Raw genomic sequence first — 143,222 nt, forward strand, 5'->3', positions numbered from 1 at the left:
ATCGCCCCTCTCCCCAGGGTGCATTGCTGGCCACCCTGGCAAGGGCAGCTGCCCTTGCCTCATCCGCGTGCCTGGTACCCGCTGAATTCTGAGCTGGCCTCCAGCAGGAAAGGGCCCTGGGGGCTGGGCATAGGTCAGGGTGTCCCAGGAGCCTGGACTCGACCCCCTGCCCCCAACACCCTCACTCCCAGCCAGGGCCCGTGTGCCATTGCTCCAGCCCAGCCCCAGCGCAGGGGGACAGGCGCAGGGGGTCACCCTGATGAAAGAGGGATCTACCCCCCCAACGGAGGCCCCTTTCCCTGCACACCTCCAACCCACCGCCTGCTGCCCCCTCCCAGTTGTACATGCACCCAGGCAGCTGGGCCCCGGCACTGGCCAACAGAGCCTACTGCATGGCCACAGCACCTGGGGCTGGGAGGTCCTGGGCGCTGCTGGGATCCAACACCCTCTTTGGGATTTCAGGGCCTGCCCTTAGCTCCCAGGTGTTCAGCTCCTCACTTTCCTAACCCCTGCTGGACAGTTGGAGAGAGACTCTGGGTGGCACCGCAGTGCCAGGGGCACCAGGGCCTGGGCTCCGTCTGGCACCATGGCACTGGGGGCCCAGGGCTCCATCTGGTGCTAGGGCTGCAGGGACCTGGGGCGTCATCTGGCACCGTGGCACGAGGGACATGGGGGCTCTGTCCAGTACTGCGGCGCTAGGGGCTGCGGGGAGCCGGGGCTCTGTCCGGCACTAGGGGGCATGGGACCGTCTGGCAGCACAGCATGGGGCTCCATCCGGCACCATGCTGCTTGTGTCCGGCCGCAAAAGGGGAAGCAGCGAGCTGGTGCGGGGCTGGATTTAACATCAACACTGACTGCTAGGCCTGCACTCAGTAGTTATTGACATTTCACCTTTCCATGGGGAGCCGCAGCTTGAGCTGGGCTGGGGCCTCGCTGAGTAAGTTCAGGGTCCCTCGACCTGTGGCCATGGAGCTGGGGAATTGGCTCCTAGCACAGCACCCCAGGGGCAGCCCTTGGGCCTCTTCCCGTAGCCAGCCCGAGCCCAGGCAGTGTCCACCTGCACCGCACAGCCTCGGGGGGTCTCAGCTTCCCGGGCACTCACACGGCCCAAGGAACGCCGAGCCTGGGAGTTGAGGCTTGCCAGTCCCAAGCCAAGGGCCTTGTCACGCCAGCGGCAGGGCTGTGACTGAGGGGCCAATGCAACAGGAAAGCTGGGGCGGGCAGGGGGTGTGTGCGCAAGTTATTAGGCTACTGCCGCATCAGCATCCTGAGGGGTCTCATGGTACCAGCCTAAAGGTGTGGGGAACCCCCCAACCGCCTTCCCATCAACCACGAAACCTGGCTTCACTCCAACAGGAGCCGGACATTTCTCTGAACAAGAGTACCCAGAGTGACCCCAATTAACCATGACTAGGCTTTGCCAAATTCATGGTCCACTCTGGTCAAGTTCAGCCATCTGATTTTAAAAGGTCAATTTCATGTTTTCAGATGTGTTGGTGTAACCGTGGGGGTCCCGACCCAAACCGGGGGTCTGTGGGATTGCCACGCTCACTTCTGTGCTCTGCCGGCCGGGGAGCTGCCTTTGCAGCTGGGTGGCCAGAGAGCAGCGGCTGCTGCCCGGGCACCCAGCTCCGAAGGCAGCAGCCTGGCCCGCAGAGCACAGAAGGGAGGATCACAGGGTATGGGGAGTCATCACTTTTCCGGGGGCAGGGCCGGCCTTAGAGGAGGGCGACTGTGATCATGACACCATGGTCCCCCACAGCCTGCTCAAGGCCCCTTTAACCTGAGTGCTGGGCCCAAAGCCAGAGAAGGACAAGGCTGAGGGCGCCCCAGCCAGGGGCTCCTACCATGAACCAGGCTCCAGCTGCTAGTCCCGGCCGGGCTGGGGAGAGATGGGACTTCCTCTTCCCCGGCACAGACAGCATCAGACCCACCTCTGGGAACCTCCCCCGGCTGCAGGAAGCTCCACGGCTGCTCTGACTCCCACAGCCCACCCTCATGTCTGTGCTGCCCTCAGAGCTGGGCTCCCAGCCAGCCAGGTCCCGGCCCTGGGAGTGGCCTCTGCAGGGGAAGAGGAAATCCTTCCCCAGCCCAGCCCAGGCACTGGAGTCTGGCACAGGACAGAAGCCCCCCTCCCCTAAAACAGCAAGATTTCACAGTCCCTGATGTGTTTTTCATGGCCGTGAACTTGGTAGGGCCCCAGTGATGACATTCTGGAAGGGACAGTAAATCTCATGTCTCAGGGTGTCAGCCAGACTCGAACAGAAACCAGAATGAGACCAAACGTGGATACTGCACAAGACGAACCTCAGATCTGCTCCATGCAGGTGTTCCTCTGACCTTCCACTTGGAGGAAGCCAGAGTCCAGCTGCCTGCATTTCTTAAGGGCTAGCAACCATGCATTCACACCCTCTTCGCAGCCAAGTGACTGGGAGTACAAGAGGAGACGTTCCTTTATTCAGTGCCTTTAGAAAAGGTTTAAAGAACACAACTGACAAAAAAAAACAAAAATCCACAGGCTTTAAATTGCATTAATTACACAAATACAGTAGACAAGAAGAAATGGGAATTGTGTGACTTGCACAGCCTTTATGGTAATAATTTCAGTACAATAAGAAGCTAGTTAAAAATTTAGCACCTCAGATTTCCAAAACTGATTAAAAAATCCTTTAGACATTAGTGCTTCACAAGTACGGTAAATGAGGAGTATAAAAGTGTGTGGAAGGCTTCTGGCTTGGAGGTGGGACGTTCTCCTGGAGATGATGCTCAGCTGCAACATGGGACCTTAAATCCCACCCCCAGACTTGCCTGTCGCGGGCTGGGGCTCCCTCTGGCAGTCAGGGTGTATGGCAGCGAAGAAGCACCTCCACCCCGTAACGCTCATGGAGGTCACAAACCCTCCTGGCCCTGACGCTCAGTATTGCTAGAACAGGTACTTTTCGATCTGCCCTCTGGAAACTGCCAAACTTCCCCCGCCCCCAAGCAAAGGAGAGTACATCCAGTCCCCTCGTCAGCGCACGCGCCCTGACCAGAGTAAGGCACATGGTGGCCAGGGTTTGGTGTGGATCGGCTGGGCTAGCCTGTGGAGGGGACGCCCGGCTAGCCAGTGCCCTGCGATGGAGAAGGCACTGCCCAGAACAGTTGGGGTGGGGAGTTGGGCTCCATTCGACTTTCCTCTTATAACAAACCCGTTCCGTTCTTCCGAAAAGGACCCGAGTCTGCTTTCAAAGGACAGTCCGCCCCTCTGAGCGGCTCCCAAAGTACTGCCCCACTGCCAGCTTACCCATGCCATGGGGGGAACCCACTTCTCACTACCCACTGCGGGGAGCAGGGCTCTGCTGGCAGGAACCCCACTGCCAGCTCAGAGGTGCCTGTGGCTGGGGGCCTGGCCCCACTCCAGCTGCCCTGGAACAGGGGGAAGAGGGGAGGCGAAGCCAGGGGCTATCAGACCCAGCCGAGGGGGAAGCCGACCCGCAGACAGGGACACAGCTAGAGACTCGGGGCCTTTCGCCCAGCTGAGTCCCTGCAGAGTGCGTGGTCCGCGACAGACAGCAAAGCCCTGGGATGCCCTCAGACCGTGCGGCGACAGCCCACCCTGCTCCGGCTGCTCCCGAGGCCAGAGTGCTGTCCAGCGGGGGCAGTCACCCACCCCACAGCGCGAGGACCGGCCGTGCAGCCAGCTCTCCAGCTGGGCCTCCCTGTCTCCACGAAGAGCATCTTGTGCTCCAGCACCCTGCGTGGGGACCGCGGGGCCCTCCCTGTGACAACCATCCTAGCAAGGGGGCAAACGGAACCAAGGGGAGTTCACCCAAGAATACAACTAACCTGGTTAAATATGAGGGGGATTAAAAGAGAGCGCCCCGCTGCATCTGCAACGGAGATGAGGAGAGGGTCAGCACAGCCAGCCGGCTCAGCCCCTCCACATGCTGGCCGGCGCCGGGCTGGAGTTTCAAACTAGCTCAACACTCTTTGGCTTTTCATCTGCTTCTCTGGGAATGGCTGTGTGAAGGGGGAAGCGGCTGCCCCATGGGGGTTCCTCCTCTCTGTGCTCCGAGGCGCGGGCGGGGGCAGGTCACTTTTTGGAAGAGGTCATGAAGCTGTTCTCGATACACAAGACGATGAAGGCGTTCTGGCAGCTGCTCACCTTCTGCTCCAGGAGCTTGCCCGAGGCCAGCGAGGAGGCCTGGCCCGTCACCACGCTGTTGTCCGTCCTCCATGTCTCGCAGTAGCTCTCTGTGAGCCGGTGGCCCTTGGCGTCAGAGCCATGCCACACGTTCTTCTGAGGCCTGCAACACAAGACAACAGCTCACTGCCAAGCCCGTGGGCAGGAGCAACGGCTGGAGTGACACGGTTTGCTGAGAGACCCTCCCAACCAACCCTGGCCTCCCTTCCAGGAGCAGCAGGCTAGGCTGGAGCCGCCAGTGCTCCCTCCCTGCAGCTTCCCGGGTGGCAATGAAACACAAAACCCCGACTGCAGGGACGGGGGATGGGATCAAACCCACCCTGGGGAGGGAGGCTGGAAAACCGGAGTTTCCAGAGCAGCCCAGCACGGAGGCCCCCTGCTCAGCGAGTGTCACTCTGTTTGCACAAGACCCCCCACCACCACATCCAACCCCCCAGATCCCTCCATTCCCACAAACAAAGCCAAGAGAGGCCCTGAGGAATACGGCCCAGTGAGCTCCCCCAGCCTGGCGGGGGTGGGGGTTCTCCCACACAGAGGGGAGCTTGGCTGGCTGGACACAGCCGTGCTATCCAGGCAGGAAGGCCGGCCCAGAGATCACGAACACCGGCCACACGTGGCCCTGTTTGAGCCAGCACTAGCCAGAGATCTTAAAACACCCGGACCAAGGAGATCCGCTCCCTCATCCTTCCTTGCCCGTTACCGCACGCTGCTGGTTACACAAAGGTTCTGCCCCCCTGCCCAGCTTGGTGACTGTGGGCACCTCGCAGGAGTCAGCTCCCCACCACCAGCTATTACGGCTCTGCTTCCCCGCACGCAGGGCAGATCCGGGGAGCAACATGCAATCCAAGCCCGTGGGAATTAGCCTGGGGTGGGAACTCGGCCCAGAACTACCCAGCACACAGGCTAACTCCAGCCCCTAGCACTGCACTTAGCCAGGAGGCGGGCTTGTGCCCCGTGAGGAGCCCAGCACCTGCCCTGGGAGGCTCATATGCGCTGTTCCTACAGCAGACGGCTCGTTCCTGGCAGAGCCAGCAGCTTCTGCCCATGGCATTCGCTTGCCTTGCGTGATGCTGGTTGGGAATCATGAAACCCCATCCCCTTCGAAGTCAGCCCGAAAGGGGACCCCCTGTGTCGTGGGGACCCCACAGCTGCACAGCAATGGGTCGCTCCCGGCAGCGGCAGGAGGCAGCCGTTCTGGGACACCTACCACGCAGAGTCTCTCAGGACATCTCTTCCGTCGAACGAGAGGATGCGAGCGCCAGCTTGGAACTGAGCCTCCGTGCCCGAGAACAGCGCCTCCCAGTTGTTAAACAGCACTTCATCCTTCGGGGGGAAAAAACTCGTCACAGCACGTAGCATCCGGTCTGCTGGGACAGCGCTCACGACAGAACAACCGGAGTCCCTCTCCTGCACTCAGCGGTCGGCCGTCGGGAAGCGGGGCTGCCGGCCCAGTTCCGCACGAGGCTCCCATGCTTCCCGCGAGGCGCTACGCGCCCCAATCCCCATCTACCGTCGTGGGAGCGAGGGCGCTTGGTGCCGCTTGCCGGATCAGGCCCTGCCGCCCCAGGCGATGGGTGCACCTCTCCCAGCGCGAGCAGGCTAAGCCCAGGGTGAGTACGTGCCCCATGCCCCGCGCCCACCCCCCTGCGTACCCGGAGGTTGACGATGGGCACCCCGCTCCGGTCGGCCCTGCGCACGATGCTGTACAGGTCTTGCAGCCGGGAGGACAGGAAGGCTCGGAACGTGCCCGTCAGCCCGACTGCCCGGGCCTGCTGGAAGCACTGGAAGTCGGCTCCCCGGATGCCGCGCATGCCGCCGCTCAGTGGGGCGTTCAGCGCCACCAGGTGGAGCTGGAACGACAAGGCGAAGAGGACCCTAGGTGGTCAATGGCCATTGGCATCTTGCCCTCGCCCCCGGAGCCGCTGCCCCACCCGCCAGCCGTGTCCTCCCAGCGCCACGAAGAGATTGCCGCGCTTGGGAGCGGGCAGGAGTGCCCCAGAGGTCACCTCCTCCAGTGCTAACAGCAGCATCTCTGCAGGATGCTCCCCCGGACGCCGGGAATGGTCACAGGAGCTAACACTGCTATCTCTGGTGTGCCCGGCCAGGACCAGCAGCGCCCCCAGACCCAGCCCAGCGCCGCGCGTCCCTGCCCCTCCCCATGCTCTCCTGCCAGCCAAGGGATCTAGTCTGGCTGGCAGGCTCCGAGCAGCGGGGCAGGGCTGGCAGGCCGGGCACAGCGCTGGAAGAAGGGGTGCGGGTGGGGACTAGGGGCATGGCAGAGCTGAGCACGACCCTCGGCTTTAAGTGCCTACTCTCAGCATGAGTGCAGGCGACTGCATACCCCGGGGGGCCCTTTCCCTCTCACGCTTCCCAGGGACAGCCCCCGCCCCCAGTCTCGGACGGTTTGGGCCCCGCTGCCTGGGTTGGGCTGCCATAGGGTGGCTTAGGGCACTGTCCCCTCCGGCCGCGCGCACAGCTCTGCTCTCGCTCGGCGGGGGCAGCTGCCGGGGAGGGCGGCTGTGGCTGGCCAGTACTCACGGCGGGCTGGAAGTCGTGGTGCGTGTGACCAGTGGAGGGGGCGCTCTCGCCCCGGCGGCGTGGGGGGAAGCTGTCCAGCAGCTCTTGCTGGGGCCGGGCGCTGTGGGGCGAGTGGTCGGGAAGGCGGTGGTTGGCGATGCTGTCGTCCGCTCGCCAGGGCCGGGCTGTGGAGGAGGGGTTGTGCTCTCGGCGCGGGTGCAGGAAGCCGGAGGAGTCAGCGCCGCCATGAGAGTAGTGGACACTCGGCGGCTTGTCGTACACTTCGTTGTCCTGTTGGGAGACAGCGCGATGCTCACTGCCCAGCCCTGGGGCTGGCGAGCAGCCCCGGCCAGCTGGAGGAGAGATCCCGGGCTCTGCGGGGCAGAGTCGCACTCCGTGGGCCTGAGAGCACAGCCCTCGGGGGGGGAAAGAAGGGCTCACTTACCAGCCCCGGGCTGGAGAGGGAAGTGTGTTCCTCCAGCTGAAACAAAGCAAGGAGGCTCACGTTACTGGGGAGTCAGTCACCCTCTGTCCAGGCAGAGCCAGGCTCCAGGCTCCCTGGGCAGCCACACCACACCAATGAGAACAGACAGTAAAGGGAAAGATTTCGGGGGCCGTTCCAACGCAGCTGGCGGGAGGCTGTGGCCCACGGGCTGCCCAGTGACCACCCCCGCGTCAGAGGGTGCCAGGCTCTGCGGAGGAGCGAGAGGCAGCATGCTCCAGCTCCATGCAGACCACAGGCTTCACCACAGACTGGCCAGGGCCGAACCCCCCTCAAACCTGTGCCAGAAATCCCATGCCTGGGGCTACAGCTCAGCATGTGCTTACTATTTGGGGAGATTCCCAGTGCAGGGTGGGGTCCCTGAGCGGGTGGGGCATGGGAGGGGATTCCCAGTGCAGTGGGTGTCCTTGAGTGGGTGGGGTGTGTGTGGGGGGGATTCCCAGTGGGGGTCCCTGAGCACGTCGGGGGAGATTCCCAGTGCGGCAGGTGTCCCTGAGCGGGTGGGAGGCCAGTCTCCCCGAGCTGGAAGGCAGAAGAGGCTGCCAACGCTCACTTAGCAAGCAGCATCTGGGGCTGCGAGTGGCCCAGCAGTGCCAGGGGCTCCAGCAGGAGTGATCGGGAAGGGGAGCTGTGGGTGCTGGTACCCTGGGGGTCAGTGCAGTCCACACCAGGGGGACGGTGCAGAGCTTCTAAAGAGCATTCACTCCCGTCCCTGGAGAGAAGAATTCTCTGGATCTGGAGAGTACTCTGCAGCTGGAGAGTACCAGGGCCCCGCACCACCCCCGCTTCCCAGCCAAGGGAGCCACACGAGTTTGCTGAGAGGGCCTGGCGTGGGCACCCCGCCCACTAGCTGTGTATCATTAATCCCCAACGGACAGGGCTGGGGTGCCCTTCCCGCCAACGGCTCTGGCAAGCCAAGCCTGGGAGTAGCGGCGGCACTAAATCCAACCTGCCCTCCCCATCAAACTGCCCCGGCCTCACGTGCTGGGTGTGCCAGGAACAGGCTGGGCCATAGGCTGCATGGGAAACGGCCCCTGCCCCTGTGCTGTTTGCTCCCCTTGGCACACAGAACAGGCACTGCCAGGCTCGGTTTCTGGGGCTCTTCCCTGGGAGCAGCAGTCCCAAGGACCTGCTATATATCAGTCTCACACTCAGCCCTCATTCAGCCTGGCTGAGCCTGTCAGCAGAGAACGGCCGAGGCTCTTCTCAGCCCCATTCTGCCCAGTACGCAGGGTGACCCTGCATTGTTTATCCGGGAGCCAGATGGTCAGAGGTCTTCAGATTTCACCTCTGCCCATGGCTGGACTGGCAGCAGGCCCAGCTCCTGCTGCTGGAAATGCCCAGGAGGCTTCTGCAGGGCGAGGGGTCTGTGCGAGCAGAGCAGGCTCCACGGTTGGACTTGAAGGCCCCGATCCTGACAAGAGAGACATGCTCAACCATACCCACTGTGGGTCTTTCCCTGCCCTCTACAGGACTGCTCCAAGGGCATGTGCTGTGTAGGCCTGGGGCCTTTGCCTGGCAGCGCCTGGCGCACAGGTCTGGCCCTGGCTGGGCCCCGGCACACCTGCGGTGCTCTTCAGACAGCTCTGGACGCAGGTATGTGCATAGCAGCCTATCCTCCCATAACAACGTCGTTCATCAGCCCCAGGCCCTCCCTGGCCAGGCTCATAGGCACCTTCTCCTGTATGACACCCGCACAGTCACTCCCCAGTAGCCTTGCCAGGCTCGGCAGAGCCACCCCGTACTCACCCGGACTCTCCGGAAGCCGCTCCGCACCCGGACGTACAGCTCTTCTCTGTCCTGTGCGAAGACCAGCCAGCCCTCGGGCACCTCCTGGGCCGTGCTCAGCATGGACTGATACGATGGCAAGATCCGCAGCTGCTGGGACACACAAGCGTCAGCGCACAGGCAAGGGCTGGGCTCAACGGCAGGAGGAGCCTCTGCAGCCCAGCACGGAGGTACAAGGCACAGCTCCCGATGCCGGCATGGACTCGGAGGAGAGGGTGGAGAACGCCATGAAATGGGCTCAGCAGCACTGCCATGCTTAGTGCTCCGGCATCAAAGGGCTCAGAGGTCACCCCTCATGGAGGCTGTCCAGTGGATGCTGGGTTTATACCCCGTGTTCTGGAGCTGCCCTGGTGCATCAGAGCAGGGCCCTGGCCAGGACAGCGGCCAGAGGCTTTAGGGAACAGCGTGAAACTCCTCTGGACAATTCTGCCATCACCCACCCCTGGGGGAGGCTCCTTCCTAACGCCAGGGATGTAGTGGCTGCTGTATCTCTTGGCATGAGAGCTGATTCCCCTTGTACCCTTATTCTTGCCACGGTAAGCGCGCATGCTGCTATTCCTACAGCGGTCCAATCCGTTTCTGAACCCGGCGTCTCTGTCTCTATAATATCTTGTAGCCCTGAGGTCCACAGCGTAATTCTGCCTCAGGGGAATCAATTTTACTTTGTCAGTTTCAGATTAGCTGCCCCCCTATCTTATCGGATGTCTCCTTGTTTTGCTGAGGAGGGCTTCACGCCTGGCCTTCTCCATGCCACTGGGGTATATCTAGTTAGAATGACCCCTCGCCCCCATCTCCTCTCTGCACTGAACAGCCCTGTCTGTCTCTTCCCACCTATGAGTGTTCCTATGGCTTGACAGCTTCCACGGCTCTTCTCGGCCGAACGGCGGATACCTGCCCCTCACAGTGGGCAGCGTGGCCTGTTGCAGAGAAGTGGGCTCTCGCCGGGACACAGGGCCCTCCTGGCACAGAGTGGCACCGCAGAGGAACCAGTCTTGCAGCCATGCTGCAGACACACACGAAGGACCCGCTGCCTCCCTAGATAAGCTGTGCCAAGGGTTGATTCCCCTCACTGCTAAAAATCGGCCCCTCATTTCTCGCTGCAGCTCCCAGGCGGGGGGCTTCTAGACTGGAGAGCCCCCTGTGCCACAAATCTCCTGGGGGTAGGTACTTACAGTCCCCGCCCCCCTTCTCTTGGATAAAGGCAGGGGTCTGCACAGATCCCCTCACGAGCACAGTGCCGTCAGCTCCATGAGCCCTACGGCATGGGGCTTTCGGTCTCCGGTCTCTGCCAGTCCTTCCCACGTGGCTCTCCTCACAGCCCAGCTCCCGCAGCGGGTATCGCTTGCTTTGCGCTCAGTGTCCATGCCACTGGCAGCCCCCCAGCCAGCATGAAGCAGAGGTCAGTGATTTTCTGACTAGTGCCACCCCTGGCAACCCTAAGGCCTGGCCTCTCCTGCTCCTCTGGGGCCCCCATCTGGATCCCACTCTGCCCTTCACCTGGGATATTCCTCCTGAGAGCAGATTTCTGAGCTCTCCTACTAGGGCTTGTGTCTGGGTCTCCCCACTGCATTGCCCCCGCCCTCTCCCGGGCCTGCTGGGCAGCTCCGGGCACCCTGCTCACAGACAGGCCCTGGCCCAGACCGCACACGCCACCTGTCCCCTCCCCACAAGCCCTGCCTTACCCCGGAGGAGGTCAACAACCCGCTGGTCCCCGGAGGTCCCGGTGGCCCTGGCGGTCCAGGTGGGCCAGGGATGCTGACAGCTGGAAGGAAGAACAGGCTGGCACTCAGGGGGGTTTAGCACCTCGGTAACCAGGCAGGTCTCAGGCCTGGTGGGGGTGAGTGGGACGCGAGGGGCATGAACGCGTGGGGAGGCAGAGCGCGGGGAGGGGCACAGAGATGACTTCCTGGGCACATACTCACTTTGTCTGTGGGGTCCTGGAAAGGAGGGGGGCCCGGGAGGCCCAGGGGGACCAGGGGGGCCCTGCCGCCCCTCGTACCCAATGCCAGGGGGTCCCTGAGGCCCTGGGGGGCCAGGCAGGCCTCTAACGCTGTCCCCCTTGGGACCCTGGGGATGCACAAGGGAGAGTCTTCTTCAGGTTAATACACACAATCACTCAACCCACCCCTCCCAGCACCACCCAGCCCCTGCAACCCCCCTGCCCCCAAGGATGCAGAGCGCTTGCTTCCCCCTTGCCGACCCTCCCACCCCAGGATGCCAGGCGCTTGCTGGCCCCACTGGCCTCGTGAGGCCTTTCTCCCTGGGCATTGGGCAGCTGCCTGACTCTGTGGTCAGTCCCATCTATACAGTGGAGTAACATTGTATATCAAGGATGAGGTAGACTGTAAAGAAATAAGAAGCGATGGAATGGATAAGACAGAGTCCATCTGGGCAAAAATCACATTGGGGGAGAAAACTATTAGAGCCTCCCCTGGGATAGACCCCTGGGATCTAATTTGGATATGGATAGAGCCCTCTTTAATGTTTTTAATGAAGTAAATACGAATGGAAACTGCGTGATCATGGGAGACTTTAACTTCCCAGATATAGACTGGAGGACGAGTGCTAGTAATAATAATAGGGCTCAGATTTTCCTAGATGCGATAGCTGATGGATTCCTTCATCAAGTAGTTGCTGAACCAACGAGGGGATGCCATTCTAGATTTGGTTTTGGTGAGTAGTGAGGACCTCATAGAAGAAATGGTTGTCGGGGACAATCTTGGTTCAAGTGATCATGAGCGAATTCAGTTCAAACTGAACAGAAGGATAAACAAAAATAAATCTGCAATTAGGGTTTCTGATTTCAAAAGGGCTGACTTTCAAAAATTAAGGAAATTAGTTAGGGAAGTGGATTGGATTGAATAATTTATGGATCTAAAGGCAGAGGAGGCCTGGGATTACTTCAAGTCACAGCTGCAGAAGCTATCGGAAGCCTGCATCCCAAGAAAGGGGAAAAAATACATAGGTAGAAGTTGTAGACCAAACATCTCAGAGAGGTGATTAAGAAAAAGCAGAAAGCCTACAGGGAGTGGAAGATGGGAGGGATCAGCAAGGAAAGCTACCTTATTGAGGTCAGACCATGTAGGGATAAAGTGAGACAGGCTAAAAGTCAAGTAGAGTTGGACGCATCAACTAGAAGTAACGGAGGAGGAGAAGGACCTTGGAGTATTGGTTGACCACAGGATGACTATGAGCCACCAATGTGATATGGCCGTGAAGAAAGCTAATGCGGTCTTGGGATGCATCAGGCGAGGTATTTCCAGTAAAGATGAGGTATATAAGCCACTGGTGAGACCTCACCTGGAATACTGTGTGCAGTTCTGGTCTCCCATGTTTAAGAAGAATGAATTTAAACTAGAACAGCTACAGAGAAGGGCTACTAGGATGATCCGAGGAACGGAAAACCTGTCTTATGAAAGGAGACTTCAGGAGCTTGGCTTGTTTAGCCTAACCGAAAGAAGGCTGAGGGGAGATATGATTGCTCTCTATAAATATATCAGAGGGATAAATACCAGAGAGGGAGAGGAATTATTTAAGCTCAGTACTAATGCGGACACAAGAACAAATGGATATAAACTGGCCACCAGGAAGTTTAGAATTGAAATTAGATGAAGGTTTCTAACCATCAGAGGAGTGAAGTTCTGAACAGCCTTCCCAGGGAAGCAGTGGGGGCAAAAGACCTATCTGGCTTCAAGATTAAACTTGATAAGTTTATGGAGGCGAAGATATGATGGGGATAACATGATTTTGGCAATGAATTGATCTTTAACTATTCATGGTAAATAGGCCCAATGGCCTGTGATGGGATGTTAGATGGGGTGGGATCTGAGTTACAGAGTTACAGAGAATTCTTTCCTGGGTGTCTGGCTGGTGAGTCTTGCCCACATGCTCAGGGTTCAGCTAATCGCCATATTTGGGGTCGGGAAGGAATTTTCCTCCAGGGCAGATTGGAAGAGGCCCTGGGGGTTTTTCGCCTTCCTCTGCAGCATGGGGCATGCGTCACGTGCTGGAGGATTCTTTGCACCTTGCAGTCTTTAAACCATGATTTGAGGACTTCAATAGCTCAGACATAGGTGAGAGGTTTATTGCAGGAGTGGGTGAGTAAGATTCGGTGGCCTGCGTTGTGCAGGAGGTCAGACTAGACGATCATAATGGTCCCTTCTGATCTTAGTATCTATGAATCTAGCTCAGGGATCCCCCTGCCCCTCCCCAAGTCCCCTGAGACTGGTCCCATGAAGGACCCCCCCTGGGGAGGGCCACAGTGCTGGCTGCATGCTGCCTGCCCTGTCAAACTCTCCATCACTGTGCCCAGGTGTGCCCACCCTAGCCCCATCCCTTGCCAACAGGGGCACCTCACCGGAAGGCCAGGATAGCCCTGAGGACCTGGAGGTCCAGTGACGCTTGGTCCGTACAGTCCTCCCCCGCCAGACTCCCCCTTTTCTCCTTTCAGTCCAGGGTCCCCCCGGTCTCCTTTTTCACCCTGCCGAAGGGGACTGACATTAGTCTGGGCTGCCCGATGTCCCCAACCCTTCCTCCCCACCCCAACAGGGACAGGGTGCTGTGAACTCCTCCACACACCCTGCTGCCTGCACAGGCCAGGACTGGATGAGCACAGCCCCGAGGGCAGGGGTGCGGTGACACGTGCCCTGGAAGGCTGGGCAAAGGCTGCGCTGCCCGTCCCTGCAGTGCCTGGGTGGCGCATGCTCTGTGGGGACAGACAAGCAGAGCGCGCCAGCTCCAGGGAGTTACTGGGACTGCCCTCTGCAGGGCGCCCCAGGGGTGCTCAGCCTGCGGCGGTGCCCGTAACACAGGGTGCCACCTGGATATTCAGGGACACTGAGCGCGGGCATCACTTCCTGGGGTCACAGCTCTGGAGCCGGGTGCTTGAGCCACGCCAGTCTTGCCCTGAAGCCACAGCACAACGGGCTCTCTGTGTGCAGCGACAGCTGGGGACGCCCCCTGTGACTCCTGCCAAGGAGGGGCACCGGCTCCGTGCACTCCTGCTCCTAATGCCCTCAATGGCAGCAGTCCCACTGATTCCCAGGGGGCAGCCCCACATCTAGGCGAGGCACTTACCCGGAAGGTGGAACCAAATTCGTTGAGATCATAGGGGAACTGGCCTGCGAAGAGACAGGAACAGAGTCAAGAGTGGCTAGCGGGCGCTGTTAAATCCCACCGCTGAAGGTCCTGGTACATTCCCTGCCACTCTCCCCATTGCTTCGTCCCCAGACAGCTACCAATGGCTCACCACGCCGGGCTGGGGTGACTAGCGCCAACCGCAAGGGCCTTCTAACACGCTAACGGAACTTTATTAAGGTGCAAAGTCAAGCACACGGAAGTAGGAAAGGCGGGAATTAAGGCTGCCCGCAGGAACAGCACTCTGCCCCTTTGTGTGCATTGGGATATCGTCTCATGACATGATGGCATGCTGTTGTTTCCTCAGAACCAGAGCACAGGCGGGCGGTGCTCCCTGACGAGCAGCTAGTCCATATTTGATTTTCTTTTCATCGTTCAGGCCTTATTTACTGCCCCCTGTTCAAACCCTGCTCTGAATCCAAATGATTCATTTCCTCATGAGCTTTTCTATGCAGCTCAGCACTACGGTATCCGAGTGCTCTACAAACAGTACTGCATTTATCCTCTCCCACTCACCTCACATTGTGCTGTATTATTCCCATTTTACAGATGGGGGACTGCGGCACAAAGAGATTATGGTCAAAAGTATCCACTAATTTGGGGTGTCCAGTTTGAGACACCTAGGCACTGTACAGCACAGCTCCCGTTGACTTCAGCCACAACTGTGAGTGCTCAGCACTTCTGCACCTCACACCCCAGGCTCTCAAGTTGGGCACCCAGAATATTAGGAACAAACCAACCAAACTTTCATGGGTGGTCACTATTAAGTGACTTGCCCAGCATCACACAGGAACTCTGTGGCAGAGGCAGGGATAGAATCCAGTTCTCCAGGGCAGCATTCAACTGCCTTCCCCACAAGACCATCATTTCTCTGCCAGCCCCACCTCATTCCTGGCACACCTTCCAACTTCGGCAACAATCGAGGCAGGTCCTGCAGACAACACCCTCCTTCACTGCACAGCCCTGACGCTGCCTCAGAGCAGGTCCGCCCTGAACGAGGCCAGGGCCTCACCTCCAGGGAGCATGGAGTTCACAGCTCCCGGGCTCAGCCACCCGTGTCTCTTTGCAGAGACTGCCAAATGGTGCGATTTGCACTGACCTGGTCAGCACGATCTTGCACACATGTCACTGCAGAGCCATGAGGCAGGACCGAGTCCGGCGCAGCGCAGATGGAAGATCAGGGATGAGCTCACTTACCTGGGGGCCCTGGGGCACCTGTGTCGCCTCGTTCACCCTTTTGTCCTGGGACACCCTGGTAGCCTGACAAAAGAAAGCACCAGCATTGGCCGAAGACTGTTCGGGCCACGGAGGAGAGATGCAGGGAACTACTGCAGCTTTTAACTGCGCCCACCACGTGCCCAGGGCGAAGGGCGGCAGTCCTGGAGTAACTGCAGGCCAACGCTGACCTTCGAGTGGCAACCACAGGATGGTACGTGCGCTTGGGCACCGGAAGGCAGCACACACCCGCACAAACACCCTCCATCCGAGGAGCGGGGGACTGCACTGCCCCTGCCATGCGGCGGGGCACTACTGGGCCATGTGCTAAAGCAACCATGCTGCAAATTTCTACTGGCCCGCAAGAGATATGAAAACGAAACAGTCCCCTCCTGAGCGCCGGAAGAGACAGAGTGGTTCACATGTAGAGTCAACTCCCCTGGCAGCGAGAGAAACAACCGAGCAATGGAGTCAAAGAACAGGGCTCTGGTGGGGTCCAAGTGCTAACGCAGAAGAGACACGCTGGAGGGGGGCTTCCTAGCGTCTTCCCACCCTAACCAGAAGCTAACGGCAGGATCTCTCACCACACAAGAGCCATAGCCCTCCACTGGCAGCCAGCAGCAACAATCTCCGTTTGCAGCTAGAATGACGGCGGCTATCTAGGACAGCCGACACCCAGCGCTATCCCTAACAGCGACCAAGGGTGCGCGAGGCAGCTCCCCAGCCAGACCGACCACGGGTGCTTACCAAGTAATGTTAGTCAGGCCCTGCCAGGGGGTAAGATGCCATAGCCAGGGGAGAGATAGAGTCATCAGATCCGGGAAGTAGGAAGCCCTCAGGAAGTAGGGCTTGTGGAAAACTTTCCACCAAAACTGGTTTTGATGGAAACCTGGCTTTCTGAGGTCACGAACGCTTTTGCGGAAAGTGTCTGCTTGCCATGGGAAATGTTAACTTCTCATCAAAAACACCCAATGCATGAAAACCGGCACCTGAAATATTTCAACTTGGATATTTCAGTTTCCAGCCAAAACATTTCGGGTTTCATCTCCTCACTGAAAAGCTGAAATGGCGATTACCAAGAAGGATTTGTTGCTCTTTGTAGGACCAGCCCCGCTCCCTGCCCAGCCCCATCAGTGACGGTTACAGCATAGCATGGCACAAAACAGTAACAAAGGGGTCCGTTATCTCGTAGCCAGCTTAGACATCCCATAGCACCCAGCACTGTAGAATCCAGGACAAGGGTAACCAGGCATTACAAACAAGCCCCCGGTTTGTACATCTCCTGCTTGGGGCTTTCTAAAACCGCACCCTTCCTCACGGCCATGCTAAGATCTCCAAAGCCGTTCAGGGAGGCACCATTACAAAAGGTTCATGGGAAAAGCTCTGATTTCCTTCCCCCTTTGCTGCAGAAAGCCCCAGCGCTACCATCATCCTTACCAGGCAATCCTGGAGGGCCGGGAAGGCCCGACTCACTAAATGCCTGAAAAGATAGAAACAGCATCACTTTAAAACAAAGCACACTTGCCAGGCATTCTGCCACGTGCTACAGCCAAGGTCTCCCCAATGATGCTACGTTAGACCATGTGCCAAGCATGTGCACAGAACCTCCCCTCTTGCTGGGACTCTCCCTGCCAGCAAGCAGAGCTCACTGGTTCCTCTGCGTTTCCCAGGGCAGACGTGCTGCGACACAAACCATGCACCTCGTTAGTGAGCGCCATGATCGCTGGGAGTCCAAGATCCTGCCGCCTGCCCAGTCCCACATGCTGCGCGCAGACCTGGTGAAGTCACTGGGCTGTGGGGCTGCCCAATGTGCAGGGGGCAGAATCTGGGCCTAGATTTCACTCTCGGCTTTCAGAGCAGGGTTGGGTGTTTGCTTACTCTGGGTTTAGGACTGCACAGTGCCTGCGAGGCTAAACCAATGACAGGCTGCCACAAACGGCCACTGCCCAGCTGGGGAAGGCTTTGCTCGGCGCTACAGGGGATGGCAGGCTCCATGCTCCCACCACCCCGTTACTGGGCAGGCCCAGGGGGTGCTTGGCTGGTCCCGGTTTCTAGGTGGATTTACCCTGAAGTTGCTGAGAAAGGCAGAGAAATAAACAGGGGGCCCTGGGCCCCTGGAGACGCGGCTCACTGCTCTGCAGAGCTGGACACGGCACCTTCTGCACAGTGCTCTGGGAAAGAGGCTCCTCCTCTGGCTGGACGATGCCGCGAGACAAGCTAGCTATCGGGCAGGCTAGCTAACCCAGCGCGTACAGCATGCAGCACGTGCTCAGGCTGTCGTCCTTCAACAGCTCCCGAGCACACGGCCTGTTAGCCCCCCTCCTCAGTTGTGCTCATGGAATAAGTGCTCCTGGACATGGCCGCCTAGTGAAAGCACCCCTCTGTGCCCATCGGTGTGCCTGCCACCAAGCACACAGGGGGCAGTAAACAGCGGGAACACCTTTCATGGCCCTGGCCATCGTGTGACCCCGACCCCAGAGCATGGTGTGATGCTGTGCCAGGACTGTTACTCACGTTATTGTCGTAGATGGACACTACACTGCCAGGGGCACCTGGGGGCCCGGGGAGACCCGGAGGACCCTGCAGAGAGAGGAAAGAGTTCATTGGGTTCCAAGAGGCTGGACTGATGCAGTCAGCCTGAGGGTCTTACTCCTCCGCAGACTAACCAAGACCCCCACTGTGGGTCTCTGCCCAATACAGCTGGACGCAGACACCCACGTCTCCAAAAGCACCTGGACGCCTCTGCCCCTGAATGCCCAAACGGAGGCGCGGAAGGCCTGGCCAGGGCGGGTGGTGGTGGCAGCGAAAGGGGGACGAGGGTTTCAGTCAGCCATTGGCATCCATCACGGTCCCCTTCCCCCTGCCCTCTCTGCACAGGACTGGCTCCCTGCTGGCACATGCCACGCAGCACCCAGTAGCGTGTCGGCGAGGGGGGGACAGCAGCAGAGCGCCCGTGACTGATGGCTGTTTCCCTCAGGGCCCTCCGCTCCTGGAGCCCGCACAGCAGTAGCTAGGCTGGGACACGTGGGGACGGCTGCCCCTGGCCCACATGCCTGTTTCCTTTCACAAAGCAAACCAAGCTCCACGCCGACAACGTGGGCACCCCCAGCCCAGCCCTCCGGCCCTCTCCCCGGCGCCAGCTCTAAGGACGGGGCGGGTGCCCTGACCCCCGGCATCCAGGGGTCGTCACCACACCACAATCCATCACCTCCTCTCTGATTGGCTGGCTGTGGGGTTTTTGGGTGCTGTGGTGGTTGGGAGACCCTGAAAACATTTTCCACCCTGGGCTGCTCTTGCCAGCATCCCTGTCCTCCGTCCACCCCCCAGCCCAGCCCTCCCCTCTCACTCATCAAACCTGTGTGGTGCCTCTTCCCCATGCTGGGGTGGTTGCCCTCTCTGCACAGCACCAGGGCAATGCGGCAGGCCATTGCCAAAGCCAGCTGCAGCACCTCCGGCATGCCATCGTCCCCCGGGGCACTCACCTGCAAGCCGAGCCCTCCGGGGTCCCCCTTCTCGCCCTTCAGCCCGTTCATGCTGGGACGGCCCTGCAGACAAACATCGAGTCCAGGGTTCAGAATGGAGTAACTTATTGTAGACACTGCTCACTCCCACAGCTGGGCTGACTCCAGCTGAGGGTACCACACCACACACGGTGCCCGAGGAGGGCCTTCTTAGGCTGCACTCCTCTCGCTAAATCAGAAGGGAAAATGCCCCTGGGAGGGCGGGGAACATGCCCCCAACGAATCGGAGACGTTTGCGAGCCCCCAAACTCTACCAGTTCACGTACTTCTCCTGACCAGTGCTCTGACCATCCAGTCTGAGCTCCCGTACAGCACAGTCCAGAGACCTGCCCTACAGTAATTCCCAGCGCAGAGCTGGCAGAAAAACAGCCGATGTTGGTTTAAAAATGGCCTGTGCTGGAGAATCCACCGCCTTGGGAAATCGTTCCAGTGGTTAATTACTGTCACTGTTATAAACGTACACCTTATTTCCAGTCTGAATTTATCTGGCTTCAACTTCCAGCCATTGGAGCGTGTCAGAGCTTTTCTCTGCTAGACTAAAGAGCCAGTCACTAAACATTTGTTTCCCATGTAGGCACTTACAGACTGTGATCAAGTCACCCGGTCACCTTCTCTTAGGTAAGCTACATAGATTGAGCTCCACGAGTCTATCGCTATGAGGCAGGTTTTCGAATCCTTTAATCATTCTCGCGGCTCTTCTCTGAACCTCTCCAATTTATCAACATCCTTCCTGAATGGTGGGCACCAGAACCAGACACAGGATTCCAGCACTGTTCGCACCAGTGCCAAATACAGAGGCAAAATATCCTCTCTACTCCCACTCAAGAGTCCCCTGTTTATGCGTCCCAGGATAGCAATTGCTCAGCTTGCTTGTGAGCATCTGGTGAAAACACAACCACAGCAAGAGCTCTCCAAGTGAGCCAAGCTGTGCAGCATTGCCAGTATTCCTCATTAGCCTCAGCATGGGGGTATCTCCACTTCTTTCAGCCAGGGAGGCAAGGGGGGCAGTGCTGGCTAGTGAAAGGAGCACCAGACCCAGCTCACCCAGGGAACAAACCAGAGACAAGTTAAGAGAAGTTCTTACCGGTCTGCCAGGAAAGCCGATTTCCCCCTTCTGTCCAGGTTGTCCATGCCGGCCCTAAAGGGGAGAGCAGGAAAGGAACACACACTCAGACTGCACACCCATGCAGGAAAGACAGGGGCAGAAACAGGGGGATAAGAGGTGCAGCTGGCTCTGTGCTGAACTACTAGCTACGAAGGACAAAGGACACTGGAGTGGAAAAGCCTGGCCATGCTTCATTCCTTTGTCCTCAGCATGCACCTCCTGGCTCTGTGCATTCCTGAGTCCATCAGAACAGCCATACTGGGTCACACCGACGGTACATTCAGCCCAATAATCTGTCTTCCAACCATGGCCAGAGCCAGGTGCTTCTGGCAGTCGGAGGTTTAGGGATACCGAGAGTGTGGGGTCGTGTCTCTGACCATCTTAACTAATAACCATTGACAGACCCATGCTCCATGAACCGATCTAGTTCTTTTGTGAACCCAGTTATACTTTAGCCTTTACAACATCCCCTGGCAGTGAGTTCCACTGGTTGACTGTGCATTGTGTGAAGAATTACTGCCTTTTGTTTTAAACTTGCTGCCTATTAATTTCATTGGGTGACTCCTGGTTCTTGTGTTATGTGAAGGGGTAAACAGCACGTCCCTAAGCACTTTTTCTGCATCATTCATGATTTTACAGACCTCTGTCACATCCTGCTCTTTAGTCATTGTTGAACAGTCCCTGTCTTTTTAACTTCTCCTCATATGGAAGCTGTTCCATACCCTTAGTCATGTCTGTCACCTTTCTCTGAACCTCTTCTCATTTGGGTATCTTCTTTGAGATGGGGAACCAGAACTGCACACAATATTCCAGATGTGGGTGTACCATGGATTTATACAGTGGCATTAAGACATTTTCTGTTTTATTATCCATCATTTTTCTTATGGTTCCTAACATAGTTATCTTTTGTTGACTGCTGCTGCACATTGAGTGGATGTTCTCAGAGAACTACCCACAATGACTCCAAGATCTCTTTCTTGAGTGGTAGCAGCTAATTTAGACCCCATCATTTTATATGTAGAGTTGGGATTATTTTTTCCTATGTGCATTACTTTGCACTTATCAACATTGAATTTCATCTGCCATTTTGTCACCCAGTTTTGTGAGATGCCTTTGTAACTCTTTGCAGTCTGCTTTGGACTTAACTATCTTGAGTAGTTGTGTATCGTTTGCCAATTTTTCCACCTCACTGTTTACCCCTTTTTCCAGATCATTTAGGAATATGTTGAATAGGACTGGTCCCAGAACAGACCCCTGGGGGACACAGCTACTTATCTCTCTCCATTCTGAAAACTGACCATTTATTCCTACCGTTTGGTTCCTATCTTTTAACCAGTTACCAATCCATGAGAGGACCTTCCCTCTTATCCCATGACAGCTTACTTTGCTTAAGAGCTTTTGGTGAGGGACCTTGTCAACGGCTTTCTGAAAATCTAAGTACACTATATCCCCTGGATCACCCTTGTCCACATGCTTGTTGACCCCCTCAAAGAATTCTAGTAGATGGGTGAGGAATGATTTCCTTTTACAAACACCATGTTGACGCTTCCTCAACAAATTATGTTCATCCATGTGTCTGACAATCTTGTTCTCTACTATAGTTTCAACCAATTTGCCCGGTACTGAAGTCAGGCTTACCGACCTGTAATTGCTGCAATCAGCTCTGGAGCTCGTTTTAAAAATTCACATTAGCTATCCTCCAGTCATCTGGTACAGAAGCTGATTTAAATGATAGGTTACAGACTACAGGTAGTAGTCCTGCAATTTCACATTTGAGTTCCTTCAGGACTCTTGGGTGAATCCCATCTGGTCCTGGTGACTTATTACAGTTCAGTTTATCAATTTGTTCCAAAACTTCCTCTAATGACACCTCAATCTGGGACAGTTCCTCAGATGTGTCACCAAAAAGGAATGGCTCAGGTGTGGGAATCTCCCTCACATCCTGTAGGGTGAAAATGCATGCAAATAATTTATTTCGTTTCTCCAAATAGCTTTGTCTTCCTTGAGCGCTCCTTTAGTCTCTCCATCACCTAGTGGCCTCACTGCCTATCTGGCAGGCCTCCGGTTTCTGATGCACTTAAAATTTTGTTGCTGTTAGTTTTTGTGTTCTTAGCTAGTTGCTCTTCAAATTCTTTCTTGGTCTGCCATATTATCCTTTTACACCGGACGTACAGAGTTTATGCTCTTTTCTATTTTCCTCACTAGGATCTGACTTCCACATTTTAAAAGGAGGCCTTTTTGCCTCTAGCTCCCCTGTCCTTAACGGCTGGGCCTGTCCTGCAGCTCAGATAGTGCACGTGAGTTGTGGGCATTGCTCAGCACCGATTCACAGACACCCGGGGTTGGAGGCCACACGCTTGCTCCTAGCAATTTGACCCTGGCTATAGAGTCAGAAGGGCTCCAGAGCAAGCTCTGGGGTTTGCCAAACCCTTGATTCCTTTGGCCGACGGCCCCGTGTGGGGCTTGCTAATGAACACTCGCTCTGAGCACCACCCACTTGGGCTGGTGTTTCTGTCGCAGATCCAACTTCAGTACGTCTCAAACCAGTTCTGAGCAAGACAAAAGGAGGCTGCTCCCGAGTATGAAGACCATCCCCTGAACACACAATCTGTTTGCGTGACCCCCAGTTGTAGTGAGCACCTGGCACACGACGAGCGTGAAAAGCCATCCCTTACTGACAGAATGCTAGGAAGATGTAGGTGCTAACTTACCGCTGGGCCCATGGGTCCCACGAGCCCCTGCTCACCCTGTGTGCAAAGAACAGGAAAAGAATTAGCATTATGATGCACATGTGGCCACCCACAGCCTCTTCCTGGGGCTATTTCTCCATCACCCCCATGCTGATGTCACCTCCCCAACTAGGGGTGCTGCGGCCCCCCCGAGCAGTGGGAAGGAGGATGCAGCAGGCTGTGCCTCCCCTGTAGCCCCCAGCACCGCCCACCCTGAGCACAGCTGCTGAAAGTGCTCACGCACCGCCGACAGATACAGGGGCCCTGGGACATTTGGGGAATTGCGTCCGCGTTGTCGACAACACACCCGACTGCCCTGCAACCTCTCTAACCATGAGCCAGCCTCAAACTCTCCTCGCTCCTGCAGTGAGCTGACCTCCCTCGGCAGGATCGGCCCTGGCAGCTGTGGGGGGGCCAAAGGGCAGGGACGGCTCAGTGCCCTGGCTAAGCATCGGAAGGAGGTGGGGGGGGTTGAGCTGAAGGAGATGGGTGCAGGGACAGAGCAATGTAGGCCAGTGGTTGTTGGCAGTTACAGTGCAGTGAGTCATGGGCAGCTGCAGCCCCAATTCCCCAGGCTGGCATGGGGACTGGGTGTGAGTCCTCACTGCATCCCCCGGCTGCTCAGTGTAGCCACTGCCCCCCAGAGGCAGAGAAACCTTCATGTGAAACTAGCCCCTGCCCTGGGGCTGGCCACCCCTGACTTCCCAGGGCGTGGCACTCCACCCTGCCCTGGAGCGCCCAACGCTGGGGGAGCACCCAAAGCAGGCCAGGTGAGAGCCCGAGTCCGTGCGTGACCTTGTCTCCTTTCGTGCCGGCCGAGATGCCCGTCCCATCTGGGCTGATGATCGCTCCAGGCTCTCCTTTCTCACCCTTCCAGCAGGAGATAAAACAAGCAGGAGTCAGAAGAGAGACAACCCAGCCCCTGCCCAAACAACAGCTGCCTTCCCACGGCTCTCTGCGGCTGCCCAGGTGGCAAAGGAGAGCTGCTCTCAGAGTTTCTCTAACAGTTAAATACAAGCCCATGAGCATCACAGAGGGCTACGCTCCAGCGGTGAACTCACCCTGGGTGGGGCAGTGCTCTGCTGCCCGTCCCAAGAGCAGACTGTGACCTAAGAGAGGTATGGCTGACAAACGGAGGGGGACTTTTGTCCCTTTCCTTTGCTTCTCCACCATCTCTCTGGGCTCCCAGTGTGGGAGACCACAGTTTACTGTAGTAAAGTGTCATTGCTAAAAACTGGGGCTAATGAAAAATAATGGCACAAATTACTCATAGATTCTAAGGTCAGAAGAAACCACGGTCATCATCCAGTCTGAGCTCCTGCACAGCACAGGCCAGAGACCTGCGCCACAATAATCCCTAGAGCAGAGTTTATAGACAAACATCCAATCTGAATTTAAGAAGTGCCAGTGATGGAGAATCCATGACTGTTGGTAAGCTGTTCCAATGGTTCAATGTCCTAATGGTTAAAAATGTCCACCTCATTTCCCGTTTCAATTTTTCTAGCCTCAACTTCCAGCCATTGGATCCTGTTAGACCTTTCTTGGCTAGATTATTAAATATTTGTTCCCCATGTTTTGTCACCCAGGTAATCAAGTCACCCCTTAACCTTCTCTAAGTTAAAGAGGTTGAGCTCCGTGAGTCTATCACTAATCTTTTAATCATTCTCGTGGCTCTTCTCTGACCCCTCTCCAATTCATCATCATCCTTCCTGAATTGTGGGCACCAGACCTGGACACAGGATGGAAGCAGCGGTGGCAGGGGTAAATACAGGGGTAAAATAACCTCTCTCCTCCTACGCGAGATTCCCGTCTCTGCATCCCAGCACCGCACAGCTCAGTTTGCTCAGCTCCATTGTGAGCATCAGGGGACAGATGCAAGAGCTCCCTGAGCCAAGCTGGGGCTCCTCGCGGCATCATGAAAACCCCATGACTGGAGACATTCAGAACAAGACTCAACGAAAGGCAGCAGGGAGCAGTCCTGCAGCAGCAGTGGGGATGGAGGGATGGGATAAGCCAGTAGGTGATTTTACACCCGGCATTTCTGTCATTCCGCTGCGTTCACTGGGACCCTGCTGCTGGAAGGAGCACAGCTGTTCTCCTATTACTCTCCTGGGATCTGGTGACGCCTCACAGAGCGACGGCCGCCAGCATGGTAGCTCAGGCACCTGACCCAATATGAATTTCCATGCCCCAAGGAGTCCAAGGCCAGTGCTGTGACAGGATTGTGTCTGGTCCCTTCCACTATGAACTGGGAGCCGGTGAGTACCCATCGGTGGGGCTGGGAGTCAGAGAGCAGGAACTTTGTAGACACAAGGAACATCACATCGCCACAAATCAAAGTCACCCAGTGAGCACTAGGGACAGAGACAAGCAGACAGGCCAGCCTACCTTTGGTCCTGGAGTGCCTGGGAAACCTGGCTCTCCTGAGTCTCCTTTAGATCCCACTGGGCCCTGCAAACGGAAGCAGGGAGGAACAGCCATGAAGACAGTGTAGTGATGCAGGACACTCCTTTACTTCCAGTACTGTGGGCTTCCCCAGGGGGGCTGGAACAATCTGTACAGTGGGGGTGCTGAGAGCCATTGAACCAAACTGTAAACCCTGGATATGATGGAGTCCACTTCAAGCCATTACCCCTAGTTCCAGCACCTATGACTTCTTCCAAGGTGGGGCAGGCAGGGAGACGCCTTCCCAGGGGTTAGAAAGCTCAGGCCCACAGAAGATGTTTGCAGCTTGCTTCACAAGCAGCCTGGTTGCTTTGGCAGGCAGGAGTTTGCACTTAATGTATTTGGCCAAAAACACCCAAACAAACGTCTGCAATGTATTACTGCAGGCAAATGTACCGTGTGGCCCCAGCGTGTCTCGCACAGCCTGTGTAGCGAGCGCGTCTCCACAGACAACGTTACTCAGCCGTGTAAACCCTTAAAGCTCTTGAAAGTGACGGGAATCGAAATGAACCTCAGCTCTGGCCCAGTCACAAGCAGGCCTCCACAAACGCCCCGACCCACCATCTGACAGAGTCGGTGTCTCGTGGGTGCCATGTTAGGAACAGGGAAGAGGCCAGATTCCCAGCTAGTGTACGCCGGCTTTGACTCCAATGGGGCTACACGGGGGATTTACATCAGCTGGGGATCTGGCTCAGAGAGAAACTCAACATTTAGCTCCAGGTCCAGGCTGTGAACACCCCGGATTGGTGGGTGTCTGGATCTGGGGGGATGGTTCGGGCTCCCACTGGGGACATGGGTTCCTCAGCACGGGGCCCAGGTAACTTTCCCATTCTCAGGGCTCTGTCAGTAAAACCAAAAAGCTACTCACCGGGAAGCCAGCTTGGCCTTGTCTGCCCTGAGGAAAGAAACAGACACCTGTAAACTCTCTCTCCTCAGGCACTGGGAGAAGTGTAAAACCGTTGGTGCACAAAGGGGACTGCTGGGGCTGCTGGCGGGGCAAATGGCAGGGGGATGCTCAGGACTACGTACCTCAGGGCCTGGTAAACCAGCTAATGCTTTCTGAAAAGGAAAAGATACATATTAGACCACGGACCCCCGCTATCTTCCTCCTGCCTACCTCAGCGATGCCCAGAACTGACTTTCCGCCAAGGGAGGGGCTGACCCAAAGCCCCCTGGGGTCAACAGGAGACTTTGCACTAACTTCAGCCGGCTTTGGCTCAGGTCCACTGCTCTGCTTGCTAAGGGCGATGTGCCCTCTCCCAGCGTGAAATGCCCCCGCTGAACTCGGAAGGCCATGCCGATGGGTTCTATGGGTTTGGTCCTTTCCACTTAGTGCCACCTATTCCCTCTCCCACTGACATGCTTTTATCCTCTCTGCTGCATGCAGCCATTGTGTCAGGGCCTGGAGCCACAGGCCCTGTGCTGAAGATCTCACCATTTAAAACAGTTAGAGATAACCAAGCAAGCTGTCTGAGCCGTTAGGAACATAGCCTAAGACAGACCTCTGCCCATTTACTCAGTTTAGCTTCTGTTTAACCGTCCCATCAGTTTGTTCTAGCCCATGTCTTTAATCACTCATTCACACGTCCAGGGGCACACGCGCGTCCTGTCGTCGTGTTCAGGGTGCACATGGGTGGCGCTGGGCTGGGCTGGATTTCCTGCGGTGTACTTTTAGTTATAGCACTGGCCTGGTCTAGCTCCCATTTGTCTGCGTTTCAGCTCCAGCCAGCTCTGACTTCCCTTTGCCTAAACCCTCCCCTCTCTTCTTTCCTCTGCCAGCCCCTGCTGGAGCTCCCTGCCCTCCCACCTGGCCCTCTGAACAGTGCTAACGTTCACACAGCTGAGTATGCAAAATGGCAACGGCCTCCACTCGCACGGGTCTCGATCCTGCAACTGGAGGAGGACAGGCAGCAACCGGCCCCTGCCTGGAGCCCTGCCCAGGCACGAGGTGCAGCAGGGCATTGCCACTTGCAGGGCTGGCCCACACGTTGCCTCTCTGAACTCACAGGGGTATCAGCGTGTGGGAGCGCTCTCAGTTTCGGGGCTTTTACTCCGAGTTAAACAGGTGCCTCTCCCCAGGGAGCAGCTCCACAGCCCGGAGCAGTCCCGCCAACAGTGACACACCTGCTGACGTGCACTCAAACGCAGCCCGGCTCCAAGCTGCATGAGCCGTGGGATGCTGGGGCCCCAGCTGGGGGTCAGCACCAGCCCATAGTAACTCACCAGTGCCCGGCGGGCACAAGGTGCTGCTCAGCCGGGTGCTAAGCCTGAGGGAACTGGCACACAGCAGCCGGTTGTGACTGCTGCCAGAGTGTGGGCAGAGAGGGAACAGCCTGGGCAGAGGGGGCCCAGAGACAGGGGTGCAGGCCGCAGGGGAGACGCGTCCTTACCTCTTCACCCGACGCATAGATGACCTGCCCCGGGGGTCCAGGGAGCCCAGGGGGGCCTGGGGAGCCCACTCCATCTTGGCCTCGTTCACCCTGAGAAAGACAATTCAGTGCAGGCTTCCTTCCTACTGCACCCAACCTCAGCCCACACGGCCCCCTCTCGCAACTGCAGGGCCCTCCCCACAAGCCTACCCCCCCCTTACAACCGTTGGCGCAGCCCCCGAGCCCAGACTGTGCCTCCCCCACCTTTCCCCCATGGTGCTAGGCCCATAAACCCAGACGGCGCCCCCCACCTCGCCAGGCCCCCGATCCCAAACTGCACCCCTTCCAGCCCGATGAGGCTGGGTTCCCAATCCTAGCCTCCCCCCGCCGCCCTGAGCAGCTGGGGGTGGAGACAGAGCTTCGCGATCAGAGCAGCCCAGAGGCTGGTGGGCCAGAAGCTGGGCTGGGCCGGCATGGAGGGAAGGGAGCCAGCCAAGCAGGGATGAGACACTGTTCAGAATCAACAAGGGACCAAAATACGCACACAGACGCCACCCCCGAGCCAAAGCAGAGCTCAAGGGGCTGGGGGAGATCGCGCCGTGTGCTCCCCAGAGAACAGCAGCGTGCCCCAGCACCCAGCACAGTACTCACCTTAGCCCCCTGGATGCCCTTGTCACCTTTGGGTCCCTGCAACGAGAAGCGGGGGTGAGAGCTGTTCACCTCCGGGCCCAGGAGAGAGACACAACACAACACACAATCTTCACATTGCTAGGGTGGCCTCTGAATCCACACTCCAGGCATCAAGTGGCAAAGTGCCAGCCTGGCAGAAGGGGCAGGCTCTGGTACCTACGAGGGTCTAGCGCTCACTTTAGAGACAAACTAGTCCTGCCTCCGCCGTCACGGGAACAGCAGGGGAGCTGGTCCAGAGAGAGCAAAGAGACAGAACAGGCTCAAATGTCCCGGGACGTCTCCTGTGGCTACCAGGCTGTCCCCATTAGCGACCGTGCGGCAAGGGACAGCCCTGGCGGGAACGGCGCCATCACACAGGCGAGTCGCACGAATGAACCGGGAACGGAGGAGCTGAGCCTGACGAGGTAACCAAATGGGGTGAAAGAGTCCTCCTTGGGGCTAGCGGGAGTTGCAGCTCTGCTGATGAGAACGCCCATGCCTCTTGGCATGGCCCGTCCTGTCCCCAGGAGAACAGCAGATGCGCCCCAGGATCTATCTGCTAATGGAGTTTATACGCCAGTGCAGTCTCTGCACCTGGGACAGGGCAGGACACCAAAAGGAATCGGAAACCTGGCCAAACACAGAGCAGAATGGGACCCTCTGGAGTGCTGGGGGTGTGGGCAGGGACAGCGTGTGGAAGAGATGGGAACCGGGCAGGGGTGGGAAGCGATGGCCAGGGACGGGCTGTGAACAGCCCAGGCAGGTCTGCTCAGCCGACGGAGAGCGACTCAGATGCATTTCATCGGTCTGCAGCGAGGACTTCAGTGACAGGGCAAGGGACACCTGACATTTGCCGCTGGGGAGCAGAACATTGGTATGTGTCACTTGAACGGTACATGGCAGTGAGAACAATCCAGGCCCTGCATCCGCAACCAGCGCATGCTGAAATCGCCCCACTGCAAACACCTGGGCAGGGGCTCTGAGAATAACAGAGACTCCAGAGTCCACAAAGAGCAGTTAGGGTGGGTCAGGGAGCTGGAATCCCAACACTCACCTGAGGTCCTGGGAAACCTTCCAGCCCTGGGCGCCCATCCACACCTGGAGCCCCGTGATCCCCCTGGAACACACAGACAACCATAGCACATTGAGACTTTGCTTTTGGCACTGAGAGCCTTGGTCTTTGGGGGTGTGACTCGCATTCCAACAGTCCAGAGTCTGGCTGCCACAGGGCCCCACCCAGCTCTAGGCAGACCCCCTAAGCGACCACACAAGGGTTTTGGGTGGATTCTGTGTCACAAAACCACACACTTTACAAATCTGCGTGATGACACTGTTGAGCATTTTGAAATATCAACCTGTCATTCCATCTCACCACCCCGTCCACCCAGAACCAGTAAGAGTGCGTGTGATCTGCTGCATACAAAATTAAGTTCTAATCTACGAAATGCATGTATTTAACACTTGCTACAGCCATCAGTACCTATGTATTTGAATCACAGGCGTACAGGAGGAGGGGAGTCGGGGCAGCCCTTGATTTTCATTAGATATACCGACCACGCTTTTAATGTGAAAAATATTCAGCGCATTATAAATATATTCAAAAAGAAGAATATTTTGAAACAAATTCTTAACATTGGAATCATTCTAAATGATTAGTGATCTCCCTCATTCAGACCACAGCTGAGTGCCCCACGATGTCATTGCTTGTCATCTCCCAAAGCTAAAGCTGATTTTGTCAGGTCATTGCTACACACCAGACCTCCCTGCCTTGCACAGAACTTGCTCCATGGCAGTTTGGCGCGGTTGCATACGCATCTCATAGATTTACAAAGTGCATCACTCTCACAAGAGCGCTTGTTTAACTTCAAAATATCCGGAGAGCAAGCACGGCACTGTCTGCTACGGTTTTTGGAAGGAGAGACTTGTCAGGGCGGATCCATCCCTAATGGATTCCAAACACTTTTACCCACACACGCATGGAGAGGTGCTCATTTTCCATTTTCTTTACATGCTTCGGTTACTGAGGGTAAGGAGCTGAGCTCTGGTGGTACCTTTGCCAATTCTTGCTGCCCGATTTCTGCCCTGTGTCCGACGTGGTGGCACAATTTGAGTACCTGCGGCAGGCAGCCATGAATTTGGTTGCCTGTTCGATGACACCAGGCTCTGCTGCACTGATGTCACCCCGCAGAGAGAGGGAGCATCCAGCACACAGAATCTTCAACACAGTGCCTTTGCCAAGGCCATACTAGTTAGCTACTGTATCACAGCCTGAGTGCATGGGGAGCTAACAGCCCTGGTACAAGGTGAGCCTGTTCCTAATTAGCAGTAGCATGGATGTCTAGTCCAGCTCTCCCTTGGATTGAGGGGGTTCCATGCTCACTAAAGATATTGCACCCTGTTTGCAGTAACGGTGCAGGAGCGAGACAAATACGTCAGTGTCGTCTGATAACACGGATATTCCCACCAGTTCCTCTTTCGTGACCATCACCATTTGTTGTACAAGGATGCTGTCGGCCTCCTTATAAGAGATGGCCATATCTTCTCGGTTGATCACCACACCTCCCTGGTTTATTTCAATCGGGCTGCCATCTCTGCCTGTGACGATTAGCTTGTGCTTTAGTATGAGTCGTTAAACTTCTTGTCTTGAATGAGTTCTATACAAATCTTATCAATCAACTGCGTCTTATTTTCAGTAACCATCAAGACAATTTTCTGTGGAGGTGTGACAGAGTGTGCTGAAAGAAAAGGAGAACTTGTGGCACCTTAGACACTAACAAATTTATTTGAGCATAAGCCACAGGGTTCTATCACATCCGCCATAGAAAAAGAGCAGCAAAGAAGCCCTCCAAGCGGCCTAGAGAGACTGTGCAGGGAGCAGCAAATCAGAGGGTTGCAGACCCATTTAGAAGGCGCTGTAGAGTGAGAGTCAGACAGTTGCTGCCTGGAGTTGGAGGAGTGAGGACTGTGTTCCGGGCTGGCTAAAGGAGCAGCACCACAGACAGATCAGATGCTGGCAGGGACCAGGGGAGTAAGAGAGAGGTCCTCACTGGCTGCTGGGACTGAGAAAAGGACTTTGGCCCTACAGTAAGGGTGAAGCATTTGTGAAGGTGCTGGAGTGGGGGAGTGGGCCAGGGAACCTAGCAGCACAGTGATTAATTAAAGGGGTTTTGTTTTGTTGAAAGGCCACAGACTGTGTGAGAGACTTGGCTGGAGGGCTGAGTCACTGAAACCGCCTGAGAAACCAGCAACAGAGGTCACCACAGACTGAGGGAGGTGCAGATGCACACCCAGGCAGGGGGTGCTCACAAGAGGTGCGTACCACCTTGTTGCAGGAGGTAGCTGTGTGCTTATATTCAACAGATGCACTTCCGTTTGTTTCTGTAGCTCTGCTAGATCTTACGACCCTCTCTGTGCTGAATTCTTGGAACCTGCCAAAGACAAGATACACATTACCTGCCGCTAGCTTGTGCTCAAGGCGGACTTTGAAACTGGTCATAAAGTCCTTGATGATACCACCTGCTGGCCAGTGAACTATCCAAAGAACTGCGGAACAGCCAGTGACCGAGCAGGTGATTTCTTGTGAAGTATGTCTAGTTGACACCTCAGTCTGCAGCTGCTTCCTGAGGCTTGGTAGAGGAGCAACTCCTGGGATAAAATATTCTTGATGTCAACCTCTCATGAACTTGCTTGTAGGCCAATCACTTTTGAATAGATAAGGCTAGTGTCCAATACCAACCCATACATGCTTTTTTTGGTCACTGCCAGTCTCCACTACCCTTGACATTGTGCCATACAACCACCTGGGCCAGCTACGTTCAAATTCTGGCATTTGGTGAACAGCATGTGTTCACTCATTGTTTGTGGCGTCTCCTGCTGGCTGTCCTGGGAATTAGCTCCGCCAGTCTTGCGCTCTCCCTCCAGTGGTGTCTTCCCCCACCTTGTCTCACTCCGTGGCCCTGCTCACTCCAGGATCAGCAGTCTTCTCTTCGTGGCTTGGCCTCTGGCCAAGCCACTAAGGTCCTCCCCTGCCGGGGAATTCAAAGTCTTTTCAGACCCACTGTCTGGCTGGTGTCTCCCATATCCTGGCCACTCCCCAGTGACTGGTTGGGGAACCCAGGCCCACCCTCTACACTGGGTTCTAGTCCAGGAACCCTGTAACAAGCAGCCATAGTCCGGGTACAGTCCTATGCCTTGCTGCTGTTTCTCTGGGCTTCTTCCTACCTATCTGGCTTCCCCACTCTCTGGGTTTGCCAGCCTCCAACTCTCTCCCCTCAGAGAGACTGCAGCCTACCTGAGCACCAGCTCCCATCTGCAGTCAGTTACTTGGTGTTATACAGGAAGAAGAGGTGGGTGAGGCTTTTTTTAAACAACTAACACAATCAGCCAAAGCCCAAGACTTGGTGGTGATGAGGGACTTCAAGTACTTAGACATCTGTTGGGAAAATAACACAGCAGGGCCCAGATTATCCAACAAGTTCTTGGAATGTATAGGAGACTATTTTTTATTTCAGAAGGTGGAGAAAGCTACAAGGGGAGAGGCTGTTCTAGATTTGATTTTGACAAATAGGGAGGAACTGGTTGAGAATTTGAAAGTGGAAGGCAGCTTGGGTGAAATGATAGAATTCATGATTCTAAGGAATGGTAGGAAGGAGAACAGCAAAATAAAGACAGTGGATTTCAAGAAGGCAGACTTTAGCAAACTCAGGGAGCTGGTAGGTAAGATCCCATGGGAAGTCAGTCTAAGGGGAAAAACAATTGAAGACAGTTGGCAGTTTCTCAAAGAGACTTTACTAGGGAACAAGAGCAAACTAGCCCACTGCGTAGGAAAGGTAGGCTGTATGGCAAGAGACCACCCTGGCTTTACCAGGAGATCTTCAATGATCTAAAAATCAAAAAAGAATCCTACAAAAAGTGGAAATTAGGTCAAATTATAAAGGATGAATATAAACGAACAACACAAGTATGTAGGAACAAAATTAGAAAGGCCAAGGCACAAAACGAGATCAAACTAGCTAGAGACACAAAGGGTAACAAGAAAACATTCTACAAATACATTAGAAGCAAGAGGAAGACCAAGGACAGGGTAGGCCCGTTACTCAATTGCCGGGGGGGTAGGGGGGCGTGCGCAGGGGAAATAAGAACAGAAAATGTGGAAATGGCAGAGGTGCTTAATGACTTCTTTGTTTCGGTTTTCACAAGAAGGATGGTGGTGACTGGACATCTAACATAGTGAAAATGAGGTAGGCTAGAGGCTAAAATAGGAAAAGAACAAGTTAAAAATTACTTAGATAAATTAGTTGTCTTCAAGACAACAGGGCCTGATGAAATACATCCTAGAATACTCAAGGAGCTCACTGAGGAGATATCGGAGCCATTAGCGATTATCTTTGAAAAAAGTTATGGAAGATGGGAGAGATTCCAGAAGACTGGAAAAGCGCAAATCTAGTGCCCATCTATAAAAATGGAAATAAGGACAACCCAGGGAATTACAGACCGGTCAGCTTAATTTCTGTACCCAGAAAGATAATGGAACAAATAATTAATCAATCAATTTGCAAACATCTAGAAGATAATAAGGTGATAAGTAACAGTCAGCATGAATTTGTCAAGAACAAATTGTGTCAAACTAACCTGACAGCTTTCTTTGACGGGCTAACAAGCCTTGTGGATGCGGGAGGAAGCTGTAGACATGGTATATCTTGACTTTAGTAAAGCTTTTGATACTGTCTGGCATGACCTTCTCATAAACAAACTAGGGAAATGCAACCTGGATGGAGCTACTATAAGGTGGGTGCATAACTGGCTGGAAAACCGTTCCCAGAGAGTAGTTATCAGTGGGTCACAGTCATCCTGGAAGGGCATAATGAGTGGGCTCCCACATGGATCAATTTAATATCTTCATCAATGATTTAGATAATGGCATAGAGAGTACACATATAAAGTTTGCGGATGATACTAAGCTGGGAGGGGTTGCAAGTGCTTTGGAGGATAAGATTACAATTCAAAATGATCTGGACAAACTGGAGAAATGGCCTGAAGTAAATAGGATGAAATTTAGTAAGGACAAATGCAAAGTACTCCATTTAAGAAGGAACAATCAGTTGCACACATACAAAAAGGAAGGAGTACCCGCGGAAAGGGATCTGGGGGTGATAGTGGACCACAACTTAAATATGAGTTAACAGTGTAACAACTGTTGCAAAAAAAGTGAACATCATTCTAGGATGTATTAGCAGGATTGTTGTAAGCAAGACATGAGAAGTAATTCTTCGGCTCTACTCCGTGCTGATTAGGCCTCAACTGGAGTATTGGACTGGAGTGTCCAGTTCTGGGCGCCACATTTCAGGAAAGATGTGGACAAACTGGAGAAAGTCCAGAGAAGAACAACAAAAATGATTAAAGGTCTAGAAAACATGACCCATGAGGGAAGATTGAAAAAATGGGGTTTGTTTCGCCTGGAAAAAGAGAAGACTGAGTGGGGACATGATAACATTTTCAAGTACATACAAGGTTGTTACAAGGAGGAGGGAGAAGAATTGTTCTTCTTAACCTCTGAGGATAGGACAAGAAGCAATGGGCTTAAATTGCAGCAAGGGCGGTTTAGGCTGGCCAATAGGAAAACTTCCTAATTGTCATGGTGGTTAAACACCGGAATAAATTGCCTAGGGATGTTGTGGAATCTCCATCATTGGAGATTGATAAGAGCAGGTTAGACAAACACCTGTCAGGGATGGTCTAGATAACACTTAGTCCTGCCACGAGTCTAGGGGACTGGACTAGACGACCTCTCACGGGCCCTTCCAGTCCAGTGATTCTGTGTCACCATGGCTGCAGCTATACCTTGTGAAGGTGGTTTCAATGTATGTATCCTATTCCTGGAACATGGTGCAAGACATCCTCATCCTTTGTGAACCGCTCTAAGACGCTATCTGGCACGGATTCCATGGGTCGCAGGTCCTATAACCCTTTCCGTGTTAGGCCTTGCTGAAGCCCTAGGCATGGTTAACAATATGAACCAAAGAAAGTCTGGTCTAAGCAGAACAGTAACACACCAGGTATTAGCTCGCCAAGCATGCACCTTCCTGACCAGAGAGCACGGTACAAGAACATCCCGCATTCTCAAGAGATAGTCTCGGGCAGACATGTGTTAGTGTCCCTGTGACCCACTGGACAGGGCGCTAGGACCATGCTTTGCTAACAATAAACCTGGCCGAGCACCTTCGCCACCAAACTGAGCCTGTGGCCTCGAGTAACACTGAGATCTATGGATCAGCAGGCGCCAACGCGGGTGCTCCCGAACAGCAGAATCGCAGCGCTCTGCAGCACGCCCAGCTCCGGGCAGAGCGGGCACGCCCAGCTGCCAGGAAGTAAGGCAGCATCAGTGTCACCGTTTCCAGATGCAGCAGCCTGTCTCCTCTCTCTACGTTTACGTACACCATCACGTCTCAGTTCGGGGCGGGCGAGGGGGAGAGACGTACCAGCAAGGTATGCTGCTAATGCAGACATCACATATGTACCTCAGCGCTAACCCTGCTCCATAGCAAGGTATTCCTCTGAAGTTATCATTACAAATCACTGAAATCCAACAGAAGTGGTTTCATGTGTCACCTGGCTTGTCAGTCAGGAGGGGCATGCTATCAAGGGCTCACTTTTCAAAATGCCCAACAGTGACAAGGGGTCAGCAGGCACGTTCTCTGAACTCAGGGTCTTGACATTCAGAATCCACACAAAAAAACCATCCCCACCCCCACGGTCTGGACACTAAAACACGGTACTGCCCAACGCTTGCATTGGCTCCTGGTCTCCTCATGGACTGGGCGGGGCAGGAGTGGAGCCACCATCCCTCCAGCTAGAACTCATAAGACAGGGTGGAAGATTTTCTGCAGCTCTATGAAGTGATCCTACCTTTTGTCCTGGCAAGCCAGGCAGCCCAGGGCTGCCAGTGTCCCCCTGGAAGGTAAAGAACAGTCAATCAGTAAGGAGGAGGAGCTCTCCTGCATGTAACATGGGAAATGTGTGCTGGAAATGCACGTTTCAGAGGTTGCACAGACCACCCCATGGATCTGGCATGTGAGGGGGCCAAGGGGCTGACAGCCAAGCTCCCTTTATCCATGCTATGGCTCACCAACACTGTCCTTCCTTCCAAGGCAATGATTTCTCAAGGCACAAAGGGCAGTCAGATGGCTAATTTCCAATGACTCAGCAGGAGCCAGGTCCCTACCTGCCCTTTGTGCCTCTGGGAACCTCTGCCAGGCTTTCAGAGCACTTCTGGGGATGGGGTGGAGTTTGTCCCTGCACAAAAACAGCTCCTCGCTGGAAGAGGTGCCGTCTCAGCATAAACAATTCTGCTTGGAGGCAAAGGAATAACGAGCATCACGGAAAAGTCCTGGGGGGACATCCTGGCTCCAGGGAATTCAATAGCAAAACTCCCTTTGATTCAGCAGGGCCAGGATTCCTCCCCACGCGTCTCCCTTGCAGACTGGTTGTGGGGCAGCACAGCGATACCCTGTGTAATATGTACTATGAATCGGTCAGCGCTCAGAACGGACCGGACATGCGCTGGTCAGATCGACCATGCTGAAAGGCTACTGCTCAGATTTTTTGAGACAACGGCATAATATCCTAACTCCTGCTGGGCTCTCCGCTGACTTCCGCGTTCCCACGTGATCTGGTCAATGCCTATTAGAGAAGGGGGCAGGGTCGTCTGTAACACACGCCAGAGTGGAGAACGTAGGAGGGCTGGGGAAAGTTCCCCACTCTGCGCAGGAGGGGGACTCCCCCGAGAAGAGTGCTCCCCAGGGACGGGAGCTGGACCAGCCCCAGGGACTGGCCCTTCCATCAGAGGACACGTGTCACTGCACTGCTTGGCTGGGGCTGAACAGCCCAAGTCTGCTAGGACAGACGGGTACAAACAGATTCCCAATGGCTGCTGACCTTGAGTCCGGGGATTCCTGGTGGCCCCTGTATGAACAGTGAATAAATACAACACGGTATCAGGCGAATGAGCGCGTGTCCCCTCAGAAGCCCCTGAACCGCTGGGTACTTTGGTGTTTGTTAATAATTTCGCTACAGGAGGACACCAGAGGAGCCCCCAGGATCACACGCTGCCCCTGGGGGCGCTGTCGCTCACTCCCAGCCAGCACCAGCAGGAGATGGCTTTTCCCAGCATCCCCGTTCCCGCGCTCTGCAAACACCTGCCCCTGCCGGCTCAACACTCCCTGCCTCACAAACTGGCCTGCCACGGGTCCGGGCAGGCGCTGCCAGGCGAGCGGGCCTGCCAGGGGTCCGGGCAGGCGCTGCCTGGCGAGCCGGCCTGCTGGGGATCTGGGAGGGGGTTGGCAGCTACAGGCTCGAGCTGCAGACATGAAGTCCATGGACCTGGGGGGGTCATTTCCTTGCTTAGCATCCTGTGCAATGCCCGTTTCCTGGGCAGGGTGGAAGAATCCTCTGGAAGGGAGAGCCAGGGTTAACTGACAGCCAGGGGGACTTACCTGCAGCCCTTCGGGTCCGCGTTCTCCAGGAAAGGTAGAAAAGAAAGGCATCCCCGAGCCTTCCATGTCGCCCTAGGGTAACAAACACGGTGAGATGCAAACATGGCTCACTCCACCACCCAGGCTGAAGCGAGGGCAGAAGCACAGAAGCCAGGCTGTTTTGCCAGGCAGAACCACAACAAGCAAACAGCGAATGGGAGCAGTGTCAGCCGGGAGCCCAGGGCCCAGCTGTCAGCTTGGCCTTTTCTTCACATAGCGAAGCAGTGGGGGGATGTGGTACCCGGGGCACGGCACGCAGGCCTCCGCGCTCAGACAGCAGAACAGCAGCCGCCCGGGAGGCGGGAGGTGCACAGCCAGAACCCCCAGGGGCAGGCCCTTCCCCTCCCCGTATCCCGCCGGAGCAGTGGGGAGGGAAAGGCTCCTCACACACTGGGAGGGACACTGGAGTTCTGCCCCACCACACTGCTGCAGGGCCTGCCAGCTCAAAGCCACTTGGCTAGTGTGTTGCCGGTCAGAGTGAGGGGGCTGGGCACACACGTCAGCCCAGAAAGGGGGTCCTACAAGCAAGAACTGGGATCCCATTAGGGTCCCACTGGAGGATCCAATGCAGGCACCAGAATGGGCAGACAACACGTTCCCCACGGGACCCTGAGTCTGGCTCCCCAGAGCACACAGACAATGTGCCCCCTACAGGATCTGCCAAGTGGGGCCCGCACAGAGCACACGGGCAACGTGCTCCCCATGGGATGCCCCGGGTGGGGCCCCCCAGAGCACACGGGCAACGTGCCCCCAAGGGATGTCCCAGGTGGGGCCTCTGCAGAGAGCATGGGCAATGCTCTTCCCACAGAACCCCCTCAAGTGGGCCCCCCCAGGGCACATGGGTAACGTGCTCCCTGCAGGACACCTCAAGTGGGGCCCCCAGAGCACAAGGCAACGTGCTCCCCGTGCAGGATGCCCACTAACTCATGGCAGGAATGGAGTGTTAGGATTTCAATCTGCTTAGCAGCCATGGCTGGTACTTACAAATCCAACCTCGTAGCCTGGCCCAGGAGGTCCAGCAGGGCCTGGGGGACCTGGTGGTCCTCGTGGTCCCATAGGTCCAGGAAGGCCTGCCAGCCCGGTTTCTCCTGGGGCTCCCGCCAGCCCCATCTCGCCCTTACTGCCCTGCAAGTGGGAACAAAAGGAACCCTGTCACGCAGACAGGCTACGGCCTGAGCTCTGAGGCTGCAGCCAGAGCAATGGGATCTAACAGCCCAGAGCGGAGGGGAGCACTCCCTCCCCCTATGCCTCCCAGCCGAAAGCACAGCGCAAGCAAAGACTGAGCAGCAAATCAGACAAATAAAACAAGCGATCCAAGAGCCATGTCAGTTACCAGCACTTCCCAGACAGTCCCAGAACCGCCTACACTGGCAGGTTTGATGAGAGACAGGCAGGCACAGTCCGGGTGAACGCACCTTTCAGGGAGGTGAGAAACTCACCCCTGTAGTTAGTGCCAGGTACGGTGAGGGCAGGTTCTGCGTCCTCACTGCTCTGCTGGGGCACCCTTCCCCTGCCCTGCAGCACCCATTCTCCTCTCCTGAGCAGCAACGGCCGGTCCCACCCCCGTATCGCAAGACCAGTGCTCTCTGCAGCGTGGAAAACGTCCCCCAGGGTGCGTTCATGAAACTACCAACCTAATTCTTTCTTAGGAAATGCTGCTCAAAAGCCTGCCGGCTGGAAAGCCAATGAACTGAGTCAAGGTACCTCTCCACACGTACAAGGAAGCAAGGGAACGGCTAGCATCCCTCTGCAAGTTACATGTGCAGAGACCCTGCACTGTGTCTCCCAGTACAATTCTGTACGTCCTGGGAGCTCAGAGGCATGCCCCTGGCTTAGACCAGCCCTCTTCATGCTTTCCTCGTTGGTCAGACAGAGCCACTCGTTGCACTCAGAAGTTTGACTTTGCATGATATTTCCCTCTCTCTATCAGAACATTAAGGGTCATGCAGACGCTGGGCAATACAGAATGAAAATACTGTACGGAAGGAGCAATATTCAACAGAAATTGTGAACTACGTTATCCACGTTATTAACTCCTCAGACAATAATAAAGAAAAGGTCAGCATTTCAAATGCTTTCCTGCTTGCACTGAATAAATGCCTTTACAAGTACCTATAAACCATACACGAAAGAGACCTGCAATTAACCCAGACATGCAATTAACCCAGGTGATGGATGCTTCTCAGACTTGCTTTGCCTCAGTCTGTAACTACTTTGGGTTCCTACGCTGCCACCAGACTTTTAAATCCAGTAGCTCTTTATATTCAGTAACACATGACACTTCCACTGATCTCATGGAAAAAATTCCAATCAATTTTGTAGCATAAAAAGTGTAATTGGTAACATGTGATCACTCGCCCCCGGCGTAAGACAGGCAACCACACCCCACATGGCTGGGCAGAGTTTGCATGCACTGGACTCAACGTACAAACACAAGCTCAAAGAGCACAGATTTGCCATGGATAACCTGACATGCAGAACAACAGAGAGCAACTGGATTTAAGTGACTTTCCTCCATAGGATTCTCTTATTTTTGACAGCGAGAGCTCTGAGACACATGCGCCTGTCTAAGCCATGCCGTCGGCACGCGTGCACGGAGCCTTTACCTCGAACCTGGTCCCTCCCACAGGTGGGGATGTAGAGTAGTAAGAAAGCAGTTCTAGCAGGTAGGAAGGGATAGGAGGCAGGTTGCTCTGATTAGATGGGAAAAGAGTGAGTGGAGACAGAGAGAAGAGTGATAAGAGAAAAGAAATAATTTCCTATGAGCACTGGTGGAAGAGCAGATGTTACAGCCCCATGGCCTTCCAAAACAACCCTTTGCTGGGAAATGGGCTCAGGAGTTCATATTCCTATCTTCTGTTACATCAGTCCTAGATTCCACCTGGGACCTAGCAACGAGCTCAAACCCAGGAGCCAGCTCCTGCCCTGGCTGGTGTAAATCAATGGAGCTCTGTCAACTTCACATCTTGATGCCAATGTGCACCAGTTGGGCGCTGGCCCCCAGTGGCTGGCCCCACGTGCTCACGCTGGGCCCTCCCACTACCTCCCCAGAGCAGCGTCCACGTGAGTGGAGCCCAGGCCTCATACCCACCCTGTGCAGAGCGATGCATCTCACCTGCTCCGAACAGCTGGGGACGCGGCCTGGAGAACTGAAGATCTAGGCCCCGATTCTTTCTAGCACTCAGGCCCATGTTTAACGGGAAGCCTCGGTGTCTCGCTGCTGTGACTGAGTCACAACGGACACAGCGCATGCTCCAGGGCGTTGGGGAATTGCAGCCTCGGCCCAGAGCTTCCGCACCCTGGTGCTCAGCCAGAAGGGCTTGAGTGGTTTTGTGCCCACAGACCCTCAGGAAGAGCATGTGTGCTTCCAGGCACGTGCTGCCCTCACCCAGCCCAGACATGACATCAGTTATACATGTGCTCTGGAGAGCGGGACAGAGGAAAGAGGCAGGACAGAACAAAACACCAGCGGCGGGCAGAGGGGAACATGCAGGGAACGGGACCCACAGTGGGTAATCAGGAGACTGAAGGAGCCACTGAATTGGCCAAGGGTAAATGGCCTAAATGCAAAAAGAAAAGGAGGACTTGTGGCACCCTAGAGACTAACCAATTTATTTGAGCATAAGCTTTCGTGAGCTACTGCTCACTTCATCGGATGCATATTGTGGAAAGTGTAGAAGATCTTTTTATACACACAAAGCATGAAAAAATACCTCCCCCCACCCCACTCTCCTGCAGAATCTTCTACACTTTCCAAAGTATGCATCCGATGAAGTGAGCTGTAGCTCACAAAAGCTCACGCTCAAATAAATTGGTTAGTCTCTAACGTGCCACAAGTCCTCCTTTTCTTTTTGCGAATACAGACTAACACGGCTGTTACTCTGAAATCGGCCTCAATGCAGGTACTGATCCACTGTATTCATTCCCAATTCAAGTATCGCTGTGCACCGCTCGTCGATGTGGGAATGGTTGTCTCAGGAATGGCAACTGCTGTAAGCTAGTTGGCCAGCACACCTCTTCTTATGTGGATCATCCCCTGGATTTGATTCTGGATTTCTATGTCTAACGGGGCCCCCTATCTACTATTAAAACTCCACGTGCTTGAGCGCCAGGACCAGTTTTGCAGCACTGAAAATTCCCAATTTTCTAAAATTACATTGAGATCATTCTGCGTGGGACATCCATCAAAAAGTCAGCAGGAATAGCCTTTCCCAATTAGGAAAACTACACTTTGGCTTTCTTGGTGGCTCTAGGCTGTGGCAGTTCTCAGAATAAAATAAAAATCAAGAAGAAGAAGTTAGACAGAGACGTAGCAGCTTGACAGAGAAGCCATAAAGCAAATGGCTTTTGCCATATGGAATTGTGTTAAAGTTTAGATAAAGTTAAGGTCCCGTTTCAGTTTAAAGCACAGACGTCCGAAGAGTGACTGTCAGAAGGATGCCCTGCGGGTACGGGGAAGGCCTGACCGTGCGAAGCCTCAGGGCGGCATGGAATTCTGCTCATAAGAGGACAGTAAAGTTACACAAGCGAGTGTTTGCAGGATCGGGGCCTTATCCCACATCAGTGACTGCACTGAATGCGCTGAGCGTATGAGTTAAAAAGTATTTCCACGAGTCACGTTGTAAGCTCAGTCAGGATTGTGACGAGCCCTGAGCCAAACTGCAGACATACATGGGACAGTGTCCTGCACCAAGACCTCCCCCATTCTGATCCGTGGCTGGGAAAGAGCGTTGCTCTCTGACAATCTTGCTGAGATCTGAGGTATCCTTGTATCCTCCTGGCCAGCATGTAACACCTGCTGCTACGCTGGAAGCTGTGCAGCCAGCCATTGATGGGAAAGCTCTTTACTGTAAGGGGGCAGGGTCCTCACTTCACAGGTGGGAAAGGTGAAGCACAGAGTGTTTCCTGGTCAGTGTCACAAACCGATTCAGTGACAGGGCTGGCAACAAGATGGCAGAGCCCCGGCACCATGGAGGGTCAGGAGACGTGTGAGCGGCACATTGCGGGTCACGTTTCCCGTCTCTTCCTGAACTTAGCCACACGTCACAGGCCTGCCTGTGACGCCTGCCATGAGCTCTCCCTTCCACCCACCCTGGCTGGGTACAGCCTGCAATTGAACGAGAGCAGATAGATCCCCAGTGGAATCTGGGTGCTGATTTCCAAGTCACCTGCACTACAAGGGGCAGAGTAATCTCAGAGCCAGAGAACGGTTCCGGGGGAGGGGAGGTTACTGTACCTTGGGTCCAGGAGCTCCGGGGAGGCCTAGGTCACCTGGGTCCCCCTGGGAACAAGAAGGGAAGGAAGAGTGAATCGTCAGACAGTGCTGCAGGCCAGGACAGAGGGGAGAGCTGTCCGGCCCAGTGGCACACTAGGACAGCTGGGGGGACTGTGTAACCTGTTCACACACTTCTTTGGAGTCTTTTTGACACAGGGCTGGGGATACAGTATTACCTCACACGGCCTTAGCTACAAGTCTGGGTAGGCTTCCCACAGCAGAGCTGCCATAGCCCTGCACAAGATCCGATCCTGGGCACGCAGGACAGCCGCAAGAGCGACCGGAACAGCTTCCCCCACCAAGAAAGCGACCACAGGTAACGCAGGTCTGATCCCTGATTTCTGGGGGCGCTCGCTCCCCGGTGCGCAGCATGCGTGGAGCACAAAGTGCACAGACTCCAGCCAGGACAGCGAAGGTGTGGCACGCCGTGAAGGACTGCAGCAGGCTTGCACAGCAGCCTCGCACCGGCTCCGCGCCGCGGCCGCACATCCCACGCTCTGTCCACTAGGGGACGCTGGGAGCAGAGGCCCCGTCCATAGTCCCCAGTCAGCCGTGATCATGCGCTGGGGTACCCTGCTGCAGGTCTGCGCTCTGTGGGCAGGGACAAGGCAGCCTGCGGGGACCAATGTCAGCCCGAGTCAGCGGCTACTACCAGGCTGCCATCCGCAGCGGGCGTGCTGGGCAGATGCCAGCTGAAGTGGGGGCATATGAGTGGGGTGTGGGCTGCTTTACTTTCCACTCCCTGGTAGCTGCGTTTCCTGCTATGCCTCCTGTCCGGCCCCCTCCGTCCGCCAGTTACATTCGCTCAGCACACCAGGGGCACGCAAGTTCCCTCCAGCACTTTGCCACCGACCCCTGCTGCGGGCCAGGCTTGCTCCTGAGCTGGGATTTCTTATGACGCAGTATGGTGTGTACCATCGGAGCGTCTAGAAGGCCAGGCACGGCCCTGGGTCCCTGTGCGTTAGGCGCTGCACAAACGCAGAGCAAGACCACACAGCTGCGGGCGGCTCACAGACTGCATGTCCTGGCCTGCCCCCAGCCACCGTGGGGATATATCCCATACTTTTCAGTACCCAAGGCAAAGGGTGCTTGTTCTGACTCGAGGCAGGGCTTGGGGCAGGACAGAGCTACCCCAGGCTCTTGCCTGCCCCAGCCAGCGAGTTACTGCAAAGACTCTGTGGTTCCAGCCCAGGACCCATGAAGAGGGGACACGTACCCGTTCTCCTCGAAGCCCAGGCTGGCCGGCAGACCCATTTTCTCCTGGAGGACCTGCAGGACCCTGCAAAGTTAGAGAGAGGTAATCTCAGTTGGAGGAAACATTTCAGAACTGCCATTTTCATGCTGGTTTATTGCATTAACTCTTTACACGTCAGAGGAAAAGGCCCAGCTGCCCTCAGTGGTACACGGCCACCACGCTGCGCACTGACTCCCACGCCCGGGAGTTGCTTTAGCTTTCGATGAGAATCACTGCACACCGGGCTCCTCTCCAGCCACGCCTCGCGCCGGGCTCCTCTCCAGCCACGCCCCAGCCCGGGACGGGCCATCGCCCCCCGCCGGGCTCTTCTCCAGCCACGCCCCAGCCCCAGGCCGTCACCCACTCCTAGAGCTGACACGTTTCCTGGGGCGTCTCCATCCACTCTATTGCCCCGCACCCCACATCCTCTGACCACCCAAGCTAAAGGCAGCGCCTGGGCACAGCTGCTGTTCGTGTGCACCAGGTGTCCATTCACCCCGAATTCCGACGAGAAGGCGTGACCCGTGCCCCCCCATGCTCCAGCACCTCCAGCCAGAGCAAGGCCGAAAGGCCCTGGCTCTGGCCCTGCCACGGGAAATGCTGGCGCACTGCCCTTAATGCCAGCAGGCACCAGGAGCAGCCCTGGAACACATCGCCATCCCCAGCACATGCTCCCCTCCACGCTTACTGGTAGGCCTTTGGCTCCGGGGACGCCAGCTCTGCCTGGCAGGCCGGGGGGTCCTGGCAGCTCAGTGCTGTTCATCCCAAATCTTCCTGGCTCTCCTGGCAGGCCGGGCACCCCAGGAGGTCCGGGGGGCCCTGGTGGGCCTCGGGGGCCCTGAAACAAAGTAAAGGATGTTTGGCTGCACGTGGCCACGTTCTCCCGCGCCTGCGGCACCATCTCCAGACGCCGACTGGTGTCCCTTGGCACGCCACGTCTGGTGCCACTCCCCATGGCAGCCTGTAGAATACCACCCAACACCGGGGCTCAGCAAACGGAGCCTTCAAGAGGCAGCTGGAGCAGCCCCCTTCCCTGCGCTTCACCACTCACCCGGAAGCTTTCCAGATCGCCTCCAAACCCAGAGCCTTCCATGTCGATGAACGTCTGGAAGAGAAGCACACGGACACAGACGTGACTCCCATGGCACCGGGGAGCTGGCACACATTGCCAGCAGGGACTCGGCCCGCTTCTGTGGTGCTGGGGAGTGAAGGGTTCCGTGGGCTGGACCTCGGCCCCCGCTGCTGAACTAGCAGGAAGCACCTCCGGAGCGGCCGAGGGAGTCAGACTGGACGTGGGGAAGAGCAGTTTCTTATCCGCACCAGCCACAGAAAGCAGGGCAGTCTGACTACAGAGGGCAGATACGCCCCACAGGCAGACGCCCAGCACGAGGCTCAGGTGCTGCATGAACCCACTCACAGCAAGGCCTGAGCGGGGCTGAGGAGGTGCCCAGCCCTTGGGCTGGCCTCTGCGTAAGGGCCATATCCCCCATGGAAAAGGTGTTGAGCCCTGAGCCCTGCTGCCGCCTCCGTCTGCGGGGCCTGGCCTGCTTTCTCTGGCAGCGCCGAGCGCGTAGCAGAATCCAAGATTCCGATTCCAAAATTCCAGTTTTCTTTCGGTTCCAAATCCGAGTGAAGAACTGACATTGCAAAATCTCTCATGGAACACAATTCAAAAATTTCATTTAGGAAAAGCTGAAATGACATTTAATCAAAACGTTTCATTTCAACTTTATTGACTCAACTTTTCTGCTCGAGTACAGAATCATTTGTAATATATTATAAAAGTGAAACGTTTTGACTGTCATATAATGTATATGATATAATATGATGTGACAGGACAACAATAGTTAAAGCACTTTTATATAATATTATAAATGACAATATAATAGACTTTTATAAATTGGTGATTGGTTTTGGAATGGGTATTGGTAATAATTGGTTTGGTAAATGATCCTTTGTTTACTCCACTCTTATTGTAACTGGTAATTTCCTATTGCAATTAGTAAAACAAAATAGTATAAAAATAAAATTAAAAATAAAATAAATGACAGGACATATTAGACACTGACATGACAGAATAGGCAAAATGTCTCTATTATCTAAGATTGAAATAAAAGATTGTGACCTCACTGAAAGGAATAAACTCATAACTTTTCACTGAAAATTGATGAACCTGGTAAGTTCTGGTGGAAGGGCTGATTTCGTGGGATCGGCATTTCCCAACAAGGAAGCGTCACGTAGGGAGAACCGTGAGCACCCTTCACACTGCAGAGTGGAGCTGCTCCATTTTACCGCCATACTAACATCACAGCAACTGTCAGCTCTGCCAGCTGCTCAGCGCCATGGCAGGAGCCAGGATCTCTGTGCCCCTCAGCAGGAGGGTCAGAGCCAGGTCCTTGGACCCAATGCCAAAGGGCCCCCCAGGAACGTACCAGCTTGTCCTGTTTGGAAGAGAGGCCCGGTGTCCCGGGCGGCCCGGGCAGTCCAGGGGGGCCTCTTGCGCCGACTCCGGGCTCACCCTAAGCACACAGAAGAGACAACAGAACTTGTAACACACAAAACAGGGTGGTTCCAAAGAGGTCACGCCTGGAGCCAGAGAGAGCCAGTTAGACCCTCCCTTCATGCCCGTGTGCCAGGAACTCACCTTCTGCCCCTTGAGGCCAGGCTCTCCGGGAGTTCCAGGGAATCCCTGGGGCCCAACGTCACCCTGCAAAGGGAAATAAAGAGACTGATGGGGAGCTAGAGCCAAGGGCCTACTGCATCCCAGAGGGTACACTGGGGGCAGTTCTCCATCACTCGACGGACACAGAGCAATGTGGGACTGGAAGGGGCCTCGAGAGGCCATCTAGTGCAGCCAAGGAAACCCCTGAGGCCATCTCATGCAGCTGTTTGTCCAGCCTGTTCTTCAAAACCTCCGGGGATGGGGATTCCTCAGCCCCCCTTGGAAGCCTGTTCCAGAGCTTACCTACCCCAAGAGTCAGATATTAGGAAAAACTTTCTAGCTCTCTCTCCCTTGCTGCTGACAAAGCCCATTACTTCTTGTCCTGCCTTCACTGGCCGTGGCGAACCACCCTTTTTGTAACAGCCCTTAAAGTATTTGACGTCTGTTCTCAGGTCCCCCGCTCCGTCTTCTCCTCTCAAGACGGAACATGCCCAGGTCTTTAAGCTTTCCTCACAGGTCAGGGTTTCCAACCCTTTTCTCATTTTTGTTGCTGTGCTCCGGACTCTCTCCAACCTGCCCACAGCTTTCCTGAGGCGTGGCACCCAGACCTGGACCCAGGACTCCAGCTGAGGCCTTCCCAGTGCCGAGCAGACCGGGACAGTGACCCCCACGTCTTACACATGCCAGTCCTGTGAATACGCCCCGGAGCGCTGGCCCTTTGCACAGGTGCATTCTAAGCAGTGTTCCTGCAACACCCTGCTAGGCCTGTAGCGAAGCATGCGTGGAGCACTACACGGCAGGGACTCAGCCAATCCCGGGGTAAGAGAACAGGAGTACTTGTGGCCAGTCCCGTGAGTGTCTGCAGGAGGCACACGCGTACACCAGCACACTGGCAGTGCGAGGGGGAAGCAAACGGTGACACTTACAGGTTTCCCGTCTTCACCAGGATCACCCTAGAGTCAACAGAGATGGAGAGGTGTTAACGAGACAGGTAGATATTCAGCACCTGGCCACGCCCTGGGGGATGCGCTGCGCTGCCCTGCCCTGCCCCCTGGCTCCTCGGAGTACTCCCCGTTCTCTCTCACCCAGCACCCTGGGGGCTTTGGTAGGGTTTCAGCAGCACCAGCAAGGGCGTTGGCCTGCTCTGCCGGGCCTCTGTGGCTACTGCCACACTTTGCCCCAGCTCAGCAGCCCCACCCGCGCAGCCTGGTTCAGACTATGTCGAAGCCCCTCTTCTCTCCACGGCACATCTCGGAGGGAGGATGAGCACCCGAGATCACCCCCAGCTCCAAGGCCAAACAGCCAAGGGTGGCTGGGTCTGTGCTGGCCCCAGCAGCTCTGGAAGGTGGCACAACAGGAAACTGGGGTGGTGGGAAGTGCAGGCCTGGAGCAGGGAGGGAGGCAAGAAAGGGAAGCAAGGAGATAGGCAGAGGCAGGGGGCAGCTTGTGGGCACGGAGTGGTAAGGAGAAAGGGGAGCTTTCTAATCCCATTCGGGTGGGACCAGTGGAGAGGGAGAGGAGATGGGGACAGAACGAGGAACAGAGCAGGTGGAGACAGGGGGAAGGCAGGGCCCTGGGCAGCAGGGGACAGATGCAATGCAGCGGGACCCAGCCGATAGCCGGGATGCAAAGGGCCAGGCTGCACGGGGAGGGCCAGGGAGGAGAATGATGAGGCCGCACCACAGGGTCCCAATAGCACTCCGCTGGCATCTCCTGGGGCAGGAAGGCATTTGCTGGCCCCCATCCCAGAGAGCCCAGCAGCCCTCAGCCTGCTCCCCCAGCTTGGCTGGGTTGAAGGTTTACTCACGGGCTCTCCATCCTTGCCAGGGAGGCCGTCTTCCCCGGGCAGCCCTGGGGGGCCTGTTGGTCCTGGAGGCCCGGCGACCTGCTCCACCACAGAGCCGTCCAGGCGCTGCACCATAGAGCCAGGGGGCCCAGGCGGGCCAGCGGGGCCGGGAGATCCCTGGGCACCTGGCTCCCCTTTCTGCCCCTTCAAGCCGGGATACCCAAATCCTGCACTTCCCTGGGGATGAAAGGGGAAACCATGAGCCACCAGCCGCATTCCCCAGCCTGGTCCAGGCACTGCCTATGGCCGGGATCCCCAGAGTTCCCTGCTCCCTCACTCTGCACTGATGCTGTGCCCTGGAAATGACAGACTCTGGCCTTGTGGAGCTGGCTGGGCCCAGCATGGGCCCAAGGGGTGATACAAAATGCCCACCTAGTTCCCTCAGCCAGTCCCACATGGAGAAGTACGACTCACCTCTGGGATTCCCTGGCTTGGCTCCGTCTGCGCACACATGCTGACGCAGGCAGCCCCACAGCCTGGGACATGCAGCCGATCACACTGGACACCAGTGCTCCCAGCCCGCCCAGAGGCTGAACTGGCTGATTTCCCTGCCCCAGCCTCTGTTCTTGGCCTGAGGGCTCCTTGGAGCAGGACACGCCAGGAAGGGGCCTGGTACATAGCAGGCTCTGCTCCTGAGACAATGCCATCACCACCACTATGGTATCGGATACTGCCACAGGCCACGCCAAGCCAGCGATTCCAGTGCTGCAGACAGCGATCCCTGTGACCCAGTCTGCTCCTGAATGCCCAGGGAGGGTTATGAGCTGCGAGCTTGGGCAGCAGGTCTGTTGTGAGACAGCAGCATGCCAGGCACCTGCGGTGGAAAGACAGGTGCTCTGCCCAGCTCTGGCGTCACTCCCAGCTTTCCTCTCCCAGGTCCTGCTGCCCCGAGCGGCCATCAGTGTCTGCTCCCTCTCCTGCCGTGGCCCGGGCTGCCTGCCGGCCAGTCTCACAGGGACTCGCTCAACACGCACATTTGTGGGAGGCGAAGATGCGAGCCAGGACCAAGTCAGGGGAGTGAGGGATGTGTGAGAACTCAGCAAGGCCCCTGGGATTTGGTCCTGGGCGATTGCCTCCGAGGGTCCGACTCAGCAAACGAGGGCCCGTGGATTCCTGTGCGAATCTGGGCCTGGCTTCCTGGCCCACAGAGCCTGGGAAGCCAGCAGGTGCTCTGGCCTCTCAGCACCACTTGCCCCCAGGCCTTACAGGGAACATGACTTGTCCAGTCAGTCTCCGCAGCAAGGGAACAGCGTGGACAGCACAGCCCAAGGCCATGCCACGGGCCTGGGCTGACACCCAGCAAGAACGCCAGCCAGCGAGAGTATCTGCCCCTGTCGGTACAGAGCATGGGCCCCCTGCCTGTAACCCCACTTCTGTACAACACCCCGTGGTCACCGTGCTCACCTTAACGCCCAGGTCTCCTTTTTCCCCCTGCAGAATAAAAGAGTGAAGCATCATTGCACCGACAGGTGTCCTTGTTTACCCTGCACCCCCGGCAAGTCACGGCGCGCGCTCCCCTGACATCACCCTCAGCGCACACGCGGCTAGACCTGAGCCAGCTGCTTCCTGGAGCAGCACCGTACAAGGGAGTTCAGTGCAATGCAGTCCTCTGGAGCCTGGACATTACCACCCCTAGGAGAGGTAGGGATGTCAGCTTGGCCCCCATGCGCACAGCTGTTGTGAAGGAGCTCGATCCAGCCGCGGGGGTGGCGTGGGTGCTCCTGCCACCCTGCTGACATCAGTGGGTCCTGGAGGCTGTTGGCACCAGGCATGGCTGTCCCCATCGCGCTCATCTGACAATGCATGGGGACAGCCTCTGCACACACACTGCTCCCCTAAACACAGGGGATGCGTTCGCGGGAGCCGCTGGGATTTGCCCAGAGCGAGCGTTTGCAGGGCTGGGCTGCTTTGCTCGAGAAGAGAGCTTCTCTTGCCCTAGCCCTGCCAATGCTGTGGCTGCTTCCCATCAGCTGGGCGCCCTGCTATGCCTGAAGGACGTGGGGAGCTGGCCCGCAGTCAGAGCCCGGGAGCAGGGAGGGACTCGCTGCCTGCTCTGGCACAGACCAAGGCCCTGGAATGGGCAGATGGTGAGAAGCGCCTCCCAGCATCACCAGCTGCAGGAGGGGGAACTGTTCAGCTGTGCCTGACGAGCCCTGCCACGCGCCTTTGCCCTTTGTTCCAGGTCATAGCCCTGTCCTTGGCCTCTCCTTCATTGGCTCTTCCTTACTGCCTGGTTTACTGTCATCGCCCCTTCCCCTCACTGCCAGATCCTCGCCAGCAGTGCCCAGTCTGCCGGGTCTGCTGCACAGCCAGGAGCTGGACACTGTCACGACCGGCTCTCTGCTCTGTTCCCCTTATCAAAGCCAGGCTGTCCCCGCTGAGCCCCACCGCTGCACTGCACACGAGGGGTGCTCGGCGGGCCAGGGGCTCCAGGGACTCTCCCACTGAGCAGGAGGAAGGGGTGAGTGCGCTGGTGTGTCTGCAGGCGGGAGCCGTGGCGTGGGGAGGTTCGTAATGTGCTTCGGAGCCCGGGGATGAAGCTGCTAGAGAAGCACTAGGTACCACCACTGACCTTGTCACCTTTGGTGCTGCCGGCTGCTAGAACCCCGCCGGTTCCAGAGTCCCCTTTTGGGCCACGTTCACCTCTCTCTCCCGGGGCCCCCTTTTCACCTTTTGGACCAACCCTGGCTGGAGTGAAGAGCCACATACGGTTACAGGGAGGATGCAGGGTCCGGCTGGCCAGTGCTGACCGCTCTGCTCAGGCAGGGCTGGGGTGCGGGACAGTGTGTTGTGCTGAAGACACCCGGGCGTGAGGGCTGGGCAGTCTGGGGCTCTCCGACACTTCCCCACTAATGGGGCTTGCACCAGCTGCCACAGGCACTGACTTTGTCCTTTCCCAGAGGATGCTTGACCCCCACTCCACCCCTTCCCCACGCCCCGCCCTGTTCCACCCCTGCCCTCGCTCCTCTCCCTCCCAGCGCCTCCTGCATGCCCGCGGCAGGTGGGAGGCACTGATAAGGGGGCTGCTGGTGGGTACTAAGCACCCACTGTTGTTTTCCTGTGGGTGCTCCAGCCCTGGAGCACCCACGGAGACAGGGCCTATGCTAGCTGCTGCCCCCAGCTGCCTGACGGCAGAACAGCTGGGGACCCCCAGTGGGGGATCCCTTTCCCCAGGCTGTTCACCTCTCCATCTTTCTAGACAAAGGACTTAGGCCTTGCAATGCTGCATGCAGCAACAACGGAATACCCTTCCAAATCTGGGCCTAACTGATTTAGGAGCCTAGGTCCCATTTTCCAAATGGAGTTGGGCACAATCTCACTAACTGTCAATGGCTCCAATGTGTTCAAAGAGGCAGGCCGCACTGCCTCAGGAAGCGAAATGGAGCACACGCCACGCGTGACGTCACGAGCGCAGCGTTGGGGCTTCCCCACGGAGAGGGAAGCTGAGCTCCCTGCGTCAGCCCCAGCCCCACTGGTAGCAGAACAACAGACAAGGCAGGTAGGCCATGGGAGAAGTCCCTCCCAGGAGGCTCAGCCTGGCGTATCTGAGAGGTGCTGGGTAGGACACCCCCCGACCTGCTCTCGTGGCCCCCCAACCAATCAGCACGGTAACATGGAGGGAGCTCACAGCTTCAGCCAACCACTTTGCAGGGATTTAGCTACTGGCACGTTGAACACCACCCCCAAGCAGCCTGCATGAGCTGCCAGACCCCCAGAGGGCCCCTGCTTCGGGGACGCCACAGAAAACAGTGGCTCCACTTGCCTGTCTCAAGCCAGCTAATCAAGTTTGCGGCATTTCTAGTTTCTACTTGCTCCAGGTCATTTGCAGTTGTTGCCCCTGCTTAACATCTCTGCAGGATGGGTGGCAAAGGGGCAAATGCTAGTTTTACCTGCTGTAGAAACTTGCTGGGGTCCTTCCACTTGGATTTGCTTGGTTTGCAGCTGAGAGCCCACGCTCACTTTCTCCACTGTCGCCCCAGCGGTGGGGGGAGACGTGACCGGGGGAGGTTCCGGGAGCCGCGACACAGCCGGGGTCCCCTGCACAAGACCAGAGAGGGGAAGAAGCTTGAATGCCTGAGAAAAGAACTCCCTAATCAGTCAATGCGGCCCAGCCCCCCCGTGAGGCCCGTCGACTTTCCAGGCTGGACAGTGGCACAATAGGCATTTGCTTCATGGCTTACTGGAGGTGGTTACAAAGAGCAATGGGGAGTTACAGAGTCAGAGATCCCAAGATCAGAAGGGACTGTTGTGATCGTCTAGTCTGACTGCCTGTATCGCCCAGGCCATAGGACTGCTCCGAATTAACTCCTGCTTGTACTAGAGCAGGTCTTGTGGGCAAACACCCAACCCCGATTTAAACATTGCCAGGGATGGAGACTCCACAGCTCAAGTCAGTATTTGTATACGTGCTGCAAAGCAACACTGCATTGTAAAGAGGGTTTAAAAACACAGCGTTCACCACCCAGAAACAAAAACCCCACAGCAGAGCCTTCCCCCGGGCAGGGCCAGGCCAGGCTTGGAAGGAGGAGATGGCCACATTTGTCACTAAAAGGGGACCCATGAGGACACTCATTCTGGCCCCAGAAATGCATATGCACAGTGCACTAAAGACAGGAGAAAGCTCTGAGTGTCCTGGTGAGCCAACAGCCCTGGTTTTCCCCTGAACTTTGTACCAAATGCTGCTGCTGGTGGCCCCGAAGCAGCTGTCCTTATTCCAGCAAAGTGCCAACTGATCACCCTGGGAGTTTTGTCTGAGGAAGGACAGCAGGATCAGGTCGGTGTGTAAAGGGAATTCAGAACGGTGCCGTGTACCACACGGGATTGGAAGAGAGCCCAGGAGAAATACTTCTAGCCATTACCCCTGTCCAGTCACTGGATGGCGTCGGCGTTCCGTGTTCAAATGTAAGGCAACAGCACGTTTGCCGTGTCTCACGGGGAGCTTGCAGAAATGTTCCTGTTTTGTGGCTTACCCCTCAACTAAACTTCCAGTGGAGGGAAAGGATCCTGCCTTTTCTCCTGCGTTTGACTTCTCCAATGCAGACAGGACTGATTCCTGCAGGTGTTTCACAGACCCAGAGACAGCTTTCCAGCTGGCCCACTCCTAGTTCTCATCTCATACAGACCAAATTCAACACCCAAAGCATTCTGGGAGCAAACATCAGCGGCAAAGTGGGAAAACAAAGGCTGGGCTGTGGGATGTACCAGTCTTTCAACCCCAGCGGGACCCGCTCTCCGCCCCAGAGGCCATAGGCATAAGGCCACACCACCAGTTTCCCTGTCCTGTTCTTCTCCCTTCATTCCACTAAGTCATGCAAAGGGGGCAGAGTATATAGCTGGAGACCGCCCAGCACGGGGCACACCTGGCTTCTCCCTGCCCCTCTCTGCAACCCTCCGCACAGGGTGCATGTCACAGAGGCAAGGCCAGAAGAGACCACGATGGTCATCTAGTCTGACCTGCAGAGCACAGACTGGAGACTCTCACCCAGCGACTCCTACACGGTAAGTGGTGGCTAAGCTAGACCAGGGCTCTTAGAACAACATCCAGCCTTGATTTAATGAGTCCAGAGATGGAGAACCCTGGGAAAGCTTCCCAGGTGAATCTCCCTCACTTCCAAAATGGGTACCTGATTTCTGTCCAGCTTCAGCTCCCAACCACTGATCTGGTTCTCCCTGTGTCTGCTAAAGAGCCGCCTGCCATCACAGATCTCCTCCTAACGTGGGTACATACAAACCACCAGCAAGTCGCTGCTTCACTTCTCTTGGATAAACTAAACAGAAGGAGCTCTGTCAGGATCTCACCATTAGGCAGGTTTTCCAGACCTTGAATCATTCTTGTAGCTCTTCTCTGACCCCTCCCCAATGTTCAATGTCCTTTCTGAAGTGTGGAGACCGAACTGGGATTCCAGTGATGGCTTCACCAACGCAGTATGCAGAGGTAATACCAGCTCCTTACTCTGGTTTACTTGTCCAACCTCTCAGTTGGCTTACATGTACAATGGGGGAATAAACACCACCGGCTGCCTTCTAGGCAAGGCTCCATGCACAGCTGAGTGCTCAGGGCTCTCACAAACACCAGTCGAGAGAGGTCAGAGGAGAACTCAGTCTTCTGGCTCCCAGCTGAGGGCAGTCTCCCCTGGGCAGGGCGGGATCTCAGTGAGAGGGAAGTATCTCTCTCACGCCCCTCTCCTCAGAAACGTGGTACCCTCAAGAGCTTTGTCGTCAGCAGGAACTGACCTCTAGCTGCACCACGGTGTGCTGCTGTTCGGACGTACTCTCAAGGGGAGGCCAGCTGTCAGCTGGGGGTGGGGGGAGTATTTAAAACGCCAGCACTCCCACTGCTCTACAGGGAAGCAGCAATGGCCTCCTTGGAACAACGGTGTCCACGGGGGAGGTTACCGTACGCCAGCATCCAGCTAACATTCCCCAGAGTGCCATCTCCTTAGTGAGGCATGCCTGGTGCGCCAGCCAACCTCCGAGGTAGCGCAGCCAGGCACCCTGTCACAGCCTAAGGCCTCACTGCCCTCAGCAGCAAGGAGCCATGCCAATGGAATACTTCACTCATTCCAGTCATCATATCTTCACTGCCTTTAGGCAGCTCCTGCAGGAAGGACGCTTGGAAAGGGAGGTTCAGCCAAGCAAAGCCCCCTCTAAAAACGGCTTTGTGGAATTGCAAAATTACTGCCTCCTCACGATCTCCACCTCAGATGTGTTCTGCCTACATGGCCAGAGAGTGCTGTGATTTTCCTTGTGCCATCTCTGCACACCCCCTGGAGCTGGGACACATAAGCCAGGCATCACCTCCGGTAGTAAAGCAACGGCGGGCCAGGTCAGGCCCTTAGTGAAAGCCATGCAACCCAGCTGACCTCAAATCAAGCTTTCACTGACATCCGGCGCTGTGGAACAGCAGTAGTTTGGCACAGCTTTCACTGATTGGAACTTAAACAATTCTTTGGCCGCACAAGACAACACCCAATCTGCTCTGTCTCCCGCAGCTGTGCTGTCTCTGCAGGGCGACGGGAATACAAACAGCAGGGTTTGGTAGGTCGGCACAGAGCCGCTCGCGGAGAGAGTCGGCAGAGAGCTGCGGCACTGGGGCCAGAGTTACGGACGTTCTGTCGGAGAGGCTCCGCAAGCCAGGTCTGACAAACGACGAACGCGAGCGCTGCCAACACTCAACCGCAGAGCACACCACGAGCAGGAAACGTCAAGTCCTTTGCAAATCCACCCTCCTCAGCTGCTCCAAAGCGTTAGCGCACTGCATCGTCCCCCCTGCCCTCCAAACCCATCCTTCAGAACCCGGACGCGCTGTTTGGATTGAAATCTGAACTCGTGACGATAAAAAGGCAAATTTCCAGGTGCTAATGCACATCCGGAGGAAAGAGAAGGCTTAACAATTCTCTGGACTCTTGGTCTGATTTTCTGAAGGGTTTAGTGCTAATCAAAATCTGGTCTTGAGAACTGAAATTTCAAGGCATAATGGGCTTTATGGTAATTCAGGGGTGAATCATGCTGCCACGGCAGCAAGACAAGGCAATTGTACACCCTACTTTCCTGGGCAGGTCGTACAGTAACTGTACCACATATGGTACAGATGCTTTCCCATTACAACCCCGTGGATCAGGCCGATGGCTGCTAAGAGCAGGTGTGTGTTTTTGCAATCCGTACAAACTCCTAAAACAGCCTGGAGGCTCGGGGCAACCGCAGAGAACAGCAGCAGGTGTGGGCTTTCTATTGCAGCCATACAGCAGCAGGTATCACGCAGGGGAGGGATTAGACACTAGCCTGAATAGACGGCCAATTCCTAGCCCAGGGAGTTAACACTGCAAGCCTTCGGGGAGTCTGGTTCAAAGGAAAGCTCTAATTCAGTTACCAGTCTCTTCCGATTCCCAGTTGGCTTTTGTTCCAGATGCACTAGTTAAAAAGTGTGATACAACCTGACTTACAGGCACGGAACTGCTCTGTGGCTCAGTGCATCAGGGGGACGTGATCAGGACAGCTGGCACGATCCAGGGTAAAGCACCGTGCTGTTCACACCTTTCCCAATGGTTTCACTGATGGCACAAGATCGAGAGGGGGGACCAGCCACAGGATAAAGGCTGTGTCCCAGGAGCACAGCACAAGAAACATAAGTTTATGTCAACAAGGCTTTTACTTCCTGCACTCTGGGCTGGCTGGAAAGGGAGAAATCAGGACCCCAAGCCATTACTCGTCTTAACCTAGGAAGATCAACCATTCATTGGCAGAATGACTGTCAACTCCCCCCGGCTCTCTGCTGCCCACTGCAGCAGTCAGGATAACTGTGAAGGAGGCAGAGAAGGCCCCACAGAAAGAGCCCCCGTCCCTCTGCCTGCTCGTGTGGTGTTTAGCCATTTGATGGGGCCTGTACCTTGATGGGAAAAGCAAGGCCAAGCCGGAAAGGACTGCTCTTGGACCCACGGCCTCAGACTCACCCGCTCCCTTCCTGATAGGTGGGGCCTTTCTTCAACTCCACTTCCAAAATCTCCAGACGCCTACATTGTTCCAAGGGAGGGGGGAGAGAGAGAGGGAGACATGGTCAGCAGACAACGTATCCAGCATACCTGAGCATTTTGATCAGGGTACCCAACAGCGCTGGCTGCTTCGCACCCAGGCCCTGCATTCTCCTGTGGAAAGTGTGCGTCTCAAACTGCCTTTGATCACCTAGCAATGAGATCCTTCTCCTGGGTGCTGAGTATTCACATTTCTGCCTGCCCTGGGATTCACTTTGGGCCCACGCTGATTCTAACAAGGACCTATAAGCCCAAAGAGTCAGCTGGTCCCACCAGTGGCAACAGGCCGTTCGCTAACATGACTCAATAAAAAAAACAAAAGGGGAAATCCTGACTCCATAGAAGTCAATGGGAGTTTTGCAAATAAATCACTGGGGCCAGGATTTCACCCTGGTTCAGTGCACAGAGGAGGCTTTGGCTAGGAACTAAAATTCACAATGATCACTTGACACTAGTAGCTAGTTAGCCTGTTTCCTCCATCGTGGCAAGCCTCAGCGCCCAGGGGAGCAGCTGGAGAAGACACACCCCATTAGCAATGGCAGGAGGCAATACCACCACCTGGAGTCTAGTCTTCCATGAAATTCCTGGACAAACCCCCATCCATCAAGCACTGGGGCGGGGCAGATCTCCTGTGTTACCATCTGACCTGTTGAGGGACTGGGGGGACGACAAAGAGAGAAGGATGAGTGCCCATGGGAGATCCTTTCTGCACTGCACTGCCCGCTCTCCCCACCCACCTTGGGTGTTGCCATTTCACAACAGCAGTTGTGTCTGGTATGGCAGGAGCCTGGGGGGAAGAGAGATGTCACACAAAACCACACAACCAAAGACCAAAACCACACAACATAATCTATATGTTTTTAAAGCTCATGTTGGGGCCAATCTCATGATTTGTTGGGGTCAGGCTCATGCTTTTTGGACATTTCGGAAAGGTGATCCTGTGTGGTAAATTGCATATTAACTTCCAGCAAGCAATCTGCTGACAGCTGGAACCACGGTAAGTTCTACACCCCCCTGTGTAAGCAAACCACAGCTATAACACTGAGCCATGGCAGACAGCACTCACCACATCCGAATCCTCGTCCTGTTCCTCACACTGGAGATCAGCTGCTTGGCGATCACCTGTCACTTTCAGATCTGCAATCACGCCCTGTAAAACACATACCAGCAATCACCACCAGCAAACAATCATGGGTAGCTTGCGGGAGAGTGTGTTATCAGAATCCGTTGCCACTTGGCAGTGGCTATCCCCCTGTTAGCTGACTGGCTGGTGGGAAAGGTTCACAGTGTGAATTGCCGGTAAAGACAACCAAACGCAGCTCCCATTTCAATTGGGATCAAGTCCAGGGAATCGGATTGCCATTCTCCTGCACTGATGTATTCCCAGGGTAAGTGAATCAGAGCCTGTGCTTAATCACAGTGGCTTGCTAACTTCTTAAACCAGGGTCAACACAGCTACTGCACCCACTAACAACTTCTGGGTTTAATTGCGCCGTTTCTCAGGAGTTCTGTGGTGTGAATTCCAAACGCTTCTCACTAATGCTCAGTGCCAAAGCTTTGGGGGAAGGACAGAATGAGCCCACCCTCTCCAACCACTGAACAGTCACCACCTCCTCTCTGCACTGCGTGGGCCGCACCAGAACCAGCTCTTCACGTTCTCATGGGCACTGGAAGGGTCATGCTCTACGCACACAATATGCAATGAGGTGGCTGACTCTTGAATTGCATTCTCCCTAATTTAAGAAGTCAGCAAACTGCTGTGATGAAGCACAATTAGCCTGGGAATATATGAAGCCTGCTTGCACACAAATCCAATTTGCCACAAAGTCTTCTGTTATGTAACTGGCAAGCAGTTAAAGGATTTATTCACCTTGCTTGAAATAATTTTTCCTCACCGCTGTGACCCATCTCACCACAACAGATTCTGAATTTGCCAGCCCCATATTAACCTCCAAAAAAGAAACGGCCGAGTCCCGCCGATTTTCTGAAGGGTTTAGTGCTAATCAAATGCAACTTTAAGGGCTTGCCTCATATCCACAAAAACCGGATATGGGGTTCAAAAACCGTTCACGGTTTACTCAGCTTCCAGACTTTAATGATTATCCAGGGCCACGTGGTTGGTTGGGGCTCTTCCTTGGGACTCCACACACCAGGCCAGGGCCAGATTAATGGCATGGCGGAGGGGTGGCCTGGCCAACCCTGAGTGGTGCTGTGATACCATGGGCCAGGTTGCAACAACCACAGTGGGGGGACCAGGCCCAGCCCCGCGGGAAAGGATCCGCCACCACAGGGTTAATGCAGAGTGGGATCGCTCTCCAACACCCGCCTCCCCACCCTCAGGACTCCGCTCTGCACCAGGCCGGGGGAAGGGCACGTTGGCCTTGGACCGGTCATGGGTTATTCCGGACCTGCCAGGACAAACCAATGCAAACTAGAGCTGAGCTGTCTTACCCAGCCAGAGCTGGGTGTGAGCACGCAAGGGCTCTGCATCCACACATCAGCTTGCCACGGGGAGCCCTAGGACTGACTCACTTCAATTTCTTCATCCTCAGAGCTGGAAAAAGGCTCCCTCAGTCCTGTCTCTCTAAACAAACAGCTACATCCTAGTGCTTGTTTGATACTGGCCTCCATTTGTGTTTCTTAACATAACCCACACTTCCTTCCCATTTATTTAGTTTTAACAACTACTGTATACAGGCAAAGCCCAGATTTATACAACTCAGGACAACAAACTCTGCTCCAAAAAGCCACTCCTGGATGATCACCCGGCACCAGACCCCACCCGGCAGAGAGTTCAGCGATCTGTCTTCCAGCCACAAGGCTGAATTTACATCACTGCACAATAGCTCGGAACGCCTTGGTCTCTCCGCTAGGAGAAGATACTGACCGATGATCCACAAACAAGAAGTCACTGAACACCTCCTATACAGGATTTATTAGTATTTGCCAGATGATTGATCTCCATTACATATGTTCTCCTTTGTTCACTCTGGAAGTTGTCTCTCCCCACTCAGGAAAGGCCATAAGTGTCTTCAAAATGCACTGCAGAGCTGGCTGAATTAACCAACAGAGTCACCCAGCACAGTAGTGTAAAATGTTGCCAACTCATTTATTAAATGACTATCCAAAGAGCTCCAACTGCAGGGCACAACCCCAGTACAAGGTGACTATTTCTGACCCACAACTCTTCTGGATGGAAGTGCTCTGATCTGACAGATGAAGAGAATGAAAGATGCTCTGGCTTGCGGTGAAGAGCAGGTACAGAATGTCACTACATGGTGTGTAAGAGAGCTGCAAGGACAGCAGAGAGCTCTTTACACAGGCTGGTCTCATGCTCCGTGCTGTACGTGTGTGTTTAACACACACACACTTATGGAATACATGCTTCAGTAATGCCATCTGAAGTCCTGATTCTGACACACCAAAGTCACTGGGACAACTCCAGCTGACCTAGTCTGGGTGCAGGAGTGAGCCCTTCATTTGCACAAACGGGCCATTTGAAAAGAGACGACTAGAAACCACGCTGCCTGGTTGCTGCTAAGGCCCCAGCTGGGTCCTCGTTTTCCCTTGCAGGGAAGCCTTGCAGCTGTGAGATCAATGGTGCTCCCCTGCAATGCAGGGACTGAGCTGCAGGATCGGGGTAAGGAGGGGAGGGGTTTTGGGATGGGGGTCTGCCGGGGATGGCGAGGGGTGGTAAGGGCCGGAGCAGGGAGGACTAAGAGATGTATTTGGTTACATGAGCCTTCTTGCACCCGCCCGCGCTACCCCACCCCACCTGCAGTGGGGACCTGCCCTACCACCATGGCACCCCACCATGTCCCAACCACAGTGAAGCCCTGCCCTGCCTACCATGCGACCCCACCATGCCCCGCCGTGCCCGCAATGACACCCTGCCTGCCCTGACACCCCAAGAAGTCCCGCCAACCCCTGCCCTGCCGCCAGGACACCCACCATGCCCCGCCCCGCCTGCAGTGATGCCCTGCCCACCATGGCACCCCACCATGTCCGGCCTCGCCCCCATGACACCCCAACATGCCGCACCCTGCCCTGCCACCATGGCACCCCAACATGCCCCGCCCGCAGTAATGCCCCACAATGCTCCGTCATGCCTGCCGCCATCGACATCCCACTCTGGCAGACACCCCACATCCTGCACCCGCAGTGACCCCACCCCACGCCCGGACATGCAGTGACCTCGTGCCCTGACCCGCCCCCGCAGTGACACCATGCTCGCTAGCTAGCTCATGAAACTGAAGTAATTTATTTGTAAGCCTTAAAACGGGTAATTGTGAAAACAAGCAACCTCAGACCATTCTGCAGCCTCCTCCTCAGCTTGGTGCCATCTCTCCTTGGGCCAGAGTCTGCTCTTAGTGACTGGGAAAAATCCATATAAATTTCACAGGGGGAAGTGAAAGCAGGCCCCGATCCTCAACCCCTTCCCCTCCTTCTGGCAGGGTCTGACGCCAGGGATTGTGGGAGTGCGATATGCAAATGGTAAACGAAACACTAGAACAATCACACCAATACAGAAATCAGAATGAAGTCAGCCCTTCAGCAGTGTGTGTCAGAGATCTCTGCGCAGAGCTCCTCTGGTGGAAATGCCCCCTTTTTTCTCCCCTAATCCTCACTATAATGCACTCGCACGCCAGGCGCACTTGTTCCCGCTGAGGTTTGACATCCACAAAAGGCAGGCAGGAAATTGGGACCTGTGGTTCCCCGGGAGAGCTGGGGGTCCATTTCTGTGTCTTGGGCCTGAGACCACAGGTAAAAATATGGCCCCTTAGCCTGCCTGGGCAGGAAGTGAGAATCAGCTCCCAGGCCCTAGAGATAGCCTGCAGTACCAATGCAAACGGACAGCGGAAGAGATGAACGCCCATGCCCCACTGCCCTGGGCAGAGACCAACTGGTCAGAGCACTTCTAGCCTGCCCTGGTGACACACAAACCAAGCAGAGCTCAAAGGAAAATGGAAACATTTGATGCAATATTGGGGCAGATCACCATGGCCCCACTGACGACAATTTACACCAGCTGAGGATCTGCCCCATTGGGCCCAGAGCTCCTCTGTCTTGCTAGATGCTGCCCAGGGCCTTCCTTGGCTCATCTAGCCTATAGGTACACAACTGGTGGAATTCGACTTCTGGATTAACACAGCGGGCCTCCGCTCAGCTTCGCCGCTCTCCCTACAGTGCACAAATGCACATTCCGAGATTCCAAGGCCAGAAGGCGCCATTGTGATCATCTCGTCTGACCTCCTGCACAGCACAGGCCAGAGACCTGCCCCACAGTCACACAGCAGATTGTTCAGAAGAATATCCAGTCTGGATTTAGAAAGCACCACAACCCCTGGGAAGTTATTTCCATGGTGAATTACGGTCACTGTTCTACATTGATACCTTATTTCCAGTCTGAACTTGTCTGGCTTCAACTTCCAGCCATTGAATTGTGCTGTACATTTCTCTGCTAGACGGAAGAGCCAATTATCAAATATTTGTTCCCCATGCAGGTGCTTATAGACTGGAATCAAGTCACCCCCTCTTCGCTACGCTCAATAGACTGAGCTCCGCGAGTCTCACTATCAGGCCTGTTTTCAGTGCCCGCGAAGAAGGAACTCCAGCTGCAGGACGCAAACTTGAGGCCAGACTTTCGTTCATGTTCAAAGGCATTAAAATGAGCGCTGTGTCTGGCACTGAAATCCCCCAGCCCCTGGGAATGGGCTGCAACACAGTTGCTGTGGGAAGCATGATGATGCACGGCCTCCTTGTAAAACTCACAGCCAGGCTGGCATTTCCTCAGCCAGGCTGCCAATCTTTTGTTCCTGAAAGGACACACAGGAGCACAAACCCCTCCCTCACCAGCTTCCAGGCCATCTCTGAACCCACTCTGAAGCACGGGCACCTATCTAGGAGGCTCTTTCTGTGGTTGGTTTAAGAACCTCTCTCAACTGGCTCTATCCTACCTGGCTGCCTCCGGGCAAGGAAGGGGGAACTCACAACAATTCTCATACCCCTGCAGCACTCTGCTCTAGGCGTCCCTTTGCCCTGCCCCAGTCAGTCACTGAGGAGAGAATCGGAGCCCGCACAGCCGCACGCATGCAGCCCTCTGCATTAGGGACATGTGTGCCACTGAACTCCATGGTTTCAGTTCTTCAGCCCGCTCGTTACTCTTGCACAATCCTCCAACAGTCCTAGGAACTAACACTGACCCCCAACTCCCATTACTTTTACTTACTGGAGTCATTTGAATTGGGAGTGCAACATACCTTCTTTGTGTGTCTATAAAAAGCACCGTCCAAGACTAACCCTGGGATCTCCAGCCAGACAAGCAGGAGACTCTGCAGCCTGACGGCTGTAGCTGACTCAGACATGCTTTGTGGGCCAGCCGCTAGAAGGGGACACCGCGCATACCCCCACATTCTCCTCGTACTCGGGGGCTGGATTCAAATTGCTCGCTCGCGACCGCACGCTAAGAGACAATGGTGTTTCCAATTCATTCTGCTGCTTTAAGTCTCGTGAGTGGGTCAGTTTCTTGACATGGCTACGCAAACCACTGTGCCTCAAGAGAATTACTCAGAACCACAGCTCCTGGACAGGGCTCCCAGCCACAGAGAGCAAGAGGACCAAAGGTTTGCTACAAATGCATTTGGCTCAAGAGGATCCCAAACGGCTTTTGCTTGTGTGACTGCAGTTTGGTTTTCTAGCTAATGTTGGGGAAAAGCAATCTCCAGTGACCGAGGGGAGCAATCCAGAGCCTCTGTAAGGCCCCACACCAACATCTTGTGTGTGAGAGACGGGCTGTGGACTGAGCCGCACACTCCTGTGCTGGGGTGGGGGGGAGCATCTATAGGGCAGGAAACAGGGGCAGGATGATGGCAGTGGAAGTAAAATCTGTTTGGTAGGAGATCTGTGGCTGCTTGAGGAGGGTGGAAATGTAGACTCCATGAAAACCAGCCAAGCCTATTTCAATTCAACAGTGTTGGTCCAATGCGTCAGTGTGTTCTAGGACTTACATTGAGCATAGCTTTGGGGCTTTCATGGCAATTCTGAATTCAGAGAGGCCCCAGAGAGTTAAAAGATTCACTTGTCTAACTGTACTGCAAGCCTTAGCATGTCCATTAATTACACGCAGAGCAGAACCCAGGCCAGCCAATATCCAGGTGACGGAGAGAGGCGGAATTCAGTCATTTACGCTTTTGTGGAGGGATATTCCGGATGAATTCTCCTGGCACTCCACTTGTGTACACAATCCCTGAGCACGAGGCAGCACTGGCCAAGACTCTCACACAGGGAAGAGCACCTCATAAACGGATAAACGCTCCTTGACCTAGCCCAATAGCACATGATTCATCAGCAGTATCTAAACCCTAACCAAGGATCCGGCACAAGGAGACGCTGATTGAACAGTGGGAAAGGCTTTCTGCTAGCAAGCGTTAGTCTAGCTTTCATGTGCTCCCCAAGTTCTCAGTTACAGCCCTCTGCTGGCTTTTTTGTCTCCTAATTATCATCTGAAGTCACAGTCAGTAACATGAATAAAATGTGGTTTTATGTAGAAACCTTCCCCCTGCTGGAACCAAATCTCACACGCGCAGACAGCATTCCTGAAACCTCACGAAGAGCCGTGCTACAGCCTGAATGATTTGGGGTGGGACCCGTCAAACCAGCTGCCCCAACACGCACCAGTCAAACCACACCAAAGCAAACACAGCTTTGAAGACACCAATGCTGGCTGGTGTTCACAGATTCATACAATCATAGATTCCAGGGCCAGAGGGACTACTGTGATCATCTAGTCAGACCTCCTGTACAGCACAGGGCACAGAACTTCCCCAAAACAATTCCTACAGCAGATCCTTTAGAAAAACATCCAATCTTGATTTTAAAATGGTCAGTGATGGAGAATCTACCGTGACCCTTGTTAAGCTGTTCCAGTGGTTAATTACTCACACTGTTAAAAATGTACACCTTATTTCCAGTCTGAATTTAGCTAGCTTCAACTTCTAGCCATTATCTCTTACACTTTTCACTGCTAGATGGAAGAGCCCATTATGAAATATTTCTTCCCATGCAGGTACTTACAGACTGGAATCAAGTCACCTAAACTAAAGAGATTGCGCTCCATGAGCCTATCAGGCACGTTTCCTAATCCTTTAATCATCCTCTTGGCTCTTCTCTGAACCTCTCCAATTTATCAACATCTTTCTTGAACGGTGGGCACCAGCACTGGACACAGGATTCCAGCAGCAGCTGCACCAGTGCCAAATACAGAAATAAAATAAACTCTCTCCTCCTACTTGAGATTGCCCCGTTCATGCATCCACGGCTCACATCAGTTCTTTTGCCCACTCCATCCCACTGGGAACTCATATTCAGCTGATTATCCACTATAACCTCCAAACCTTTCTCAAAGTCACTGCTTCCCAGGACAGAGTCCCCCACCCAGTAAATATGGCCTATGTTCTTTGTTCCTAGATGTACACATTTACATTTAGCCAGATTAAAATGCACATTGTTTACTTGAGCCCAGTTTACCAAGCACTTCAGATTGCTCGGAACCAGGAAACGTCTGACTGGTGCAGCTCCACCAGCACCAGGACTGCAGGAGCGCTGATAAAGGTGATGCCGGTCACCTCGATTTCCAGGACGTCGACAATTCTAGTTTGCACTCGTGGGTCGTTGCATGACTCCACGCACCACTTCGGGGAGAACAACAGAGCGGTTTGTCCACTTGTCTTGATTGAGTTGCCCATTGTTTCTGGGCCTGGTGCTTCCAGCTGCTCCATGTAATTCTTCTCGAAGTCCCCACCACGCCCACTTAGGGTGCAGAACCCTGCAATGTGATCACTCGCCAGCTCCTCACAGGTTGAGTCAGAAACGTTCGCTTTGCTTGGGGGCATGATTCCCAAGTCATTTACTTGACCTAGTTTTTGCCTGAATTAAATTCATTTGAGTAAAACTATTTTCCTTTTTTTAAACTGAATTGTAATTAATGTGTTTCAGCTTCATGAATGCCCACCTAGCTGCCATACAGACAGGGACTACAAATCAACAGAACAGAAATCCGCATCCTTCCTCAGATTCACTGAGAAGCAAATCAACCTTCAACTTTCCCCCAGCTCCTCAGAAGCAATAAGCCCATTGGAGATACTATATATTCAGTGCCTAGTTCACTGGCACCAACCCCAGAGAGCCTGGCAGCCGAAGGAGGAATGTCACCCGGGTTTGATCTCAGTGGGAGGCACAAAGCATACCACAAATACAAGGGTTGCTAGACCCATAAATTAAACTGGCGTTTGGAAATTCGCTTGAAGATGAAAAGTGTTAGTTATTTCCACTTCATCTGTCACTCTGGATGAGACACCGGAATAATATTTGGATTCACTTAAACAGTCTCTGTAAAAACAAACTTCAACAGAGGCAATACTAATAAAAAGAGAAGTAATCCCCTAGTGCCCAGCCACTCTGAGAACCAGCGGGAAGGCACTGATCTAGAATGCTTTCCTCATGATGGTTTAGGTAATGATCACACTGCTTTGTGAGCTGCTTCAGGGGATGTATCTGCCTCATCCTTCCTGGTCAAAGACAGTCAGATTAATGTTCTTCACATTTTTGCACTTTTGACTCCAAATCAATCATCTATTACTAAACACCCTGCCTGAAGTTTCTGCTCAGGGTTTCTCCTCCAAACGGCTGCTCATTGGGAGCATTCTGCAAACGAAGGCAGGAGAATCGTATTCCAGGCAACATTTAAACAGAGGCTGCTTAGCCAGGGTGGTATCTTTCCCCAGTTTCACTAAATCAGAACGTCTTCCCAGATTGGAGTCCTTGCTAACACAGAGTTATGAGGGAGAAGGTATGGCCCCTTAACGTTCATAAACCATTAGAACTTACTAACAGTAAGCCCCACACTATGCTAACTCAGGAATTCATCATTAAATTTCTGGCAGTGTCCATAACAATGGGACACGTCCCTGGCTCAATTCCATATGAAAAGATAGGACATACTTACATGATGGGGGACTCTTTCAAAATCATGAGTTCCCAGGAAAAAGATTTGGGGGTCATGGTGGATAATCAGCTGAACAGGAGCTCCCAGTGTGATACTGTGGCCAAAAGAGCTAATGCAAACCTGGGATACATAAACAGGGGAATCTTGGGTAGGAGCAGAGAGGTTGTTTTACCTCAATATTTGGCACTGCTGCGACCGCTGCTGGAATCCTGTGCCCAGTTCTGCTGCCCACCATTCAAGAAGGATGTTGAAAAATTGGAGAGGGGTCAGAGAAGAGCCATAAGAATGACTGAAGGATTAGAAAACCTGCCTCATAGTGATTGTGCTCACCGAGTCTATCTATGGAGCTTAACGACGAGAAAGCTGAGGGGTGACTATAAGTATCTCCGTGGGGAACAAATGTTTAATAACTGGCTCTCCAGTCTAGCAGAGAAAGCTCTAACACAATTCAATGGCTGGGAGCTGAAGCTAGACAAATTCAAAATGGGGAAAAAAGCATAAGTTTGTAACAGTGAATAATTAGCCATTGGAACAATTTACCAAAGGGTATGCAGGATTCTCCATCACTGAACACTTTTAAGTCAACATCGGCTGCTTTTCTACCAGCTCTGCTCTAGGAATTTCTTTGGGGCAGGTCTCTGGCCTGTGCTGTACAGGAGGTCAGACTGGATGAGCACAATGGTCCCTTCCGGCCTTGGCGTCTACGAAAGGCATGCACACCAGTAGCCACACCAGGGTGTGCATCCTGCCACTGCTGTGTACAACTGCAGAGCATCCCTGCTGTAATCCATGTATGCAACAAGGCGCGTTATGTCTCCCACTGAGAAGCGCTACACAAATTCTTCCAGCTTAGGGTATGTCTACACTACAAAATTAAGTCAACTTAAGTTAAGTACCGCCACTGCAGGAATTACTGTCGTTTTTCATGTCCACACTACTCTCCTTCTCTCCGTGGTGTGTGTCCTCACCAGGAGCACTTCCACCCACTGAAGTGAGGCACTGACAGCTGGCGCCTCTACCCCACCCCCCGCCCAAGCTGTCAGCCCCATGGCGGGGGAGGGGCCACTCCAGCTCTGAACCCCACGCGGGGTTGACAGCCAACAGGTGATGTAAGTAACGCAGTGTCTACATGGACACTGCATCACCATGACTGCACCACCCGAAATGCTAGGCCGCTCGCGGAGGTGGAGTTATTAGCTCAGTGTGCTGGGCAACATACATCTGCGGGAGCAACGCTGTAGCATAGAAAGGTACAGAGTCAGGCCAAGGTAAGCTGCCTTGCGTTGACCAAACGCTGTAGTGTAGACCAGGCCTTAGCCTGGGACCTGTGTCCCAAGCAGCCTACACTATGGAAATGCTCCCCCGACTGCATGGTGAAGCCACAAAAAGAGTTAAACAGGCATTTGCCCAGTGCATCTCCCCACTCCCACTGGTGACCCAGAAGGAATTCTTTTTGCTAGTTATTGAATAATAAAATAACTAACGCCCAATTGTCCGACTGCACCATTCCCGTCTAGTGGGATTTAGCCCTGGATTGTCAGCATCCCTATGGGAGTCAGGCACCTAAGTTACACAGACTGTCAGACCAGATGAGCAGAATGGCCCTTCTGACCCTAAATCTGTGACACACACCTTCTGCTGAGGGTGCATGGAGGAGCTGGGTATACCATGAGGATTTTCCCAGGCCTCTAGGAGGCTCGTCCAGAACTCAAATCCCGGGTGGGTGTGGGGATGGGTATTAAGGTGGCTTTGAGACACCTTTGTCCGTGCTTGATCCTGGGTTGCTCCAAGGGCTGGAGAAGCCCTGGGGTGACTTAGATAGCCCTTGGGCCCTGTCTGCTTTAGGGCAGTCTCTGTGGGCTGCCTCAGGTATCCAGGCCAGGGTGCTACAGCCCACCAGAGCATGCCCCCAACACCAGAACTCAGGAGAGTGCCTGGAGGGCAGCCTTCCAGCTGCTTCTGCAGTGCTTGCATTGGGAGAATCCTCCTACAGCCAGCTACAGGGGCTTTAGGGCCCCTTGGCACCTCTCCAGCCCATACGCCTGGTGTACAGGGGCTAGAATAGGGGTGAGCATCTCACTCCCTTAGGCTTCCTTTGAAAATCCCATCCCATAGCATTCTGCAGCTGGGACAGCGCCATGAATCTGAACCGGGGCAGGTTTCCTGTGAATGGCATCCCTCGGCATCTCCCGCCAGCACTGCCAACCCTCACTGAGGCCAGTGGCTGGGAAATATCAGTCAGCAACTCCAGTGACAGTTGCTGGGGAGACGCACCATGTGTTTGTATGAACACCCCTCTGAATCCTGCACTCTCCATCAGCATAAAGCTTTCTCCCCACAGCACTGCAGGCCAGCTCAGGGGAGGGACAGTTCCTGGTCATTTAGGAGAAATTCATGAACATCCGCTTTCTCTTGCACGCTGTTTTTCCGCTCTAGAACCTTTGTTTTCCGAATTGATCATGCTTTTGCACCAAACAAGCAAACACCTGCCACCTACCAGGAATGCTGGGTTCAAGGCTCTTACTAAAATGTGAAAGATTAACTTCCCCACTCCACCAGTAACCTGAGAACAAGCAGGCTGACCAATAATTATTAACCGTTCTGGTTCCCTAGGGAACTTTTAGTGACCTCCCTCCCCCAGTTAAGTCCCTTAGGTCTGAACTGGAGCAATTATAGGCACCAATTCAAATATTTTTTAAACTTAGAAACGAGGGAACTTTGTGATTCTATGATTTGTGAGACCAGTAAATTTAAAAACAAACAATCATAGTTTTTCTTAGCATATGTTGCTCCTGTACAATTGGGTTCTGGGTGAAAGGAGTTCAGTCTAAGACAAAATTCTAACTGCAAGCACGACTGGTTGTTAGAAACAACGGGGCTCTGTTCTCATGGTAATATTCCACATAGGTTTAAAAGAGTTCCGTTTACAACATTGTATAACCCTGTTAAAATGCGATCAGTTTTAAAACCATGTCTCCACTAATCACCTGCTCTCCTTGCTTGTCTACGGAATTGCAACTATCTTGGCAAATAGTCAAATATCTGCTAACAAAGATAGACTTTGGTGCCATTAACATTTTCCAGCTAACACACAATATTTTATCAGCCAAGCCAACAGGCAGCGAAGGAGACAAGTATTTTTAGAAGAGCGCAGATTCAAACGGCTCTTCACAATTGAGCCTGCACTTATTCTGTCAGGGACTTGGAAAGGATAACAGAGCAGTGCTGGGTGCTGCGGAAAGAGTGCACCCCCGCTGCATCCCACCCTCTAGCTTACAATCCATGCCGCATGCTTTTGCTCCCATTCTTGGCAAGGATACGCAAACTTTCCCAGTGTAAACGATTTCTGAGAAATGCACATCCATGCTCTCCCATGAGTGTTCACTAGGACATTGCCACAGCCTCCGTTCAATCTAAAGCCCTTTTGACCCCCAAATCTAGGCAAAGCCCCACCAATGAGGACCACATCTGGGACAAGTTTCAGGCTTTTTGCTGTAGTCCTGTTAAAAAAAAAGGAATTAAGCAACCAAACAATCAAGTTACACCCCGCCTCTCTCTCTCTCTCTCACACACACACGCCCACTCTCTCCCTGTCCATTTTCTACTCCTGATTTAATTGGAACCGGTGATTTTGGGCTGTGGAGGACTTACCTGGTATTTATCTGGATCAGCCCCTCCAGCCTGACCCACAAAGAGCCCAGACCCATCCTCCAGTTCCATCTCATCGGGAGAACGCTCAAAGCGAACCCGGCGAAACTCCTCACAGTTCAGGTACAGAACCACCTCGTCATCCTCCACGCTGATGGCAAAGCGAGTCCATTCGTTCGCCAGGGAAGGCACAGAGAAAGTTGCAGCTGCATACGAGCTCTCGGAGCCCGGCTCCGTGTAGTAGAAGATGATCTGTTGCTTCCTGTCCTGCACGGTGGAGAGCTTCACTCCAACGTAGATGACAGTCTGCGAGGCATCTGTGATGGCAAAGAGCACGCCAGCCTTGTCGGTGGTGGGCTGAACGTGGAAAAGGAGCGAGAAGTCTCTATAAAAGGGGCTAGGCAGATGGTACCGGGCCACTTGACCGGTGTTGGCATCTGGCCCGAAGACATAGGCAAGAGTGTTGTCGGGGCCAATGACTTTGGTTATTTGCTCCGGTGGGGGATCTCCAATCAGCTGCAAAAGACTCACTTCTGTGCTGAAATGTTCTGTAAGAGAAGAAAACAGAGACGTCAAAAGCAAGCACATCCTGGTTGAATGCAACAGCGGGACGGGCCCCCTCAGAGCCTCGGCTGGGAAGATGTCAATGCCGAGTGCACCAGAACTACAGGCCTCTACTGCCCACACATGCCACCCGCAAGAGATCACCTTGTATGCTGAGGCCAACAGGGCTCCGTGCAGACACACAGATTGAGCATGCGTGTGCCGCTGCCAGGGTAGGGCAGACGTTTAGGACGATTGGAGCAGAGCACGACTGCTCCGGTGCTAACCGGTCACATCAGGAATAATGCTAGTTCCTAGGCTCTCCTTCCTCGCTGCAGTCTGCACTGCTCCAAGGCACCAGGGCTGGGAGTTACGGAGATGCCCGGCACCGTATTAGCTGATTGGCCAGAACGCTGGGCGAGTATTTTAAAACTGCTGCTGTTCTTCTGAAGGTGTAACATAGCGACTGTGGCTGTAGGCTGAAAGGTTCACACTCCCATCTCTGCTCATTCGGTTCCGACATAAACTGAATTAACCCTGGCGGGTCCTGTAGCTGGTTAGCCTGGACTTTTTAAACACTCTCTTTCTTGGGTAAGGTTTTACTCTGGTGCCCTGGTGTTAGTGGCTGGATAAATCTGATCTGAACTGGGGGCACTGGGTGTGTAAGTAAGGCCGTCTGACAATGAGGCGGTACTTGGGGCTAGCTAGACTGGCAGAATCACTGAGTTCTCTCCCAAAGACGAAGACAGTCAGCGAGGCAAACTATGTTTATATGGCCCCCTTTCTGATCCCATTCCCTTATTTCCACCCCAGAGGAAACTCTCCTACATGCCTCCACTGGGGTGGGAAATACCACCTCTGGAACAGAAACAAGAAGCCGATCGCATCAGGAGTAAGCGGGTTATCGAAGCAAACAAGGGGGATACATTTTGTGTTTCAGTGCCTAGGGTCCGAGACAAGCGAACCCTGCTGTAGCAGACCATTAACAGCAGTTATACAGAGCCACAATTATTAGGAGCTTTGCAGGCAGGCATGTGAGGTCCAAGGAGTGTGTTACATTTTGAGAGCCCCGTTCAAACGCTGCACACAAAATTTGCTCTGCTGAATCAGGGCTTAAATTAACTGGGTAAACTTTTTGTTCCCACAACAAAAGAAAGTACAGTATGTTACATAAAAACCAGAAGTGAGGGCTCACATCCCCTTTGGTACAGACAGGCAGCGCTGGTGTGGTTCAGCCAAGGTTTTTAATTAAAGGCTTTATCTGGGATCTCCTTCTTGTTCTGTCCCACATTACTGAAGGTGGCTGGTAGCTTCAGATAATGGGAGTTGGATGTGAGCTGTTACACGTCCGGGTCACCAGCTGTCCAGTGTCTCTCCTGACCTCAGAGGAGATGGAGTGGGCGAGAGAAGCAACTAACACACTAGACACTGAGTCCAGGAGAGAGAGGCTGCAATTCTCGTCCAAGCAGGGCCGGGAGGAAGTGCCAGCTGCGAGCGAGGTAGCAGTCAGAGCATGACCGCCCGAGGGGCGCTGTGCTTGGATTCATACAGGAAGGCGCTCCTGCTTGTGACAGACAACAGAAGCTTATTCTCCAGCTACCCTTGCCAAACTTGGCCCAGCAAGTCCAGTAACACCTGTCTACCCCTGTCTTTCCCATTTCCTTCCTCTGTTTGTAGTTTAGTTCCCACACAGGACAATGAGGATGGTTTCCAATGGAAATGCCACAGCACAGCCAAGGGAGAGATGGAAGCAGGCAGCATGTAGAGATGGAATTCATACGAATGACAAACGCGTCTCCTTTCTCTGTACAGTTCGAGGCTTGGAGTGTCAGCCGGCACATACATCAATATTACTAATTATTTTTCCTTACAGCAGCCAATAGCTACAGTTCATACAAATTACACAAGAAAATAGAGCGGAGTCCAAGGAACACCTGCGGCCATCACTATCCCGGAAACGCTGCCCTTCTCCAGCAGCCCAGGGTTTTAATCAGCAGAGGGGATTATCGTCAAGGGGAGAAGGGAATGTGTGCGCGTGGGACCCGGGGAGTGATAGGTTTCTCTGTTCCCTGTCAGATTCCCCCAAGGAGAGCAAACACACGCTACTTCCTTCGAGGGTTTATGGGAGAACTCCCTCTGTCTCCCAAGAGCACATCATGTTTGACAGGCATAAAACAAGTTACCTCATCAATCCAGACACACGAGCTTGGCTCTGGAGTGGCTTCAGACAGTAGCCAAGGGCCCTCGCAGGGCAAAGCAAAGCACAGCCATGGGGTAAAGGCCACGGGCACTCAGCAGCCCTTCCGGGGTTCATTGGGAGGGATATCAAGGGCTTCAGTTCAGCCGGAGAGAGTTCGCACATGGGGGTGAAAAGCCCAGACAGGCTCGGTCAATAGAAAATAACCAGACTGCCAGTGCCGGGACCGATCTGCGATGGGCACGTGTACAGCTCAACCGGTTTCACGTAACGCAGCCCCGCGGCGGCCAGGGTACGCTCAGCAGCTCCCGCACAGGGCACGTCTAGGAGGCGTGACGGCAGCACGCGCAGACATACCTGAGCTGGGCTCGCTCTAGCTAGACCGACGCTCGCGCGAGTAACAACCGGAGCCTGCGGCAGCAGGGGCACGCTCTCAAATGCACACCCAGGTCCTGGGCAGCGTTGCGCTGGGGAGGCTACTGTCAGCAGGGCTCCCTTTGGTGGGGTCTAGCAAGGTCACGGGTAGCTCAGGTACGTGCCCCTGTGCTGCGATCACACCTGCTGACTGCTGCATGGATACACCCGGCCTGGGCTGGTTTTAATGGGAGCGTCGGTCTTCTCATTCCCTGCTCTCCTTGTCTCACACAGAATCATAGAATTCATAGAATCATAGAATACCAGGGTTGGAAGGGACCTGAGGAGGTCATCTAGTCCAACCCCCTGCTCAAAGCAGGACCAATCCCCAATTTTTGCCCCAGATCCCAAATGGCCCCCTCAAGGATTGAACTCACAACCCTGGGTTTAGCAGGCCAATGCTCAAACCACTGAGCTATCCCTCCCCCCCAAAGACCTTAAGGGCCACTGGTTTGCTGCCTGTGAAGACTCCAGCTCCCCACAGCCCCGACTGGCACTTGGGTCATCACAGGGAACCTGGAGACGGATCCATTAACTCTCTGCTGCTCACGCACTACTTTTCCCCGAGGAGGCGCCCGCCCGCGCGTGTGTTTAAATGCCAGGATGCCTGCTCAGCCCGTATCTTGTCTGACTGGCACCTGACGTGGCACATGCCGGTCAGAGAGGATGGTACGTACGAGTGCGACGTGGAGAGACAGACGGAACGTACCTCTTCTGCTCTGCCCTGGCGGTGGATACAGCTACAGTTAGAGATGCACCATGCCAAGCAAGCCCCAGCCCAGCCGCCTCAGCCATTAGCCCTGACCTGCACCCCACCGCGGCCCTGCAGGCCTTGCTACACTCTGCTAGTTGCAGTTTACAGACTGCAGAGTTACCTGGGTGCTAGAGGGAGCTGGCCAGAGCTAAATCAGGTTCAGACCCATGTTACACCCAGAATCAGGGTCGTCATTTCTATGCAGCACGTGACAGAGGTGGGGGAGTCTCTATCGAGTGGAAGCAGCAGTAAAGAAACGGTGAGGGCTCTCAGAAAAGGCCGTTTGTCACGGAGTCTCCGGGCGATGCTCTGGAACTGCTCCCTACAAAGCCAGGCAGGACTCTGGGGAAGTCTCCTTTCTGTGAGCAGACTGCCTTCAGGACACGCAGCTCACACAGCTTCCACCTTCCTGGGTCTGACCTGGGAGCATTCAGCATCCTCTGCCCCTCCGTGCGCTTCCCACAGCGAGTCCGCTCAGGCGGGGTCCTGGGGAAGCCAGAGGGTCCTGCCCCGCAACTTTGCAGTCAGACGCAACTCTCAGCCAGCCAGTAAAACAGGTTTATTAGACGACAGGAACATGGTCTAAAGCAGAGCTTGTAGGTACAGAGAACAGGATCCCTCAGCTGGGTCCATTTTGGGGAGCAGCGAGCCAGAAAACCACGTCTGCACTTCACTCCATGTCCCCAGCCAGCCCCAAACTGAAACTCTCTCCAGCCCCTCCTCCTCTGGGCTTTGTCTCTTTCCTGGGCTAGGAGGGCACCTGATTCCTTTGTTCTCCAACCCTTTAGCTCTCACCTTGCAGGGGGGAAGGGCCAGGCCATCAGGTGCCAGGAACCAGGGTGTTGGCCATTCTCTGTGTCCAGACCCGTGCACACACCTGCCCTCTAGGGCTCTGCAACGATCATACACCCTTATCCCAGCACCTAGATACTTAAGAACTGCCTAGGGGAAACTGAGGCACCCCCACAATATTCAGAGGAAACATTACCCGCTTTGTCACAGCGTTCTCCTGGGATAACTCTGGCAGCCAATAAAACCAGTCAAGCCTGAACTAGTGCACAAAAGTATCTGTTTGAGCCTGGCCCCTCGTCTCTGGACTAAGGGCTTGCCATCAAATCCCCCGTGCAGTGCTGTGGTGGTGTATTTGGGGGGGCTGGGGGCACACCAGTATGAAAAGGGCTCAGGGTGTTTCCCCACTGCATCTGAAAGCCCCGAGTCCTGCTATGGTGCCAACATTCACACTCACCAAGTTACAACTCAAATGCAGTTAAAAGGAAAACACAACATGCTACAGGTTAATTGCTTAACAAGGCCTCGAGTAACGGAGGATGGGGCAGACATTGCTCTAGCTCTGCTCGGCCCTTTCCCTCCCCTCCCGCAGCTATGCTAGCTTGCATTAGGCCGCTCCTGCCCCCCGGGCACCGAAGAACGTGGCTCTTGCCAGCATACTTTGTGCCAGTGTACAGCGCTGCTGGTGTCCTCAGCGTGCGAACGTCCCACTGACAAATCACAGAGACAGACCAGCACTAGTCCAGGTCCTCAGTCGTGACTCCATTCCCAAGGCCCCGCTCCCAGGTGCCCCAGCCCCTAACGGAGAACGCTGCAGATTCTGAATGCTCATGCGAAGCAGCATCTGTTGCTTTCTGGCAGCAGCTGCGCTCTGGGGGCCAGATGACACTAGCACCTGGTTCAGTGGCGTTTCAGTTATTTGTTCTTGGATGGAAAATCGAATTCCTCCTACAAGCGCAGTGGGATTCCCTGTGGCAAGCCTCTCCGGCTCTGCTGAGGGGTCAGGCTGGAAACTTCTTCCTGCGAATGTGAACTTTGCAACACTTCCTTCCCTTTCCGTTCTCACAGCTCGGCCACCGGGAGCCTACACAGCTCTGACAACTCTTTGCCAGTCAGCCAAAAAGGCTACAGTCCTGGGGAATCTCACTGCACCGCAGAGAGCACCAGGAACAGACCAGCGTGCTTGGGAGAGGGGAGAGCGGCATCCCAGGGCAGCAGAACTCCCACAGGCCTGGCCTCCACAGCACGGCACTGGCTTAACTAAAATCGTTTGTCAAGTCAAGTCAGTGAAACCATTGCACACCCGGCCAGGATAACAACAGCCTGAGCCCAGTTCAGGGGGCCACCACATAATGCACAGGCTTCCCCATCTTGACAACGGTCCCCCAGCACACAGGGCAGCATGCCCAATGCCACAGGGGGAAGTGCAGGCTCACTCTTCTCAGGACACGCAGGTGGATTCTCCGGCTCTCACAGCCTTTCAGTCCCAAAGGAGGGATTTTAAAGAGCTGTTCAAGCCCATTCCCAGGTACTGGGCTTGGCACAGACTCACGCTGTGGAATTCTAGGCCCCATGCCACAGAAGGGGTCAGTCTTGACCATTATGGTCCCTGCTGGCTTCTGCATCTTGGAACCACTGGTGGGGCACAGGACTGGCTGGCAATGGAGTGGCTAGGTCAGATGCTTTGTGAAGGACCTTTCAGGTAGGCACAAGCTCCTCAGCACAGGGGAGGAGAGGAAGTCAGTGGAAGGCCTCAGGTGCAGATAGAGCAATGGGCAAGCAGTGACAGTATTCTGAATGGACTCGCAGGGGATGAGGTTTCGGTAGTCAAGCCACGAGATACGGAGATTTGGTGGTGTGGACCGAGAGGAAAGTCTGAATCTGCTCCCTGATACACAGGCAGACATTTCCAGTGATGGGGTCAACAGCAAGATGTAGGTGTTTGCAATATTTTGCAAAAGCAAAATATTTGTAAGTCAAATTTTGCACCTACAAGAGAATGTCACGTCAGGCTTAGGGGCTTGAAGGCATCTTAGCCATGGAGGTGGGGCAGCAAAGGAAGCAGCATGAATTGACAAAGCACCACACTGATCCATCGAAGGCAGACAACTCAGTACAAAGTCTTTGTTAGAAATACAGGAGGTTGTGGGAGGAAGCAAAGATGTGGAAGGAAGGGACAGGACAGAAGACTGCTGAGAGAGTACAAGATCCCCAGAGACTTGAAGAAATATCCACATGTACAAACCTAACATTTTGCAGGCAATGGGGAAAAAAGGTGACATCTGGTTAGAGCCATGTGCATTTTCTTTAAGCCCTGTGGGTATGCCACACCACAGGTCCATGGTGATAGGAGTGTTGGAGGGGCCTTGGCCTATTTAACTAGTGGGCGTGTCTGCCCCCTGGGGGAGCAACAGCAAGTCCCGTCTACGGGGACTGCCGGTGAGAACGGAAATAAAAGTCCTCCTCCCGCCCCACCAGCACTGCATGGGAAAGTCTCCTGGATTGACACTCCATGTCTGGAGTCTGAAAGCTTCCAGATGAGCTAATTACAAGACGACAAGCCCTTTTATTCTTCTCAAGGCATGTTGGGGTTTTCTAGCCAGAAGGGTCTCTCCTACCAGCCTTGGCTGAACATCTGGCTCTGTGCAAGTCAACCGGCAGTAAATTCCTGTTGTTTTGGCAACACTGTGCATCCTCTCCCCAGCGCCCACACACTGGGCGCGAGATTTTTCCTAGCGTATGTCAACTGTTAGGGCTGGTGCCAACTTGGAGCCAGTGAGCTCCACTGCACTGCCATTTAACTCCCAGTTTACCGAGAGCAAGAACTCAGACTCAGGACCCCCCATTACCCTGCAATTAGAGCTGCTCCTTGTTTTGTTCTGAACACACATCATCTTCCTTGGATCACTCCAGCGCCTGCCAAATTAACAAAAACCTCTTCAGCCAGATTAAACAAAAATCTGGACCCAGAAGTGGCAGAGGTGCAAATGTACACAGGTTACAGTTACAGCAGAGCAAGATACAGTCAGAAATGTGCCCTGACTCACTGGCCAGGAGCTGTAAAGACCCCGTGGCACAACGACTGAGCACTGGCTGATCCCCCACTTCAGATGGGATTCTGGACGCATTTCATGAGCTGGGCACACGGCAGAAAGTGTGCAGGCTTCAGTCCTTAGTAAGCACGATACAGTCAACCTTTAGGAAGATTTTGAGAATATTCAATGAAAAATAACTTGGTTGCTCCACTGAAGTCAGGGAACGAGAACATTGGGGTCCCGGTAGCCTGGGCTCGCTCAGACGGCAGGTGGGCCACATCTGTCAGACAGCTCAGTATCCCTCACAGCCATATAAATGTGCACTGCAGGATCCACGAGAGCGAAGAGTTAATGTGCTGAGCACTCATCCTTCCAGGAGGACGGCCTTAGGGGGTGTGTGGATTCAGGTGTTCTTCTTTGGCCCATTCCAAGCTACGACAACAGCTTGGCCCAGTTTTGAAACTGTGACTGTTTTTGTGGCAGGGGAGAGGAGGTGTCTCCAGCTGTCTGTCCCTTCCTGCAGGACACAGTCCCCACAATAGCAGTGTAAGTCTAGCCTGGCCTGAATGGCTGAGCTGGGCTGTTATGTGGCAGGTGAGACTGGGGTTACAAGGGACCTCTGATGAACAGCTGCGCTAAAGAATGCTGTGACCATCACTCTCCGAAGCCTTATATGTAGAGACTCTAGGCTCTCCAGGGCAGGGACTGTCTTGTCTTTTCATTGTATGTACAGCACCTAGCACGGGGGCATCTTGATCCTTGACTGGGGCCACTTGACGCTACCACAATACAAAAGCAAATAACTTTTAACCAGAGTTCTGGGAGACGGCTCTGCATATTCCCACTCGGGGGTATGGTGCCCCCTTACAGTAAAAGCCTCTTCTAGCAATGTCAGCTATAATGCTCTTGCGCCTCCACCCACCCCCACCCCTCAGCATCACGATGCACAGAGGGCGAGGCAACAAAGGGGCAGAGCGGTGCAGGAGGCTGGGGAAGGCAGTGGGGACACCACTGCAGTTCCTTCCCCCACAAAGCCAGAGATACCGGACAACAAGGACTCTGGCAGAGAGGGGAAGGCAGGTGGGAAATGTGACTATGCAGAGCCATCTCCTATAACTCCAGTTAGAGGTAGTGTTCACTACTTCTTCCAGGGGCTCGGCATGTTCTCACTGATGGGACAGATGGATAAGCAGTGCTGAAAACTAACCCAGAGGCAGGCCCAGAGTCCTGGCTGAATAGACTGAAGCACCATCTTGCTGAACATGGTGGCCACCCTGCAAGCCAAGTCCAGAGCATAGTACTTGCTGCAAGTCCGCCCAAGTCCAGTTTCAGCTTTCAGCAACTGGCACCAGCCTAAGGCGGGCAAAGGAAGCAGCCACAGACCTAGCAGAATGCGGTCAAATCACAGCAGGTACAGATACTTTTGCTAGTGTGTAACACTCAGCAATATATTGTTTAATCCACTGAGCAACAGTCTGGGAAGAACCCACATACCCCATGCGGTTCTTGGCACGATACGAACGATCTAGGCGATTTATGAAAACCTCTTACTTCTGTCCAGGTACTGGGCGAGAGCTCTTCTATCATCCAAAATATGTAGAACCAATTCCCCCTTTTTAAAGTGCGGCATAGGGGGAAAATCCAGCTAATTAACTGTCTGATTGATGCGGAAATCAGACACCATCTCAGTTAAAACTCTGTGATCAGGACTGACAACTACCCTGTCCTTATGAAAAGCAGCACAAGGTGGGTCAGTCATACAGGCATTCAGTTCACTCATTCTCCTGGCTGATGTGATGGCAATAATGAAAGCTGTCTTGATAGATAAATGGTAGAAAGAAAACACAGTCAAAGATTCAAAGGGTGAATTCACCAGCATGGCCAACAACAAACTGAGATCCCAAGGAGGAACAGGCTCTCTCACAGAGGGACACACATTTGATAACCCCTTCATAACTGAACAATGACCAAACAGCAATCTACCATCAACTAGAGCAGGGGTGGGCAAACTTTTTGGCCCGAGGGCCACATCTGGGTGGGGAAATTGCATGCAGGGCCATGAACGTAGGGTTGGGGTGCAGGAGGGAGTGCAGGAAGTGGGAGGGGGTGCGGTGTGCAGGAAGGAGCTCAGGGCAAGGGGTTGGGGCAGAGTAGGGTGTAGGGTATACGAGGCGGCTCAGGGCAAGGGGTTGGGGTGCTGGAGGGAGAGCACAGTGAGGGAGGAGGCTCAGGGAAGGGGGTTGGGGTGCAGGGAGGCATGCAGAGTGCGGGAGGGAGCTCAAGGCAGGAGGTTGGGGTGCAGAGAGGATGCAGGGTGCGGCAGGAGGTTGGGGTGCAGGCAGGAGGCTCAGGGCAGGGAGTCGGTGGAGAGGGGTGCAGGAGGGGTTGGGACTCCTACCCGGAGCCGCTTACCTGGAGTGGCTCCAGGGTGGTAGCGGCACGCACCGGGGCCAGGGCAGGCTTCCTCCCTGCCTGCCCTAGCCCCGCGGCACACAGGGAAGCGGCTGGCACCACATCCTTGTGGCCCCGGGCGGGAGGGGGACAGAGGGCTCCGCACGCTGACCTTGCCCATTGGTACCTCCCCCGAAGCTCCCATTGGCTGCGATTCCCCGTTCCACAGGCAATGGCAGTGCACGGAGCCCTCTGTCCCTCCTTCTCCCCCGGGGCCACAGGGACATGGTGCTGGCCGCTTCCGGGAGCAGCGCGGGGTCCCTGGGGCCACAGAGGGGTGGCAGTCCCGCGGGTCAGATCCAAAGCCCTGAGGGGCCAGCTCCGGGCCGTGGTTTGCCCACCCCTGAACTAGTGTGAGATATGTGAAGACGGCTGCCAAATGAACCTTTAACAATGAGCTGGAGAACCCCTGATGCTTCAAGTACATTGGTACTCCAGAACACAAGGAACAGGAGCAGAGACAGGAGAAATAGGTTATTCCTTTATGCAAGTCTGATGTCTGGACTACTTTAGATAGTAACAGTTTCTAGTCAACTGTTTTCATGAGTTAATTAGCATGTCTCACATAGATGAAGAACATGACTGTTCAAGAGCAGGCAGAGACAGAATCTGATTGCCCACACCCTCAGGTAAGCTCATGGGCTCAGATGAACGATCCTGCTGGGACAGGAAAGGACTCATTAAAACTCCACCAGAAATTGAAGGAGATCAGTAAATCACTGCTGACATGGCCAATCCAGGGCAATGAGTATCATCCGTGTGTTGTCCTGTCGTATCTCCCTTATCACCTCTGAATCAATAGGAAGGGGGGAAAATGTGTACATCAAGCCCTTCCCTCAGTGCAAGGAAGGGATCTGCAGCAGCAGAGGTGACACTTTCTGTTGACCCTTGGTCTGAACAGGTCCAGTATTGGTCGAAGCCAGCTGGAGAATACAGTTTGGACCAACTGATTCTTTAGGGATCATTCATGCAGCTGAGAGCTGTCTCTGTTGAGCTGTCTCCCCAGCCAGATGCAGGGCCACAGGACAAACGTCATGACAAATACACCAGTCCCAGACTTCTCCCCTCTGGACACAAGAGTTGATGTAATACTTCGCTGATGTGTTGTCCATCACCACCTGCACGACCCAGACGCAGGGATCTCTCCTGAAAGGACCAGTGCCCTCAAACTGTCAAATGACTCAGATGCTCTCTCCAACTCTGTGACGTCGCGTATGAAGTCACTGTGCAGGATGGACCCGGAGGATTGAACTGTACACCTCAAGACCACCAGTCTGGAGAGACTAGGAGATTCTGAGGCACGGTGATCAATAACTGAAGGCTGTCCTGCCTTGGCCTGTAGACCTGAGCTATTCAGTGTTGCAAAGGGCTCATACTTAGATGGGCAAATGGGACCATGCCAGTAGTGGCTGTCATAAGACCCATGAGACACACGATGAAGTTTACATCGCTAGATCTGTTACAGGCACTGGCTCATCTTGAAAAATCTGTCCTCTAGCAGAAACACTCCGCCTTCCACAGAATCTAGCATGGCGCCTATACAGGGGATCCTTTGTGAAGGGGAGAGGATCGACTTTGGAGAATTGAGAAAGAGCCAGAGGTCTGAAAAGAGATTGGTTGCAAAGCTGATATGGTTTAATAGGTAGCCTTCAGGAGCCAGTCATCTAAACAGAGGTAAACAAAAATACAAAAATACCCTGATTCCTCAGATGAGTCGTTACCACAGAGAAACCTTTTGTAAAAACTTTGGGCGTTCTGAAAAGACCAAATGGAGCACCCTGTACTGGAAGTGGTGACCAGTCACCCTAAATTGAAGGTATTTGCAATTATTTTGGCAAACTGAAATATGAAAACACTTGTCCTTTAGACTGAGTGATGTGAACCAACCCATGACTGATCACGAAGGAGATAGGACATCTCTTGTATTGGACAGAGGCAGTGGAGGGACTCCTAGCGGAGGGAACCCAGAGAGCGAGCTGTCAATCCCACACCCTTCAGTTATCCCAGCAATTCATCTACCTTTTCGCTGAAAAGACCCTCCTCCCCAAAAGGAAGGTCCTCAGCTTAGTTCTAGTGTCCACAGCTCGGGAGAAGGAACAGGCTTGCGGGCTCCTGACGGTCACAGCAGATGCTAGTGCACTGGAGGCAGAGCCCCGAGCACTAAAACAAGGCTCTAGGTGCATGTCTGGCTACCTTCTGGCCCTCCATTGGGATGGCATTCGCCAGCCTTCTTCTCTTATCCAGCAAGACCTGTAAAAATAAAGTAATCTTTTCCCATAGATTAAATCAGCAAAGGGCCATGACCGCCTGATAATTTGCCACTTTAATGCCCAAGACCGAAGAGAACACCTTTCTCCCGAGCAAGACAATCCTTTCCCCCTCTTTATCAGTTGGAAAGGAATGTGATAGTCTGGACCTCGCCCTGTTACTGGCAGCAGCCACCACCACCAGTGAATTAGGGACAGCGTGGGTGTACAAGTAGGAAAACCCCTGAGGGTATCTGATACAACTTGTCTGCTTTCCTAAATACACGTTGGCAAGAAGCAGGCACGGTCCACATGGATTTAGCTGGCTGTAGCAAGCCATTCAAAATGGATAGAGATAGTCTACTCCTCGAAGCAGTCACATTATATCAAACACTGGGTGAGAAGTCTCTTCCACAGGCACTGCAGGAAGATTTGAAGGTGGCCACCATAAGATCCACCAAGTTATAGCCGAGCATAGCATCCTTGGGAGGAGAGAAGGCCAAAGCCACCCTGATATATTCATCCAGTGGTGAACTGGGCTCATAATCCATTTCCAGATGCTCCTGATCAAGCAGAGAGGAGCTACCTCCTCGGACATTCAGGCTTCACGGTCAGTAATGCCGATGGATCAGGAGGAGTCAGATCCATGGATCTCTGGACCACTAGATCCTTAACAGGCAAAACATTACCTCTCCATCCACTCGAAGGGTAATTAAAACACTCCTGAGGTGGCCCCCAGTAAGGCCACAGGCCCCCAGACTGCCAGTATCCCCAGCAACTAGGGGTTGGGGACGTGCCTGCAGAAGGTGGACCATAGGCTGGTCTTCTCTGTTCTTTCTCTAGCTCCCTCCTTGGATACACTAACGGTAATAACAGAGGATCTGAAGGGAAGAATGGAGATCCAGCTCTTTGTCGAAAAACTGTAAGCGGAGGAAACCTAGGCGGAAGAATCATAGGGTGGTCTGGGGGAACATACCAGCATCTTCTGGCCTCCTCCTCCTAACAGGGGATGAGGAAGATGACCTCGGATCCAGGGAAATACGTCTCCTTTGGGAAACCCTGTGTTTCCCACTGGAACACCAATGAAGCAACTGGAGCCAGCAAGCGAGCCCAGGCAGTCACGGTGACAGAGCACTCCGGAACGTAGGCAGAACTGACCCAGGAACTGACAGCGGATCCGTGGACGACATCATCAGATCCAATGTCAGCCATAAAGCCATATCCCTTGCTATGGAAGACGGACCGGATCTTCACTTCGGAACCATTGTCAGACTAGGACAGACCTGACAGCAGATGCACTGGAACCAGCACTGTGAACAGTGGCCATTTTGTCTCTATGCTTCTTTTCCTTCAGTGCTGTGACTGGCGGAACTGAAGGCACTGACCGCCCCGATTCTGACGCACTGAGCAACTCCATCTTCCTGGATCTGGAAGCGGGAATTGAAACAGGCCCTGGTCCTGCAGCTGCAGGGATTCTGTCGGGGTCAGATAGTTAGCAGGAATGAGATACTTATGCCTGAACTCTCTCTCGACCTCTCTTCCGGAACCGGGGCAGTTAGACCCAACCACGCTGCTCTCAGTTCGGACACTTGCAGCCTCAGGGATTTGACTCAGGGAGATGCAGGAAATGAGTCTGACCCAACAGGGGTAGCAGCTTCTTGGAACCCTTCAGTCACTTGGAGCTGCTGGTAGCCACAGGGGCAGAGACTGGCCTCTTAGACTAGGATTTGAGTCCTGACCAGGTCCAGAGGGTCTGACCTCAATGGCTTCCTTTAGGAGGAGGAGCTATAAGAGAGTCTCTCTGTCCTTGCGTGCTCTGGGAGGAAAAGTTTGCCAAACTGAATATCCAGGAGGGGGACTGTCCTTCCCCCAGACACTTGAGGCACCGCACTTGGTCATCAGATGTGGAGAAGACAGCCAGACAGGAAGCACACCACTTAAATCCCAGCTTCTTCTGTTTCTTTGGTTCCTCCATAACCCAGAACTGGAAGAAACCCTTATTCACTAACTACATGGAAATGAGCTAACACTATCTATTTCTAAGCAGAAAAAAACTCCAACTCCAAAGAGCCTGGAGCAGTTCCCATATGTCACAGCACACGGCTGGAAGGAAGTGAGATGGGGAGGGTGCTCCTGCCCCTTGATAGCCTCGCCCCCAGTGCGTCGTGATGCTGGTGGGGGATGGCGGGGGGGAAGGAGGAGTACTCCAGCATAGCCGTTCTCAAACTGTGGGTTGGGACCCCAAAGTGGGTCACGACCCCCTTTTAATGGGGTTGCCAGGGGATGCCTGAGACTTGTTGGGGCCCAGGGCCTAAGCCAAAGCTCGAGCCCCCTCGCCCAGGGCTAAAGCCAAAGCCTGAGGGCTTCCGCCTTGGGCAGTGGGGCTCAGGTTACGGGCCCCCTGACTGGGGCTGAAGCCCTTGGGCTTCAGCTCTGCCCCCCGTCCGCCCCCCCTTGGGCAGTGGGGCTTTGGCCCCCCACTCAAGATGGTGGGGCTCAGGTGGGCTTAGGCTTTGGTCCCCCCTCCTGGGATCGTGAAGTAATTTCTGTTGTCAGAAGGGGGTTGCAGTGCAATGAAGTTTGAGAACCCCTGCTCTAGCGGACACTGCTAGAAGGGGGGTTTTACTGTAAGGCACCACAAGGTGGCGCCGGTCCCATAAATGGGAACATGCAGAGCCACTCAAAGAAGAATTACGGGTTTGAGAGAGGAGAGATATTACTGTAACGCCTCTGGTCACTGTGGGGTTGTGACACAGAGACCCCGGCAAAGGGTCTCAGCTCTTTGCAAATAACTCTCACTTCAGACCTGACAAACTCATTACACCAAATGTGTCTTGCAGGACGTTTATCTGTAACAAAAAGTTAACCAAACCAGGAATTTGGCCAGAGGGGGTGCATGCATTTGGTAATTCTCAGCATTACTGTAGTACAGAAAGCCCCAGGAAGGGATCAGGGCCCCTCACCGCACACACACAGATGATCCATGCCCAAAGAGCCTAGCTTACCATCAGCCGAGGCAGAACACGGAAAGCCAGGCAACAGCAATCAGTTGAAGAACACAGACATTCAGGGAGAGCCGCACCCCCAGAGGACAGGAGCACACCAGTTCACACACGTGGCAGTGAAGGGGCACACATGCAGAGAAAGTCATCCTGCTCCACATCCCCCTCCTTCTCAGTGGGCAGGGAGCTCGGTGAACCAACCTGTCCATAGCCAGGGTGATGTACACTGCTCCACCCGCACCAGAGGAAGAGCTGCATTTCTGCAGCTCTCACGTGATCACCACCATGATAGGCAGATTTCTAAGGTCCTCGATCCCAGACTCCACCGGAACCGCGCCTTTGACACTCTCCTCTCTCCACACCCCTTGAGGTAGGCTGCAGAGAATCATGCTCATCATGGAGGGCTCTACAATGCAGGAGGGGTGAATGTCCTTTACAGCCCAGAAATAATCTGCCTGACACCAAAAATAAAGTACCACTGAGAAACCCTGGGCTGCTTGAGAGAAACACTAACCACATCTGAACTCCCTGCCTCACAAACAAGCCAGTCATGCTGGATTTGTGTCTGTCATGCCACCACTGCCCATATAATCTCAAAGAGAAATGATCTTTTAACAAACTTAAAAGAAGGGTCACCAGAAAAATGGGTCTGTGGATGGTATCTATCAACTTGTTTATTATAAAAGACACAGATAACTGAACTCCCTGGAGCCATGCTACTCCAAGTGGTGGCCCGGGGACCGGTGCCAGTCCGCGAGCCATCGGCTGCCGGTCTGCGCGCACATTGGAAAAAAATATTGCCAGTCCCCCGCATCTGATAGCTTGAGAAGCACTGGGCTAGAAAACACCACTTCTACTGGCCGCTGAAGCACAGAACATTTGTTGTAAGCAAGAGAGACAAAGCGCGTTCCAAGTATGTAAATTTAAGCCATCTGATCTCAGCAGCTGTTGTGTGCAGTTCTATACAGTGCCTGCGATCGGACCGTGGAGTGGTTCTGGGAGAACAGGTGGAGCGAATCTTTCACTCTATGGTATAAACACACCGCACACAGGGAGGCAGGCAGACCTACAATCGGAGCACTTTGCTTTCCCAAGAAACAGCAAAGGGCCTCTCGTGCCCCTACATTGAACAGATTGCACCTCCTGGTACCTCCCAACAGCGGGCAAAGATGCCCACAGCAATGCAGGCATTCTGGACAGGAAGCATCACATACTTGTGGGAACAGGCAAGGAGGGGGTCACGTTTCAAAAATCTATGGATCTCGCTAATATAGAGCTAGATGCGACTGTGGGCAATGGCCACAGCACCCTGTGAAAGTGTGGGATTGCCTCTCCTAACATCCGTCCACTCCTCCCTGTTTACAAAGGGGCTGTAGAGCAGGGTTTGGGGCAGCCTTTTAAGTGCACTTGAGGCAAATTTGACTATTGTACGTACACCACCCTGCTCTCAAAATAGCTTGTCAGTGAGTCCATTTGGGAGAATTACATGGGTTTGGTTCCAGGACGTACTGGAAGTATTTCAGTGAGCAAGAAACTATTATTTTAAACGGGATCACTCAAGATCGCTTTTTTCCACAACTGGACTCAGTCAAGTCTGACCTCCAACATAACACAGGCCACAGGTCCCTGAATTAACCACTGCTTCAAGTCCAATAGCTGTCCTGGAACGAGAGCATCTCTCTTAGGAAAACATCCAGTCTTGATTTAAAAATGTCCAGTGATGGAGAACCCACTACCAATCTCATGGTAAGTTGTTCCAAGGGTTAATCACTTTCCCCATTACAAATTTGTGCCTTGTTTCCAGTTTCTCAACATGCTTCTGGCCCACTGAGCACATGCGGCAAAGAGCTGTCAACATAAAAGTTAGACTTTCCTTACCTGAAACAGTCCATCAAGATTCATCTCAAAGAGTTTAGAAGTATTTCAGTAACCAGCATTCTCCTTGTTAACCCTGACATTTGAGTACCACCAAGGGGACCAGTCAAGGTCCTGTGGCGTTGGGTGCTGTACAAAAAGCCAGGGCCTTTCATGCGGCGATTACCATCGGTATTGCTCAAAACCATACAAACTCCTGATCTCCCATCGTTTGGTTCCAGCAACTTTCCCTCCCTAGCGTCTGCCCCACATCCCAGGCAAGAAATCCCCGGACTTTCGCAAGAGCACTCAGCACACAGAAGGGTATGTCTGCACTGGGACAGTCAGATTTGGGCTCGCTCTGCTTGAGCTAGTGTGGTAAAAATACCAGTGTGGACACTGCAGCTTGGGCTCTCAGGACCATGCCCCGGTCCCACGGGTCCAAGCGCTAGGAGCTAGTTGGAAGTCTCTGCCTGAGCCGCAACGTCCCCCCCAGCTATTTGTAGCATGCCAGCTCGAGCCCCACTGGCACGTGTCCGTCCACCCACGCTGCCAGGCTCACTGCCAGCTGCCGTGCAGGTACATCCTGCCACCACAATGCAACCTGTGGCTGCTCCTCCCTCCCCCACATTGGGTTCTGCTCCTGCAGACTTCTGAAGGGCAGCGCGTCGCGCCCCAGAGCCGGATCCCCTGGCCATGAATCCGGGCAGGTATTTCAAAGCAGAGACAGAGCCTACGAATTCCGTCCCACCAAACCAGGGCAGCAGAGCAGAGCTGAAAGTGAATGTGTGTTTAGGGTGGTGCCAGTGGGGCTGATAAGAAGGGGGACGCAGACAGGGGGTTTGCCAGCAGGGTGGGTGTCTGAACTCAAAGAGAAAGACTGCAAGGAGAGCTGTGTTCACTTCTAGGGCTGACCAAGAGATTCCCCCGTGCTGCTGACTACAACAGCGTATTGTCCTATAGCCGTTTGCAGCTGAGAACATGACGAGAAAGGAATGTCAGAAAATTTGGGATATGATGCAATTATTTTGCCCCTGAGCTGGTGCCATGAATGGAACAGTGGCTGTTCCAAATCCTCAAGGTGCTGAAACTCCCCGCAATATCATAGGAAGGCTGATAAAACCTATGCCAGAGGCTGTATGGTCTTTGAAACAACTAGAGTCTTATTGAGCCTATGGGATCCACGTCTGTCACATGCAGAGCACTCGGGAAGCCAAAGCGTAAATTATCAATCCTTTAAATCCCCTAAAGCAACAGTAGAAAAAACAAAACAACTTTTCACCCAGTAAAAGAGCAACTGAAAGAGTTAAGCACGCGGTTAGAAGCTGCTGAGGGATGCAGCAGCTTCTCCTACACATGTAAGAGCTCAAGGTGAGAGCAGTTCTGCCTTTGGAAAATACTGGTTCTGATACTCCTCTCTTCTGCAACACTTTACACCAGTGTAAACCCTCGGGGGCCGGTTCCCTGTTACTCCATTTTGAGCATGGGGCAGAAACAGAGGACGGGGGTCTCCGCCATCTTTACACTCCCTATATTCTGAGACCATGCAGGGACCTGCCTGGTGTCCAGTGAAAGTTAAAGCAGTCTCAGAGTTGCTCCGAGTTATGTTCCACTTCCCACAGCCCCTTGTGGCCGCAACTCCCACACTGCCACCGACAGGCTCAGAAACCAGATTGCAAAAAGTCTGTAATTTAAAACACTCTCATGAGTTTGGGGGCTCGACTCTGGCTCCCTGAACGCCTCTGGCCGACGGTAGTGAAATGTCCCTGTTGGTTCTGGAACCCGGACTCTGGAGCATCACACTGGCATGTAACAGTAACCAGAGACTGAACCTTACACAAAGCGATGCTGACCTCAACATCGACTCCCTCAGCTCGGTGCACAGCCGCAGGAAACCATGTAAACAGTTCAAAGGAAATGTGCTCCCTGATAGCCATCTAAGGCCCAGATCCTCAGCAGCCCCTGTGACACACTGATCTCACTGCAGGACTGGGGCAAGCTTCACACGAGCACGGCCAGCTCTTCCTCTCTCTCTTAAAGCACACCTTGTTTTAATCAGATCTCTCTAGATGTGCATTATACAGTACATACAAATATCCCTCCTGACCCGCGGAGCATCAGAAACAGGCAGCCTTGAGTTCTTAGGAATATTAAGTAACGAAGTAATGTAGCAGTCTGAGTGTGAAGAAAAATGTGAAATTCCCATGTACTCGGAGCTAAGACAGATTTGCGTGTGGAGACCACACTTGGCCTTAGATGGCACTTTTCATGTCCTAGCAAAGGAACGAATCCGACAGCAGTAGTGGAGTGACTGCCTACCTGAAAGCAGCAGCCTTCCCATGCTCTCACGCAGCCTCGGGTGTTACACCTGTTTTCCAAGCTCTCCATCGAGCATGAACAGGACCCAAAAGGAGGGACTCCACAAGACATAAGAAGGGCCATACTGTATCAGACCAACAGTCCCTCTAGCCCAGGGACGGGCAAACTTTTTGGCCTGAGGGCCACATCGGATTTCCAAAATTGTACGGCGGGCCAGTTAGGGGAGACTGTGCCTCCCCAAATAGCCAGGCGTGGCCCAGCCCCCGACCCCTATCCAACCCCCCCCTGCTTCTCGCCGCCCTGACATCCCTCCCCGGGACTTCTACCCCATCCAACCCCCCCCATTCCCCGACGGCCCCCCAGGAACTCCTGCCCTATCCACCACCCGCTGCTCCCTGTCCTCTGACTGCCCCTGACCTTCCGCCCCTGACTGCCCCCCACCACCCCATCCAACCCCTCCTCTCATTTCTGACTGCCCCCCTTGGATCCCTGCCCCATCCGACCACCCCTTCTCCCTGTCCGCCCCCGGAACCCCAGCCCCTGACTGCCCCCATCCAACCCCCCTTCTCCTTCCTATCTGCCCCCCCAGGACCCCTGCCCCCATTCAATCCCCCTGTCCCGAGCCCTCTGACCGCCCCAACCCCTATCCACACCCCTGGCTCCTGACCACCCCCTTGAACTCCCCAGCCCTCTATCCAAACCCCCCTGCTCCCTGCCCGCACTGCCCAGAGACCAGGTCCGGCCGGGCTCTGCAGCCGCGCTGCCCCAGGAGCTCGCAGCACCCCCGCCCAGAGCATTGCGCAGTGAGGTGCGGGGGAGAGGGGATAGCGAGGGGAGAGCCTCCCGGGCCAGGAGCTCAGGGGCCAGGCAGGAGGGTCCCACGGGCCGGATGTGGCCCATGGGCTGTAGTTTGCCCACCTCTGCTTTAGCCCTACTGTCTTCCAATGCCAATGCCAGGTGCCCCAGAGGAAATGAACAGAATAGGTCATCATCCAGTGATCCATCCCGTCACCCAATCCCAGCTTCTGGCAAACAGAGGCTAGGGACACCATCCCTGCCCATCCTGGCTAATAGCCAGTGATGGACCTAACCTCCAGGAACTTATCTAGCTCCTTTTTGAATCCAGTTATATTTCTGGCCTTCACAACATCCTCTGGCAAGGAGTTCCACAGGTTGACTGTGCGTTGTGTGAAGCAATACTGCCTTTTGTTAGTTTTTCAACTTGCTGCCTATTAATTTCATTGGTGATCCCTGGTTCTTGTGTTATGAGAAGGAGTAAAGAGCATGTCCTTAGTCACTTTCTCCATACACCGGTCGTGAGTTTATAGACCTCCGTCATCTCCTCACCCCCCGAGTCTGTTTTCCAAGCCGAACCCCCCCAGTCTTTTTAATCTCTCCTCCTAAGGAAGCAGAGCCGTCCCCCTGCTCATTTTAGTTGCCCTTCTCACGTCGCACAAGGGAAGGGGGAGCTTGAACTGATGTGGGGGGAGGGGGCCTTGTCATGAACACACACAACCTCTCCTGCAACCTCGGCTTCGTGGCTCCGCATCTCCAGCATCAATAATTTACAACAGCAAACAATGACACCAACAGAGGGCTCATAAAATCGGGTCTAAAATAAACGAAGTTCCTCCGTTTCAGCAGCTGCTGCTTTATTGAGAGGTGTGAAGCCACAATAAGGAGGTCACTTCCTCGCTCTTGGCAAACAACTAGATTTTAAGGGGCCACCCAACCATCCACAAGAGAGCAGTCCAGAAGACAACCTGTTATAAGCCACAGGGAACGAGAACTGCTTTCTCTGCTCACTGCAGTTTTCGGCCAAGGCACAAAGTTTCTTTGAACAGAAGCCATCAACCGGGCTGAAATGCCAGGTTCAGGTGTCAGGATGGGGAGACACCTCTTTCAGAGCTTCACTCAGTTTACAGTAAAACACGTTGACATTTCTTCTCTATTAAAGCACACACACATAAGGGGTTACACTCGCTGTGCGCTCTGCAAGGACTGGAATGACCGTTCGTCAATCCGGTACATTTTGATCCTAACCATCAACCTTTGGAAATTATTGATCATACAATCAAGATAAATATTTGTGCCTACAAAAAGCCCAGGAGAGTTGAGACATGCTACTTTGTGGAGCAATGTTTGAACCCACTTTAAATACACCTAAAACCTTTCCCAAATCTCCATTGAAAAGAACCAAAAATACTCCCAAAGCAGTGCCGCCAGGTGGCAGGGCCTGAGCACTCAGCAAATGGAACAGCTTTAAAGAGAAGAAAATTGACAAACCATTCCTGACATCAACAGCAACACCGTGACCTGGAGTCACAACCCACTGCATCGAAGATGGCAAAGCAGCTCAGTGCTGCATGAGACAGGTCATCCAACACCACGGGGCTCTTCATGGACACCAAAGCCCCACAGCAGCAGAGAACCAACATGGGATGGAAGGAAGTGTAAAATACAGCACTACTGGCAACCCCAGTCCTGCAAAAACCATGAGTCAGGCCTCAAAAAACAGGAAGTTGGATTAAAAATCATGACGTTTTTATAAAAACCACAAACACTCGGTTCTCTGCATTTGTCTCCCAGCTTCTGAGCCCTCAGGGCATGCTCTGGTCACCTTTACAGACCACTCTGCCAGCACAAGGGCTAGAAGCTTATTTTATTTTTTTAAATGAGAGCAGAGATCAGTTCTCACCTAGTCACTTGACTCCCGGAGCTGGGGCTTTAAGGAAGAGATTGAATACCATGAGTTGGCACTGCTCAAGCACGTTTTCTGGACTCTCTCACCCCCAGTTCATTGATTTTCCTAGACAACCAATTCCTAGGACCCTCTGGCAGGTAAGTTACACCCTGTGGGAGTCCCAGTGGGGCGCAAAGGTTCGCCAGGCCACAGGATTCCAAGCCCAGGGCACAGTACCTTTGTAAGTCTAAACTGGAGCGTCACTGAATGCTGGAACATCCTGGGGCTCCAGTCCACAAACCAAAACAATTGCCTTGGTATATTCTGCAGCTGAATATTGTGTGCCAGTGGGGTCTCACGGCAGTCACACTGAACTCCTTGGTTAGTCTCTATGGTGCCACAAGTACTCCTTTTCTTTTTGCGGAAACTGAACTCCTTGACACTCAACTCAATAATGCTGTGAACACAGTGTCAGGGATGCCCAAATCAACTCCAGTCGACTGGCTCCTGGTACTATTGCACATCCAGCCTCCAGAGATGAGAAGAGCTGCTCAGACATCTCGCTGTCTTAACCATGTCAGCGCAAACCCAAGAATCCCGCTGCACTATGACCTGCAGAACCCGCCAAAGACAAGATTAAAATCCCGCAGCCCTCTATGGAACCGCATCAAGACCCGACACCCAACTTCGATGCTGAGGATCAGTGGAGAGTCACATGGAGCATATCGACCCCTCCGAACAAACAGCTTGTTGTTGACCCTGCCAAGGAACCACCAGGTTTTGATTTATGTCAGAAAGACTCATGCAGATTGAATCGCATCGGGACAGCTCATGGGAGGTGTGGACAAACCCTCTTTCAATGGAAAAGGAGGCAAACACCTGCATGTGGACACCAGGCACAAACAAAAGAGCAGAGCATATCGGAGTGTCCCCTTCATTCTTTTGCCGGGGGCCTGAAGGACATTCACCAGCTCACCGCTGCGGCAATGTGCTGGCTCTCGAACTCAGATGTAAATTTGTAGTCATTGCTACTTTCCCAAGCCATAAGAAAGAAGAAAACCGAACGCCCCAGGAGGGCTGCCTCACCAACCACGCCCCTGGCTCTGTGCTGTACCAGTGCCAGACACTTCCGTTTCCAGAGCTCAGCACCAGGGGCTGGCGAAAGAAAGGAAGAGGCAATTCCAGGGCAGAGTGCAGCAGCAACCCTGGCAGTGATGAGCTCTCACCCGCTCCTCCGCCGTCAGGCACGCCCTGGCTTAGCCGCACTCGGGAATTAGACCTCTCCAGGCCTCTTGGAGGACATGCCCCTCCCGCGGCACGCAGCACTCCCTGCTTGTGCAGCTATAGGAGCCTTGGGATGAGACTGCATGTGGTGGAGGAAGAAAAGGATTTGTGGCTCCCCGAGCCAGGGCCCACAGGACTGCTCAGGTTCAAGGCAGTGAACTGAGAGACCCCTCCCCAGGAGGGCTATGCCTGGACACGCGAACGGAGCCACTCTGGCACACAGAGGGATGGAAGGATCAAAGTGTGAAAGCTAAATCTTCTGGGCTACCTGGTCAGGCCTTATGACCAGCACTGGTGTTTCCAGTTTCAAGAACTCCTGCCTTCCACAGGTTCAAAGAGCCCCGATCCCCAGCCTGGCAAACTAGAGAAAGAAAACAAACAATGAACCGAATTAAATATCACGCAATTTAGAAATTAACCCATACTAGTGGGTTGGGTCACCGGGTGAGGTAAAATACAGCAAAACGGGGCAGACTTTATACAGCCTCCCACATCTGCATGGAACGGCCAGAGAAGGGGAGGAATGGGACAAGTTAGGTACCCTGCAGGGAGACAGAAGTCCAAACCCCTCTCTTTCTGCAGTATCCCCATACACTCCTGGGGAAATTCCCAGGCCATAGCAAATTCTAACTTCAGGTGGGAAACATGGAGCACGAGCAGCTGAACTGTTAACAAAAACCCAAACTACACAAGTACCCCATTGCCCTTTAAACACCCTAAGAAAAGTGAAAATCCAGAGAATGTTCTTTAAGTAGCTTTTCCCTAAATACGAAAGGGTGAGTCAGCTGCTTGGCTTTGTCCCTGCTCACGGCCCCATTTCCACAAGCTAGCCAACAACAGCTTCCCCAGCTTGCTTTTCTTTTTTTGGACTATTAGCCTGGGAACTTTTAGCTGTGCAGGCCAATACGCCCTTGTACGTAAGAGTTGAATGACCGACAGCATTCCTGAGAACATTGAATGTGCACCCTTGAGGGACAGCCTAAAACAGTAACTCTTCAGTGTCAGGGGCAGTTATTAATGAAAGGTCAAATCCAGTAGGGAGCCATCCTTCCATCCATAAGAGTATCCAATTGTCGCTGCACGCTCCTCCTTCCCTCTGGTCAAACAGACCGTCTGCGTCAAGGCATTCTGGGCGCACTTTATACTTGCTGATTGGAGTCCCCAACATAAAGAATTACATTGTTTAAAATGGACCTTCAAAGTCATTGCAATTGAGCTATATTGAACTTAACTAACTCCACAGACATGACAAAAATAAGGGGAACAAGGAACCTACACACACTGGCAACTCCAAGAGAGCTGGCCAGGCCTGTGTGGGATAGTCAGATGCTCTGTTCAGATTAACTGGTGTTGTGGTGAAAACACCCAACTGGACACATCAGCAGTTCCAAGCACAGCGAAAAGATGATCCACATCTCCTAAAAATATCCACATCACAGTCATGCTCACACATTGATGAAAGCGCCCTGGTGTACTTTATTTCTAGCTAGGCTAGACCGTACACGTACACTTGGGAAAGCACGATGCAGTTCTTGTACTCCCGGGCAGGCATGCAGAGAGTGTAAGTGTGTTCACAATCAGTGACACAGCTCTGATTGGTGGTTCCAGCCCTTTAGAGACCAGCCCCTGTACATTCTGTGTGCACGCACAGAGACACGCTTTTTTGGGTTGACTTACACTAAACAAAACGCTGTCCCTATTTCCCCAATAATGGGAACCAAATATTTGCTGATGTGTAAATAATTAACCACAACAAAAGGAGCTCACTCAGCTGTCCTGAGAAACACCTAGGGTCTCCAAAAAGAAAGGTAAGCAAAGCTTAGTGCAGATGAGGTCATGGCCCCTGCACTACAGCGTACAATGTCTACAAGGGAAGGAGAAACACAGCAGAGTTTGGTCTATAGCTTCCAGGAACTTAGCACCCTGCTCTGGAAAGTAGAGCTACACAGCTCAGTACTCTCTGCCCCGGCTCGGTCGAGCCACCCAATGACGTGGGCCAGCGTCCTGCACTCCCTCCACAGAGCCCTGGGTTCTTCATCACCTGGAGTCTCTGTGATGTTCTCTGGTCTGTGCGAACCAGGAGGTCAGACTAGACAATCACGACGGCTCCTTCTGAACCTAGAGTCTGTGAACTCATGACAAGCTAAGTGCCCTCTAAGCAGCATGGCCGTGTGGCAGCCTATTAAGCACCGTGCAGGTGGGGCAGGGAGAGATGCCTCTCCCCCAGCCCCGGACCTGCTGCGGCTGGGGGAGAGGCATTGATCCCGCAGCCCCACCCCCGGAGCTGCGGAGAATCCTCTCTCCCTGCCGTGGCCCTGGGGCAGCCTGCACCCCAAACCCCTCATCCCCGGCCCCACCCCCGAGACTGCACCCCCAGCCAGAGCCCTCACCTCCCTGCACCCCAACCCCCTGCCCCAGCCCTGAGCCACCTCCCACACTCCGAACCCCTCGGCCCCACCCCCATCACCTGGATTTTGTTACGTGCACCAATATCACCTGGATTTTGTTACGTGCACCAATATGGAGGTGATGTGTCACACCTCACCTCCATATTGGTGCACATAAAATTCATTCCACACATGGATGGGAAAAATTGGAGGAACACTGACGACGAGAGGTCCCTTCTTCTGCAAGGGACCACTGGGAAGGAAGGCATCACGGGGGGAGAGGAGGGTGGAAGAATCTGCTCCTTACTAATGTAAGAACATTAGAAAAAAATCCGACACAGTCTCTGAGTGACTGCTGAACAGAACGTCTATCCGTGCCCCCCAGGAGCTGCTCCAACATGGGAGAGCTGCCCAGGCTATGGCCGTCCAGCAGAATGCAAAAGTCCTGCCACACACCCCGTGCCAGGCACAGCTCTGCTCAGCAGAAGCAGGACATGTCACGAGGATGCAGCACCACCTAGAGCAGCGTGGGAAGCCATCAGCCAAGGACTTATCTGCATAGCCCAAGGAATTGTTAACTAAATGCGCAGAACACTGGCAAGCCCAGGGAGAGCTCAACAAATACCACAGGTTGTGGGGAAGGAAGAGCTGAAAGAAGGGACATGGCATCCCTATTAAAACCTCTGCCTCCTGGCTTCTCTCTGGCCTCAGGGATGTCAACGCACAGAAAAGATGGCCCAGGCAATTCCAGAGCGAATGAAAAGCCCGTGCTCTTGGGCTGTGGGAACAGTACCTTGGTGCAGCGTCTGAAGTAGGTGCAAGCCAGATACCGGAACAACAGGGTCTGAACCTGGTTAGCGATGCGAGACATTCATTTTTAATCTCCTGAAACAAAAATCCCTGTATTTCTAAAACCTCTTGCAATAGGAATGGGCCCTGGATTGCTCAGAAAGCAATGATGAATTAATGGCAATATTTATTTGAAAGAGCTGAACCCAGACAGAATTAGATTAAGAAATCTGCCCAAAGCCTTAGATGGAGCGAGTGGGACAGGACTCATTTGTTTTAAGTTTCACCCAGTGCCAGCTCCCAGGCTGTGCTCCCCCTGCCCCCAGTGCCGCTCCTGCAAGGTCTGAATTCTAGATGCGGCCCGTGTTGCCCCCCCCATCCTCCCCCACACTGCATACACACAAGGGGGAAGGGCCAGTAGATCTGTGGGCAAATGCAACATTCTCGACTTTATACACTTTAGAAGTGTCCACTTTACACAGTGGATTGATGAAAGGACTCTCCATCGCCCCCAGAACACCTGCTAGCAGACAAGTTCTAACCACCTGCAAATCCCACAGCCAGGGAACGTGGCGGGAGGGAGCCCAGCTCCAGAGCTGTGGCATTTTAATACGGTATTTTGAAGAGCTAGCAGGATTAGTATTGATTTCAGACCTTTTTAGGGCTGGGAACCTGACACAGAACTCTCCTCTTTCGCTAGTGCACTGCAAGAGATAGACAGAGAGAGCAACCTTTGGAAGGAACTTCATTCAGACCAGGTGGTGCAGTGCACAGGGGACCCGCAGAGACAGGGAAGGTGGGAATGCCCCCAGCTCAGAGGTAGGGCATCGATACTGTGCATCGATCCTCGGGACCCAGTGACAAGCCTGCGCTAGTGAGGATAACAGCCCCAGAATGACAGAGGGATGGGTCCGTGCTCCTGGCTGAGCAAATCAGTAGAAGGCTTGGTGCACGTGCAATTCCTTGAAGGAAGCAGGGACGAGGGAGCGAAGGAAATTGGAAGACAATGTTCACGGCTTTGCCCACAGCCCGTGAAGAGACCCTGAGCACCAGGGATGTACGGTGCCCCATCCCAGCATTGCACCATCTTCCCGAAGCCATGATAGGCAAGCTGGAATCACCAGAGAGAAAGCTGCCTCCAGCAGCAGACAGTTGATTTGAAACAGACTGACCCCCCAGCTCTTCGAGTCCCCCACCAAATGTGCAAGGACACTATGAAAACTGCCCCATCGCCCTGCTAGAATGCATGAGCCACAGATAAGGCTCCAAGTACAACATCATCAGCAGCAGTCGTTCAGTGATTTCAGACCCTTCGCTGGCGGCAGAGGAGAGAATAAGAAGGCAAGAGCGGCCACACTGGGTCAGACCAATGGTCCATCTAACCCAGTATCCTGCCTTCTGACAGTGGCCAATGCCAGATACTGGATAGATTCCACTCATCCCCAGCCCTCTGACCCAAAACTAGAGGGGTTGTGGGGCTGGGCAGAGGGAGGGGGGAGGAGTCACTAGCCCCCTATCCCAACTGCCATTCACCTCCTTCAGCATCTGGCTCGGAGGACAGGCCTCGCCAGCAGTGCGGTCTGGGCACCTGGGCTAGCGGGACTGGCCACAAGCCAGACCCAAGCTGGCAGAACTCTAAAGAGAGCAGCCCCAGACTGACCCAGTCCTCCCGTGGCACACACACACCAATGGAAGGAGAGGGCAGGGGGCAGCTTGATGCAAGTCACTGCTTTACCCCCGCAAAACCGCAAAGTGGGCAAAGCAAGTACAGATTTAGCTTACCTGGGGGAAGAAACAGAAAAATTGGTAAGAAACATTATCCCTGTGATATTACCTGCAGACACATTTACAAACACACAAGAATACCCAGCATCCTCTGCAGGGAGAGAGTCACATGATATTGGGAGGCGCCCCTCTTTCAAATGAATCCAGCACAGATCTCTCACGGCCTCACAGAACCCCCAGCACGGTGGGGGTGTTATCGGAATAGAAGCATTGCACCCAGGGACCAGCAGCAAGCAGAAAAACCATTCCAGGTAGCGGTGGCACCGAGATGTAAGAAGCCCCTCCCACTCATGCAAAGCAGCCCGAATTTCCACGTCACTGCCATGATGGAAATAATTCGGTAATCTGAAATGCTTTATGCCCAGGTTGTTGCAATACGGCAGATCGGCTGGGAAGGGCAAGCAGCGACCCGCTGTAAGAGTCAATCCAGGAAAGAAGGAAGCAAGCCCTGCGCTACCATTGTTATAAAGTTGTATAGTGTAGGTTAGTAAATCAAACTCAAGAAATTCAGAATTATTGGCAGAAAAAAAATCCACAGAATTAGTTGCATTTGTATTAGAAACAGCATCATTATGGTTCCTATTTAAATCAGCCACTGCTATCCCAAAATGCATTGTGGAAGGGTCAGTGCTTTGCACTGATTGGCTGCTGTTATTTTTAAGGCTGCGACGGGTACTATTCCCGTAAGATAGTGATTGATTTGAATGTGCAACATAATGGGATAGCCAGTTGTCTAAAGAACCTGCCAGCTGGGCTGGAATCCCAGCATGCACGCTGATATCGGTCTGCGGCTCCCGCCAGTCCAGAATGCTTGCTGTCGGTGAAACTCCTCCTCTCTTTTCTGAGGCCACTCCCCCGCCAGCCCTTGCTTGAGGGAGGGTAGCACTTTCCTGACCCTCTGCAGAGAGGTATTCCTGGGAAGCCCCCATCTCGCCACGGGTGCCTCTACCTGATGAAAACGGGAAAGAAGCACTACCTGGAGGAGCTGCCGCAGGCTTCTGTAAGAGCGCTCGTGTCCTGTTCCAGGCAGGCGGAGGGCCTGTTGGCATGGGAAGCGAAGCCTCTGGCTGCCTGGTCCCCAGCAGGCCGTGGCCATCCCCTGTCGAGTTAGCAGTCATGTTCCCATGGCCAGAGCTGGGAGCAGCCAGGCTGGTGCGAGTGGTTGTCCGAGGCGCAGCGGCTGTGGGCTCCCCTGCGTTTCCAGTCCTCCAGGTGGTCCCCTCATCCCATAGCTGGACCAGGCTCCTGATGCCCTCTGCTACGTCCAGGATCTCAGCCCCCACCCCCGCAATGTTCTCCCCCTGGTCCTGGGGCAGGGAAGGTGATGCCGGAGCGGGGACAGCGGTGTCCGCGGCTGGTGCGGGCCGCGTGACTGCGAGCTTGCTCCATACCTGGTCCCCTGGCTGCGCGGTCGTCGGCACAGCCGCCCGTGTCGTGGTGGCCACAGGAGAGGTAAGTGGTTCCGCCGTCTGTCCCTCCGTAGCAGGGCTCTCTGTGGGGGGCAGGGTCGTTACCTTGGGGGCTTTTCGGCTCCCCCAGAACCAGTCAAAAAATTGTGTCTCCACCAAGGAGCAGCAGCAGGTTAGCAAGAGCAGGAGACACAGACGCTGCTCAGCTGGAGCCATGAAAAATACAGCTCCGGGAAAAGCGTCCTGCAGCAGACCAGTGTCCAGCGGAGCTCACATTGGTCTGTCCTCTGCAGCTCCGGGAAGCATGCACAAAAATGAAGGGAGGCGTGGCTAGCCAGAGCCCCTGCCAAGCCCTGCTCCCAACCAGCCAGCCAGCCTCTCCTGCTCCACGCCCTCCTTCCCCGACAGGGCAATGCTCCGGCTGGGACTTTCCTTCTGAGCACACCTGGAGTTTTATCCTTTGCCCAAACCCTCCTGCAGCTCCTCCCTGGGAGCCAGCAGCCCTGCACCCTTGGTCCACGCTTGGAGAAGCATTCTGCCATTTATTTCTCAGCCACACCCACTCACTAGCCAGGGATCTTTAACTCCTCCTTGCCCACAGCTCAGCACATCCAGAGACGTCTGCCCCTTCCCTGCCACATGCTTTTATTTTAGTAGCTGTTCTTCTGTAATTAGACGTGAGCAGAACTCCAGAGCGTGCAGGCTGCTTGTCAGACATGCAGGGGGAGGAGGCGGTGAGAACAGTGCTGCCGTCAGAGAAAGCACAGCGAAGATTTGCAGTCAGTCACTTCACCCCCGGGCTCCATCTCTCCTCAAGCAGCCCAGCTGGCAGCCTCCCCACTCCTTACTCCCACTCCTCGCAGGTATTTGCTCTTGCAACTGTGGGGATGAGGCATTTCCTGGGCTTCCTTCTCCCCTCAGCTCGGCGGGGCAGCTGCACCCGACGGGGCGGCCCAGTCTCACCACGGGTGGTGGACGAGCTGCTCAGCATCTCTGCGGTCCCTGCGGACACAGGCTGCCCAGGGAACAAGGTAAATGAACATATCCCAGGTGTCCTGGCCAGCCCCACTCTCTTCGGGGCTGTACTCGAGAAATGGGGTTCATGGGCAGTTTGTGCTGCTGTGACCCCCACCCGCCATCCGTATGCGGACGTTCTGCTGTCCAGGCCTCGTGGCTGCAGCCAGGATTCCCAACAGTTATTCATCCTTGTTTAATGTCAGTGAGTTGAGATGTTCCCCAAAGACAGAACAGGAGGGATTCGGGATCCAGAGCCACAGAACCACCCTGGCATCGATGTTCAAGCATCAGATCACAAGCCTTTCACCGTGGAACGTTCTCAAAGGAGCTGCTGATAGCTCCCCATGCCACGGCATCCCTCCAGGCCTGCAAGGTGATGTGTGCATGAGTAGTGTGCCAGAGTAGTGTGTGAAAATATGTCACCATTTTTCACTGGAATGCCAAGCGCTTACTGTGGCTAGCATCATTCCCCGCTAATTTGTTATTCCATTTACTTTTCCCTTTCCAGCCACACAGGGCTAATCTTGCCAGGTAATTCTGTATAAAAAAAATACATTTTACTTTTAAAACCAGCAATCCAACTATCCCCGCATTTCCACGCACATTTAAAAAAACCCCAGAAAATAATCCCGCAATTTCTACTGTGTTGCAGATACGGGAAGTTAGGAGAAAATGACTATTATTGTCAAGACATATTTCCAAACCGAACACCATTTACAGTATGCCAGATATACGAAATTAGACAGAGGAAAAGCAGGCACTGAAAGAACAGACGAGATCTAGTTGTTAATATTGAGCTTTGAATCCATCGTACCATTGCACAAAAGACCTAGAGGACTTCTGACTCTGACACACTAAAAAATGTAAAAAGAAAAGGAGTACTTGTGGCACCTTAGAGACTAACCAATTTATTTGAGCATGAGCTTTCGTGAGCTAAAAAATGCGGAAACATTGAAGACAGTTTGAAAAACAAACCACTTGCACACCCGACGGTCTCCCACTGACAGGAAAGGCACCAACTCTGAGACTCGGTCTACACGAGGAAATTAGGTCGGTACAACGATGTGGCTCCAGGGTGTGAAAAATCCACACCCAAGCGATGCAGTTAAACCGACCGAACCTTTGGTGTAAACGGCTTTGAGTGACAGGAGAATTCTCCCAACCACCTAGCTACCGCCTCTCGCACAGGGGGGTAGGGGGGTGTCGTCTTCACTGACAGGAGAACCCCTCCCATTGCCGTAGGTAGCGTCTTCATTGAAGCCCGACAGCAGCTCACCGCTGCAGTGTTTTACGTGTAGCCCTGGCCTGATACTCGCCTGCTCACGGCGCATCCCAGACCTTTGGGCACCCATTCGGAGCTCAGCCTCTCGGGTGGTGCCGCCAGCCACGGGCAGAGATGGCTCTGCTAACAGCTTCCCCCATCAGCCCCCCTCCCGCCCGCCCCCCACTTGGCCGGCCCCAGGAGCTGCGAGGGGAGCCAATCAGGGTTGCAACGCCAACCTTACACCACACAGGGGATTCCCCAACCCCAGGCCACAAGATTTCCCAGCGCGGGGGCGTTGACTGTTTTCTGGCCCCTTTATGCCACAACAATGGCGTATAGGGAACACTGCCCGGCACTGCTCAGAGCGCGGGCCACAAGCTGGTGATGTAATTCAGGCTTGTGCTAGTGCAAAATGAAAAGTGGCATAAAACACCTTGGGCTGTGGCCATGCAAACGGTTCCAGTTACACTGAAAGTCAAATAACTTAATTGGTTAGTCTGTTCTTCAGCTCACACCAGGCAAAAAAAGAATTTGAACTTTTCTGACCTCAGACTTGTTCCTATAATTAGCCAGCCAATGGGACCTGGGCCAAGAACTAACCGGGGGCCAGACCATTTGCTAGTCACATCTGCAATACGCTTTCCCCTCCTGAAACCCTGGCGTTCTGCTTGTTCCACACCCCGTGCAGCCACGATTTAAAGTGAGGAGCTTCTACAACTACGCGCCCCTTTGTTACTAGTTTCTTAATGCACGTCATGAACCAAAACAAGACTGAAGAGGTGGCTCTGACTGCTTGTGTACAGCGATGTATGTGGAGAGATCTTTGGGAACGTCCCCATATTCATTTGTCAAGTGCCACAATGAAGTCAGTGGAAAGACTCCCATTGAGCTGCGCTGCACCCACTCACTGGGTGAACCGGGCTGGACACAAGTGCCTTCACGCTGAGGAACGTCACGCTAAGGACACCACATTGGTGAGAAAGGGTAACAAACCATGCAGAGCAAGGCATGCATGAAACGGTCATTCCACATTTCCTCTGCGAGTTCTTCTATATCCTTGCAGCAGGCTAAGCAATCCCCCTTGCCCACGCAATTCCCTGGCTAAGCAACAGCCAAAGCCTTGCTGTGTAGGACTGACAGCCTAGGGCTGACAGTGCTTGCCCCGAAGGACCCTCCCGCTCCGTGTAGCCTGAGGAACAAGAAGCCCAGAAGCAAGACGAGAGGCATTCTAATCCCCATGTCCGTTCTGCAGGACAGTGCGAAGGGCTCTGATGCAAAGCGCGCGGGAGTCAATGAGAGCCCGTCCAGGGACTGTGATGGGCTTTGCATCACTTCGCGAATGGATAGTCCTCAATAATTCACAGATGACTAAAGTACAGGGCCCAGACAAACCAGTACACCCCACACATATGGCACAGCGGCCACGGGCTTTCATCCCGTAATTCCTGCATTTTGTGAGGATCCCCTACATATCTGGGAGGGTGATGTTCCCTCCCATCCTCCACCTGCCATGCTCAAGGGACTCTTCTCCCTAGGTTAACCAGACCCCCCCGGATCTCGAGCCGATTTGCTCTTGGGACTTCCCAGAGATTAACTTCTTAGACAGGACTCTGCAACAGAGGGGAAACCCTTCATTCCAGCCATGCTTTGCGTAATCTGTCAGATCAGAATCAGCATCCTCAGAAATAGTAAAGCAATTACTTGGAAATTCCATTTCTGAATAGCTCAATATGCCTAATACCATGTAATCAACCTTGTGGAGGAGATTCCTCCACAGAGCACATTATGAGCCTGAGTGCACAATACAGTCTAGTAATCACACCATTTCCTGAGCTCCCTTCACTCCCCTCTTGGCTCACATCTCGCCAAACACCGGCAGGGCTTTGCAGTGCAGACTCGCATAGCAGTTACCAACTCTCAGACACAGCAAGGGTTTTCACGTCCAAAAGAAGGAATGTAGGAGATGGTCTCGTTCCCCATCTATCCCCACCCAGCACTGCAGAGACCCTCCAAAACCTGGACACTACAACAACAGTGGGGAGGGCTAGTAATCGCCAGCATCGAGTTCCCTGTCAAACCAGTAACCATGTAAACACAGGTCTTCATCTGCCTTAGAAAGGCAAAGACTTCACAACCTTCATTTTGTCAGGTCATGTGGTTTATGTCAAGGAACGGGCCGTGGGCTACTGTACACAAGGGAAGACCAAGCGAGCACCTACCCAGACCAAGCACAAGCAGCCACAAGGGCAACGAACAGGACACACGTATCTTGGACTTTGCTGGTGCCTGCGGGCGAGGACCATACGCAGTTGGGAGTGGGGCAATGCAGAGGCGGGTCCCCCCCAATGTGAAGAGACGCTCGACAACCCTTTACACAATGCAGCCTGGCAGCTACCTCCCTCCCACGCTCATGGCCCCAGCTTCATCACTAACCCAGCGAGAGACTCGCTTCCTAACCGGAGCCCATCTGAGCTGCAGTGGATCACGCAGCTTCTCCTTCCCATTGCTCTCTTCTTCAAATATCAAACTCCAGACACATGGCAGCCTCCATTTTAAACTGCACCGCACACCTCCTTTGCAGCGGCCAGTTCTTCCCAACGTGGAATGGCTGTGCACGGGGCAAGGGCTCCTTTTCTCTGGTGTGTTTCCCATTCTCCCAGGTCTTGAGATCCACGTACTCATTTAGATCCATACTGGGTCAGCCCAGGGTACAACACTGCCCGTTCCCAGGCACTCCTGAGGACATCCCCAAATTGTCCGCCATGTTCCAGAACTGTATTTGTACGGGACAGGATCTGGATTCTCACGCAGCTCTGCCCCCGATTTCCCTTTTCCAGGCCCTCCACGTACCAGTGCTTCAGTGCACGCAGTCCCCTCCTCCGCTGCTCTGGATACAGTCCCGCTCCCCCACACCACTGCATTAGAAATTAACCAGGTTACAAGGGAACAGCCCCCATTATTAATAATAAACAGCTCTCTGTGAAGGACATACAGAGCAGATAACTACCCCGCCTAAGAAATTAAGGGGACTTCCTGCCCAAATGGCAGTTTCCTTGTAAGCAGTGTAGCCACGCTCCACGGTAGGTTATAACAGTCTAGCAGAGTGCGGGAGGAAAGGTGGGGGAGTTGCACTGTATGTAAGAGAGTGGTACGATTGCTCAGAGCTCCAGTTTGAAACTGGAGAAAAGCCTGTTGAGAGTCTTTGGGTTAAGTTTAGAGGCGAGAGCAACAAGGATGATGTCGTGGTGGGTGTGTGCTATAGACCACCAGACCAGGAGGAGGAGGTAGACGAGGCTTTCTTTGGACAACTAACTGAAGACCCCAGATCACAGGCCCTGGTTCTCATGGGGGACTTCAATCACCCTGACATCTGCTGGGAGAGCAATAGAGCAGTGCAGAGACAATCCAGGAAGTTTTTGGAAAGTGCTGGAGGAACTAACTAGGGGCTGTGCTCCTCTTGACCTGCTGCTTACAAACATGGAAGAATTGGTAGGGGAAGTAGAAGTGGGTGGCTACCTAGGCAGCAGTGACCATGAGATGATTGAGTTCAGGATCCTGACAAAAGAAAGAAAGGACAGTAGCAAAATACGGACCCTGGGCTTCAGAAAAGAAGACTTTGACTCACTCAGGGAACTGATGGGCAGGATCCCCTGGGAGAATAATATGAGGGGGAAAGGAGTCCAGGAGAGCTGGCTGTATTTTAAAGAAGCCTTATTGAGGGTGCAGGAACAAACCATCCCGAAGTGCAGAAAGAATAGCAATATGGCAGGCGACCAGCTTGACTTAACAGTGAAATCTTCAGTGAGCTTAAACTCAAGAAGGAAGCTTACCAGAAGTGGAAGTTTGGACAGATGACTAGGGAGGAGTATAAAAATATTGCTAGAGCATGCAGGGGTGTAATCAGGAAGGCCAAATCACACCTGGAGTTGCAGCTAGCAAGGGCTGTGAAGGGTAACAAGAAGGGTTTCTACAGGTATGTTAGCAACAAGAAGGCGGTCAGGGAAAGTGTGGGCCCCTTACTGAATGGGGGAGGCAACCTAGTGACAGATGATGTGGAAAAAGTTGAAGTACTCAATGCTTTTTTTGCCTCGGTCTTCACAGACAAGGTCACCTCCCAGACTGCTGCACAGGGCAGCACAGCATGGGGAGGAGGTGAGCGGCCCCCAGTGGTGAATGAACAGGTTAAGGACTATTTAGAAAAGCTGGAAGGGCACAAGTCCATAGATCCGGATCTAATGCTTCTGAGGGTGCTGAGGGAGTCGGCTGACGTGATGGCACAGCAATTGGCCAGTGCGAGGGGGGATCTGACAGCAGCCTTCAGCTACCTGAAGGGGGGTTCCAAAGAGGATGGAGCTCGGCTGTTCTCAGTGGTGGCAGATGACAGAACAAGGAGCAATGGTCTCCAATTGCAGGGGGGGAGGTCTAGGTTGGATATAAGGAAACACAATGCAAACAAAGCTACCTCAGGCACGCCTGCACCTGCCACGATCACACCTCCCAACTGCAGTGGAGACGTACCCTAAGTCGTGTGGTTACAGCAGCTATGTACTATTCCGGGGTGGCTGACAGTATATGAGATTGCCCAAGGATTCTGTGTTTCCTTTAGCTGGCAAAGGAATCCATTTTCTTTCCTTCAAGATTCAATTATTTTCACTATGTTTAAATTTATATATTTTATTTTTATACTGGTAAAAAATAAATAAACAATCCGAAGAAAGATACGAACCACTGCAGCGGCAGCGCTGTCCTCTATGGCTGTCCCCACCTAATCCCTCATTCATGCCATAGCTACACCTGCAAAGACTTACCTATGTGCTTTTCTTTATACACTCCGAGGAGCAACTTTGCTCTGATTGGCTCTGTTCACAGTGTGTAAAGCCAAGCATGTGTGTAAGTCCTTACAGGACTGAAAGAAACTGCAAGGTCAGTGGGTTAAGGGCTGTGTTCTCTATGAATCCAAACACACCCGAGTGCTATAAAATAATAAATCGTAATATCCTAGATACGAGCAGTTCATTCTAGATTTCACTAACCAGGAGGTCATGGAAAAGAAGCAGTGTGTTATTTCTATGAGTATCAATTTTCGTCCATTCGGCTACAAAAAAAGTAAGAGATCAATTTAAAAATTAAATGTACAACTTTCTACAGCTTAATGCATGCTTTTGGCAACACTCCAAAAGTACTCCCCAGCACCATAAAATACTAGTTTTCTCCAATAAGACACATTTTCCACTGTATTTTTAAAATGTCGTTTGAATAAGTTTGCTAATTAAAATATTAGTTGACATAGTAACAATGCCATATTCATGCTTTGTTTGAAAAGGAACTGGTGTGATGTCACTTCTACAGTATTTTTTGGTAACAGATACATCAAACCATGAAATAGGCTACAACTAATTGAATACTGAACGCATTTTTCTTTTTCTTTCGATAAAGTTTCCATATTCAACATTTACCCTTGACAGACTACACTAGAGAGGGAGGAAAAGTAGCTCATCTGAGATCTTGACAAACAAATATAAAGATCAAGGAAATGAATTCTTCAAACTTTTAAAGTAACTCGAGTGAAGTAATATTGTTTAAAAACAAATGCTTAGATATTTCGATCCACAAGTTTCTTCTTCCTATCAGATGATGACAGAGTTTTGTTGCAGTCACCTTCTGATGGTGCATCTGCATTCCCTCTCCACCCCAGCCAACGCACTGTGTTATCTGAAAGTGCACATTCTTACACACGAAACCAGAAGGTAACAAACCCTTGACATGATCTGCTGGTATTTATACTGGTAGCTATGTATGTCAGAGCTTCTGCAGGCATGCCAGTAGTAAATCACTGTGCATTTTGGCCATCTCTCCGCTTTCTTTTAGGAGTCTTTTGGTTTGGTTTAAATCGGAACCAATACTCCATATCTCCACTCCGTGAGCCCCCTGCTACCATTTACCTCACTTCTGGGACTCCTCTGAACCCCTTGAGACATGTTCCAGTCCCGAGTACAAGCATAAGCTGCACGTTCCACTCCCAGACATTGGCTCTCCCATTAACACATGCCCTCCTGAGTCCTCAATGGATTCCAGGCCCCATATCTCTTGGTCCCCTTGGCTGCCTTCTTTATCTAATGGCAATAAAGAGGACTCCAGCTGTTGAATTAATTCACCAGAAAGAAAAAATCCTGGTGCAATACCAAATATTGGATAACTTTCACCCAAAACCAATGAGTGAATTCAGCTTCCCCCCCCCTTCAAAAAAGGATGAAATTAAAATTAACCTGAAACTAAATTCTGGAAGAATTCCCTTCTGCCCGTGCATCGCGCGCACACACCCCCAATGCAATTTCAAACACTTGCTTTGAAAAAGAGTAGCTTTAACGGCTCGCTAAAGTGTGGTTCTCCTCTGAAAGGTGATTATGTCAAAAGGGCATCTTTCTCAGCAGGTCCAATTGCTGTGTGTATTCATAATCCTACCTGCGTACTTTAGGGACAAATAAGAGGCATGTGTTTCTTTAAAACTACTTTTTACTATCAGTCTTACACAGCCATCACAACTGAGAGAGAGAACTGGATAACGCCTCCCCAGCAGGATTGTTACGCTCGTCCCCACTACATCTGCATGGCCCCACTGACACCTGGGCAGTCCACCTGATACAGGTGTCGCTGAGAGGACAATGGGACTGCACAGGTGTAACTAAGAGCAATACATGGGCGGCAGAATTCTTCTTACTGTTAAGTAAGAGGCAGGAAGAAGTCAGCCTGGCTTTTCAGATCCCAAGGTGAATGGGAAAATAAACAGTTTTATTTATAAATGGAGACAATTTGATCAGGCATCATTCAGACACCATAAGCATGGAACCCCTGGTGCCAGTTTCACAAAGTCTCTTTTCAGAGTGGAACCAGTAAGCGCTTAGACTGACGGCACTGCAGAAAGCCCTGAGAGAGAGAGAGACACACACACCTCCCCTTTCAGTGCCAAGAGCTCGCACCACCTTCTTTAGTGCAATAAGTCTGGTTTTTAAAAAGTTAAACCGAAGACACTGAGTTATCTGGGAGCCCTCATTCAGGGCTTGTCTGTGCGAACATTTGATTCGCAGCAAGCTGGGGTGTAAATCTAGCCCACCCGAGCCGGCCGTGCACCAAGTACCCGTGCAGACCCTGCCACCGTGCACTGACAGTTCCCTGGTGCGTTTATCCATCCCCATTTCACAGCAGGGCATGGTTAGTGTGTGCCAGCAGGGTCCACATGGACAGTTAGTGAGGGGCAGGCTAGTGCGAGGCTGATTTACACCCCAGCTTGCCATGACTAAGTGTCCTTGTCAACAAGCCCTCAGACAAGTTCTGGCAGCCAGACCTGCTTCAGTTAGACTCACTTTCCACACTTGGGAATTGGTGGTAATTGTTCTGACACATGTCGTCGTCCCCTATAGGGAGGGGGATGGGGAGGGAAAGGTCAGATGAAGGATAAATGAGACCCAGCACGAGCAATAGCCAAGTCAGCCGACACTGACAGCATCAGCCCCTCAACCCGGCCAAGGAACCCTAGAGGAAGTGACTATGTGGAAAAGGTCCTGGGTGACTCTCTGTACCCCCAGTTCTACCCCCCACCCCAAACCATCATCTTTACTCTTAACCAGGACACCCGCCTGTTGGCTGCTTCTTTCCTGTATGTCTCTTCTCAATTTCACAATCCCCTGACCAGCACTCAGCTCAGCCTGTGGACAGGCCCCCATTGTGAAGCGGACAATACACAGTCACAGATCCCCAGAACACAGTTTGGGTATAGCTACATAATTCCTTCCACACATTCTGTCCATATATTTTGCAATGAATTATGACCACCAGCGGGCTCTTGGTCAAGATTTCACATGCCACCCTTTGGTAAAACTTAATGTGCCTCCCTCTGATCCAGGAGATCCCTGGAACACTCTGTGACCCCCTCTGCCAATTGGCACCAAGAGGTCTCTGGGTCACAGATGCACCGGTGGGCAGACCAAGGGAAGGAGGAGGTAAGGATGAGAACTCCCGAGCTAACTTTCTTAGCTCCTCCAGATGGGCTGACCATGAGGCTGTCTGCTCTGGAAAACTCCCTCTCAATCGTTTTCTCATACTGCTGAGTGAGAGCTGCTGCCACCCCGATTGTTATGAGTCATTTAAGGCATTTTCCTCTCGTGCAGCTGGGTGATTTTGCTGGGTCTTGTCACAGATATTAAACAAGATCTCCAGATGTGCTGATGTCTCATTCCAAACTATAGATTCCAGTATAGCTAAGCCCTCCAAATCTGCTCTGGGATGAGGGGCCAAAGGCTCTGCTGGCATGGACGGGTGCATTTCCTGAGTTAATGGACTTTCACCCCACCACAAACACTGAATTTGGCTCTCAGAGTTTTCTCTGTTAGTGAAGTCCTCCACCCCACCCCCCGCCCCGCCTCCCCAGCGTGGCAGCAGTCCTCAGGAGACATGCCGCACAGATACACCCAGTGCCCTAGGAACTGTCTGGCCAGGTGGGTGCGGTGCAGGGATGGGTCACGCTTTGCCTCAACATGAGCAGAGAGTTTGTATCCCCGCAGTTTGCTGGTTAATATCAGCACATTCTTTCCCATTCGCCAGAGCATGGCCAGCTCCAGGGGTCTGTGGGTGATTTCTGTAGCACTCATTGAGGTCAGTATAGCCTGCTTGGGGGATAAAATCTGAGACCAATGCAAGCAGAGCTGGCGCCTCAGAGAACAAAACAGGGCTCACTTTGTACAAACCCAACTGTTTAACTCCCAGAAAAAACCTTTAAACCCCATGACAACAGACGTATTCATTTGTGTCACAACGCAGCTGTTTATGAACGAACACACACACGCTTTTAAAGAATGTCCATTACATTTGCATTTTACTTTTGTTTGGACACCATGTTTCCAAAGGGTGAAGATTTCTCAGGCCACCTCCCCCTGCCCCCCCCTCCCCCGCAAACACTGTAGCGGGGGTGGGAGGGCGATGGCTCCCCCTCTCCTGTCCCTGTCACCTACAGGCCCCTTATTTTCCCCCTTCCCATAATACTCCATTAGACTCCGATTCCATCCAGCACCCCCCACACGGTAGCCTTCCTCTCTCATTAACCTGACAGGCTCTTGCCCACTGCCTAACTCATGATTCCAAACCCTGCAGATTCCTGCCCAGCCCATTCAGCTCCCTTCTCACCTCCAGGCCTGGATCAACATCCCCTCCTCCTTGCACCAGAACAACCACTCCCTCGCCCTGCTCTTCACTACAGTAGGTCCAAACCCCGGCCGTCACCCCCTTCCCTAACCTTCGCATGCATGCCCGACTGGGCTATTGCTCAGACTGCAAGCTCTTTGGGTAGGGACTGTGCCTCCTTCTAGGTTTGTACATAAGAACATAATGCCAGCCATACTGGGTCAGGCCAGTGGTTCATCTAGTCCTGTGTTCTGTCTTCTGACAATGGCCAGACCCAGATGCTTCCAAGGGAATCCCTATCAACCACTCCCAGCTTCAGAGACTAGGGACACCCAGAGCATGGGGTTGCGTCCCTGACCATCTCGGCTAATAGCCATCGATGGACCTATCCTCCATGAACTTATCTAATTCTTTTTTGAAGCCAGTTATAATTTTGGGCTTCACAACATCCCCTCACAACTGGTTCCACAGGTTGACTGTGCGTTATGTGAGGAAATACTTCCTTTCGTTTGTTTTAAACCTGCTGCCTCTTCATTTCATCGGGTGACCCCTGGATCTTGTCTTGTGTGTTCTCTTTTGCAAGACGAACAATCTCTGTCTTATTCATCTCTCCTCCTATGGAAGCGGTTCCATACCCCTCATCATTTTTGCTGCCCTTCTCTGCACCTTTTCTAATTCTAATACATCCTTTTTTGAGATGAGGCGACCAGAACTGCACGCAGTATTCAAGGTGTGGGTTTACCATGGATTTATATAGTGGCATTATGATTTTCATTGTCTTTTATGAATATATTGAACAGCTTCGGTCCCAGTACAGACCCCTGGAGGACACCACTATTTACCTCTCTCCATTCTGAAAACAGACCATTTATTCCTACCCCGTGTTTCATATCTTTTAACTAGTTACTGATCCATGGCAGGACCTTCCCTCTTATCCCATGACAGCTTACTTTGACAAGGTCCCTCACCAAAGGCTATTGAGCAAAGGCTTTCTGAAAGTCCAAGTACACTATATCCACTGGTTCACTCTTGACCCATGCTTGTTGACTCCCTCAATAGATAGGTGCGGCATGATTTCCCTTGACAAAATCCATGTTGACTCTTCCCCAACATTCATGTTCATCTAGGTGTCTGATCACTCTGTTCTTTACTGACTGGTACTGAAGTTAGGCTTACTGGCCTCTAATTGCCAGATCACCTCTGGAGCCTTTTTTTAAAAATCGGTGTCACATTACCTACCCTCCAGCCATCTGGTACAGAAGCTGATTTAAGCGATAGGTTACAGACCACAGTTAGTGGTTTTGCAGTTTCACATCTGAGTTCCTTCAGAACTCTTGGATCCCATTTGGTCCTGGGGATTTACTACTGTTTAATTTATCCATTTGTTCCAAAACCTCCCCTATGGATGCCTCACTGTAGGACAGTTCCTAATACAAGTACAACAACAAGTACTTCAGTGATGCGGTGGAATGTCATTTCCAACACTATCAGCTCTAAAGGTAACAAACCCGAAAAGACAATTGTCACATGACAGCTTTCAGCCTCATCAGCGCTCTCCTTCTGATACTAAAGGTTTCCCTTAGGACTGAACTCCAGGGAGACTTTGTCAATGTGAAGCCATGTGTCTGGCTCCTTGCATTCTCCTTCTTGGCTCCCTGGTTTTCTCTGTTCTCTCCTCTGTAGAGTGACAGCCTTTTTTCCCAAATCCCAGACACCTCCCCTTCTGGCCTTTGCATCTGCCCTCCTCCCAATACACAGACCGTTGTCCTTCCCTGCCCGCCCCCATTCAGCTTTCCTAGGCTCCTAGCACTCCACTTCTCCCCTGGCTGGCTGCTCATCTGACTTCCTGGGTCAGCCTGTCCCGCAGGTGATACAGAAATGAGAAGCCATAGCATGTGAAACAATCAGCTTGTCTCCAGCCAACTACTTATTTTTTCAATTAGCGTCCACACATTACCAGTCTTTGAAGTGTGCAACTGGAAGTGTAATAGCTACACCTGAAGAAGAGCTCAGAGTAAGCTCGAAAGCTTGTCTCTTGCACTCAGAGATGGTGGTCGAGTAAAAGATATTACCTCCCCCACCTGAGCTTCCTAAAGAAAGTTTTCCCCTCCTTTATGGCTAAGCAACAGAGCACATGTTTCCTTCAACACCGGGACACATACCAGATGTAATGTCTGGTTTTCAGTGGAACTTGGGACTCAAACATAAAAAAACTTCCAGCATTAACTTTAAAGTAAGTAACACATGATACCTGTGTACCCAACCTGAAGTCACCTGGTGCTATTTCATGTCACAACACACACTCTGAGACCTGGGAAGGAAGACGGATGTGCTGCTGTGGCCACAAGAGCTAATGCAACCCTGAGAATGCAGAAAGAGAGGAATCTTGAGTAGGAGGAGAGAGGTTATTTTACCTCCATATTTGGCACTGTTGCCACCGCTGCTGGAATCCTGTGTCCGGTTCCAATGCCCATAAGCCAAGGAGGATGTTGATAAATTAGAAAGGGTTCAGAGAAGAGCCATGAGAATGATTAAAGGGTCAGAGAACACGGCTTACCATGATAGACTCCAAGAGCTCAATGTATTTAGCATATCAAAGAGAAGGCTAAGGGGTGACATGATCACAGTCTAGAAGTACCAATATGTGGAACAAATATTTAATGGACTCTGTAACACAATGCAATGGCTGGAAGTGGAAGCTAGACAAATTCAGACTGGAAAGAAGGCGTAGTTTTTTAACGGTGACAGTAATTAACCATCGGAACAATTTCCCAAGGGTCGCGGTGGAGTCTCCAGCACTGGCAATTCTTAAATCAAGACTGGATGTTTTTCTATCCTATCTGCTCCAGGGATCATTGTGGGGCATGTCTCTGGCCTGTGTCATACAGGAGGTCAGACTAGATGATCACAACAGACATACAATTTTCAGTATAGCAGAGATAGGCTTAATCATAAACTAGCCAAAAGGAGTCAAAACAGTTTAATATGCAAAAGGGGGGATTTCAAACTCACAGTCTTGGCAGATTTAATTAATGAGGTTTACAACAAAACCGGTCTTCACACTCAGGAAGCCCTGTAACAGCAAGAGATGAATTCTGTTCCTCTTTTAAAACCACAGCCATGACGAGTCGACACCACAGCAAGGGAGGGAATTCTGCTCAGTGAAGTGCAGCACAATGCAGGCTGGTGTTGGGTAAGGCCCTCGGCATACAGATCCGCCGGCACCTTGGGTCTGCTCTGGGATCCCGGCCCCTGTCCCAGTCCTGCAAGCAGCGGCAGGCAGACCCACCACAGTGTGTGCGCTTTTCTGACATTCACAGGTGAGCGGCCAGGGCAGGATGCACTGTGACACCTGGCCCCCGAGAACAAGTCATCAGCATGGAGATGTCGTGTCTTTTCAGGTGTGCTCATTCCAGAACATGAGGAGCCAGGTATCTGCTCACAGAACAGGATCCAGCAGTGGGGCTGTTCAGGATGGGCCACTGCTGCCCTACGTCCTGAACCATCAGTGCAGCACTTTGGGGGGGCCTGGAACGGCTTGGGGCCCTGTCCCTTCCCGAGAAACCGCATCGGATACGAGTGCGGGGGGGGAGGGACGAGAGCAGAAAACAGGGCTTCTAACAATAGGGAACAAAGTGGAAAAAAAGAAACAAAACATGCCCCACAGACAGGGCCTCTCATCAGCCAGCCACAGAGGGGAAGCGATGCCTTCTGCTCCAGATACTGGAATAGCTCAAGCTCCATCCATGGGCACAGCCCTCGGTCCATACCCTCTCTCGCAGGGGCGCCATTACCCGCTTTGCACATTTCTGACATACACCCTGGCTGATCTGTTTCATGGTGAAATGGATAAAACATCCAGAGAGCCAGTGTCACGCAGGGAGGAAAGCTGCAGGTCATTCCGGATTTCAGTGGCTAGAGCAAAGAACACGCTGGGACACCGACTGCAAATAAACAAGACACACAGCCTGAAAAAATGTACTTCACCCTTCTCTTGGATGAAACAGTTCCTTACACAAAGGGGTTTGCAGTTCAGGCGGAACCGAACAGGAATGTCAAGGAAGATGGGGGCAGAGCTAAAGGTTTCACGAGGTGCTCCTCATAACAGAGACTAATTAATTTAACGTTCTTCTTCTCACTGAACTTCCCTGAGTGCTCCTGCAGCAGGACAACTCCAGAACCGAGATCCCAGGACACGTGTCTGTCTTTTAAATGACCACGGCGATTACTGCGCCATTGAAACTATTAGCATAAATTACGTTTCTTATTCCTAGGGTATCTGAAATTAACTACACAAGCCTACAGTCCAGACTCCTGGATATACAAGACAGCAGTGAATTCACTGCTGAGTATTGCACTTGACCATTCGTCTTACTTTTCACTGGGCAGAAGAAAGACAAAAGGGAACAATTTTGAAGCAGTTGCAAAGCCAAACACTCAGCGAAGAAAGGGATTCCAGGTGCCTACCAGGCCTTTACAGTCATTAGTGCACAAATTATTCTGCATAATATCAAGAGATACTAAATGCAAAATAAGTCTTAATTTTACATCAAGACCGAACATTTCATTTAAATGAGGAAATTCAGTGTGTTAGAATTCCCACAATAACCTGCTCCCGAAAGATGTCAAGATGACAGTTTCTAGGTCAGACCCGTCACCTGTGACATACAAAGGTCTCGGGAAAATCTGTTTCAGTTGAACTGTTTGGTAAGTTTTTAAAAGAAGACTTTGTGCCTGTGAAGTAATTTTCTCTCTTTTAATGAGCATCAAAACGTCTTTTTTCTGACTTAATGAATACAAGGAAATTCATTCAAACAAACTAAGTAAAAGCTCACAAAGGGAAGAACTCAGAAGTCAGCAAATACCAACTTCAGACTGCAAACCTCATTCAGTCAGCAGGTCAGAGGGGACACAGCCAATGCACTGCACACGAACGGCAAGTGCACACCTTGAACAGTGTCTTTATTCTCTGTGCACTGTCTGATCAACGCTTTCTGTGAGGGATGCAAAAGTTGCACGGATCTTGTGTTAACCCTCTGCCTTGGGGTGACTTCCATCCTGCACGAGGCAAGGGCGCAGAAGAAAAAAAACACCATTGTGTATATTACAACCTTGTCTGAGCTCCTCCTAGTGGACACTGCAATAGACTCAAACTTTGGACCCCACATGCTCTTCAGCTGGCTGGGCTGGACAGTCCAGTCCTGGTCTCAGGCTCTGGGCTTCTAGATACATGCTCAGGGTGCAGATCTTGTACTTAGTGCCCCTTCCCGAGTGATGGAACACCACAGTCCCACTGCCCGGGCCCTGAAACTAGCGCTGCTCTCCCCAGCCGCTGTCGTCCACTCCACAGAGCTCCATGGAAGCCATGCACCCTCTGGAGAACTCGCCCCCCTGCAGAAACCACATGGCAGTCACAGCATGGGGGACACAGACTGTGCCAAGGCATTTCTAAACCAAGACCACTCATAGGCAAGGCACAAGAGAGATACAGATCAACAGGAAACACCACACACCTGTGTGCAGAACCCTATCTTGGTTTCTTCACCCCTCAAGAGCCCTATGGTCTGTACGTCCTCCAGGGCACCCAGGATTCTTCTGCACCCCTCTCCCTCTGCCCTGCCTTGTCATCTGGCTCTGACCTCTTCTCAGATGGATGGTGAGAGCCTCCCTTTTATAAAGTGCCAGTCCCCATACCCGGGGACCAGCCTTGGTAGCTTCAAGTCCCTTGTCAGGGGATTCCTTCCTCAGTTACCACCCTCCAGACCAGGACACTGTGCGGCAGCCAGCTGACGGTTCCAGGCTGCAGCCATTTGGAGGCAAGACTACGCAGGGTACCGAGGCTTCGTTGCGTGCCGGGTAATTCAAGTGCTGGCGCTCTTCCTCGGGGACAGACCTCCCGCTCCAGCACAAGAGGTGAGATGCAAGGGCACAGGGAAAGACACATCCGTGCGGTCACAGGAAATCCGACCGGAATAGAGAAATGTCACAGCTCAAGGCGGCTGCCCCTGTATTTCCCCTCCGTGGTCCGGCAAGGGCACGTCTCTCAGCTTCCACCCCTCAGCTGCTGCCTTTCGGAGTGGAGACCTGCATCTCCTTCCCTCCTGACCGGGGTATTTCCAGTTCCCTCCCCCCACTGTGCGTTTCCCACCAAGGAGAGTCTGCCTGAACAGGCCTGCTTGCTTTCTCTTCAGGGGTTGCTATGGACAGACATCATCACATGGCTCTTTCAAAGCAAGCCCGCTTCATTCTTAAGGTACAAAGCAGCACAGAGAAAACATATTAAAAACAGTAAAAACCTCCACACACTTGCTAATTACCTCACCAGGCATCACCCCACCCCAGGGGCTTCTTACAAGTTCCCCAGAGCTGCAGCTCACAACAAGTGCCCAGTCTTATGGGCTCTCCCCTAAGAACTGGGGCCCTCCGTGGACCAGGGGTCCTGTCCCTTTGCTGGAGCAGGAAGAAGGCCCCAAGTCTGGCTAAAAGCCTGGGTTTTAAGCTAAGGTCTTTTGTCTGTGGACCCTGGAGAATCCAGTTTGAACTGGGACGTGCATCCCTCTCCAGTGGGCTTCAAAGGCTGAAAATGGAGAAGGTTCGTTGGCATATCCCCCCGACTCGAGAAGATGCGTACAAGGCCACACACCACAGACCATTGCATTTCCATACCATGCAGCCAGAGGCGTTCGCCCTAATTCAGTAAGGTTGCACTTAACTCAGCGACGTTTACCTTAATGCCTATGGCTACGGTCAGCCTGCCACAGTAGGTCCCCCCAGGCTGTCGGGATTCGACTGTGCTATGATGCACCTGCACAAGCGGCAGAGTTACCATTAAGCGGGCAAAGGGTTTTGTCATGCGCTGGCCGCGGAGGGCTCCACTGGGCAACCGTAACGTTCTGCTCTCGTCAGGATGGGGTGGAGGGAGGCCTGTGGAGCGGCCAGATTAGCAGTTGATGTATTCAGGATGCCATTTGTTATTTCATATTTTGTCAGCTGGGATGGAGAATAGGAGCAGCAAATGCAGTTACGTGGAAAAGGCTGTAGTAATCTGCAGGCACTGTTTTCCCTGGAGAGGTTCACATCTGTGAGCATCAGAATTGGGGTGTTGTCACCATCTGCGGAAAAGGAGGGACAATCACCTCCAGGGAAACAGGTGGGGCAATGTGGGTTGAGCCCCTTCTTCTCCAGATTATCCAGATCAACAGGATGGAGACCCCCAGAATCCCAGTGGTTTGGGTGCAAGCCATGCACTCCTGCCTGCCTGCCCGTGCCTTCTGGGCGCTGCCTTCTTCAGTCAACTTTTAGTTTCCTGTACGTTAAAAGGCAAGAGCAGCCAAGACAGAGACAGGCACTGTGCATATTTAAAGGGACACTGTTGACCTGAAATCTAATCAGAGTTACAAAAGTAGTTTCAGGCACTAAATCTGATCCCTTCCCACCAATTTCTATGATTTTACTCGTCTCCCACTCCTCCTCCACTGACAAGTGGAGCCAAGCAGCCTTCCTTCTCCCAGCCTGCCCCACCTCTGAATATGGGGATGTGTTTAATCTATCATCCGTGAGAACAGCCTTTCCCCAGATTCCACATCCGGGAAAACCATGCTGCACTGTATTCTCTCCACCCTCCTAAACTGCCAATTCATGCATGTCTCTCTAGCAAGGACTCCTCTGGAAGAGAAAGCAGCTTCCCAGATGCTGGATTCAAGTCTCCTTGGACTATACTTGGTTTATCTTCCCATCAGGAAGAAGCAATCCTACTTTGGTCATGACCCAGATGGTCAACAGCCCAGTACAAGCCTAATTTCTAAGTGTAGTTTTCTAGATTTCCTCTCGCCTCTCCCCAGTGGATTAAACTTCTGCCAGCAGACACAGAGAAGCAGCTCCTCTGTAGCCACAGAGCTGCACAGTAAAGCTACTCAACTTAAAGTGAAAAGTTCAAATGGAAAGAAAAAACACCCTCAAGAGGTTTCATAATGAGAACCAAGAATGAGGTTTCAGCCTCTGATGAAGAGATCAACTGTGGGTCAGAACCCAAAGTCACGCCTTGTGAAATGGAGCAGCTCAGTTAAACCTCCAACCTCCCGCTCAGTAAAAGGGGAGGTTGAAGGACCCTTGATTTCACACTGGCCAGCGAACATGATGCACGGTCTTTAGAGTCAGCCATCTGGCTTAGACAGTGTGTAACAAAGGACATTATAAAAGGACTTGGAGCCAAGCCACCAAAGCCATGAAGTATGGTATAATAGAGGCTTAACACCATGGTGGGTGCACTGAAGTTGCTAGAAACAGCAAGACGATGGAGTTTGAATCCTTCTAAACAGCTGATGTTTCAAATTCTCCATCGAACTCAGCTGTCATTTCACAGTTTGTTAGTCGTCACTAACGGCAGGGTAATTTTAATTTCTTCTGGCACATTCACTTTGCTCCAAGGATAGGGGATCTATTCGCATGTATAGTGGACACACCAGAACGAGGACCTGAAAGGGACAGTCATTTAGGCTGTTCTCTAAATTCCTTCCTAAATGCACTGACCAGCACTGACCTACACAAGGGCTGAGACCGTTGAATAGTTGGCAAGGGCCACAAGAAAGGGCAGGTTGCACTTCATTAGCGGGCAGCAGGCTCCCAGCAGCTGGAGCTCCGGAGGGAAGGAACAGGAACGCGTGGAGGGTGGGAGCAAGTTGACAGCGTGGAAGGGCAGTTCAGGCCCATGGCCGCAGGAAGGATTCCAGGCCTTGGCTGCTAGAGCAGGGGGTGCAGGAGCAGGTCCCATTTCAGGTCACACACGAGATATTCAGCCAATCAGGCTGCTGGACGGGCCACACATACCAACCCCTCACTGAAAAGAGGGGATTCTCAGGCAGGAGTGGCCCAGACTCTTCCCACCAACGCTGGAGAGAAAGGGCCTGCCGGAATCTGTGCACTGGCAGGGGTGCATTGCGAAGGGATTATCCCAGACTCCCAGCACATTCTTCGTTGCTATGGATATTCACAGATTCCTTGATCCCAAGGCAAGAAGGGGATCATCTGATCTGATCATCCAGTCTGACGTCCTGTGGTTCTCAAACAGAGATCCAGGGGCCCCGGGAGGCTGCAAGCAGGGTTCAGGGGGTCCGCCAAGCAGGGTCACTGTTAGACTCACTGGGGCCCAGGGCAGAAAGCCGAAGCTCCGTCATGCAGGGCCCGGGGCCCTGCCACCTGGGGCTGAAGCCGAAGCCTGGGCAACTTAGCTTTGTGGGACCCCAGACAACTACCCTGCCTGCTACCCCATAACACTGGCCCTGGCTTTTATATGCAGAAAAACATTGTCGTGGCACTGGTGGGCCGTGGAGTTTTTAATAGCAAGTTGGGGGTGGGGGGGGTCCTCAGAAAGAAAAAGGTGGAGAACCCCTGCTGTATAGCACAGGCCAGAGACCTGCCCCACAAAATTCTTAGAGCAGATCTTTTAGAAAAGCATCCAACCTTGATTTAAAAATTGTCAATGATCCATCATGACCCTTGGTAAATTGTTCCAATGGTTAATTACTCTCACCATTAAAAATACACCCCTTCTTTCCAGTCTGATTTTTGTCTAGCTTCAACGTCCAGACACTGGATCGTGTTAGACCTTTCTCTGCTAGGCTGAAGAGCCTATTATTAAATACTTGTTACCCATATAGGTCGGTGATGGAGTGCAACTCAGCACGCTAGCACCTCCTGCTGGTCATCTTGTGGATCAGCTCCGCAGGTCAGGATGCCAACTCCCGGTGGTGTCTCACCTGCTGTCACTTCTGCTCCTGGACCCATGTCACTTCAAGGATCACGGTGTCCTCTTCAGGACACAGCCCTCCGGCTGTGCAGCACTCTGTGAGCTCCCTCTTCCGGAGCAGGCAGTACCGCAGTTTGACGGTCAGGCCACTTCCTCAGTGGTGAATGGGTATGGGGGGACCCAGACTCACCCACCCACCCACTACTCCAGGTCCCAGCCCAGGGACCCTGTAAGATAGTAGCCACGTGCTGCGTCCTCTCCAACCTCTCAATCTATTTCCATGGGCACTTCCCTGCAGCCCCAGCTCCTTCTTCGCCCTTGCCTCAGAGCCTGAGTCTGCAAATCCCTGCAGCCAGCCAGGAGCTCTTCCCTAGCTCCCATGGTCCCTGCTATCAGCACTGCTCTGTCCAGAGTGCGGGCTTTCTTCTGTCTGTCTGTAAAGCAGCCTGTCCTCCAGGGAGCAACTGAACCGGCTCTGCCCTGCAACTCTTCTTATATGGGCCTGCTCTGCCCTGATTGCTGCTCCTTGCAGCCCCCCTCCTATTGGCTGCTTTCTGCTCAGCCTCCCTAGGACTCCACTGACCCCTTACAGTGTGGCCCAATCACATGGTACTTATAGACTGAAATTAAGTCACCTCTTAACCTTCTCTATGTTAAGCCAAACAGATTGAGTTCCATCAATCTATCACTATAAAGTATGTTTTCTAATCCTTATTGATTATTCTTGTGGCTCTTCTCTGACCTCTCTCCAATTTACAAACACCCCTCTTGAACTGTGGGCACCAGAACCGGACACACACTATTCCAAGCTGTGGTCACACCAGTACCAAACATAGAGGTAAAATAACCTCTCTACTCCTACTTGAGATTCCCCTGCTTATGCATCGGTTACACTGTCTGGAGGGTCTCTCAACTTACAGTGCCAGCCTTCGGGGAGACTGTCGACACCCCCAAACCGGTGGTATGTTCCATAATTAGATTTCACCAACCCAGTAACAAATGTGAACTCTTGGATCACTGAAACAGTCTTACCATGGAGTCACAAGCAGATCCCTTAAGCGCTCCAGTCTATCTTGCCACCCAGGCAAGCTGGACTTAGTGATAAATGGTCACTTAGAACAACCTGAATATTTTGTGATTTTTGGTGTAAGTCCCAAGAGACCAGTCACTGACCCCAGGTCAATTTGTACCTTAGATCTCACACCAGAGACAACTCTTATACCAATGTTCCCTCTAATTTTTTACATCCATGTGCAGAATGAATTTTGCTACCTGCACCAATATGGAGGTGATGTGTGGCGGGGGTGGGGCTGAGGGGTTCAGAGTGTGGGAGGGGGCTTAGGCTCTGGGGTGGGGCCGGGGATGAGGGGTTTGGGGTGCGGGAGGGGGCTCAGGGCTAGGGCACAGGTGCTGGGGATGAGACATCTCTCCCCGGCCCTGGCAGCTCCGAGGCTGGGACTGGGGGAGAGGCGCCTCTCCCCACCTGTGCGACCCTTGATAGCCTGCTATGCGGCCGCACAGCTCAGAGGGAACTTCGCTTATAGCCAATCCTCTAGTAAACTAATTAAGGATTTACAGAACAAGGAGTAATGGTCTCAAGTTGCAGTGGGGGAGGTTTAAATTAGATACAGACGCTCCCTGGGTTACGCAAACCCGACTTACGCAAATACGCACTTACGGAAAAAGTTCCGTAAACTAGAAATAGGAGGTTGTGTTGGGGTTTTTTTTGCGAGAAATGGTCAGAGATACGTTTCCGACTTATGCAAAATTTGAGTTATGCGAGGTGTTCCAGATTGGAATGCTTGCGTAAGTCGGGGAGCATCTGTATTAGGAAAAAACTTTTTCACTAGGAGAGTAGCGAAGCCCTGGAATGGGTTACCTAAGGAGGTAGTGGAATCTCCTTCCTTAGAGGTTTTTAAGGTCAGGCTTGACAAAGCCTTGGCCAGGATGATTTAGTTGTGGATTGGTCCTGCTTTAAGCAGGGGGTTGGACTAAATGACCTCCTGAGGTCCCTTCCAAAACCTGATATTCTATGATTTACTAACTAATTAAAAGAAATGAGACCATTATTTACAGGTTAAAGCAGACAACACATACCCACAAATGAGTTCAGTCAATGGTTCCCAAAGGTGACAGAGATGTAGTAATCTGTCAGCACTGTCTTTTCAGGGCTAACCCAGGTTGACCCTGGAGATCTCTGCTTTTTGTTTCTTAGCTCCAGCCCTTGAAATAATCTGAACAGAAAAGAGATGGAAATCTTCATGTCAGCTACCTTTATTTCCCTCTTTCACAATTCAAGCTGATGGGACGTACTCTCTCATACATGGCCCTCTTACACCAATGAAGGTGCTATTAAATCAGCCTTTGTGTTGGGATGTTCCACAATGGCCATTTAGCCTGGAGAGCTCTTTTGGATGGGCAGGGAAAACCACTTCTCCTGCCTAGGTTCACAAGTTCAGAGCAGGCATTTTTATGATTATAAAGCAAAACCTACATATTACCTTATAACACAGGATACCGACATTACAAGTAAGATTAATGCACGCAGCAACTTACAAGCATTTTAGAGTCTAAACTCTGAACACATCCATACAACTCAAACACCCATCTTGAACAGCACTGACACACAGGTTTCCTGGTTTGGTTTCCAGCTCTGAATTTATCAGTGTTCAGATGTCACGGCATCCCAGGACCACATTACGGCTTTTGGCCACAGTGTCATATCCATCTTCCTTCCTTCGTCTTCTCTGTGGGTGTGTTGTGATATGAAATAGCACCGGGTGACTTCAGATTATGTACACAGGTACCATGGATCTTACTTTAAGTTAATGCTTGAAATTTTTATGTTTGAGTCCCAAGTTCCATTGAAAAACAGACATTACATCTGGTATGTATCCCAGTGTTGAAGAGAGATTGTGCTCTGTTACTTAGCCATAAAGGAGTGAAAAACCTCTCTGCTAACTTTCTTTACTGGAATCATCACCTCTGGGTACAAGAGACAAGCTTTCGAGCTTACACTGAGCTCTTCTTCAGGTGTAGCTACTACACTTCCAGTTGCACAATTCAAAGACCGGTAATATGTGGACGCTAATTGAAAAAATAAGTAGTTGGGCTGGAGACAAGCTGATTGGCTTCTCATTTCTGTATCACCTGCGGGACGGGCTGACCCCGGAAGTCAGATGAGCAGCCAGCTAGGGGAGAAGTGGAGTGCTAGGAGCCTAGGAAAGCTGAATGGGGGTGGGCGGGGGAAGGACAACGGTCTGTGTATTGGGAGGAGGGCAGATGCAAAGGCCAGGAGGGGAGGGGCAGAAGGGGAGGTGTCTGGGATTTGGGAAGGAAGGCTGTCACTCTACAGAGGAGAGAATAGAGAAAACCACGGAGCCAAGAAGGAGAATGCAAGGAGCCAGACACATGGCTTCACATTGACGAAATCTCCCTGGAGCTCAGTCCTAAGGGAAACCACTAGTATCAGAAGGAGAGCACTGATGAGGCTGAAATGTCTTTTCGGGTTTGCTACCCTTAGAGCTGATTGCTATTTAAAGCACTTATTTGCCGCATCGCCGAAGTCCTAGGTGTTGTACAAACCTAGAAGGAGGAACTGTCTCTGCTGCTCAAAGCTGCTCACAATCTGAGCAACAGCACACTCAGCCAGGCAGGTGAAGGTTCAAGAAGGAGGGTAACTGCCCAAGGTTTGACACAATTTAGTGAAGAGCAATTTATCAACATCCTTCTTGAATTGGGGGCACCAGAACTGGACACGGGATTCCAGCAATGGTCACACCAGTGCCAAATACAGAGATAAAATAACTTCTCCCCTCCTACTTGAGATTCTCCTGTTTAATCCCATTAGCCCCTTTGGCCACAGCATCACACTGGGAGCTCATGTGCCACCGATTATCCTCCATGACCCCAACCTCTATTTCAGAGTCTCTGCTTCCTGTAAGTATGGCCTGCGTTCTTTGTTCCTAGATGTACACATTTACACTTTAGATGTACTAAAAGGTCTGTTTGAGCCCAGCTCACCACGCAATTCAGATCACTCTAAATTAATGACCAGTCCTCATGATTCTGTACCACTTCCCCAATTTTTTGTCATTTGCAGTCTTTATCAGTGATGATTTTATTTTTTCTTCCAGGTCACCGATGAAAATGTTAAATAGCATAGAGCCGGGATCCCACTAAGAACACACTTGCTCAATGACAAGTCCTCATTTACAGTTACATTCTGAGACCTATCAGTTAGCCAGTTTTTAATCCATTTCATGTGACATGTTAATTTTTTTTATCAATATGCATTGTACCAACTCGAATGACTTACAGAAGAAGCATAAGTCTACTACATCAACACTATTACCTTTATCAACCAAACTTGTAATCTCTTCCAAAAAAATATCAAGTTAGTTTGACAGGATCTTTTTTCCGTAAACGCACGTTGACTTGCATTGATTACACTACCCTCCTTTAATTCTTTACTAACTGAGTCCAATACCCTGCTCCAACATCTTGCCTGGGATCAATATCAGATTAACAGGCGTATAATTATCTGGGTCATCCCATTTAGCCTTTTTAAATACCTGCACGTTAGCTTTCTTCCAGTCCTCTGGAATATCGCCCGTGCTCCAAGACGTAATGAAAATCAACATTCATGATCCAGAGAGCTCCTCAGTCAACTCCTTTAAAACTCTCGGATGCAGGTTATCTGGAGCTGCTGATTTTAAAATGTCTTACTTTAGCAGCTGCTATTTAATACCCTCTGGAGTCTCTCGTGGAATGGAAAGTGTGTTATCTTATGATATGGCTACATCACCTGGCCTTTTCCCAAATACAGACCAGAAGTATTTATCAAACACTTCTGCCATTTCTGTTTGGCCAGTGATAAACTAGTCACTACTTTAATTTGCTTTAGAGTCTTCATGGGATCCCACTAAGAGCAAGGGATGCTGCACACATTTGTAATATTTTTGTATAAGTTTCTGATGCAAAGGGCCACAATGGAGCAGACTCCATCCACGGAGCTTCCACCCTCACAGGGTCACTCTTTCAAATACCTAACATCTATTAAAAACAAATCTGTCTGGCTCACTTTTAAACCTGGTCTTACAGAGTTTGATAAAAGTACATTTTGGATACTTCCCAATGGCCATGCCACTCAGGCATCCCAGGGGCCCAGCAGCTGTTTCTTGCTTCCTATTCGTTGCTCTAATCTGTTATGCTTTGGAGTAACAGCTGGTCCCTGTAGAGCAGGGAACGAAAAGGCGTGATTGGCAATGATGCCCTGGCAGCCTCTCTGTGAGAACACAGGTGCTCCTTTCCCATGTATATCAATTAAAATGTTACTGTGATTCATTTCAGTGGTCACCAGTTTTAACCAATTCCACCACCCAGTCCGACAAGGGTAAGCCAATGAGGGAACCAATGGATTCTGCAGCATATCTTACCATTGGCTTGCAGGCTGCACCCATGGGCATAGCCCTAAGAAGGGCACACATTAGTTCTCCCTACAAAATAAATAAAAGACAGTTATATGACTAAATTTAGTCCTTCTAGAGTCACAAACACCATTGGATAGAATGCAGGGAGTCACCTACTCATGCAGCTGCCTGCCCATTTCCAGTGCTAGAGTTTTACCAAACCATCTGCACAGAAAGGGCAGTCAGCCCTGTGGGTTCCTGTCCACACATCCTACTCCCAAGCCCCTTTGCACAAAACCACTTGAAAAGCAGTGGGGCAGCAAAGCACCTGAAGGACGCCCAGCAGACCATCCCTGCTTATACCTCGGGGATCTTTCCCCATTAGTCAATGCTGCATCTCCTCACACAGGCAATGGAAGAGAAGAAATATTGCGGGCCCGATAAATGCCCACGGAAGTCAATGAAAGCCTTTCTACTGACTTCAGTGAGTTTGGCTCCCGCCCTCACAGCACAAGGTGACAAATCCACGTCCTGGTTCAGCAAGGCACGTGAGCATGCAGGTGTTAAGCTGTATTAATTGTTTCCATGGTGCTTCCTCCTGCCACGTGTTTTTGTGTGGCTCTGGTGCGGAAGGACAATGCGGGAGTCCTGCTGTCGTGCTTAGGAAGGTGAAAGTGCTGACGCCGACTTTTCGCCATCGCTCAGCAGCACTGCAGTGAGACCCCTTCATACCGATGTGCAAGCCTCTTACCTGAGCCCACTCCCCCCAGGCCTGTCCCATTCCCTCCCCCATTCCAGAACTATGGCCTCCAAGTTAGCGCACACCAAGGCCAGGCCAGATGCAGGGAACTGTGAAGTAAACCGAAGCAAAGAAGAAAACACAAGCCCACTGCCAAGTAGGTCTGCTCTCTCCCTGCAACACTCAAAACCAAGCTGTTTTGCTACCAGTCTTGTCCTTTTCCACTGGGCAGACCCTGGTTCTTCCTAATGCCTTCAAACCAACTGACACAAGGGTGGCTGGGCCTCGTCAGCACCACACCAGGGAACGACAACTTTGTGCTCCCGTAGCATCATGAAAAGTAAATGTAAACGTCACTGTGACGGGGTGACCTAGGCCCTGCTGGAGGCCGAGTGCCGGTGTGGGGCAAAGCTTATCAGAAGGGGCTGCAGGGAGCTGCCAATCAGGACCTAGCAGGCTAGTATAAAAAGAGCTTCAGGACCAGCGCGAGTTCAGTTCCTTGCTGGAGGAGCGAGGCTGGGGCGCCTGGCTGGCTTAGGGAGCTGCAGGACCTCGGACAGAGCGGTGCTGGCAGAGCCGGGGGGGAACGAGAAGACGCGCCGGGCTGGCTGCTGGGGCTCAACCAGGACACGGCCCTGAGGTCAGGGTGAAGGACGTGCTGGGGCCGTGGGGAAGTGGCCCAGGCAGTTCAACAGCGATTAAGGTTTATGTAAAGGGACGCCGCGGATGGCTGCTATCGATAGCGTCCTTGGGCTGGGATCCAGACCAGTGGGTGAGCCCATATCGCCGCCCCCCCCCCTCCGACCACCACACACCCTACACTGCCAACAGCCACTGGGGACGTGGCCTGGACACGGATGCACCCCAGAAGGGAAACTGAACTCTTTTAGTGGCCCAGCAGGAGAGCTGGGTCCAGAAAGGCCCAGAGATGCCTGGGGCACCGCTCCATACCAGGGTAGGAACAACTCGAGAGAGCCAAGAAGGGGCTGAGAAAGTTCGACAGGGACCTTGTCTTTTCTGAAGCTGCCTCCTTAGCTACACAGTCATTTTGGGGGCATCTTCCCAGGGTGCTCGAAAGGCTTCCCTTAGGAGAAGCATGACCTGAGGTTGAATGGGAGTTGGATCTGATCTGTCCAAGGACAGAGGTACAGGGGATGGGGTGGCCTCCAGGGCTGGTGGAGGGGGCAGTGGCAGGGAACGTTCCATGGCCAACAGTCTGAACTTTATTTCCCTGTTCTTCCTAGCCCTGCACTTCAGGGCCAAACAAAAAGAGCACTTCTGGGAGAGGTGGGACTCCTCCAGGCAATGACATACTTGGAGCGTCTGTCGCTCACCAGCATACCCTCCCAGCAGGAGAGGCAGCGTCTGAAGCCTGACGAACCAGGCATACCCTGCCAGGAGAGACCAAGTCTCCCGGGGGAAAACAGCCCCCTCACCTAAACTAACTAATGATACTAACACGAACAACAACTCTAACCTAACTAACTTTGAGAGGAAAATAAAGAGAAGGTCATGTACGCTCTAGCTGAGTATGCACTAGGTGGACATGCTAGCATAACGTCACAGGCCAAGGCAGTAGAGAAGGAACTGAGGGTGGTTCGTCTGTTCACTGCTACATAGCCTCTATGCCTGCCATGAAGAGGCATAAGGTACATACACAGGCCGAATGGGCAGTGCTAACTAGAAATCTCCAATCAAGGGCTCAAGACACGTGCACCTGAAGTGAGCTCCCATAGGAACGCTACTCAAAGAAGAATGGTTATTCTTTACCTGCTGATGCAATGCAGCAGAGAGAGCGAGCACATTTAACACACGATTAGACTGAAGGTGGCCATGACCCCATTGTTAAGGTTGTCTTAGCTATGTCAATTTAACAGGAGGTTTAAACTTTCATTTAGCAACAGGCTCATGGCAACACCAAAGTCAGGCCTCGGAATGGAACCTTTGAGCACGGTTCGAATGAAAACTGCACAGAGAGAACGAGTCCCAAAATCACAATGGGAGCGAGACACCGTCAGACTCCCCAGTAACATCAGGGAATATTCTCGGAACTGGGAACGAGGGGACGACGAGTCCAAACTCCACCCCTTCAAGCTGCTGTTTTGTTCCCCTGCATTTCACTACCCTTACGACGGCCCAAGGCCAGACGCCACCCCTAGGAGGCAGTCAGGAGTGAGCTGCTGCATGCTCCCCTCCCCAGTTTCCAATAGGTTAATAGAGGTTATGCAAGGTGAGTGCCCAGCAGACCCGGTCTCTAACATGGCAGACCCAAACTTTAAACAAGACAAGCTATCTTGCAGAGTGGATCCTCCAGCCTTGGTTACCCCATGTCCAACCACTGAGCATCACTTCCCTGCCACAGCCAAGGACAGAGCCCTGGCTTCTGGGTCACTAGTGCTGAGCTCCGACTAAAGAGCAGCTGCGTAATGCACCAGGAAAGTGTCTCCAGACCTCTTCCAACGGGCTGCTCTACAGAGATTAGCAACTGCTCCTGCGGCTCAAGCAGCAAGGGTCAGAGCTGGGGTTCGGCAGGCCCCAGAGTTCAAACCCTGCTGCTGGCTGAGGCTGGAGGGTCAGGGAGAATAGTGCATTGCTCACGCCATGAGGTGTCCTTAAAAGAGGTACTGAACTTAAAAATGACAATAAGCTGCCAGCTATAGGGGTGAATCACTAAACACACATTGTATGTTTCAGCCATTCCATGGGCGCTGAGCTTGCAGGGATCGCAGGCTCCCTGGTATGAGCGCAGCTCCCGCCCGGCAATGCTTCGAAAGGAGAGAGAGGGCCTTTGATTTCCCCACCCCCTCCAGCTCGGTCTCCCCCAGGATAACATGCAAGGAAGCTAACGAGCACACAGGATGCTGCTCATGGAACGCCTGGGCCTTCACTGCCCCACTGCTCCCTCTCAGAGAGAGAAGCCGCAGTCAGGGAGTGACGAGACACCCGCCCGGTCCAAGCCACACCCTCCTGAGAGGCCTCTCAGGGACTCAGTCACTAAACACTCACGGGCCACCCGCTTCCAGCCCCTCAAACCGCCAGCGCTGCTCCCCTCGCTTCCCTTGGGTGAGCCTGGGAGCAGGGGCTCGTGCTGGTCCTGGGCGGCTGTCCCCGAACGCACTGCGGCGAGCCCCTCACCAGCCGTCTCGGAGCATGGTGGAACTGGTGTCGCCACTTCTCAACCGTTCCCGCGGTTCTGTCATGGTGTCTCCTGACAGCCAGGGCCGCAGGGTGGCAACCTGCGGCCTGCCTGGACAACACGTTTCCCAGGCACTCTGGGGGCTGCGGCTGCCCAGGGCCGTGTGAGCGTCAGTCTGGCTCAGAGACGAGAAAGCAGCACGGGACCTGCTTTGCACATGAGCTAGTCTCATTTCTCCCTGCTGCGGGGAGCTGCTGAGCCTGAGCCATCCCAGTGCTGTGGGGCACAATTCCTGCTCTAGCCCTTAGCCCACACTGCCCTCTTGCACCAGTGCTCCCGGCCAGCTGTTTCCAGCAGTGCCGGGGGTGAGAGAGCTACTGCCTCCCTCTCTCTGAATGGGACGTAGGGCCAGCCAGTATTCCCCGACACCATGCCCATGCTGGTTCTGCGGCGGCCAGGAGAGATCTGGCACACACGTTTGAGGGGTCCTGGCAGAGCATCTGCAGATTGCTGCCTTTCTTCCCCCACTTCCTGGGCCTCCCCAGCTGCTCGGATACCACGGCGCTGACATCCAGAGAGAGAACGAGTCCTGAAGAGGCTGGTGGAAGTGTGCCGATCTCACCGACCACCCTCTGTGCTCCTGCAGAGGGAGACGCATGGACAGTCCCAAAGCAGACACTGATCAGACTGCCCAGGTCTGCCCCACTGTGTTATTCCCCTCCCAGACTCATGCCCTCCTTTCCACTTTCAAACCGCTCCCTTCATCAAAGGCAACTCACACGCTGCGCTGAGCCGCCCCGTCCTACCCCTCCGCGTTACCATTGGTCATGCATCCATGCACGGCTTTCCCCAGCCAGCCGGACCAACTCGCTGAGGGGCTGGAAGGGGATGTACACCGGGAACTGGCTCCCGGCCCAATGAGGCGCCTCACCACCCAGCCCAAAGCTAGATACAAACCCATATTTCCACCAGGTCAGAGGGGAACCATGCCAGACTGCATGCAGCCAGCTCGCCCTGCCCCTACAGCCCAGCAGCATTGTCACCCGCTTTGCCTACTCCACTGTTGGCCTCCAGGAAGGCAGCCCAGAGCCGCCCCTTACAACAGGTGTACTAGTGGCCAATTTACTACATCAACATCAGAGCCTCTCACACCACAAAAAAGCAGACCTTAGGTCCATGCCCATCACGGAAAATAAGATGTCCCACGGCAAGACGAGAACAGGACCTCTTCTCCCAGCCTGGGGACCTCTGACAAGAGACTCTTCACCATGCTCACCACGCGCTGAAGGCTGGTAGAATGGAGGAGTATGAGAAGCTCCCCCATCACTGCTTCCACCAACAGGCAGGCAGGATTATTTCCTAGGCTGGCCGTGTGGAACAACCTCCGTACAGCGCTGCCAGAAGGCCCAGAGCGTGTCTGACATTTCCTCCACGCTCCTGCTCAGGGAACTGCTTCTCTGTAATGCAGGGCTTCAGCTCTGCACAGTCATAAGAGGATTTCATTTACACAAATAAGAGGTGTGTTTCCCCCACTCCGTAGACCCTGGGTCACACTCTGACCCTGCTCCCCAGCCCACCCCAGCTGCTGTGAGATACATAACAGAAGCAAGATCTTAGCACCTTCTCTTCTGCATATAGTGTGGCACTGTAAGGAAAACTGGGCTCTGGAGCCCCCACTTCTGGACGAGAGGGATGCTGTGACACACTTGCGATTTTGGACAGGTCCCCACTACTTAACCATGTCCGCCAAGCCCATCCATGTGAGACAGCTTCCCCTCCTGTAATCTCTCCATGCAAAGCCCAAAAGCACTTAGCGTTCCATACATTTCACATCTGGAAGGTTTGGCCACCTTGTGCTGCAATTTATTTGTTCCTGCGGTTTACTCTTCTGTGCATTCTTCTCCCAAATTCTAGGTATTTATTTAAACTAAAACAAACACTTTTCCTGGTGCAAAGACTGAAGTTAAAAGAACTAACTCATACAGGGAAGGGAGGTCCCCTGTGTGTCCAACAGCCAATTTCAAAGACACAAATATGTTTCCTGGGCCCCAGGTTTAGCAGCTCTCTGTCCATGGTCTCAGCCCAACTGGCTGGCAGTCACAGCAGGAGGCCCCAGGCTGAACACACTGGGAGACGTGTGGTCGCTGGGGTCAGGAGAAGAGGGTGGCTGAGCTCAGAGAAGCCGGGGCCCTGCTGCTGACCACCACAGTCACAATGACATCCAGGCATGCACACACAAAACTCAACTTTGCCAAAGGCGGGACAAACCAGTGAAGTTGAAAGATCAGCAACAAAAATGGTCGAGAAGGAACTTCATGACCACGGGACTGTGGCATGCTCTAGGCCTTCAGTTCTGACGGGAATAAGCTGCAGTCATAAATCTGAGTATTTAGACATCCAGTCTCCTGGTCCAGGTGAGCGCACCCAGGCCGTGAAACGAATGGCTGCAGACGGGATCAGGTGCTTGAAGTTAGCGCCACATGCCGAACTGGAGGCCAGTTCCGAAGATCCAAGGCAGGGTTTCTGTCACAGCTCTTAGCCTCCAATTGACAGCGTTAGCCCCAGTGCCCCGAGCAAACTCCAGCTGGGACAACAGCCCAAGTACTCGCCGCTGGATACCAGATCCGCTTTCACTTCCTGCGCGGACCTACCATGCAGTATATCTCTGTGCTGTTGAACGGCTGCCATTGCACTTTGGAGGTTAATATATTCTGGGTGTGGTGGGATTCCTGGGGCAGAGAAAGGCAGGGGATTTGTCACTGGGCTCTTCCTACTGCCATCACCCTGGTAAGCCAAAAGGCAAAGCACTGGCTTCCTTACTGTTACACCGGTGGTGCCCAAACTTTTCCTGTCACGCCCCCCCTTATCAGCAATGGAATCTGTCCCACCACCACCCCGGCATTACCGTACAGTTGGCTCAGCAGAGGGGCTTGGGCTGAAGGTGGAGCTAGGGGTGGAACTGGGCTGGGGGCAGAGAGGGAAAGAGGGCAGAACAGGGGCTGGGAATTGTGGTTGGGAGCCGTGGCTGGGGGCGGGACCAGGAGCGGAGCCGTGGGTGCAGGGTGGAGCTGGGGGCAGAGTAGGGCTGAATGACGCTCCCTCCCCACCCCTTCCAGGGGTTGGCCAAGGCCCCACCGCACCCCCCCCAAAATGCTCCTCCGTGCCCCCCAGTTTGGGAACCACTGTTACAGAACAGCCGTGGCAGAGCCAGTGAGGGTCACAGCCCCAGATCCCTGCTCACAGACACCCCTCGGGCACAGCCCAACCCAGGAGCGCCAAGTCAGAGGGGCAGGCGAGCTTGATTGACGGGCTCTCTGGATTCCTGCCCACACCACAGGTCAGACAGTGCTCCCACATCTGTAGCCATGGGGGCGGGGGTCCTGGGCCCACGCCTGCAGGGACAGGTTGAAACGCCTGTGCGAGGCTTACGGCTGCTGTCTCAGTGCTGGGGCGGGGGGTGGGTGTTGTTGGACAAGATCCCAGGCATTGCGATGACAGACCCCCTCCCCCCGGTGCCTCTGGCTGGAGCACCCCACAACCCCCTTGTCTCTGCACACACAGGCACACACTCTGGGAGCAGCTCCCCCCTCGCCCTCGGGGAAAGGGCTGGCCTGGCAGAGCAGCTGGGGATGGGCGGGGTGGGGGAGCCAAACCTAGGGCCTAACAGCCAGGGGACCTGAGCGAATAGCCACGCAGGGCTGCTCGCGGGTGGGGCGGCACTTCCACCCAAGGGGCACATCGCGAAGAAGAATCTCTGCCATGCAGCAAGGCTCTGCTCCACGCCCAGCCGGGGAGGCCTAGCCAAGACAGCTGCGTTCCCAGGCCCACAGGCACCCCCTAGCGGCCTCTTCCACGCAGCTCCCCATGCCAACCTTGTGCGCACGGAGAGGAGGGAGCCCAGTGACCATGGGGCAGGAAGGACCACATGCTGCTTGCAGGGAGGGTGAGTCGGGCTGGGAACGCAGTCACAGGCCGGAAAGCACAGGGCTGGGGGTACCAAGGGAGAACGGGGTCCGGAAGGGGCCCACGAAGGTGGTTGTGTAGCAGGCCTCCACCCCACACCTCTTGAATGCTGACAGAGGACTGGAGAGGAGAAACAGGGCCTGTCCTGGCTGAAGCCATCATGGCTGTCTGTCGTATCTGACAAGGTGGTCCCGGCCTCTCACCTATTCTTTGGCGGCTGTAAGGCCGACTGCCAGAAACAAGGTCACGAACGGATGTCACACAGGCACATGCAGGCTCCCACTGAAGAGCTGAAGTTTGTTGCACCTGTCTCTCCAAGGGTTTACACCCCGTACGGACAGTTGCTCTCCATTCAGGCCTGTCCTTGGCTGTGGCTTGAGTGGTATCGTGATTGATGCTGAGATGCTGCTAGAGGCTGCCTGAGAGCCATTTCTGCGCGTTCCCAATTTCAGCTCAGAGCAAAGGACTGTTTTCGGCGCCCGTTCCCATACGCAGCCTGTCCGTCTCAGCGGGGCTTTGATCAGCAGTGCCTCAATGCTGGATGCTGCCCCGTGTAGATCCATTCACCCTTCCCCAGCTCCTCCCTTCTCTCCCAGTTCACAGGCAGGGGCTGCAAGCTCTCCCCTAGCACGGCCAGGGCTAGAGCCAGAACCGACCAGCAACAGCCAAGGAGGTGACGGCGCTCCCTGCTCCATCAGAGATGACTTGCCGTGGAGCGAGGGGCAGAAGGGAGAGGAGGTACCAGCGCCAGGCAGCGAGCAGGCTGGCTAATGGTGGGACTGGAGAGTAGGGGACAGAGGAAGGAGACCCAAAACAGTTAATAGCAATGGGGGTAACTGGCCCAGAGGCTGCTTCCAAAGGGAGGAGACTCCTCCCTTCTCTAGTTGTATGTGAACCGCTGTGCTTCCGCGCTGGGACGATGTGAGGGACAGGGAGACCTCCCCAGTGACAGCCAGACAGGCAGGGAGCAGGAGGCTCCAGTGGGGCACAGGAGAGTGGGTTGTGGTGCAGCTGAGGAGGTACAGGCAGATGGAGTAGGAAGGGCTGAAGGTGTGGAAGTCAGCTTTAATCCACCAGCATCAAGGCCATGCTTAATAGGCTCAGCTTGACAGACCAGGACACACATTTGAATGGGCGACGGTAGACTCCTGAAAAGTCCTCTATGGGGAGCCTAAATTCAGAAAGCGCAGGCGGGGGCCTCAGCACGAACACTTCACTGACACCAGTGCACTCTCCAAAGTTACCTGAATTTGTGCAGTTCGAGGAATATTTTGTCAGCTGCTCAAAAAGAAATGCTAAATATTGCTACTTACAAACCAGAGTACGAAGGATCCAAAATCATCCTGCACTATTTATTCAAGAGAAAACAGCCCCAGACCACACTGCTTTTGGAGACTGAAAAACTGTATCGGTACACTAAGAGAAATTGACCGCTAGAGGGAGCCACAGAACTGACTAATTCGAAACGGCTTTGATGACCAAAATAAATCTTATGTTGGTGAATATTACACGGCTTCTCTTACTGGAGAAAAGGAGATGGCTGTGTGATCTTTGGGTCTTGGAGCTCCATGCACCTTGCCTTAATTGACGTTTTTAAATATTCTACTTCAACAAAAGTAACAGCAACACAAGAGCACAGAGCGAAAAGGAAAGCTGAAAACTGGTATAACTTTTCAAAAAGGAAACATCCTTAAATTTGGCATCCAACCTCCAGAGCTTGAATGTCTGTAGCAACAGTTCTTCTAAGGGGTATGCTTTCATCTCAGCAGGTGGGAATCCCTGCACATTCATACACGCCCAAGTGACAGCACTCGCCGAGTCTGTGCGGGTTTCTGGCCACACACAGAGCGCAAGAATTACTGCACAGGATCTGTATGTCGGAAAATAATTACTAACCTTCACCTAGTGCATCAGGAGCTCCCTGTCCAGGCTGAGCTGCCAGCCACAGTGTAGCAGGATGCTAGCTGTCCAAGTATTAAGACAATCTAAGCAGGAACTTGCCTTTAGCAAACACGAAGACTTCCTTTGGGGCTACCCCAATTCCTCCCTTCCCTGCATTGAGTCATTTCTTTGCCAGAATATATATTTTTAAAGAAAACAGAAAGAACAAGACAGGCCGGAACACACAGATTTTCTCTACCTATCCTTCCAGCTCCGTTGGAAACCACACACAACTGAAGTGGTTCAACAACTTTAGCCTAAAAAGCACTCTATGCCAGGACAGCCTGCGACATGCATCAGCAGCACTGGGCACAGCTTGGGGAACAAGGCTTGTGTTTGTAAATCTTTACGACACTGGCTTTTATCAAATTACTCAAGGACTGAAATACATCTTGGAAGCAGCTTTTAAGTTAGTTAAAATCCAGAGATTCATGCCAACCCCAAATCAGGATGTAACAATGAACCGAAATCTGATTGTGCATTGAAACCCACAGTAGTTGTTTCACTCAGACCACCCAGTGCAGTGTGTTGAATTCAACACGGAAGTTCTTCTTTTCATGAAAGACAGGCCAGACGCTTGGCACTTGGAAGCCTAGGCAACTGGTTTGTCAGAGGAGGCGCAATATAGCTGTCATTGCGGCTGCCCAAATCTTTCCACTGTTCACCCTCGATTTTCAGTTTCCTCCAAGTGGGCAAGCACTAACCTTTGGGGCTGTACTTGGCCATTTGTTCTCTGCTCCAGGTGGAATTTTTTTATTTAAAGTATGAGCAACGACAATGCCAAAGACAATTCAAACAGGTCATTTTGGCTCTGTACAACAGCGCCTCTTGGGTGTGAAACAGGGACTTGGAATTTGCCCTGGTGCCAGAGTGAGACCTTGCCCTGGGCCTTCCTCCCAAAGGCATTCTGCTGAGAAATTTGTGAATGGCTGTGAAGCACTCAGCTGTGGCTGTGCTGAGCGCCAGAGAGAAGCCTGAGGCAATCAGTCATTTGGTGCAGGGCCTGGATGGCAGGCAGTAAATACGATACAGGCCACACAGCGAATGAGGAGGATAAAAAGAAATATTGAACACAGGTGCCTCACTCATTAAGCACTATCTATCCCAGGCACTAAATGGGGGGGCCCTGTGGAAAAAACAGCGCATGGTCTCAAATAATTAAAGATTACATCAAGATGCATAAACACAGGATGCCTTAATTCTTGTATTGCCTAGTTTTTGAGTCCTGAGTCTGCAACTTTAATAATATTCGTTTAATAGTTATTGTAGGAGACTAACATGTAAAGATCACGTCCCTCTTGCTAGGCAAGATTTAGTGGTACTTGCCAACCAAGTGTCCCACAAACCTCTGCTTTAAGTGGCCCCAAATACCTTTGAGTCACCAGTGGGGATGGAATTTCTTGTATTTCTATGCAAAGTCTCCCTTCAGAATGACTCACGCTCTGTAAAAGTTCTCACTTTACCGCTATGACTTACATACAGAGCCCCAATGGTACGAGGGTACTCTCCACCAGCATCTCCCCAAGGAAGCATTCCCAGAACAACACAGATTTGCCTGGCTGTAGCACTGTATGACACAAGCAGCACATTGCACAACCTTCCGATTGGTCTCACCGGTTGTCACACGCCGCCCCTTTCTCACTCTGTGCACAAGAGAACTCCAGGCACATTTCCTGCTGGGGTCAATTAGATCCCCCCCACGCACACCCAGCAAGCCAAGGAGTGGGTTAAACAAAGGAGAAGGCCATCCAACAGATGGGGAGCAGCTTCCATTGGATCCGGGGTGGGCGGGTGGAGAGATTTACTGCACAACAACCTGGAGTGGGCTTGCACACAGTCATCAATAAACAGAGACCAGGTCAGGCATATTGGGCTGCATTAGTAGGAGCATTGCCAGCAGATTGAGGGAAGTGATTATTCCCCTCTATTTGGCACTGGTGAGGCCACATCTGGAGTACTGTGTCTAGTTTTGGGGGTCCCACTACAGAAAGGATGTGGACAAATTGGAGAGAGTCCAGTGGAGGGCAACAGAAATGATTAGGGAGCTGGAGCACATGACTTACGAGGAGAGGCTGAGGGAACTGGGCTTGTTTAGTCTGCAGAAGATTAGAGTGAGGGAGGATTCCTGAAGGGAGTTACCTGAAGGGAGGTTCCAAAGAGGATGGAGCTCGACTGTTCTCAGTGGTGACAGAACAAGGAGCTCTGGTCTCAAGTTGCAGTCGGGGAGGTCTAGGTTGGATATTCGGAAACACTATTTCACTAGGAAGATGGTGAGGCACTGGAATGGGTTATCTAGGGAGGTGGTGAAATCTCCATCCTTAGAGGTTTTTAAGGTCAGGGTTGCCAAAGCCCTGGCTGGGATGATTTAGCTGGGGTTGGTCCTGCTTTGAGCAGGGGGTTGGACTAGATGACCTCTTGATATTCTATGAATATTCTCTAATATTCCCTAATATTCTATGATTTTATGAGTAAGGCAGCCACAGCTGCCTCTCAGCAAACCTCCTCCTGCATTCCTGCTTCCCCAGGAGAAGGAGCTGCCCACTGCTCATATTCAGAAGGATCCCAGTGCTCTCCCCCCCCGCAGCCTATAGCTTGTACAGAGCTTGCCACTGGCTGTGTGTAGTGTGGGGACTGCGTGTGTAAGGGAGGGGAGTGATTATTGATACCAAAGGTGTTCCTCTCCTCCCCTCCACAGTATTTTCATGCCACAAGGACCCTTGCATTATAAAAGAAGCAGCACAGGCCGAGATAGGGAAATCTCCAGGCCGGGGTATCAGTAACAGACCTAGGAAAGAAAATCTGAGTGACGAATTCTAGGTGGGCAGTTAATAGCCACTGCCAAAGTGCAGGGCAAGTACTTACAGCAGGGGAGGGTTCTATAAACTCTATCTACAGTTTGATATAGTGTTTGTCATAATGGTATCTGCCATCCAAAGGGGAGGGGCCAGGTGAACAAATAGCCGGTCCTATCTGTAGGAACCTGCATGGAACTCAGAGGGAGGAGCACCAGCTGTGGGAGAGAGGAGTTTAGAGGAGGCACCAGAAGCCAGTCTGTGTGCACCTGGCTGGAAGGTTAGCTGCAGAGTTGTAGCAGCTCTGTAAAGAGGTCTCTTAATAAAGACAACCATTTAGGTTGGCAAGCGTGGAGTCCTCTCCCATTATAATCCAGCCCATGCTACATGAGGCACTATGTAACGTTAGAGTGGAGATACTAGGGACCGTGGGCTGATCATTCCCATTTGCCAGGGCGCAGGTGGAAGGACCCACCCCCCACGGGTAGGTTAGTCTTGCAGCAACAGCAGGCTAGTGATGTGGTTTTGTTTTTGTTTTTAAGAGGCCTGGGGACTGTCATGGCCATTCGAGCAGCTTCCCATAGGAGACAGGTTCAGACTGAGACAGCAACAAAACCTCAGGAGAGAGAGGGTGTTTTCTCAAAACCTCAAAAACTAAATGTAATGCTGGTCAGTCCGTCTCCTCTTGCATCAGTGACTGGCCACTGCCAGAGGCATGCTACTAGGAGCGGAGGGAGCAGTGTCAGAGGCTGAATGACAAGTCCAGCATCTTGAAATCCAGAGATGATGTGGTGACTGGACAATCTCTCGAACAACCAGCCATTCCAGCAGGGACGGAAAAGCCGAACATCATCTGTCCCATACAATATGACTATTGGTCACCCAAATATGCTAACTGGATACATCACAGGTCCTGCTGGTCTAGCTCCATACAGCCTACCTTAGTAACTCCAGGCAGAGCTTAGAGGAACACCGGTCCCATGTTCATATCTACCTTTTTCTACCTGTGAGGCCCCAAGGCAAGGGAGGGAAGGTCCTAGCTCCAGTTCCCAGAGGGATGGTGGAGAGAAGACATGAGCTCCCAAACTCCCAGAGGAAGAGCCCTCCAGCATGTTGTGGAAAGAGAACTCCTTTCTGAGGAGACATTCAGGTAAGAGGATGAAGTAGGTCATCTCAAAGTATCTGAATAGGGAACTGGAAAGTCCGCATAACCTCACACACACACACCCCAGTTCTCTCTGCAGGTGTCACGAAGATAAAGGAACATGCAAGCTTGTCTACACAGGGAATGGTCTTAAACATTCAAGCTGGCTTTGGAGTCCATTCAGAACAAGTCTGAAAACTAGCTGGAGCAGCAACTGCCCAGGCTCAGGTACTCAGAACTGTCCTTGTAACTACTTTCGTTAAACCAAACTGGTATGAATGTTTGAGCACCATTCCCCAGAGTAGACAGGGTACTACTTAACAGTTTCTTTCCTACATAGGAGTCTGCTGGGTGCTCACTTTGGAAGAGTAACAGAGCAACAGTGACTAACAAAATTATTGTTTGCAGTGTCATTGTAGCTGTGTTGGTCTCAGGATATTAGAGAGACAAGGTGGGTGGGGTAATATATTTTATTGGACCAACTTCTGTTGGTGAGAGCCAAGCTTTTGAGCTACACAGAGCTCTTCAGCTCTGAATAATCCCCAAACAGTTATATTCTGTAACAGCAGGGGGACTGATTTAAATCAACACAATTTAAATAATTGATCTTACTATTATTTAAATCAGCAAGAGGGAAACCTGAATGTAAAACTATTAAAGCAATAGTTTTGCAATAGTACTTTTTAGTTATTTCCCTAAAAAAAAGTTGATTCTCATTGGTTGGTGTCCACTGAAACATGCTGATTTGCAACTAAATATAGACTTTAGAATTGGGCACTTTTTGCTCACCAGGAGGATACATTAGATCTACTCATGTTTATTTAAGCAATTATATAGTTTAAATTACATTTATGCAGATTCTTAATTTTTCCATTATTATGATGTTAGAAAATGGTGAATGATTCATTTCTTATTTACTAATGGATGATTAATATTTAATTTGTGATTTGCATCAACCTCTATTTGGAGGGGGGTACAAATACACTAAAAACAGTATTTAAACCAAATAAAACTACCTTAAATGTGCTGGATACACAAGAAAGTGAAAGTTGATTAAAAAGGTTATCAAAATATGTTTTGTTTAAAACTAATTGATTTATTAAACAGGGAAAGTATTATCTGTAGTTAGTGAATAGTACTCATTGTTGCTGATCACCTTGTCCTTCAAAAGTTTAGAACTAGTAGAGCTCATCGTTTCTCACACAGTTTTTATTCATACATTGGAAGGGGAAAACAAGCTTTCCTGCTTTTTCAACTCCCAACTGGTTTCTTAACAGTCCGAACAAACTAATCATTGAACTGAATTAGCTGAACAAATCAAAATGAAGAAAATATTCTCTCTACACCTGCACCGTCAAAAACTTCAGCAAACAACGGTTACAGGTGCTTTGTCACTAACTTCCACCAGTGCAGTGGTTTGACTTTCTTTAAAACTTGGCAGCAAATATGTACTGCTTAGGACTACTTTTATTTTTAAGATTTTTATTTTTATTTAGTTTTAATAATTATTGCATGTTTAGGGCTTAGCTTGTCATAATTTCACATTTAATTTTAAATAGGTTTAATTTAAAAACCTCTGTTTAATTAAAATAAAATATTTAATTTAAATTTTAAAAAATCCAAAGCAAGGAATTTCAGCACTGGTTTGGTTTTTTGGTTCTGGTTTTTTTTTTTTTTTTTAAAGTCATTGATCTTTCTCCCTCATATGTTACATGATGGCATAGCTGCAGCTGTTGCACTGCTCCCGGGCTCAGTCACCTCACCTCCAGAGGGAGACAGCAAATACTCCTCAGGTCCAGAGAAGGATGAGTGTTATCTCTCACAGCATGGCATGTATCACATTCAGGAAAGATAGCAGTAAGCGAATCTTTATACCGAAAATGGAAAGGTGCAGTGAGATCTGGTAAGACCCACTTTGCTGTCCTGTCCCACACAGTAACTGGAGAGCAGTAAAGAGAGGTGGAAAGGCAACATATTTCAAACGGAAAGGAAATATTTCTTTCCGTGCCATACAGTTGACCTTTGGAATTCAACACCACAAAGGCCAGAG

At 52.9% G+C, this 143,222-nt stretch overlaps 1 protein-coding gene across 1 annotated transcript; it reads right to left on the reverse strand.

Moving 5' to 3' along the window:
- Positions 1-4,072: 4,072 nt before the first annotated feature.
- Positions 4,073-100,366, reverse strand: COL18A1 (collagen type XVIII alpha 1 chain). The gene is made up of 42 exons (XM_077829973.1): positions 99,487-100,366; positions 70,909-71,453; positions 58,321-58,404; positions 57,177-57,236; positions 52,617-52,764; positions 51,299-51,414; positions 50,131-50,157; positions 48,688-48,903; positions 47,807-47,833; positions 46,863-46,925; positions 46,651-46,737; positions 45,270-45,323; positions 44,907-45,056; positions 44,201-44,263; positions 42,946-42,990; positions 38,694-38,834; positions 37,671-37,742; positions 37,114-37,140; positions 36,085-36,129; positions 29,234-29,296; positions 28,162-28,197; positions 27,532-27,621; positions 26,171-26,200; positions 26,010-26,036; positions 25,085-25,147; positions 23,492-23,566; positions 22,679-22,714; positions 19,947-20,000; positions 18,824-18,886; positions 17,856-17,921; positions 16,779-16,821; positions 15,324-15,386; positions 14,067-14,110; positions 13,348-13,470; positions 10,913-11,057; positions 10,673-10,752; positions 8,952-9,080; positions 7,146-7,181; positions 6,722-6,991; positions 5,836-6,033; positions 5,391-5,506; positions 4,073-4,286 (listed from the first exon to the last, which is right to left on the reverse strand). Exons 1-42 carry the CDS (start codon positions 100,364-100,366, stop codon positions 4,073-4,075), a joined length of 4,914 nt encoding a protein of 1,637 aa, XP_077686099.1.
- Positions 100,367-143,222: the final 42,856 nt, after the last annotated feature.

Source organism: Eretmochelys imbricata, chromosome 11, assembly GCF_965152235.1.
Source record: "Eretmochelys imbricata isolate rEreImb1 chromosome 11, rEreImb1.hap1, whole genome shotgun sequence".
In the NCBI taxonomy this organism is placed as follows: domain Eukaryota; kingdom Metazoa; phylum Chordata; order Testudines; family Cheloniidae; genus Eretmochelys; species Eretmochelys imbricata.

Bases quoted from the DNA above. Each gene is read 5' to 3' on its own strand.
- COL18A1 (XM_077829973.1), bottom strand. From the start codon at position 100,366: ATGGGGGCTTCCCAGGAATACCTCTCTGCAGAGGGTCAGGAAAGTGCT. The intron at 46,926-47,806 runs GTAAGTGTCACC...TTCCCTTTGCAG, and splicing joins CTGGTGAAGACGGGAAACCT to GGTGACGTTGGGCCCCAGGG. The intron at 45,057-45,269 runs GTGAGTGGTGAA...ACTTTGTTTCAG, and splicing joins GCGATCTGGAAAGCTTCCGG to GGCCCCCGAGGCCCACCAGG.